Source organism: Onychomys torridus, chromosome 12 (assembly GCF_903995425.1).
Source record: "Onychomys torridus chromosome 12, mOncTor1.1, whole genome shotgun sequence".
Taxonomy (NCBI): domain Eukaryota; kingdom Metazoa; phylum Chordata; class Mammalia; order Rodentia; family Cricetidae; genus Onychomys; species Onychomys torridus.
Window position 1 is genome coordinate 64,587,270 of NC_050454.1, and position 123,811 is coordinate 64,711,080.

General features: G+C 41.9%; 3 protein-coding genes across 5 annotated transcripts; 1 reads left to right on the forward strand and 2 right to left on the reverse strand.

Annotated features, from left to right (window-relative positions):
* Nucleotides 1–4,738: 4,738 nt before the first annotated feature.
* Nucleotides 4,739–12,018, reverse strand: Rwdd2b (RWD domain containing 2B). Its single transcript, XM_036203363.1, has 5 exons — nucleotides 11,813–12,018; nucleotides 7,148–7,374; nucleotides 6,992–7,059; nucleotides 6,506–6,868; nucleotides 4,739–5,380 (listed from the first exon to the last, which is right to left on the reverse strand). Exons 2-5 carry the CDS (start codon nucleotides 7,352–7,354, stop codon nucleotides 5,146–5,148), a joined length of 873 nt encoding a protein of 290 aa, XP_036059256.1. The 5' UTR covers nucleotides 7,355–7,374; nucleotides 11,813–12,018; the 3' UTR covers nucleotides 4,739–5,145.
* A 5,970-nt stretch (nucleotides 12,019–17,988) lies between these two features.
* On the forward strand, nucleotides 17,989–52,949 carry Usp16 (ubiquitin specific peptidase 16). Of its 3 annotated transcripts, none has more exons than XM_036203189.1 (18): nucleotides 17,989–18,136; nucleotides 21,688–21,789; nucleotides 26,138–26,313; nucleotides 31,170–31,273; nucleotides 32,608–32,711; nucleotides 36,662–36,846; nucleotides 37,568–37,663; nucleotides 39,333–39,463; nucleotides 39,720–39,807; nucleotides 40,747–40,825; nucleotides 42,637–42,728; nucleotides 43,258–43,314; nucleotides 44,722–44,895; nucleotides 46,461–47,115; nucleotides 48,332–48,426; nucleotides 49,158–49,244; nucleotides 52,311–52,467; nucleotides 52,560–52,949. In XM_036203189.1, exons 2-18 carry the CDS (start codon nucleotides 21,729–21,731, stop codon nucleotides 52,682–52,684), a joined length of 2,466 nt encoding a protein of 821 aa, XP_036059082.1. In that variant the 5' UTR covers nucleotides 17,989–18,136; nucleotides 21,688–21,728; the 3' UTR covers nucleotides 52,685–52,949. The 3 variants fall into 3 exon arrangements, with proteins under 3 accessions (XP_036059082.1, XP_036059084.1, XP_036059083.1); XM_036203190.1 differs by lacking the exon at nucleotides 17,989–18,136 and adding an exon at nucleotides 18,191–18,326; XM_036203191.1 differs by lacking the exon at nucleotides 21,688–21,789.
* Nucleotides 52,950–53,337: 388 nt separating this feature from the next.
* On the reverse strand, nucleotides 53,338–64,297 carry Cct8 (chaperonin containing TCP1 subunit 8). The gene is made up of 15 exons (XM_036203192.1): nucleotides 64,149–64,297; nucleotides 62,677–62,767; nucleotides 62,007–62,086; nucleotides 59,560–59,709; nucleotides 58,675–58,855; nucleotides 58,508–58,569; nucleotides 57,286–57,423; nucleotides 56,378–56,556; nucleotides 55,543–55,609; nucleotides 55,384–55,471; nucleotides 55,186–55,301; nucleotides 54,812–54,883; nucleotides 54,567–54,731; nucleotides 54,191–54,310; nucleotides 53,338–53,679 (listed from the first exon to the last, which is right to left on the reverse strand). Exons 1-15 carry the CDS (start codon nucleotides 64,206–64,208, stop codon nucleotides 53,602–53,604), a joined length of 1,647 nt encoding a protein of 548 aa, XP_036059085.1. The 5' UTR covers nucleotides 64,209–64,297; the 3' UTR covers nucleotides 53,338–53,601.
* Between the last annotated feature and the right edge of the window lie 59,514 nt (nucleotides 64,298–123,811).

Below are 123,811 nucleotides of genomic sequence, written 5' to 3' on the forward strand. Positions count from 1 at the left end.
GACTGTTTCACGCTATAGACTTTGTAGGTCTCTTTTCCATACTAAAGTGAGGCAGGAGTGAGCTCATGGAAGTTGGAGGGATCAAACTGACAATATCTGACAGATCTTTATCGTATCAAACCAGATAAAGCTCAGTGGAGAGTACTTGCCTAGCATGCGCCAAAGTCTGGTTAAATCACTAGCATCACACTCCCCAAATCCTCTGAGAATTCTATGTGTATCCAAAGACTATCAGTGAGCTATTATGTGTCTTGATATAATGAAATAGAAAGTACTGGAGACCTATTAAGTATTCTTGCAAAAAAGTCAAAACTGAATCTAGCTGAGCTTCAGATCTAATCATTTACAGGATACAGAGGAGTATATAAAACGACATTGGCACAAAGAATTCAGAATGAAGGAAATTCTACAAGAGAAATGGTTTAACAGGAGTGGGGGGGAATAACATTTAATAAGACATAAGACATCATACAAATAAAACGTGTGGCTCTCGTTTGAGTCAAATTATATGCCAATTAGAGGAACATGAACTTAGATTGAATTTTTTCTATTTTAAAGATTTAGTTTATTGTAAATTGTGTGTGTGTGAGAGAGAGAGAGACAGAGAGAGAGAGACAGAGAGAGAGAGACAGAGAGAGAGAGAGAGAGAGAGAGAGAGAGAGAGAGAGAATTTGTGGGGCATGAGAAGTGGTGTTAATAGTACCTGAAGAGTGGTTTCACTGGGGGCCTCTCTCCTGAGCCCCTCTTCTTCTCTCATACTCTAAAATCTAACATAGTAGGCTTTTGTAGTACTGTGCAGGCAAAATAATAGTAAGCACTAGAGACTATACAGTACAAAGGAAAATTTTAAGCATCTTGATGTTCCATTTCTCAATTGTTTTATGATGGAGCCCAATGATGAGGGCATTGCATATGCTGTGCATAGGATGTGTGTACCTCATCTATTTGAGAAAAGTTCTCATTCTGTAACCCAATATCTTCAAATTTTCCGTGCTCTTGCCTCAGGCTCCAAAGTGCTGGAATTATAGGCTACCATGCTCACATCTTTTCAATTTTGCTAATTTTCAAAGAAAAATTCTGCGGGAGGAACAGGATCTCACCACATAGCCGTGACTAGCCTGGAACTCACTATATAGATCCACCTGCCTCTGCTTCTGGCGTGCTAGAATTAAAGGCATACACCAAAACACCTGGGATCAAAGAAATGTTTTAATTAGGAGGTCAGAAAATCTGTACTTCTCTTGCTTATTATGTCTTAACAATTAGAAGTGTCTAAATGTGTCAGGTCGGGCTGGAGAGATAGCTCAGCAGTTAAGAACACTGGCTGTTCTTCCAGAGGTCCTGAGTTCAATTCCCAGCAACCACATGGTGCCTCACAACCATCTGTAATGAGATCTGGTGCCCTCTTCTGGCCTGCAAGGATACATGCAGACATTACACTGTCTATATAATAAATAAATCAATCTTTCTTTTTCTTTTTTCTTTCTTTTTTTTTTTTTGTTTTTTGAGACAGGGTTTCTCTGTGTAGCTTTGCGCCTTTCCTGGAACTCACTTGGTAGCCCAGGTTGGCCTCAAACTCACAGAGATCCGCCTGCCTCTGCCTCCCGAGTGCTGGGATTAAAGGCATGTGCCACCACTGCCAGGCAGTAAATAAATCTTAAAAAAAAAAAAAGAATTTGGACAAATAAAATTAGGACAAAAGACATAAGGAAAATAAATAGATAGATAGATAGATAGATAGATAAATGTGACAGGTCTGTCTTAGAGAGGTGACTAGATAAGGCGTTACTGCACTGCTTCCTGTTACATCCGCGCTATGCTTCCTGGTCTATGGCACCATCGCCATGTTTCTATTACAATGGACAAGACTGGGAAAGTTTTACTAGTTCTTCGAAAAGTAATCTATTGTCTATGATCCACCCACCATTCACACACACACCAGAGTCCTTTCAGCGGCCTCTAGGGACGTCAGGTTTTATCCAGCTTTGTTAGCTGCTGAAGTCAGAACTCTCAATACAGAGAGAATTGGTGTGGTGGCTCAAATAGGTATTGATAGGAAATCACAACATGTCCACACAGTTGGGCTTTCCTGGCGGACCGCCTAGTTATTTCCGGTTCAAAATAGCCGTTTCCAGGTCAGAACATCTCGAGTGACTAGGACTCCGTGGCTTTACGTGGTTGCATAAAGCATGAGGCCATGTAATCTACGCGCATGCGTGGAGTCCTGTGGGCCTGTACGAATGTGCGGCTCACTATAGTGATATTTTATTTGTATTGAAATGTGATTTTATTTGTATGTCAATAAAGTTGCCTTGAGGTCAGAGCAAGCCAGAGCAGAAGCCGAGCAGTAGTGGGGCACGCCCTTAATCCCAGCCCTTGGGAGGCAGAGCTAGGCGGATCTCTGTGTGTTCAAGGACACAGCCAGCATAGCAGACACACTCCTTTAATTTCAATACCAACCATAGAAGACCTGGAGGTCTGTACAAACAGCCAGTGACGAGGAGGTCATGTGGCTGGGTTACAACCAATGAGGGAGGAGAACAGAAAGTCTTTAAATAGACAGGACGCACAGAAGTAGGTCTCTTGCAGAGAGGAGGAACCGCAGAAGCAGTGAAGGGTAAGGTTTTCTGCTTTGGCTCTGACCTCGTGGTTTTTAACTCTGCAACTGGCTCTGTGTTTCTTATTTAACAAGCAGGATACATCTACAGCTCACTCTTTAAATAGCCGGCGCCATTTTGCACAGGTCTCTCCTCTCCTCTCCTCTCCTCTCCTCTCCTCTCCTCTCCTCTCCTCTCCTCACCTCACTCCTGTGTGTACTTCACACAGGCCTGTCACCTCTATCCTCTACCCTATATTAATAAACAGCTCTTCTGTGGATTTGTCGTGTTTGGGACATGTTCCTCGCTCGGGTAAGAGCGCCGCTAAATAACTAACAGATATGGCCCCCATACATTCACGTGTTTGAAAGCTGGGCCCCTAGGGAGTGGCACTATTAAGAGGTGTGGCCTTGTTGGAGGAAGTGTGTCATTGTGGGAGCAGGTTTTTAGGTCTCATATATACTCAAGCTACTGCCAGCATGGCCCAGTATGTCAGTCTCTTTTTCTTCTGCCTGCCACTTAAGATGTAGAAGAACCCTCAGCTCCTTCTCCAGCACCACGTCTGCCTGCAGACTGCCATGTCCTGCCATGATAATAATGGACTAAACCTCTGAAACTGTAAGCCAGTTCCAGTTAAATGTTTTCCTTTATGAGTTGCTGGGGTCATGGTGTCTCTTCATAGCAACAGAAACCCTAAGACAGTTGGTCTTGCTGTATGGTAACAGCCTGATAGAACAGTAAGATCCAAGCCAGCCACTGAGGCCATGTCTTTAAAAAAAATCAAAGAAATGCAACAAAAAAAGCATGTGAGCTCTGATCATGCCTCAGTCTTCAGTGAAGTGAGCACAAGTAGGTGCCAAGTCTAAGACCACAGAATTAGAAATGAACCATATAATCAGATTGGTGAATACCCTGTCATCATAGAGCCTTCATCCAGTAACTGATGGAAACAGATGCAGAGATCCACAGCCAAGCACCAGGCTGGCTGAGCTCCAGGAATATAGTCGATGAGAGGGAAGAGGGATTCTATAAGCAAGGGGCATCAAGATCATGACGGGGAAATCTACAGAGACAATCGAACCAAGCTAGTGGGAGCTCATAACTTTAGACCAACAGCTGTGGAGGCTCCATGGGACTGGACTAGGCCCTCTGCAAAAGCGAGACAGTTGTGCAGCTTGGCCTGCTTAAGGGACCCCTGACAGTAGAATCAGGATCCATCCTTGGTGCATGAGAGGGCTTTTTGGAGCCCACTACCTATGGTGGGACACCCTTGATGCAGGGGGAGGGGCTTGGACCTGCCTCAACTGATGTACCAGACTTTGCTGACTCCCCAAGGGAGGCCTTACCTTTTTGGAGGAAGGAATGGGAAGTGGGTTCAGGGGGAAGGCTGGGGGAGGGAGTGGGAGGAGGGAAGAGAGGGGATCTGTGGTTGGTATGTAAAATGAACTAAAAAATATCTTAATAATGAAAGAAAAAGAATTGAACCATAAACACTGCTGAGGAAAGTTTACTGTTTGTATATTATAGTTTCAAAGCCAAAGCTTTGAAAAAAAAGTCTGACAGATTAACTTTTGGCTGCTGCTAACAAACACAGAGACTTTAAAAAGTCATCACTTCAAAGGTCTGAAGATCACCGAGGATTAGTGTTGGGTCCGCACATGACAAGTAGGACTGGCATCTCTATAGTTGTCTTGGACCATCCTGCCATTGCTTCAGGATTCATGGCCAAAAGAGAAGCAAATTCCTCCCCAGAAATCCTGCAGCTGCAACATACAACCTGATATAGCTGCAAGAGAGGCCAAGAGCAGACAGCTTTCCCAGGTTCTTCAATAAAGGCAGAAGGGTGTTGGAAATGTCTAGCAAGTTGAACCACCAAAATTACCTTTACAAATAATTTGTCTTTCAAGTTTCTATGAATAACTTTGGTTTTGGGTTTTAAGACAGAGCCTTATGTAGCCCAAGGTAGCCTTGAACTCCTGATCCTCTTTCCTCGTGCTGGGATTACAAGCGTGTGCCATCGTGGCCAGCTCATGTCAAAAGTTTCCAACAGGTTGGAGAGATGGCTCAGTGGTTACAAGTATGCCTTGCTCTTGTTGAGGACTCAAGTTTGGTGCCCAGTACCCACATTGGGCAACTCACAACTTCCTGTAACTCCAGCTCCAGGAGATCTGACGCCCTCTGTTTGTGCATGCACCCTCTCGGAGGGCAGAGGCCATCAGACACCCTTAAGTTCTGAGTTATAGGTGATTATGAGCTGCCTGCCATGGGTGCTGGGAACTGAACTTAGGTCCTCAGTGACAGCAATACAGGCTCTGAATCTCCGCCCCATTTCTCCAGCCTTCTCTGTTGGTAATGTAAAGTTGGTAATTTGAAATTCAGTTCTTTTTTCAGTCATGGCATGTTTTAACAGATGCATTTCAACAATGCTAATTGTCTTCTCATGCCCCCAACCCTGTAACTTTCTAGAATGGAACTAAAACGAAAATCCAGGCAAGAATGGGAAGAAACAATCAAAGGAGGAACATCCGACCACCCCTCTGCTCAGTCCTCACTGTCCTTCCACCCCAAAGAACATCTGGAAAACATCCCCACAGCCCCTGGCATTTAAGAACTGATACAGCTGACCAAAGTCCATGTGGTTTCCTCTGGCTCCGTGGACACTGAAGACCTTTTCTTCAAAAGTGGAAAATATCCGTTGTTTTTCCATTTCCTCCTTTGTACTATCAAAAGGAATGTCTTCTCGATGGCGAATTAAAATTCTCTTCCAGTTTAATTTTCTGAGTCTGAAAAATAGGTTTTCAAAGTACAAAATTTTTAAATATATTTTCTACAGCACTGAGACCAGAATTTATAAGACACGCTTCTCGGAGTTGGCAGTGGTGGTACATGTATCCAACCCTGCCCAGCACTTGGGAGGCAGAATGCAGAACTCTGTGAACTGAAGACCAGCCTGGTCTACATACTGTGTTCCACACTAGCCAAGGCCATTTAGTGAGTCCCTGTCTGAAAAACAAACCAAACAAACTACAACAAAATGATAAAGAACAGCTAAGCAGTTTCTATTAGAATTTGGTTGTGTTTTTTTGATTGTTTGTTTGTTTGTTTGTTTTTGAGACAGGGTTTCTCTGTAGCTTTGGAGCCTGTCCTGGACTAGCTCTGTAGACCAGGCTGACCTCGAACTCACAGAGATCCACCTGCCTCTACCTCCCGAGTGCTGGGATTACAGGTGTGTGCCACCGCTGCCTGGCTTGGTTGTGATTTTTAACATTTAATTATTTATTTTGTGAGAGGATCATGTGACTCTCAGGCTGGCCTCTATCTTGATATACAGCCTCAGGTGATACTGAACTCTGGGTTCTCTCATTTCTACCTTCAAAGGGCCAAGATGTGTGACCACGCCTCTGAGCCTGGTGTACATGTTGCCAAGAACCCAAGGCCTTGGGCACGCCAGGCAAGCACTCTACCAACTGAACTACAAATTCAGACACTGTTACGCATATTTTAGAATTGTAGGAATTTCTGGCTTTTAAAATTGCTTAAGAAACTAAGTAGAGAAACAAGACTAGTCTCTATCCTAATCTTCAAGAAGAATCCTAACAACATAGGTGAAAGTTTATTATATTCATTAGATAAGAAAAAAAGCAGATTCATGGACACTGATAGGTCCTAGACAGCATCAGGGGAGGGGTTTAATTTATTCAACATGTATTTTCAGAGTGTGCATTGTGGTAGGTAAGGGGAATAATTCCAACTATATGTGACTTCTGCCTTAGCATCCACTTGAGACTGAGTCCCCATGAAGATATCTCCCCACCCCCCACCCCCAGGACATACTTATTTCTACAACTCTAGCATCTTCTTTCAAATTATAATTATCGACATGGTATCTATTATAGGTGAAAGTGCACCTTGACCAGAACTCTTCGCAAGCACTCTGTGGGCCTTCGACACAAACCACACCAGGTTTCCCAGGCATGCTGAAGCCAGACAGGGACAGTTCCTTTGCCCACTCTAGGATGCTTTTTCTTTTGCATTTGTTGTAGATGTGATGGCTATAGATCCAGAGCCTCGTGAGAGTGAGATCCAGGGGCTGGGCTGGGCTTTCCTTGGCGGAGGAAGAAGAGGCATCTCTGTTGACGTAGTCAGAGGCATGATCTCTGACCCACTCTGTGGCATTCAGTATACAGACATCTCCAAGACAGTTCTTCTGCAGGTATGCTACCAGATCCATGTTCAGCTGAGTCTGCTGGGATCTACTCAGTGATACTGATCTGACGGAAGATACATGGAGGGAAAAATAAGTCAATTTTCTCGGCAAACAAAACAGATGCCAAGAATGACTTCGATTCTCACATTAGTTTTGACATGCGCGGTGGACACGGTCTGTAACATACCTGACAGTAATTTCAGGCAGGACTGTAGGGTACTTAAAGGGGAAAATGCAGGACAGAGAAAACATCACCTGAGAAGAGAAGGGGAAAAAATGCTATCAGCATTGTTTTTTTAAGTCTTGGCATGCTCTAATTCTTTCCCAAACAGAACAGGATTACCATTGCTTCCTCAGACAAGTCCAGGTTCATGTTGATTGTAAAGTACACTTGTGATGAGCGCTCCTCCATTGTCCTCTTCTCAACACAGTGTTTCAGCTCTGCTAGTGCCAGTTGGTCGTTCACTAGGAGCTCGTTCTCACCTGGGAACATACTGGCCAGGAGGTCCAACTCGGAGAGCTGGGCCTCTGCCTGTTCCAGCTCAACCATTCTGAGACATCGGTAGGTTCCTAAGGAGTTATGGGTAAGAGAAAGGATTTATATATACAGGCTTAGGAGAATTCAATAGAGCCAATGGACATTTCCTAAAGGATACTTAATTCCTTCATAAAAGGGAAAGAAATTAGCCAAAGTCTTTTCCTCTTCCATAAACTATATTCTAATATATGAAATTCTACTTCCACATATATGTTATTATTCCACTTGTGGAGGGGCCCCAAAACAACTTGACCACACAGCTGCCATGACAGGCTTAGAGGCCTAGACACAACGTCTGTGTGACAGGCTTACTGGCAGGTAACACCCAGATCCAGGAAAAGCCTTAAGCTGACACCACCCAGGGATCCACCCAGGGATCCACCCAGGGATCCACCCAGGGATCCACCCAGGGATGGGGAAGTACCTGACATCCCAAACATTGCAACCATTAGATAAGGTGGCCAGATGTCTCTGAGTCCAGCATACACCTATTTTTGTGATATATTGTTTATAATCTAGGAAATAAAGCTTGCCTGAAGATCAGGGGACAGAGCTAGCCACAGAGGTCAGGCAGAGGTGGCACACACCTTTCATCCCAGCACTAGGAAGGTTGAAACAGGAAGTGATATGGTTGGGCAGAGAAAGGAATAAGGTGGGAGGAGACAGGAAATCGAGCTCTTTCAGGCTGAGGAGTTAGTGAGGTAAGAGGTGGTGGCCGTGACTTGCTCTGTTTCTCTGATCTTTTAGCTTTCACCCTGATATCTGGCTCCGGGTTTTTATTATAAGACCACTTAGACTCCATTATAAGGATGCGTGCAACAATACACTATATGCTAAAGACCAAAACTATGAGGCACTGCTACAGGACTCGCAATGGCTTGTAACTCCAGTCCCTGGGAATCCTATGCCCGCCATGAGAACCTGCAGACATATGGCATTCAACACACATACAATTTTTTTTTTATTAAGTAAGAGACAACCCATTGAAATTCATAAAAATCTATGCAGTAAATTATTCTATATCTAGATAGTAGATCTGACATTTCTAGTTACAACAGTGGCCAGTCTCGTTGAAGAAAACAAAGGACATCGTCAAAAAGCCAGAGGATACAGCCAGAGGAGTGGCTGTGACCAGCTACTCAGGAACTTAAGATGAACTAAATAAGAGAGCAAGTTATTTGTCTTTCCTTCAAGTAAGCATTCGTGTTTACTAGTCCTTTGCAACTTTATTTTATACACATAGGTGTTTTGTCTGTCTGTATGTCTGAGTACCGTGGACATGCCTGGTGCCTGTACAGGTGAGAAGAGGGTGTGGGAGCCCCTGGAACTGGAGTTGGGGCCACCATGTGGACGCTGGGATCGAACCTGGATCCTCTGGAAGACTGACCAGTGTTCTTAATTAACATCTGAGCCATCTCTCTATCCCCATTTATTGGTCTTTAAGCAGAAGAGCCGGGTGTGTTAGCTCATGCCTGCAATCCCAGCATTCAGGAAGCTAGAAAAACTGCAAGTTCAAAGCCAACCCGGGGCACAGAGACCCTTTGTCAAAAAAGTAAACAATAAAGGGTGAAAGAATGTTGGAGGGGGGTGACTCCTCCCATAGCTCAGACAACCCCTTTTAATGTCTGAAAAGCACAAGTGTAGAGAGCTGAAACTAGCACAAAGTTAAATTATGAAGATACCGCCCTCTATCTGTGGTTTCCTCCCTTATCTAACTCCTGCATCCATGGCAGAGTTTTGATACTTCATATCAGAAAACTAAAGATGCTGGCCAGGCATGGTGGTGTGTGCCTCTAATCCCAGGGCTCGGGAGGCAGACACTCAGGAGGCAAGGGCAGGAGGGTCTCTGTGAGTTCAAGGTCAGTCTGGTCTACACAGAGTCTACCAGGTCAGCTAGGGTTACATAGTTTAAAAAAAAAAAAAAAGAAGAGGTGGAGGAGGAAAGAAAGAAGGAAGGAGGGAAGGAACTTAAGAAAAAAAGTACTTTAATAAATATATATGTAAACAAATGTTACAAAGTCATTAAAATATACATTGTTACTAATGTTCATAAAATGGCTACCTTAAAACAGAAAAGAGAACAACAAAGTATTATTATTTTAATTATTAGTTGATACTGTTTTACAGAGCTTGGATTAAAACCACAAAGTATTATTATTTTAATTATTAGTTGTTACTATTTTACAGAGTTTTGGGATCAAAACCAGGGGGCCCGGTGCAATGCTATTTTTGGTACGTGATCACAAATGCTTGAGAAAAGTCAGAAAAGGAATGTACCGAATAGCTAACTTGAGAGAAGACTTCCACTTCTAACTTACATACCTTCAGACATGCAAGTGAGGTAGTTCCCATGTCTAAAGTGGGAACAACGTGGCTGCTGTGAATAAGTAGTAAGAATGTGTGGCCAATGCTGAAAAGGATGGGTGGATTGCCAGGTGGAGTGGCCCACGCCTTTAATCCCAGGCAGAGGCAGGGTGATCTCAGTGAGTCTGAGGCCAGCCTGGTCTACAGAGTGAGATTCTGTGCCAAAAGTACAATAAGGGTTGGGGATTTAGCTCAGTGTTAGAGCGCTTGCCTGGCCAGCGCAAGGCCCTGGGTTCGATCCTCAGCTCAAAAAAAAAAAAAAGTAAAATAAAATAAACACACTAAATAACTGCTGTCAGTAAAGTGTTATTTGAGTGGCTGCCATGATTGTCACTCTTCATTAGTTCAACAAATGCTTCGCAAACACTCGTGTGTGCCAGGCATTGTACTTGACACTAAGAATAGAATGATGTCTAAAAGTAACAATAACAACAACAAATATCCCTGTTGTTCCAGAGCTTTAATCTAGTGGGAGGAGATCTTGACATTAAAAACAAGTTTTGCTGTGCTCAGTGAATAGCGTGGTGAAGAAAGACAGCAAGGATAGTGAGCAGTAGTGGGCTGAGGGATGTGAGACAATGCAGGCTTGTGAGGCAAAGCCACCTGTGGTAGTCTTGGTTGTCATCAACTTGACTATATCTGCCTGGAATCAACGAGAATGCAAGCTGCTGGGCAATTCCGTAAGGGGATTTCTCGATCGGTCTATTTTTAAGTAGTAAATTCCACCCTAAATGTGGGAGACACCTTTTGGTGACAGCCCCAAGACACAGATAGGAAAGGAGGAAACTGTTCTTGGTCTGCTTGCCCTCGCTGGCAACTCATCCAACCTGTTCCTGCGGCCTTCTTTTGCGGGTTATGGAGGCAGCTTCTTTGGCTTTCAGGCCTTCTCTAGCACCAGACTGGCACGGTGAGACAGAGAAAGCCTTGTAGACTGAGCAACTAGGGGATTCTCATCCCCTCCAGTTGAGAGTCATTGTTGGACTACCTGGACCCTACTGTGTGAGCCAATCTAATAAATCCCCCTTTCTAGGCAAGGAACGTAACATGTTCAGAAAACGATGTTAGACTAACTGACTAATTTAAAAGTGACTTGGTGACAGAGTCAAAGAGGATTGGCTGGCACGGAAGGGCCCTTCAGGAATCTTACTCATGAAGGCCTCCCTACCCACTCCTACGGAGGAGAATGGGGGCTTGAATCAGGGTAGTTGTGGTCAACACGAGTGCCGGCCAGGTTCTAGAAATACTAGAGTAGAACCAACAGGATTTGATGATGAATTACGTAAGAGCTATGTAAGAATGACCTGAAAGTTTAAGCTTCTGGAAGGATGGATTCATCGTTTATTTAGCTATGGGGGTGTGACACTTTTTTACACATTTAGTAAGAGTATCTATTAATACATCTATTCAGTAGAGATATCCAGTAGACAGCCAGGTATTCGATTATGGGGAGACAAACAAGTCATCAACCCTTAAAGCCTTGTGTAACTGAAAGGCCCTGGTCAGTCTGGGGTTTTGGAAGTAAACAGAAGTAACAAGTAAGTGTAGCATGGAGAAATCCATGCACGGACAGCTGCAGGACTGAAGTCGCTAATCAGTTATTTGACAAATCATTTTCGCCAAGATTTTCTTCCCTGCCCCAGTTAGAGAGAGAGAGATCTTAAAAGAAGTTTCTGGCTCAAAACTTAAGTTTTAAGTATGATTGCTGTGAAAAGGTAGATGAAATGTGAATTTCCTCAATGGGGATGCTGTTTCGAGAAAGTGTCTCCCTGGCTAGCCTAGAACTCGTTTTGTAGACCAGGGTAGCCTAGAATTCAGAGACCCGACTCCTTTGCCTCCCGACTGCTGGGAGCGCCACCACGCCCCTGGTGGGGTTATTTAAGGCTCCAGACCGAAGCTCAGGTCCCCGCGTGTGAACACAGCGGTGGCGCACGCAGGCTCAGTGACATCGGACTGGGCAGCCGCGGACTGTGGGCGGGGCCAGGAACCACTGAGGTCGGGTCTGACCAGTGGGCGGAAGTGCCGCTTCCTCGGCCTCCCGTTCGAGCCCCTCCGTGGGGAGATGCTCTTAGTTCCGCGTACCATGAGCATCCATAATGCCACACTCACCCAGAGCCGAGACTACCGCACTGCCGACACCCGGGGACTGGATGCGTCCACAGCTCAGGTCTCCCCCGCAGAAGAGAGACTAAAGAGAACGGTGCGATCTTTGAACCCTTCCCCAGGGAAGCCGGCTAGCGCTCTGCGGGCAGGCGCCTGCGCGTGAAGACGCGAGTCCCGGAAGCAGGAAGTTCGTCGTTTCTTGCTTAGGACGGGGCTTGATGTCTGGAGCTGCAAAGGGATACTTTGACCCTTCAGGTGGACCCTCCAAGTGCTTCCTGGTCCGGGTTTTTATTCTTAATACTTCTCCATCCCGGACCCATTGTCCTCCCGGGCGCTGGGGCTGTGGGAGTGCTACAGGACCAGCAAGGAATGTCAGCCAGCAAGCTCCGAAACACATCTTTGTCAGCCGGAGCCACGACTTTACCTAACTCCCAAGAGTCAAGAGCAGAAACATGCAATAGCTTATATAGGGTAGGCGGTATTGTCATCTTTTCTATACGTCACCCGTGCCTACTCCAACGAGATTTTCTCTGAAGCTAATCAAATTTTACAGAAGCCACGGCTGCAGGTTTCTAGTTAGAACGTTGTCTCTTTAGCAAACAGAATTTGGTGTGAACTACGGGGATATGGGTGGCAGTCTCAAGAGATGTCTGATTTTCCAGAAAAGGGAAATTCCAGGCTTATAAAAGCGGTCAGTAGTTGAAGTTTAACTATGTTAGAAGCAAAACTCTGACATAGTCTGTTTTCTTATTCTTGTTTAACAACTCCTTTCCAAATAAGTGTAAGAAAACAGTTCAGGGTCTCAAGGAAATAGAGACTACCACGCCAACTGACCTTCCTAGACAAGGCAAACTTTACTCTTGATCAAGAGAGCGCTCTCGGAAGAAAAACACAGACAAGACAAGAAGTGCTTTTGGTTTTTATTCTAACTTAGATGGTGACTGTCCCATTGATTAGGGTCCTACTTCATAGTCTTAATTCAGCTAGTCTGAAAACAGTTGGCACATAGAAAATGGAAGAAGGGAAAGGGTCACACTTCTCAATCAAATAGAGCAGTTGGCCTTTTGCGTAAACAAAGGTTTAACTGGGTGGGTGGAGGAGTGTAAGACATTGCATAAAAGTCTTACAAAGTGGGGGAGTTAAAAAGTTTTGAATTCCTTGTTCTAAACACATGTTTTATAGTATTTGCTAGGAACCACATTTGATGTCTCTTCCAGTGGACTTGTTAATCATATGAAAATGGGAAGCTTGCTTTTGTCCTTACTGCAGGAGCTCTGCAGGCAGTGTTTAATGGAGCCAACGTAGGTCTGCTGGAGCGATTTTTAATCTGTGCCCATGTGTCTAGAGGTGAATTGGGCAGTGATGTCGATAACTACAAATTCTAGGTTTTTAGAACCTTCCCATTTGTGGCGATTCTTGTCTCAGAACCATCAAGCAGTACGGCATTAGAGACATCTGCATGTGGATTGATGTTGACCGCCCTGGCTTGTAACCAAGCTGGGAAGTGGATGAAAAAATAAAAAAAGGAGGAACTTGACTGCTCCTACGTATGGTGGAGAAGGTTCATTATGGAAAAAAGGGAGAGCATAGCCAGAGGCAGAAATATCTGGGAGAGTCCAGAGTGAACATGACTCTGAGCAGGGCCATGAGAGGAGGGGGAGGGAAGAGAGGACAGGAGAGGCCAACCAAGAAGAGCAGTCTGGGTCAAGAGACTGGCATAGCCAAAATGGCTGAGTTATGTAGGGGCCAGAGGGGAGTGTGTGTGTGTGTGTGTGTGTGTGTGTGTGTGTGTATGTGTGTGTGTGTGTAGAGAATTAAAGCCCAGCCCAGTACTTGCTAGGCAAGCGCTCTATCACTGAGCTAAATCCCCAACCCCATGAACATATTTTTTTAAAAAGATTTTTCTTCCACTAGACGGTGGTGGCACACGCCTTTAATCCCAGAACTCTGGAGGCAGAGCCAAGTGGATCTCTGTGAGTTCCAGGCCAGTCTGGTCTACAGAGTGAGATCCAGGGCAGGCACCAAACTACACAGAGATATCCTGTCTCAGTAAACCAAACCAAACAAAACAAAACAAAACAACAACAACAACAAAACTTCCTTATCCAACTATATGCAACACACTTTTATCTTTTTTTCATTTTAGAAATGGCTTGTAAACATTTGCCATTCATTGATGGTAGATGTCACTGCTACCTTTCAGGACAACAACAAAAACCTCAAAGATAATGCTTCAAAGCAGCTCGCTAGCTCCATCTTGGATGTTTTGTGTTTTTGCCAGTTCAGTTGGACAATGACGTTTTCCTCCAGCTTTTTCAGATGGAAGTTTTGGAGTAGAGCAGTTGTGAGAGAGGAATTGCAGTAGTATACTTCCCACCCCACCCCACACTTAGCAATGTCTGATTGCATTTTGGGTTGTCCCACGTTTAAAGATGCAACTGCTTGCTATCCAGTATGAAATGCTGTTCTGCTTCCTGCAAAGCAGATTTCTCTATGGCAAAAAAGTTGCTAGTTTGAAATGATATGATGAACCAGCCTGCCTCTATCTTAGGACTAAGATATCTTACAGTAAAGACAAACTAGGCTCATTCCTGTTTATGATTAAACCTCTGTTTCTCAAGGATTGTGCTATGCCCCACCTGTAATCTTAACTACAAAGGGTTCTGTACTGCCTGTTCCAGGGAAGGACAACCATATCTTTGTTTCAAACCATCTTGCAAACCTACCTTTGTTTGAAAAGGTTATTTTGACTACCTATTGTAGTCATACTTTTTCACTGGGACTATCAGCTCCCCAATAATGACATAGAGACATATTATTAATTATGAAAGCTCGGCTGAAAGCTTAGGCGTGTTTCTTCCTAGCTCTTATAACTTAAATTAACATATCTTTTAATCTAAGTTCTTTTATGTGGCAGTTACCTTTACTCTGTACTACCCATGCTGCTTCTTCTGTATTTCCTGGCATCTCCACCCTTCTTCCCAGTATCCTCTGTGCCTGGAAATCCTGCCTAGCTATTGGTGTTCAGCTTTTTATTAAACCAATTTGAGTGACCCATCTTCACAGTGTACAAAAAGATTATTCCACAATAACCTATGACTACCTTGTTACTAGGTTTTCGCCCTCCCCATAATAAGTTTCTCTGCTGGTGCAGTAAGCCAGATCAAGCTGAATTGAAAAAGCATAACAGGTATATTGAACACAGCAACTCCTGGGTGAGTTCTCCAGTCCCAGAGATTGAGGCCAGAGAAGTCCTGCACACACACAGACTAAAGCAGGGAGATCTTATAGGTTGTAGGTGAGGGGTGATGATGTGTCTGCCACAGCTGGGTTCTTGCCCAAGTACAGTCAAAAGCTGAATGGTTTGGTGGGAACTTGAATGGCAGGCAACTTCAGGAGAGGAGGCTGCAACAGCCACCAGGAATGAGGAACTGGGCTTTCTGGTGCCTTCCCTTTGCTCAGAGACTCTCTGAGCAGGTGGGGTGTGGAGAGAGAGAGGGAGATCGAGAGCAAGAGGGAGGGAGGGAAAGAGGGAGAGAGAGAGAGAGAGAGAGAGAGAGAGAGAGAGAGAGAGAGAGAGAGAGATGGGGCTTTCTAGACCATGCAGGGGCAAGCTGGCGGGTCTAACCGAATGGTTATGACTGCCTATCATTATGGACCACCTTGCAAACAAGTGTTTGTTTCAGGAAGTTGTTATGACTAACTTGTTATGCTTACATTCTGCTTTTGTAACCCCACCAGTTGGCCTGCCAGATCCCCCATTTGGAAGCTCCCTACCCCTGAGCTATAAAGACTTTGTCTCCCTCACATCAATGCTGAATCTCAAACCCCACTTTAGGGGGGGAGGCAGCCTGTATACATAAATAAAAATGGGTCAGTGGTCTTTCTCCTCAAATCTTTGGGATTAATAGATAGTATTAAAAAATTGATCTAGGTGTAAGCTCCAAAGGAAACTCCAATTCCCTAAACTCCAAGAGGCAGAAATGAGCTCATTCAGAAATGATCTTAATTTTGACTATTTCTAGTGGTTAGACAAAAGCCAGCATTCCTCAGGAACCTGTGAAGCTGGTTCCCCTCTGGCAGAAGGACAGATGGCTGCCTGTGCTGCCTCTTAGCTTATCAAAGCTCATGCTGGCCTTCAGGCCCCCTTAGTTACACATTTTAAAGTCCACAAAGTCCATGATTCTCCCTGAACTCAAAGACAGCCCTGGCCATGTTCAGTCTACTTTCCCTCTCTGCTCTGGACTCTTCCAGATGCCGTGGACTGTTCTCTCTCTTAAAGCTACAGTTAAAAAAATCTTTTCCTTAACTATATCATGGAGTGGTCGTGTTGTCAGTTTATACACCAGGAACCATTGCAAATATTTTATCATGCCAGCTTTGTCACAGATTATTTGTCACAGGGCTGGAAAGGTGACTTAGCAGTTAAGAGCACTAGCATGGCAGCTCACAACTGTCTGTAACACACATTTGGTGAGATCTAGAACTTAACATGGTTCAAACCAAACAGTAAGCAAATTTTTCTTTCAGTATATTGCTTTACATTTATTTATATTTCTATTTACACTTTTTAAAAAAAAGATTTATTTATTTATTATACAGTGTTCTGTCTGCATGTGTCCTGGCAGGCCAGAAGAGGGCACCAGATCTCATTACAGGTGGTTGTGAACCACCATGTGGTAACTGGGAATTGAACTCAGGACCTCTGGAAGAGCAGTCGGTGCTCTTAACCTCTGAGCCATCGCTCCAGCCTCCCTGTGAACATCTTATCTCTCCTGTAAAAAGGACCTCAAGAAGCTGTCTTCACTTTCTCTCCTATTCTCCAGATTCCCTAGCCCTGTCCATGTCCAGCCTACTTTTTCTGTCTACTCTAGGCTCTTCCAGATGCCTTGGAATATTTTCTCTCCTTTATTCACAATAAAAACCTTCCCCCTAATGGATCAGCAGTTTCAGTGGTTTCTTTACCTCGCCCCCTTGCGAGCACAATCAACTGTTATTTTATTGTACTGCTTACTTCTCCTGTTTTGCTACTGATGTCCACATGTAATTTTCTCAGTGATTATGGTCTCTTTTGAGGTCTGTTTAATTCGTGTTACAGAGGCTTGGTATAAAGTGCAAACTTACTATTTTTTCATCAGCGAACAGTAAATATTCAGAATAGTTTATACTGCAACATATTCTTTTAATTCCTTATTTTGGTTTATGATACAGCAAGGTGAAGGCTGAGTTAGGAAGGATCATTAAGTCTGGGGACTGTCCTGGCTTCTTAGAAATGTCTTGTATCCAAAAAAAAAAAATGATGATGATGATGAAATTCACTCGTAAGCCTCAAGAGATGGCTTAGTAGGGAAAAGGTGTTTGCCACCAAGCCTGAAGTCACCCTGGGGGTTACACAGTAGCGTAGCTAGCACCAACTCTAGAAAGTTGTCCTTGGACTGGCAGACAGGCAGTCATACTCAAAATGAACACAACTTATGTATTTACCTATTATTACTTTATTTCTTTTTTTTTTTTTAAGATTTATTTATTTATTATGTATACAGAAGAGGCCACCAGATCTCATTACAGATGGTTGTGAGGCACCATGTGGTTGCTGGGAATTGAACTCAGGACCTCTGGAAGAAGAGTCGGTGCCCTTAACCTCTGAGCCATCTCTCCAGGCCCTATTTTCTTTGTTTTTCAAGGCAGGGTTTCTCTGTGTAGTCCTGCCTGTCCTGGAACCCTCTTCCTCTGTGGACCAGGTTGACCTCGAACTCCGTTTGCCTCGAAATCCGTTTGCCTTTGCCTCCCCAGTGCTGGGATTAAAGGCGTGCGCCATTACGCCCGGAAAATACAATTTTAAAAGAGAATTACTGTTGCCGCTTACCTATTTTTATCTGGACAAGGCGCGGAAAGGCGATTTCAAGGCAATTTACAAGCTCAATTTTAGAAGTGCATGGGACAGAATTAAGGGGAAACGAGAGGCGTTTGCACGTTGCTCTTGGCCATCCCGCAGAAGTAACGTATTTAAGAGAGGTAACCGTGCAGGACCTTCCGAGCCGCAGACCACCGCCCGACCCCCACTCCCTACAGCGGCTTTAAACAACTCCATAGCAACCTCAGCCCCACCACCTTGACAGGCAGCCGTCCGCGCACGCGCGCGGATCCGGGGGCGTCGGAAACGCTCCCCTGGGCCGAGCCCTTTCCCACAATGCCGCGTTCCGGAAGTTGCCTCTCGTGAAAGGTGACTGGCTCGGCGGTGTAGCTCTCTCGTCGTCACCAGGAGGAAGCGGAGCTGGCAGCCGGCTCCGGACCCGTCGCGGAAGGCAGTTATGGGCGCCGTCGTCCCGGGTGAGGACTGGTCGTCGCCGCTCGCCCGTCCCGTCCGCCACGCCGCCGCTCTCGGCTCCCCGGGCCGCCGGGGCCGCGGCCTCCTGGGCTGCGAGTGCTGTCAGTCCCGGGGGCGGCCGGTGACTCGCGGGGCCGCCGCCGCCGCCGCGGCCCTGGGTCCCCAGCCGGCCCCGCGGTCACCGAGCAGTTGGTAGGGCCGGCGGGTGCCGGGAAGGTGGCCGGGGTGGGGGTGAGGGCTGGCGTGCGTGCGTGCGGGCGTGCGGGCGAGCGCCCGGTGACACCATGTGGTTTGTGAGCGCGGCTGGCGCGGTCACCCGTGGGTGACAGCGTTTGCCCACCCTTGCAAGCCACGTTTTTAGAGAGACCGGCCGACAAGGCTTCCTCCCCCGCCGCGCTTGTGATGGCAGAGGAAGAGCCGGCAGGGCAGAGGGGACGAGAGTAGTTCTGATTTCAGTGCCGCATGCAGTCGCGAGCGAGTCATCGGTCCACGATGCCCCTTCTTATCTGGAAACTCACCCGGTCATAGTCCGACGGAGGACTAATGCTCTCTAGCACCCTTCCCCACGACCCATCTGTTGTCCTCATAGCTGTCAGAATTTTACGGTTGCTCCTTTCGGGAGCATCGACCGACTCCTCCGGTCCACTGCTTGCCGTAATTAAAAACTGTCTCTCAAGTTTTCCTTTGCTGACTCAAAGGAAAAGGCAGTCCTTAAACCAGATTTTCTGGTGCTGCTTTCACAACTGTAGGCTCATGACTCGATTGTTTGTCTACCTTTTTCCTTTTCACCAGGAGGAGGTTCTTCTCGTCTCAGGATCTATTCGTGTTTTGTTGTCTGTTTAGTTTTTTTTTGTTTTTGTTTTTTGTTAGTTTTTTGAGATAGCCTCGCTGTGTAGCTCTGGCTGGCCTGGAACTTTCTAACTGCCTGCTTTGCCTTAGGAGTGCTGTGATTAAAGGTGTGTGCCTTCGTGCCCAGGCTTAGATACTATGATGTATTAACGCAGGAAGTTTTTCTTGAGGACCTACTATATATTGACCGAATGCTATAGGCAACAGAAGTGCTGCCCAGAACCGGTTCTTTCTCCTAAAATTTCAAATTGCAAAGAGAAAAACAGCGTGGTCAGATTATATATTTGAAAAGCAATTAACTGTAGTAGAGAAACGAGTAAAGGAACAAGGATAATGCACGTTTTGTTTTGTTTTGTTTTCAAGACAGGGTTTCTCTGTAGCTTTGGAGCCTGTCCTGGAACTTGCTCTGTAGACCAGACTGGCCGCAAACTCAGAGATCCGCCTGCCTCTGCCTCCTGAGTGCTGGGATTAAAGGCTTGTGCCCCCTCCCTTTTTCTAAAAGCTGTTACTGAAGTGATGGGGACAAGGAAGTACTGAAGAGATAATCTTGGTCGAAAGGAAAAGGAGTTGTGGTCTCAGAACCCAAAGAACTGAATTGTAGCATCTCTTGCTACCTTGGTCTGTCACCATTTTGTTTCTGAATTTCTTCCTTTAGTGAATATCCTCATTTAAAATATTGTGGGGGTTGGGGATTTAGCTCAGTGGTAGAGCGCTTGCCTAGCAAGTGCAAGGCCCTGGGTTCGGTCCTCAGCTCTGAAAAAAAAAAAAATTTTTTTTGTGAAAATCAGATATGATAGTTTTGGAAGGGCACTATCTAATTAGGATTCATTAATTGTATGAGAGTCAGTATTGCTAGTGTATTGGAGCCAAATTAAAAGTACCAGACAAGTACCAGAGTATAAACTTGGACATTTGGCTTTTTAATGAGTTCATTAAAGTGGTGTGATACAAATGACATTTGAAGGTGAAGGTTGCACTAATGTAGTACATATTAGAGGGGGTTAGATTGGAGAGGAGAACTTGGATACTTTTTTTTTTTTTTAAAGAGGACTGTATTTTATATAGCAATTTATTTATATTTATGGCAGTGTCTCAATATATCCCAGGCTAGCATCATGCTCAGTATGTAATAGTTGAGAATAACCTTGAATTCTTTTTTTTGGAGACAGGGGTTTCTCTCTATAACAGTTCTGGCTGTCTTGGAACTCTCTTTGTAGACCAGGCTAGCCTCAAACTCATAGAGATCACCTGCCTCTACCTCCCAAGTGCTGGGAGTAAAGGCGGGTGCCACACCACCCGGCTGACCTTGAATTCTTGACATTCCTACCTGTGCCTTCTGAATGGTAGGATTGCTGGTGTGTTCCACTATACCTGGTGTGTGTGGTGCTGAAGATTGAGCCAGAACTTTGTGTATGGTAGGCAATCATTCTACACACTGAGCTACAGCTTTAGCTCCCATCAAAAAAGAATTTTTTTTCCCAATATTTTAGATGATTCTTGGTAAAGGAAGGGTAACTGTCTTAGTCCAGTAGTTGCCTAGCATTTTGCCCAGCATATACAAGGCTTCGATTTGTATCCAGCACTGAGACAATAAGCTGGATGAAGATTTTCCTTGAACGAGATAATTACTTCACTTATACAGATGTCTTGAATACCCTTAATAACACTATCTCATCAAGAGCTGAAGGAATATTTCTAAGACTTTATGCCAGGATGGTGATGAAAGCTAAGATTAGAATTAACTGGAAGTAGGGCTGGGTTGTAGTTTAGTGGTAGAACACCTATAAGAAAGAATTAAATGCAAGTGTTTTCTGCAGACACTACTTACCATTTGTGCAACTAAACGTTTAATATGCATCTGTCATTGAGTTTTAGCCTTAATAAAATACAGCTCAAAAATCAATATTTCAAGATAGACTTGTAAATTCTTTTTAACACTCTTAATATTTTCCAATTTTGAAATTTCAACTAAAAAGGCAAAGATTATTGTGTAGTTATATTAGCCATAAACTTCCAAATTGGGTTTGTTGGTGACATAATGTAAATAGGCAGTCAATCCTCATTCATACCCAGATGACAGGCTAGTACAGAGAATTGTATAATTTTGTTTGTTTTTAAATTATCTTGCAAAATTTCAAACTCTGTTAGTGGATTATTTTCAGAACAGTAATTATGTAGTGAGGAGTTGACTATCTTTTAATGTTAGACATTGAAGCATTTCAAGATAGGTGTAGCCGTGTGTTGGTGACACATGCCTGTAATACCAGCACTTGGGGGGCAGAGCCAGGTGGATCTCTGTGAATTTGAGGCCAGCCTGAACTATAGAGTGAGTTCCAGGAAAGATGCAAAGCTACACAGAGAAACCCTGTCTTGAAAAACAAAAACAAAAACAAAAACAAACAAAAAAAATAGGTGTAAAAAGATTGGGACCCTTGACCTTTACATTTGTAAAAAAAAAAAAAAAAAACCCTAACTTTGTCATCTGAAAAACAGGATGATACTGTGTATTCTATGCACATAAGAATTATTATTAAAAGTTTGATGGTATATCCCAGTGGTGTTTCTGAGTTGTAAAGTGCAGTAGACATGCAAAGCATTGAGTGTGGCTTAGTTAAATTTTATCTTCTAAACCATACAAGTCATTTTTTTCTTTCATATTTTATCTTTTTGTTTTTAGTCAAGCTGAGTTAATCTTGTTTTCTAGATTGTAATTTTGTGTCAGTGAACAATCCATGAAGTGCCAACATGGGAAAGAAACGAACAAAGGGGAAAAGTATTCCAGTTAAGGCTTCCTCTGAATCTGCAGGTATATTTTACCATTTGTTGTTAAAGCCTGATATGAATTTTCTGTTAAATTTATTTTTATGTGTACTGTGTAAGTGGAGTATCTCTGTGTCTCTGCAGCCGCTCTCAAATAACCATTCAGAGACTTAAGTATAAATGCTCAGCCAATAGCTCAGGCTTGTTAGTAGCTAACTCAAAATAACCCATATTTCTTATCTGTGCACTGTCATGTGACTCAATAACCTTTTTTCAATATGACAAGTTCATCTCTTCTCCACGTCTCCTCCCAATTCTGAGAGAGTCCTCCTCTCCTTCACACTCTCTCTTTTCTATAAGTCCCTCCTAATCTCTGCCTATCCAGCTATTGGCCAGTCAGCTTCTTTATTAACCCAATCACAGTGACACATATTCACAGGGTATAAAGGAACATTCCACAGTACTGTGTGCTTTTCCTTGTATGTATATCTGCATGTGTGCATGTAGTGCTCACAGAGGCCAGAAGAGGGCATTATATCCCCTGTATTAGACGGTTGTGAGCCACTATGTAAGTGCTAGGACTCAAACCCAGACCTCTTAGAAGAATAGCCATTGCCCTTAACTGCTGAATTGTTTCTCCAGTCCCGTCGACGATGTGTAAGTTATGTATCTATTGTTATGTAGTCAGGGTTTAACTATTTATTATTTTTATTATATGTACTTCCCCCTTGTATGTCAGTGCACCATGTGCATTGCAGTGCTTGTAAAGGCCAGAAGAGGGTATCAGAGCCTCTGGAATTGTAGATAGTGGTGGTTGTGCCATGTAGGGGCTGGAATTGGAACCAGGTCCTTTGGAAGAGCAACTGGTACTCTGAACCACTGAGCTTGCTTTCCAGCCCTATTTATTTATTTTTTTAAATATTTAGTTTTATGTGAATGGGTCTTTTTACTGCATGTATGCTTTATGTGCCACATCTGGAGAGTGCCTGTGGAGGTCAGAAGAAAGTATTGGATCCTTGGAAGCTAGAATTAGACATGTTTGTGAGCCACCATGTAGGTGCTAGGATTGGAACCACAGTTCTTCTAGAAGAGCAGCCACTGAGCTTAACCATTGAACCATCTCTCCAGCCCATTTCTTTTAAGACACAGTCTCACTATGTAGCTCTGACTGGTCTTGAACTCACTGAGGTCTGCTTGCCTTTGCCTCCCAGGTGCTAAGATTAATGCACGCACAACCAAACCCAACTTAGATTTTACTGTTATTGTATGTGTGTATGGTATGTATGTGTGGAGGGTTAGTGCCTCTGTGCCTAGTATGAATGTGGAGGTCAGAGGACAACTTTCAGGAATAGCTTCTCTCCTGCACATCAGTCTTGCACATCAGGCTGGCCCTATTTTAATATTTGTTGTATGTGTCATTTGCCTTCTATATTCACCTTTTTAAAATATTATATTCTGTTAATGGGTTTTTTGCTGGCATATGTGCTATCATCATGATGTCTTATTGATATAAAGGACCATGACTGCATATGTTATAATTCATTTAGCTTTTCCTTTACTGTTACAAATGTAGAATTCTTTTTAACTTCTGGTGTTATCAGTGGAACAATAATGGTCCCTAATAGCATTGCTGGGCGGTGGTGATGCATGCCTTTAATCCCAGCACTCAGAAGGCAGAGGCAGGCGGATCTCTGTGAGTTCGAGGCCAGCTTGGGCTACAGAGTGAGTTCCAGGATAGGCTCCAATGCTGCAGAGAAACCCTCAAAACAAAACAACAACAACAAAAAACAATGGTCCCTAGTAGGATAATAAAGTGTCTATTTTCCTGAACATTTGCCAGTTTTGGACAGTATCAATTGAAAAACTCTTTGCTTATTTGATGCTTTGAAGGATTGTTCTTCTCTCCTCCCCCTAATCTCTGCTTCTTTCCTGGGTTTCAGTGGTTTTTCTCCATAACCTTATTTGTGTTTGTGTTAACTTCTTGATGTGTGTTCATTGGACAGGAAGCTAGTTGTGCTACTTGATTTGTTTCTGAGGCTCTAGCTTCCATCAAACAACTCAAACCCTTCATTCCAAAGCCCTTTATTGACTTGTCCTAACCTGACTTCCAGTCTCAAATCTGGCAGTACAATGTATGACACTGTCATTTAGGGAGTTAGCACACACTTTTTCTTTTCTTTCTTTTTTTTTTTTTTTTTTACACATTTTTACATGCCAATTAGTCTTTTCAGTTAACATTTATTTATTCATCCATCCATCTATCCATCCATCCATCTATTTATTTATGTATTTATTTATTTGAGATGGGGTCTTTTTATATAGTTTTTGCTGGCCTGGAACTCCATGTTTAGGCTGACCTAAACTCAATGCTGGAATTAAAAGGTATACACCGTCAGTCTGGTTGCCTTTCACTATTTGAGGACAGTTTTCAGTGTAAGGTATGAGGTAAAAAGACGACTCCAAATTCTGGTGTAGTCTTCTAGTAGTTATTTGCTCTTACATACTTAGTTTTCTCATTGTCATTAGGAATAGTAGTGTCTTCCTTCTAGGTAATTATGAGGATTAAATGAGATGAATATATATATATAAAACAATTTATAGGATGTGTTTAATCAATATCAGAGACTTTGATTACTGTAAATATCTTTTAGTACTTTGTTTTATCTACCTCTTGAAATTTTTGTGTCATTAGACTTTCCTTCTGCGTCAGATAGTCGGTTTGAGAAGTTCGTAGGCATTGCCTTAGTTTCTGTTCCTGATGGAATGAGCTGCCCAAGAAGGAAGAGGTGTGGCTTGGTTACATTTAGGTTCTCTGGGAACTAACGTAGTCTCTGGCCTGTAATGGGTATGTTATGGAATGAGTGAAGAACCTCTTTTCCTGTCCTTCAAAGGTTAACAAAATAGATATATGATAGATATATGATAACAGGCCTTACTTTTTTTTAAAAAAAAACATTTTTATTGATTATTTGTGAATTTCACATAATGCACCCTCATCTTGTAGTCCTTCCAGGTCTAGCCTCCACCTTTCTGGCCTCCCCTCCAAAAAGATTTTTAAAAATTCCAATCTGTGTTGTCCACTGGAGCATGGCCAAACTCCTGGTGGCCAGTCCCTTAAAGAAAAGTGAGTCATTCCCCACATTCCTGCCAGTAGCATTTATTATGGAGAGCTACACTTAAACATCCTTATTACAATTTTTTTCCTTTTTTTAAAAAAAAAATTTTTTTTGAATGCTGAATGCTGTTTATTGAAGGAGGGAGGAGGTCTTAAATACAGGCTTACAGTACAATGGGAGAACCCCGGAGGATAGAAGTTCGCTTCCGATGTTTTACAATCTTGCATCTAAGTTGTTAATGCCCAATATGCAGGATACACAGACAAGGAACTTCCCTTAAGCATTCAAGAAGGTGGAATCTTGCAGGGAATTAGCATAGGGAGGATATCAAGGTCAAGTTCAGCCAGCAAGGCAGCAGTTACCCAAGATGGAACCAGGGCCCTTCAGGTACCCCCCTTTTACTAAAATATGAGCTTCTGACTTAGGTTGCGTGGGACTTCAGCAGGTCACCTTACCTGTCATGGAGACACCTGTCCAGGCCACACAGGTGCTCTATCTTAGGTTGGTGACCACCCCCCAGATATTACCAGTCTCTGAATACTCATTATCATACAGGCTCAATTGTGTGAAAGCTGCAGAGTTAACTGTTGAACAGGCCTTACTTAATGGAAGTAGACAGATAAATGGAAATGACTTTGTAGATGTGGTTATATTTAGGACATCACAACAAAATTTCTGTCCTTGAGAGATGGCTCTTAAGAGTGCTTGCTGTGCAGTCATAAGGACTGGAGTTTGGATTGCAGCACCTCCATAACAAGCCAGGTCTCCACAAATGCTCCAAGAGATCAACACCCTCCTGGCCTCTGGGCTAGCTCTTCATGTACACCCTCCCGTACATATTTGCACATATCCACAGAAATAAATCTTAAAAAAATGAATTTCAAATTTGTGAAAACTCTTTCTCAGAAGAGTTTCAGTGTAGCTCAGTGGTAGTGTTTGTCCAATGTGTGAGGCCCCAACCTCTCCCCCTGTACCACCAAGGGAAACAGGACATAGGAAAGTGCTGCTCTTCCTACTGACATGGTAGTCTCCTTAGGACCATATAGCTCAGTTGATAGAGCCCTACCTTTTTAGCACCGCTACCGCCACTCACAGTTGTCTTTCTCATCTCATCTTGTAACATCAAATGTCAGTCAGGATGCTGAGTGTTCTCATAGTCCGAAAGCTCATTTAGAGGAAATTTAATGTTGAAATTTGTATACATTCAATATTAACAATAAAAAGCCAAGTTTGATCTTATGTATTGTTCTCCCCCCCCCCTTCTTTTTTTTTAAATAGAACCAATGTGTAGACACCTTAGAAAAGGGTTGGAACAAGGTAATTTGAAAAAAGCTTTAGTGAATGTGGAATGGAATATCTGCCAAGACTGTAAGACTGACAATAAAGTGAAAGATAAACCTGAGGAAGAAGCAGAAGACCCTTCAGTTTGGCTGTGTCTTAAATGTGGCCATCAGGTATGTTTGAATTTTAATAAACATGAGATTTTAGAAAGCTCTGAAGTTGGCTTTAGTAGGTCTTATGTAAAAACAGTTTGTCTGGCCAATGGCAGTGGGCATGGGTCATGCATGTTCTCTGGCCAGCTGATTCTGAGACTAAATTTTTATATGTTGGTATTTGGGGAGGGTTCTCTTAGGTACCATGTTGTAACAGTGAGGGAATAGGAGTAGGCAGAGAGAGATGAAGAAACAGTTGCAGCAGAGCATAAGTCCATTGCAGAGTGACTCTGGTCCTTGGGATGTGTCCTGAGTAGAGGAAAGGGACTAGGCCTTTGTGCCCATGCAGAACAGGCCCTTTTCCTGAAGAGAAATTATAATCTTTAAGAAGGCAGCTAGTAGTCAGACCTTTTCGTTGGGACCGCTGTGTAGTTAGAGTTTTCCTGCCTGGCCCATAGTCAGGACAAATCTCTCTCACCCGCCAGTCCCACAGTCGCTCAGACCCAACCAAGAAAACACACAGAGACTTATATTGCTTACAAACTGTATGGCCGTGGCAGGCTGTTTGTTATCTACCTTTTCTATCTTAAATTAACCCATTTCTGTTAGTCTATACTTTGCCACATGGCTTGTGGCTTACCAGTGCCTTTACATGTTGCTTCTCATGGCGGCAGCGGCTGGTGGTGTCTCTCTCCAGCCTTCTACATCCCAGAATTCTCTTCTCTCTTGTCCCGTCTATACTTCCTGCCTGGCCACTGGCCAATCAGAACTTTATTTACACAGAGTGATATCCACAGCACTTCCCCTTTTCTTTTTTTTTTAAAGGAAGGTTTTAACTTTTATATAGTACAATTACATATATATAACAAAATAATTATCAAGCAAGAATTACAGTTACAATATTAAAGAAGATATCTATCTTATATTTGTGAGTCTAAGGTTTTATATCTAACTTATCTTTTATCATAACTGAGGAAATTATAACTATCTAGTCTTTAATCATATCAAAGACCTCAGAAGGATTTAATATTACCTGAGAAACAGGAGAAGGATGTAAGCATTTTTTAGGAGTCTTGTAGGGTAGACAGAGACAGCTGGCAGCCTGGACAGTCACCTAATGTTCCTTTGTAAAGTTGGGGCATTTGTCTTCAGCCCACAGGGCTAGAGTCTCTCGGTCACTTCTCTCAATGTCCTGTAGAATGTCTGGCCATTTTCTCTGCGAAGCAGGAACCTGAAGGACCATTTTGTCAAGCAAAGTTCAGTGGTCACCTTTCTTTGGGTCCTGTATGTCCAGTCGATCAAGCAGTCCAGGCAAGAACAGTTTCTTGCCCAAATGGCTATTTTTGCCAAGGTGAAGATAAGATATGAAGTGTCTTCAATGCCCATCCTCCTCTCTGAAGTAAATTGGTGCTGCCAGGAGCAGACATGTCTCACTGTCCAGAAAGTCTAAATTTTAAAAATATTTTAAATGCCATATTTTGAAGGTCTTTGAAGTATTTGAAGATTACCTATCTATCTGAAATATCTCTATGTATACCTAGAAGACTTAACTAACATGGCTATGAGTGTGATTATCACAGATGATTAATTATTAATCTATTTTTAATTATCCATTTCAATTTAAAATGAGCTATACAAACATAATATCTTAAACACGATTAGAAATATATACACAGTATAACAAAATTAACTAAGTTTGTATCAATAGACTAAAATCTATACCAATGTAAAACATTTTAAACAAGTTGTTGTTCTTTAGAAGTAAGTTCCTTAATCTACCCTTTCATCCTATTATATCTGTATCACTGCTGGCTCCCCAGTAAGACACAGAGACTTTATTAATTATAAAAAATTAGCCATAGTTTAGGTTTACTAACTAGCTCTTACAACTTAAATTAACTCATTTCTATTAATCTACATATTGCCACATGGCTCATGGCTTTACCTGTCCTCCAGCATGTCTTGCTCCCTCTGTGTCTCCTGGTGATCCTGTCTTTCTTCTTCCTAGTGTTTTCTCTGCCCTGAAAATTCTGCCTAGCTATTCACCATTTAGCTTTTTATTAAACCAATCCAAGTGACATTTCTTCACAGTATACAAAAAGGACTATTCTACAACACAGCTCTCTTTCATTGAGGATAATTTGGGGGGGGGGGGGGGGTGGGAGCCCATTTTTGGGTTCCTTGTGGCTTTACCCACCAGGTCCTCATAGAGGATGATTAGAGCCACGGGCCTGAGTGCAGGTGTTTAAAATGGTCTGCACTTGGCTATGCTGGGGGAGGGGGTCTTTTGCTCCACCCCTTGGCATCTCTATAAATACCCTGGGGCAGAGCCAGTCAGGGCCCATTGGAATAGGTTCCAGGCCCTCTCGAGGCTATCCTTTATTTTCTATCTGTTTATCTCCACACTATAAATCCTTCTATGTAATATTTCCTGCTGCTCACACTCAAGAAAACTCTGGGGAGCTGTGGGGTTGGTGGGTAAATGCCCCACAGGTGGGTTAGGTTGCTACCATCATCAAGTTACATTTCAGGCATTTAGAGGAATGAGTACCTTGGTCTTGGAGCCTGATCAGGAATCTGGTAGGTGCATCTCTCTTTCTCTACTTCTTTCTTTCTATCTATCTATCTATCTATCTATCTATCTATCTATCTGCCTGCCTACCTACCTACCTACCTATCTACTACCTACCTACCTACCTACCTACCTACCTAATCTCTCTTGAGACAGGGACTCAATATGTAGCTGGCTGGCCTGGAACTTACTCTGCAGGCCAAGCTTGCCTTAAATTCACAGAGATCTGCTAGCCTTGGCTTCTTCAGTGCTGAGATAAAAGGCTGTGAATCACCATGCCCAACTGATGGCAACTCTATATTAGGAAACTGGACTCCTGGTCAGTCTTACCATGAAAACCACAAGATGAGACAGACAACCAATTTTGTTTGTTTATTTCTGTTTTTTTTTTTTTTTTTTTTTTTTTTTTCCCCCTTCGAGACAGGTTTTTGGTTTTTTCAAGACAAGGTTTCTCTGTGTAGCCCTGGCTGTCCAGGAACTGGCTCTGTAGATCAGGCTAGCCTTGAACTCACAGAGGTCTGCCTGCCCCTGTCTCCCAAGAGCTAGGATTAAAGATTTGCACCAGGCTTTTGCTCCATTTTTTAAAATAAAAATACTTTTAACATAAAAACCAAATATTTTAAGATTTTATTTTTTAAAAGATTTATTTATTATGTATATAGTGTCTGCCTGCATGTGTGCCTGCAGGACAGAAGAGGGCACCAGATGCCATTGCTGGGAATCTTGGGAACTCTGGAAGAGCAGCCAGCACTCTTAGCCTCTGAGCTCTCTGTCCAGTGTATTGTGCGTGTCTGTGTTAGGCATGTGCACCTGAATGCAGGTGTTCATGGAGGCCAGAAGAGGTGGTCACAGCCCTTGGAACTAGGATTAGAGCAATTGTGAGCCACCTGATGTTCTGGGTCTGAACTGGAGAAGCAGTATGCACTCTTTGCGGCTGAGCCATATCAAGCCCACCCTCCATTATTAAAAAGTTGAAAATTATACAGAGATAATTGCAGATTCAAATGTAATTACACTCCTTAAAAATTAGCACACATACTCTTACACATTTTGCCCAATTTTTCCCAGTGGTAATATCTTACAAAATTTAAGTAATACCATAGCTAAAAATTTGACTTTGATAAAAATACATCAACTTTGATTTCCAGTCTTAGTTGTAGGTGTGTGGGGGTGTCTGTGTGGTAGCCATTCTTTCATTGGTGTAGATTCCATGTCACAGTTAAAGTACAGATAGTTTCAGTATCATATAGGTGTGGTGTTTGCCCTTTGTCCAGTCTTTTCAGAGCCCCAAAGTTCTGGAAATTGTGTATGGAGAGGATATAGTTTTTTCTTATAATGGATAAGCTTAGGCGGCTAGTGGAGATGGCTTTTGAAGCAGGGTCCGTGGGTGGGGTTTGTTCAGGTGGCAGTGATGGTAAGGATTCCAAGACTAAAGGAATAACATGAACCAAATTCTACAGTTGTGAAAGTACTGAGTATATTTTAGCCAAAGAAGAGAACATGGGAGTTAACTGGGAAGGAATGTTGGGGGAGGTGTTGTTCAGGAGTTTAGAGAACAATTAATTTTCATGTTGAACAGTACATAAAAAGACTATTCTTTTAGGAACATTAAGCTGAAAAATAAGCATGGGATGGAAGAAGCTGAAGACAACCTTTTCAGTGGCTCTTATGGAGTCCAAAGCAGATCTGATTTATGTGGGTTTGAGTGGGGTATTTGTGGGTGGGTGTGGTGAGTATGGTGGGGACAGAAGCAGAGACTCGTTGCACAAGGCAAATGTACTACCACTGTGTTCATGGGGTTTAATGCAGACAGGAAAGTACAAGTAGTTGGAAAGGAAGAATAATTTTAATGCTAAAGTGTACTTTTCCTTGAATATCCTCAGTTGCCTATGGATATTTAAGTTTAAAAAAAATCAGACTCTGTAGTCTACTTCCCCCTCAGGGTTTCTCTGTGTAGCTTTGCGCCTTTCCTGGAACTCGCTTTGTAGACCAGGCTGGCCTGGAACTCACAGAGATCTGCCTGGCTCTGCCTCCCGAGTGCTGGGATTACAGGGGTGTGAGTGAAGGATGGATCATGTCCCAGTGTACAAGTGGAGGTCAGAAGACAGCTGGAAGGAGTAAGTATTCCCCCAGTAGGTCCTGGAGAATCAAATTCAGGGTTTGAACCATCTTCACCAGCACCTGACACTTTATTTTTAAAATTGTAAGAATGACAAAAGTTTTTGAAGTACTTCTATATTCCCTATGGGTTATGAATTAATTTGGTGAGTTCTGTGGCTTTGATCTTATGATTATTGCTCCCTAGGGCTGTGGCAGAGATTCTCAGGAGCAGCATGCCTTGAAGCACTACTCAACACCAAGATCGGAGCCTCACTATCTGGTGCTAAGTTTGGACAATTGGAGCGTCTGGTGAGCTTCAACTCCTGGGCTGGCTGACTCGAGATTATTCCGAATACTAGAGAATGAACTGTTGGGAAATATTTAAAAGCAAGAAAAGTAAACTCATATTCATTTGTCTTATAGTACTACACAAACACAAAAACAAGTGTATAGAAGACACAGGGATCATCACTCTTTTGTTTCTTTCTCTTGTGGTGATGTTTTCAGATAGGGGCAGCAAGAACAAATTTCAAATAATGAGAATATAGTAAAAAGATAATTAATTTCCACAAAACCATTGTCAGGCCATTATGTTGTGTCTCCTAAATTGTGACATTATTAAAACATTTTTATTTCATTAAAAACCATCTTTACATCATATATTCACTGAATATCATCTGTCACTTGGAAAATTTGATTTTGTTGGCATAAGTCTATTAATATATATATATAATATAATATAAATAATTATATAAAAGACTGTGTATAGTGTAGTGCATGCATGTGTGTGCATTTTGTTTATGTAGAGGCCATAATGGTGTCTATCGCTCATACCTTACAGCCCTGAGACAGTCTTTCTCATTGAAGGGAAGGTTGTTGGTTTTCCTGTGCGTTTGTAACTGGAGTTACAGGCAAATGTAGGCATACTGGGAGTCAAACCCAGATCCTCACACTGGGTAGGAAGTGCTCTTATACACGGAGCCATCTCCCCAGACCAGAAAAGACTTAACTGATTGAGAGTGCAACTCAGCTGCAGAGCACTTGCCTTGCGTGCACGAGACCTGTGCTCCATTCCTAGAACCTCACATGGAGAAAAGACAAGACAAAAACACCCTTTGATTTTAATGATGTGCCTTGAATTTGGAATTTCCATGGTAGTTACATATAGTGTAATTGTAGTGAATTTTATTAATAAATCAGACTTAAATATACACCTAGTTGTATTAAAGAGAACACATTTTTAAGATTTTTTGTTTTGTTTTGTTTTTCAAGACAGAGTTTCTCTGTGTACTTTTGGTGCCTGTCTTGGAGCTCACTCTGTAGATCAGGCTGGCCTCAAACTCACAGAGATCCGCCTGGCTCTGCCTCCCAAGTGCTGGGACTAAAGGCATGTGCCACCACTGCCCGGCTCTCTCTGCATTTCTTAGATCATGTTCATGATGTGTTCCTGTTATATGTGTATGTGCACACGTGTGAGCACTCTTGTGCAGGCCCAGGCTGGCCACAGAGCATGTGGAGGACAGAGGACAACTTTCATCCACTGAGCCATTGGCATCCCTACTTTCCTTATTTTTGGTAGAATAATTAGACAGTTAAACATTGTTGGTTCTCCAGAGTAAATGATCTTGTCTCTCCTCTTGTAGGTGTTACAAGTGTGATGAGGAAGTCAAATACTGTAGTTCAAACCGATTGGGCCAAGTGGTTGATTATGTTAGGAAACAGGCTGGTACTACAGCTCCAAAGCCAGGTAAAACAGTTTGTTTCCTATAGATACAGCAATGCAGAGTTGCCTAGCTGCTTTTATTTATTCACTCATTCATTCCTCTTATTTTTAAGACAGGATCTCTCTTTGTAGTCCTGGCTATTCTGGAATTTTCTATGTAGACTAGGCTGGCCTTGAACTCAGAGAAATCCTCTTGTCTCTGCCCTTTCAAGTGGTGGAATTAAAGATGTACACCAGCAACCCAGCCATTCATTTACTTTTTGAGATCACATTTTTTCTGTGGTAAGGCTGGCCTTGAGTTTGTGAGTCACCTGCCTCAGTCTTCTGTTTACTGGGATTACAGGTGTATGACCTCACATCCGGTTAATTTGTTACCTCTAGTATTGCATATAGTAGGTGATATTAGCTGTGACGCATTTTAACCTGAGAAGCTATTTTTGATGTTACAGTTAAATAGGATGTGAGAAATGATCTACTCATACGTGATTAAAGGACCTAGACTAAGGTCATTGAAGGTCAAAGGAAGTAGGCACTGCTCTCATAACTCTGGCTCAGAACTTACTACAGACCATGTATAAGAGAGAGGTGGGGGAGAGAGAGAGATGGAATCATAAGGATTTTCTTTTTGTTTTCTATTTTTCTTCTACTGAAAGTAGATGGGTTTTTTGGTTTGTTTGTTTTATTTGAGACAGGGTTTCTCTGTGTAGCTTTGCACCTTTCCTGGAACTCACTTGGTAGCCCAGGCTGGCCTCAAATTCACAGAGATCCACCTGGCTCTGCCTCCCGAGTGCTGGGATTAAAGGTATGCGCCACCACCGCCTGGCCAAAAGTAGTTTTTTTTTTTTATCCAATATATTCTGATTACTGTAGTTAATGTTTTCCTGCCTGGTCCACAGTCAGGACAAATCTCTCACCCGCCAGTCCAACAGTCGCTCAGACCCAACCAAGTAAGCACACAGAGACTTATATTACTTATAAACTGTATGGCCATGGCGTGCTTTTTGTTATCTACTTCTTTTATCTTTAATTAACTCTCTTCCCGCCTTCTATTTTCCAGCATTTTCTTTTCTGCTTGTCCCGCCTATACTTCCTGCCTAGCTACTGGCCAATCAGCATTTTATTTATACAGAGTGATATCCACAGCACTTCCCCTTTTCTTTTTTGTTAAAAAAGGAAGGTTAACTTTCACATAGTAAAATTACAGATAACAAAACAATTATCAAACAAGAATTACAGTTACAATATTAAAGAAGATATCCTATCTTATATTTGTGAGTTTAAGGTTTTATATCTAACTTATCTTTTATCATAACTGAGAAAATTATAACTATTTAGTCTTTAACCATATCAAAGACCTTAGAAGAATATAATATTACCTGAGAACCGGGAGAAGGATGTAAGCAACTTTTGGGAGTCTTGTAGGGTAGACAGAGACAGCAGGAAGGCTGAGGGGATAGACTGCCAGCCATGGCCATGACAAGCAACATGTAAAGACATCGGTAAGCCACAAGCCACGTGGCAAAGTATAGATTAATAGAAATGGGTTAATTTAAGATAAGAGAAATAGATAACAAAAAGCCTGCCACGGCCATACAGTTTATAAGTAATATAAGTCTCTTTGTGCTTACTTGGTTGGGTCTGAGTGACTGTGGGACTGGCGGGTGAGAGAGATTTGTCCTGACTCTGGACCAGGCAGGAAAGCTCTAACTACAGATTACAGTTTCCCCTCTTCCAACCGCTAGCCCCTCTAAGATTCTTTTCATATCTCTTCCCATCCAAATCTGCACCCTTTCTCTCTCTCTCTTTTTTTTAAAAGATTTATTATATGTACAATGTTTTGTCTGCATGTGTCCCTGTAGACCAGAAGAGGGCATCAGATCTCATTACAGATGGTTGTGAGCCACCATGTGGTTGCTGGGAATTGAACTCAGAACCTTTGGAAGAGCAGCCAGTGCTCTTAACTGCTGAACCATTTCTTCAGCCCCCTCTTTCTCTCTTTAGAAAACAAACAGAAATCTAAATAATTATAATAAAACAAGCTAAAACAAAAAAAAATGGAAAAGGACAAAACAAACATAAGAAAAGCATCTAAAGGAAAATCACAAACACATATAGATGCAGAAACACACATATTCACATACATAGAAATCTCATAGAAACCACAAAACTAGAAATCATACTAGATAATCAAAGGACCAACCAGTAAGGGGGAAAAACAAGCCCTGATAAAGCATTAGGAAACAAAGAACCTCCCCAATGCTGTGGAGTTCATTTTGTGTTGGCCATGCACTGCTGACATGAGGCTTGCGTTTAGAATGGTTGGCTTGCCCAGTGAGGCTGGTTTTTCATTGTGAGTGGTTATCAATTGGAGATAGCTTCTGGGCTAGGGATGGGGTCATGTGTCCACTCCCACTCTCAGTACTGGGACCCCATGTGGTACAGACCCCTGCAAGCCCCCTGCTCTGGAATCTCAGGAGATTGTGGTGGCTGTGGGTTGCCTGATAGGGAGTTGCTTCTGAGAAGGTCTGGCCACTCTGGATCCCAGGTAGAAAGTGTTTCCAAGTACTGGGAGCTGACTCAAAGGAATAGGGATGGCTAGGGATGGCCTCGAATGGGGGGGGGGGTGCTGAGAGGGTCCACAGGAAGTAGGAAAGCTGAGTGTGCTAGGAAGTCTGTGTAGTCCTCTGGGAATGGGCATGGAGAGGAAGGAGAGGCCAGAGCAGATTGTTTGCTACAAAGCTGGCAAGTAGACTGGGGAATTGGAAGACAGGGAGGGAGAATAAACATCACCTACCTGATCCCCTGGCTATCTTGGCTATTCACTTTGCAGGAAGTGCCTCCTGCTGTTATCAGGCTGAGACAAAGGGATGAAGTGTGGAGACAGGCTGTAGGAGAAGATCTGCCTAGACCCCTGGGAATGGGGGAAGAGAGAACAAGGCCACAGAGATGGTCTGCTACAAAACTGGGGATAAGATTGGGGGATTGAAATTGGAAGGTAGGAAGGATAATGAAGATTGCTTACCTCATTTCTTGACCTGTGTAGGAAACAGATTTCCAGGGAATGCCTATATACTTAACTATACTGTAATTAGTAGTATATTTTGTAATAGAAAAATTTCAGTCTGTTTGTTAAGTAAAACACAAACACACATTTGTTTTTAGACAGATTGTGGTTTGTTGTTTTGAAGACTCTGGTCTCTTGTACCCTGGTTAGTCTGGAACTTCCTAGGCTCACCTGCCTCTGCCTCCCAAATGCTGAGATTAAAGGTGTGTGTCACCATGTTGGGCTAGAGGTAGGGTCTTCTGTGGCCCTTACTGATCTTACATGTAGTCAAGGATGACATTGAGCTTTTCATCCTTCTGTCTTCTCAAGTGCTAGGCTTACAGACATGCACTGCCACTCTTGGGTTTTATGAGGTGCTAGGAATCAAACCTTAGGCTTCATGTATGCTAGGCAGCAGGTACCCTTCTAACTTAAGTCCCTAGCTCCCTTTGTGGTATTTTCTAACAGTCAGGTTCTGAGACACTTCCTGAGAAGTAAATAAATTGGCATGATGTACATCATTTGCTTTAAGTCTTTGTGTTGACAAATATCTTTTTTAAGCTAGTTTATGTCAGAATTGATTTTTGGTTAGTGGAGTTCATTTAAACATATGCTTACATTCTTATTTTGTGTTCTAATTCTACATGGTAATGTATATATTCATGTATAAAGAATATTTATGTAATAAAGGAATGATGTTATACCAAAGCATAAGCTGCTTTTACACTTTTCAGTCTTGTTTATATCATCAATTCTGAAAGTTTGTCACTTCTGTGAGTTTACCACTACTTTTTAAATATCAGTCAAATCGATACTAGTTAAAAAAAAAAACAACAAAAAACTCTAGTACAGTATTCTCAATGAAATGTTACATTTGGCATGGGCATAGTCTATACATTGCCAAATCTTCTTTTTCTCCTTTTTAAATCAGAGAAAGATAATGGACACATTGAACTTGAAAATAAAAAATTAGAAAAAGAGAGTAAAAATGAACAAGAGAGAGAGAAATCGGAAAACATGGCTAAAGAAAATATTCCCATGGACTCTGCTTCCCAGATAACCGTGAAAGGACTCAGTAATTTGGGAAATACTTGTTTCTTCAATGCCGTTATGCAGGTGACAAAGTTATCTTCTTCCCTCAGGCTCTGAAACTTAGAGTTGTATCCTCCCTGTGTAAATTCCTGTATATTCAAAGTAGTGTTTATTGCATGTACCAAAACACTAGTAAGCACTGGTAGTCAGGGAGTTTTCCTTTTGTGTGTGTGTGTGTGTGTGTGTGTGTGTGTGTGTGTGTGTCTGTGTGTCTGTGTGTCTGTTTTCTGAGACAGGGTTTCTCTGTAGCTTTGGAGCCTGTCCTGGACTAGCTCTGTAGACCAGGCTGGCCTCGAACTCACAGAGATCCACCTGCCTCTGCCTCCCGAGTGCTGGGATTACAGGCGTGTGCCACCAATGCCCGGCAAGTCATGGAGTTTTAAGCAGTCATGGCTCCTGCCTTTATGAGGCAAGAGTTTGAATCAGGGAAACATGGGTTGGCCTGGAACAGAGAGAAATATGTAGTCGGAATGATAGCAAGTGGTGGTGAGAATTACTGTTGGGATGTGGGAACGGGTACTTCCGTCCCAGTTATGGAGAAGAAATATGTGCCCTCAAACCTGATTCCATGAGCCACGGAGAGTGAGGAGAAGAGCATGTTGTAATGTTTCCTGTCCTAGGTAGAGAGGTAATGAAGAGTCAGTGTTGGTTGTGGTTTCTGTTTGGGCAAAAGAAACACTTAAGTGTTTGAATGAATGACTTGATTATGTAATTAACTGCCCTTTGTTTCCATCCTGCATTGCAGAATTTGTCCCAAACACCAGTGCTTAGAGAACTACTGAAAGAAGTGAAAATGTCTGGAACAATTGTAAAAATAGAGCCACCTGATCTGGCACTAACAGTATGTATTTGATCCAGTTTAACTTTATTATTTTTATTTTTGAGGCAGGGTCTCCCTTTGAAGCTCTGTTCTGGAATTCACTATGTAGACCATGCTGGAGTTGAACTCACAGAGATCCACCTGCCTCTGTCTCTGCCTCCTGAGTGCTGGGGTTAAAAGCATGCGCCATCACACCCATTTCTTACTCATTTTAAGAAAGGTTCTTGCTATATAGCCCTGGCTGGCCTGACAATCCCAGTCTGACCTCAAATCTTGGCAGGCCTTCTGTCTTATTCTTCCAAGTTCTGAGATTGGAGTTGTATGCCACTATGCTAAGCCAGATTTTTGTTTCTTTACACAAATTGACCCAGGAAGGTGTCTCTGTGGTCAAAATTCCTTGCTGCCAAGCTTGATGATCTGAGTCCAATCCTCGGGACTGACATGGTGGAAGGTGAGAACTCACTCCCCAGATTTTTTTCCTGATTTCTTTCACTTGCCATAAAACATCATGTATACCTATTTCTATACACAAAATAAATGCATGTTAAAAAATAAATAAAAATTGTTTTTTAAGTATCTTCTTGGTAAATATCCATATTCCAAGTTGTTTTAAGGAATTGAAACTCATCTCTGCCCTTTTACTTTGGTTTTATTTCAGCAAAACAATTTAGAATTGATAGCTGTTATAAGGACCTTATGTTTGCTTGCTATGAGCATGCCATGTTTTCTTGTTTGTTTGTTTTGTGTGTGTTCTACTTCCATCTTGGGAATGTTGATAATTGTAAAGCCCAGGCCTGCACTGTTGTTTTTGACATTTTCACTGTGACCTAAGTACTATGTAGTCAAATAAATTTTATCTTCTCCATTTTTTTTCTGTATTGTTCCAATTTTAGTACATGCGCTGCCGAAGCGAGCACATGATTTATTTATTTTATGTGCATTGCATTTTGCCTGCATGTACGTCGATGTCAGATCCCTGGAAGGTAGAGTTATAGGCAGTTGTAAACTGCCATGGGTGCTGGAAATTGAACCCAGGTCCTCTGGAAGAACAGCCAGTGCTCTTAACCGCTGAGCCATCTCTCCAGCCTTCTCCATTTTTGTTTTGCCTCTTCTTTCTTAATTCTTAGGTAATTTCTATCCATTTAAAACTAAGATAGAGCTCAATTTTCCTTTAAAGAGTGTTTATTATCATTTGTATGAGGTGTGTTTGTGTGGTGTGTGTATATATGAGGGGTGTGTGTGTGTGGGGGGGTATGCCGTGGTGTGCATGTGGAGGAGGTCAGAGGACAACTTTGTGGAGTGGATTCTTTTTTTTTTTTTCTTTAATTATGTATTTTGTAGGTATGAGAGAGTTTCAGATCCCATTATAGATGGTTCTGAGCCACCTTGTGGTTGCTGGGAATTGAACTCAGGGCCTTTGAAAGATCACCTAGTGCTCTTAACCTCTAAGCTATCTCTCTGGCCTTCCACCTTCACACAGGTTCTGGGGATTGAGCTCAGGTTGTCAGGCATGCCCAGCAAGTACTTCACCACTGAGCCTTTCCCTGGCCCAGAGCTGAATTTTTTGAACAGAAAGTTTTTTTTATCTCTTGGTGTTTATTTCAGATGTTTACATTGGGTAGCTCCACCAATATCATTGGCTTGTTATATTCTAATGTTTGAGTAAAGTAACTTTTATGCCTATTTTCAGGAACCTTTAGAAGTGAACCTTGAGCCTCCGGGTCCTCTTACTTTAGCCATGAGCCAGTTTCTTAATGAGATGCAAGAGAACAAAAAGCGAGTTGTGACGCCTAAGGAGCTCTTTTCTCAGGTCTGTAAAAAGTGAGTATCCACTTGATTGTGCTTTCACTGCGTCAGTAATATGCTGAGAAAAAAGTGTAAGACTGAGCATCAAACCAACTGAACAAACACTTACGTCGTTCCAATTTAAAGCAGATTTAATTAAATCGCCCTCAGGTGTTCTTAGAGCAGACACAGGTTTTGAGAAGACTCTGACATTGTTACTTTGGATGTAATTCTAAGACTATAACGTTAACTTTGTAAAGTAGTAGACTCATCAGTGCCTTTTTTTCTACAGAGCAACACGTTTTAAAGGGTACCAGCAACAAGACAGCCAGGAGCTACTTCGCTACTTACTGGATGGGATGAGAGCGGAAGAACACCAAGTTAGCATACTCTGAGAATCCTGTATTGTAATCTCATGAGCTCACCTGCCTTTTCCTGCCAGTCACAGAGGCCACTGTGCTTTTAAACACTTATTTATCCCAGGTTTTCCAGCCAATATGCTTCTTGATTAGAATGAGTGAAGAGGATTAAAATGATTCTTAGTCAAGATGTTTTTGTTTATTTACTTCATGCTGCAGCCATACTGTTGTTAGGACTCTTGTTACACTAGACCCCACCAGGAGAGATGCACAACCCTGGAAAGCACTTCTCTCCAAGCAGTCCTTGTTGCAGCATGTTCTTTCCGATTTGGTTTAATACAAGTACTGGATCTGGGAAACAGGTCACTTTACCAAGAGTCTGGGGATGGTTCTTATCGTTAAAAACTTTGTTAATCATCAGGCTATATGATGCATTTTAGAAGTATGAGTTTAATTAATTGCACTAGTAACAGCGGTAATAATTCCTTTAATTCTGCACTTACTCCAGGCACATCTCTGTTTTACCTAGTTCTTGCAACCATCCTATGAGGTAGATTATTTTCTTACCCCATAGGCTGGTAGATGTTTCATGCTTAGTTCAAGTTACTCAGTAATGGCACAGCAGGTCAGTAAGTGTTAGAGCTGGTTCTTGTAGCTGTGGTGTGGCCTCACTAGCACTAAGCATCTCAGTGTCTTCCTGAAGTGGCAGCATGCTTTGAAAAGCAGTTTGAGTAGGTTGAAGGTCTTGAAATGCTAAGAGCATACTTGTATTCAGAAGTTTGTTTTATAGGCTTAATAGGCATAACTTTTCTTAGCTCCTTGAATTAATTTTGAAAATGTGATTATCTTAGTAAATTCGGGGAGCTATATCTCTATCCTTTCTTGAATTTATTACATATTTTCTAAGGAAAATAACTTTAAAATTTAATAGTATATATATATTCATTTTATTACTTTTAGAGAGTGAGTAAAGGAATTCTTAAAGCATTTGGTAATTCTACTGAAAAATTGGATGAAGAAGTAAAAAATAAAGTTAAAGGTAATGTCTGACTTTTTGAACTAAAACACTATAGTTGAATTCTTCTGTACCTTAGGACAAGACTGGTGCATATATTTGAAACCCAGAATTATTTTAAACACAGTTTATCCATGTTACCATGAGTTTTAAATTAATTGGTCCTCCAGTGGTCATTATTTTGGAGAAATTTAACTTGTGAAATGTTCTTTTTATGCATTAATATATTGAAATCTATAAAGATAGAATTAAGATAACATCACAACTTTGTTTTTCAGAAATTGAATTATAATTAACAGTTAATGAATGATACTAGTTTGACTTATCAATAGCTGATAGTCATAAAGCTGGCTTAGCTCTTGTGTGTCATTAAGGATTTAAGGACAGGGTCTTACTCTAGCTCAGACTGGTCTAGAACTCATAGATCTTTCTGCCTCAACCTCTTGAGTGCTGGAATTATGGGTGTGAGCCATCACACTTGGCTTTGTCCATAGGACTTAATGATGGAATTCTCCTGCATGCTTTCCTGCTGAGACACATCTACCAACCTATATGTAGCTACTGCGAATTTGACACATGACTGAAACACAAGAACTACATTTTGATTTTTATTTAATTTTTGTTAAATGTAAGTGGCCCTGGTGATTAAGGGATACAGTATTGTAAAGCTCAGGCTCCAGTCAGCTCATAATACTCTGCCTCCTTGGCATCCAGTAGAGTCTGGCCAGTAACAAAATAACACCTACTAAACTAGCTGTTGTAAAAGTGGTTTTCTGCATATGGGCACATACCATTTGAGTTAGGCATATACATTTCATGAATTTTGAAAATTAAACGATTAGATATTAAAATACTCTGACTTTAAACATGTTAAATATTGCTAGGTCTATAGAAAATCAAAGGGAACATTGTGCCTGGTAGTTCTCTGGTGTTTTGTTTTATTTTTAATTATAAAAAAGTCAGTTTTAGCTGGCCGGTGGTGGCGCACGCCTTTAATCCCAGCACTCGGGAGGCAGAGCCAGGAGGATCCCTGAGAGTTTGAGGCCAGCCTGGTCTCCAAAGCAAGGCGCAAAGCTACACAGAGAAACCCTGTCTTGAAAAACCCAAAAAAAAAAAAAAAAAAAAAAAAAAAAGTTTTAGAGCTCACAAACCAACTTATGCATTTTTTTCCCCTTTTTTTTAAGCTGCAATCTCTTTATTAAGTGTTGTATTCAGGTGTTCATGCTGGAACAAGGCAGCAGTAGGGTCAGCTAGCAGAGTCTGGTCTGGTCACTTTTTAATTTATGTATTTTATGTTTATGGGTACTCTGTCAGCATGTATATACATCTGCACACCAGAAGAGGGAGGGCATCAGGCACCTGTGAATTGCCATGTGGGTACTGGGAATTGAACTCAGGACCTTTGGAAGAGCAATGAGTGCTCATAACCACTAAGCCATCTCCCCAGCCCCCTGATCTTGTCATTTTACTGACATCGTAATATAAAGAAAGTCTCACTGATTTCCAGTTTGTTCCTTACTAATAAATAGACTTTAGATAGAACAGTAATATGTGTGTGTGTGTGTGTGTGTGTGTGTGTGTGTGTGTATACACACACACACACATACACACACACACACACACACACACACATTATTTATATATAACAAGGTGATTGTGTTAATTGTTTGCTCAGTGGTAGAATATAAATGCTAATTTCTACAGCTTACAAATTCAACACATAATTATGAATAGTGGAAAAAATTTTTAGTGACAGGACATTAAAAATGAAAATTTAGATAAGTAATTTAAACTTTTCTCAATTTTAAGAAATATAATTTTTTTTATTGTTATAGATTATGAAAAGAGAAAGACAATCCCAAGTTTTGTGGACCGCATCTTTGGTGGCGAACTAACTAGTACAATTATGTGTGATGAATGCAGGACTGTAAGTAGATGTCATGTGTGGTGGACTTAAGAATTAATACACTCTGATGACAGTCAATCTCAATTCTTTCCTAAAACAGAAGTATATTAATTAAATATGGTATGGTTGGTTTGAGATGAGGTCTTGGTGTGTATCCCAGACTGGCTGGGAACACACCACAGGATGCATCCTGCCTCGGCCTTCTGAGTACTGGGATGACAGGTGTGTACCTTCATGCCCAGCCCTTACAGAATAGTTTTTATTGCTGTGTATGGTTCTTCACTGGAAATATAGCACCCCTAAAACAATGACTTTAATTTCTTTTCCTAACTCAAGGTCCTCAACATTCTGTAATTTTTTTGTTTTATTTCAAAATTTCTTAATCCTTTGGTTATTAAATTCCACCTTCTACCCTTCATCGTGGTGGTGGGAGAGGAATCCTAATAGGTAATATGTAATGTGTCTTTCTCTCCAGGATGGGGATAATCTAATAGTAAGATTAACATGATTTTTCCCCCTTTTCCTTACACTACCTCTTTGGTTTGTTAAGGTCTCCTTGGTGCATGAATCTTTCCTTGATTTGTCTCTCCCAGTTTTAGATGATCGGGTAAGGCTATTTTATTTTATCAAACAAAATTTATTTACTTATGTGTTTATTATTTTGCCTTCGTTAGATTTTATGAGGAACACTCTCATACTTTTTAAGGATGTATGTTTTACCAGTCAGCCTATGTAGAACTTTTCCAGGGTCTATTAGAGATGGAATTTTAGGATTTGGAAAAAAAAAAAGAAAGAAAAGAAAAGGACTATATTCTTTATTAAAAAGCTGTGTCTGGAATTCTATGTAGATATTATCTTGATTGTGTTACACATAGGGAAGTATTTTTTTCTCTGTTTTCACTATTTAAGGCCAACCACTAAGTATTAATTTGGTTCCTTTTAAGTGGTTATATTTTATAAAAGAACATTGCCGGGCATAGTTTTCCATGGCTTTAATCTCAGGTCTGGGGGTGCAGAGACAAGCATATCTCTGAATTCAAGGCTGGCCTTTTCTATATAGGGAGCTCTAGGCTAGCAAGAATGACAAATTGAGAACCCTATCTCCAGTAAATAAATGAATGTGGAATAAATCATTATTCAAGTATTCAAGTCCATATGACTTAGGAACCCTTTGCCCTATTGCTTAGAGTAATTAAAAGTCTTACCAAAGTAACTTTATTTACTTTCTCTAAAACTATCATTTACATACAGTAAAAGAAAAAACAAACAGGAATTCTGTGGGGTGATAAAGAAACCACTTAAAGTACATTTACAAAAGGACATCTATACAACATGCTATGGCATGCATCCAATATAATTCATTATATTCATTTCTACTAATAAACTTACATGTGATACTGCTTGTTTGAGATAATTGGGTGGGGGGTGGGGGGTGGGTATGTGCACCTGACTGCAGGTGCCTTTGAAACCCTGGAGCTGGAGCAATGGGTGATTGTGAGTCACCTGACATGAGTGCTGTTCTTAACTGCTGAACCATCTCTTCAGCCCCTGATATTGCCTATTTGCTGTTGTGTTTCATATTTTCTCAGCATGTGATGATTGTTGTCATTGTATAACTTTTCATATATTGTGGAAATAAAAAATGATAATGGGGGCTAGAGCGATGGCTCAGCAGCTAAGAGCACTGGCAGCTCTTCCAAAGGACCACTGGGCAGTTCACAACTGTCTGTAACTCTTTGGGGCTGGAGAGATGGCTCAGAGGTTAAGAGCACGGACTGCTCTTCCAGAGGTCCTGAGTTCAATTCCCAGCACCCACATGGTGGCTCCCAACTGTCTGTAACTCCAGTTCCAGCGGATCTAGTGTCCTTATACAGGCATACATGCAGGCAAACCCAGTGTACATGAAAAATAAAGAAATCTTTAAAAAGATAATAAGGGGGTAAAACATTAAGCTACATGAATTTTCCTTCACCAAATAGTAGTGGTAATATTTTGTTTTTCTACATATTTTAAGAGTGGTAAGAAAAATATAAATGATAAAAATGTGAAAAAGACAATGGAGGAAGAAGATAAAGACAGTGAGGAAGAAAAAGATGACAGCTATATGAAAACAAGAAATGATATTCCTTCAGGAACAAGCAAGCACATACAGAAAAAAGCAAAGAAGCAAGCCAAAAAGCAAGCCAAGGTGGGTAACTACAAGGAAAATTATGCTTTTTAAAAATGTGTATTTACTTGTTTTTTTTTTTTTTTAAGATTTATTATTTATTATGTATACAGAAGAAGGTGCCAGATCTCATTACAGATGGTTGTGAGCCACCATGTCGTTGCTAGGAATTGAACTCAGGACCTCTGGAAGAATAGTCGGTGCTCTTAACCTCTGAGCCATCTCTCCAGCCCTTACTTGTTCTTTTTAATTAAAAAATTTAGTTAGCATGTAGAATGATGGCTGCTAGCACTGTTTTTTGTTTTGTTTGAAATTTTACTTATATTATGTGAATAGGTGTTTTGTTTACATGTCTGTCTGTGCACCACATGTATACCTGGTACTCATACAGGCTAGAAGAGGGCATCAGATTCCTTGGGACTGGAGTTACAGATGGCTGTGAGCTACCCTGAGGAATCAAACCTAGCTTTTCAGAAGAGCAGCCAGTGCTGTTAACACTAAGCCATTTCCTTAGTCCCAATCTTACTCTGTTTCTTATTTGCCCCTTTCTTCTCTACCTGTCCCCTTATGCAGACAGAAAGGCAAATTAAGTAGGGAAAATTTTTTTTAACTGGCCTTGTGCATGTGGCTTCTTTGCTTCTTTGGTAATTTTAGTTATTTTTTTTCCTTCGAGAATTTTCATCTGTCCTGTATGCAAAACAAATTGTCAGTTCATTGTCTTTTTAATGAGACAACTCATAGACACATCTTCCTGGGGTTGTCTTAGTTTCTGTTCTGTTGCTGTGATAATATGCCACAAACAAGGCAATTTACAAGTGTTGAATTTGGCTTACAGTTTCAGAGGGTTAGAGTCCAGGTGACAGAGAAAAGAATAGTTGAGCTCACATCTTTTGTTGTTTGTTTTTTGAGACTGTGTTTCTCTGTGTAGCTCTGGCTGTCATGGAACTCACTCTGTAGACGGGACTGGCCTTGAACTCACAGATCTGTCTGCCTCTGCCTCCTGAGTGCTGGGATTAAAGGTATTCACCACCATGGCCTAGCCCAGAGCTCACATCTTGATCTTACAACTATGAAGCAGAAAAAGAGCACTGGGAATGGTGTTGGCTTTTGAACTCAATTCCTGCCCTCAGTAACACACCCCCTCCAACAAGAACACACCTTCTGATCCTTCCTTTCCAAACAGTTCCTCTAATAGGGGATCAAATATTGAAACATGGACCTGTGAGGGCCATTTTCATTCAGACCACCACCAGAATGTAGTCAGAACCACCCCTCTGTCTAATACTTGGCTGCTCAGTTCTAAGTCCGACAGCCGTGTCTGGCTTTCTCATCTCTTGTTATTTCCACGGTAGTCCATTGTTTGGTGACTAGTGATTATTCTTGATTTCATTTAAAAAACTTTTTGTTATAGTTAATTTGGACTCTGATAGCAAAGAAATTTTTAAAATCAGAATTTGAGAGGAAACACTCCTTATGAAATGATATGTTTGAAAAGCAACAAAACCTGATGTGGTATGTACACTTTCCTTCCTTCCCTCTCTCCTCTCTCTTTAATATATATAAATATATATATACTTTTTGCACAGAACCAACGAAGGCAACAGAAAATTCAAGAGAAGGTTCTTCACTTAAATGATATCTGTACCACTGGCCATACTGAAGACAATGAACATGAAGCTGAAATGTCACTTCCAGGAGAAGTGGAAGTGGATATTGAATCCAACCATGTTTCTCAAGAGGAGGTTATACATACAGAATTTTATGTTAATGAGAAAGATTTGAATGGCCTAGAGAAAATGATAGAAAGTACAACTGACAGTCAGTGTCTAGAGGCACTTGGTGTGAGAAGTGTCAACCGCGAGAATGATTTGGAGATTGTGACATCTGCTACTGAATGTACTAGGGATGCCTTCCTGGAGGAAGGGACCAACGGAGAACTTGACATTACCAATGGTTTAAAAAACCTTAATTTGAATGCTGCTATTCATCCTGATGAAATCAATATAGAGATTCTGAATGACAATCATTCTCCTGCAGCAAAGGTGTATGAGGTCATGAATGAGGATCCAGAAACTGCTTTCTGTACCCTTGCGAACCGGGAAGCTTTCAGTACTGATGAGTGTTCAATCCAACATTGTTTGTATCAGTTCACACGTAATGAGAAACTTCAAGATGCAAATAAACTGCTCTGTGAAGTGTGTACAAGACGGCAGGGTAATGGACCAAAGGCAAATATAAAAGGTATTTAGATTTTTTTCTTGCTGTAAAAAATTGATATTAAAGTGCATATTTTGTAGGTAGGTAGAATACTTGTAAATTATAGTCATAATGGAATTTAGAGAGATACTAGTGTCTTCTTGTGTGTAAACATTTTAATAGAAGGAAAAACATTATTGGCATGGCTAGTACACTGGTACCTAGCAGCAGTAAAGTGTAACAGCTTGTTTCTCCATCTCTGTCTCTGGGTAAACTTCCCACAGAAATGCTGTCTTAATATCCTGACAGTGACTGATTGTCTGCATCCTCATTTCCTTGTCAACTCTTGTGATGGCCCTCATCTCCTTACAGTTGAAGTTTCCAGTGTACTATGTGGCTTTCTTATTTTTCTCCAATGTGGAACAGAGATACTGATAATATACTCTTGCCTTGCCCATTTCATGTTTGAATAAGTGGGATTGAAAGGGGGCAGGGTGTCACAGATTTTTAAAGATCTTCACTAGAGTTGAAGTATTTTAAGTATTTTAGTCATTTATTTACATGTACATACAAAGAATAAGGAATGTTGCTTTTAGAGACTTTATTTTAGAGCAGACAATGGCAAGCAAGCCAAAATCTGTAGGCCTAATACTCTGTTTTTGATAGCCTCTGAATTAAAATGTTTCTGATTTTAGTCAGTTTTTATGGAGGGAGATATGCCAAGTACCTTCAGACATCTTGCTGAGGTTCCAGTTCCCCAAGAGATCTTAATTTTTTGGTGTCTGGGATTGAACCTAGGGCCTTGTGTATTTTACTAGTGAGTTGTACTTTAAGCCTTTGGAAAAAATGGTTTTTGAGACACTGTCTTATGTAACCCCTGCCTGTCCTCAAACTTGCCATCCTCTTGCCTCTACCTCCCAAGTACTGAGATTACAGGCATGTGCCACCATGTGTTCCCACTCCTCAAAAACGTTTGTAGTGGTGGTATTTATAAATGATTTGATGATATGGAACATTTACTTCCAACCCTAATTAAATGTGTTACTACTACATGACATTCTTCTGATGGTAGTGTATTCAGAGTTAATTACTGTTCTCAAGTTTCTGTTTATACCAAGAAAATATCCTTGATTTTTGCCTCTTGTTACTAAAAACACAAATATTACCATGTTCTCTGTGGAAGGCTGTTAATTCTCTCTTAGAGTCTGAGATGATGATAGAGCAAACAGTGTTTTTGTGCTAGCATCTCTCCTCTCTGTAGGTGAAAGGAAACACATTTACACCAATGCAAAGAAGCAGATGCTGGTCTCCCTTGCTCCTCCTGTCCTCACTCTCCATTTGAAGAGATTTCAGCAGGTACTCTCGCTTACATATGTAATGCCTACTTTATCTCTCTTTGTTTGTTTCTGCCTTTTCTTAATTCTAACTTCAAAAAAGTGGGGAAGTTAGAAGACAAATATATATAGGTTTGTCAAAGGGGAAAAATTCAGACAGTCCTAGATTTCTAGAACTCATTACAATTTATAGTATCTTACTCTAAGAAAAACAGCGGTTTACTGCTTAAGTGTTTTTTGTTTTGTGTAATTTTTACTGACTTGATAAAAAGATAAAAAGATACATTGTATTTTATAAGTTTTGTGACTGAATCTTTTCTGAAAGATTTGATATCATACTGCGACTTTGAAATCCTTCAGGATTTTGTAAGCGTTTTCCCTCTTCCTGGTCAAGCATTGGCTTGACTAACTGGTTGGGTCTTACTAGCAATTGTGTAAGCATGGTTAGAACATGAGCTAAAAACTGTTTCACGGGGAAAATAGTCTGATATTTATTGCTGAATTTTAGGAACTTTTAGGAACTCAGCATCTCTGAGGTGATGAAGACAGAATCGGGGAGATCTCATCAGAGTAGTTTCGATAGTACTTAAAGAAAAACCTAAACTAGTTGGAAACAAGCCAATGAGGAAAAATAGTCTCCTTAGAAAGGTGACTAGGGCTGGGTGTTGGGAGTTCTTTGGGCATTAGAGGGGGAAAATTACTTAATCTGTATAGCTTTTCCAGAAAAGAACTCAATCTGTAATCCTTTTTCAGGCTGGTTTTAACCTACGCAAAGTTAACAAACACATAAAGTTCCCGGAAATCTTAGATTTGGCTCCTTTTTGTACCCTTAAATGTAAGGTAGGTAAAAATAGTTTTTAAAGGAAACTGTTAAAGAGAAATCATAACCCACCAAATATTCCTCCAGTATGTCACATTAAGTATGCAGCTGATAATGTTTTTGAAGGAGGACTGGGGATCCTGTAGCTCAGTGATAAGAGTGTTTGCTTAGATTTATTTTATAACATGGGACTTTGATCATTATACCTTTGTAATTTCAAGATCTGTCATGAATCATTTTGAAGATTAGATTATTTCAGATTGTCTTAGTGTCTTTCCTATTGTTGGTAAGGCACCATGACCAAGTCAACATATAAAAGAAAGTGTTTATTTGGGGCTTACAGTTTCGGATTAGAGTCTAGGACTATCATGGTCCAGGAACATGACAGCAAGCAGGCATGGCTGAGAGAGGAGCTCACATCTTGAGACAACTATGAGGCAGAGAGCTAATTGGGGGAATGAAGTGGGCTTTTGAAACCTCAGAGCCACCCCTCAGTGACAAACCTCCAACAAGGCCACATATTCTAATCCTTTCCAAGCAGTTACACCAACTGTGGAACAAATGTTCATACACATGAGCCTATGGGGGCCATTCTCATTTAAACCACCATGCACATAAAATTTTGACTTATTTTTATGGCAGATATTGTCCTGATAACTGAGGGTGTGCGCGCGCATGTGTGTGCGTGTGTACACACACACACACACACACACACAGTGAGCAGATATATTACTAGTCTCAGTTTAATATAAATATTGATAGAGTATGCAAGATCCAACATGTTGGTATTTCAGAGAAGGTCATATTACAGCATGCCTAAGCCGATAATTAAAGGAGTAAATGTATGATGAATGAAATTTTCACAGAAACAAAAGCAGGTACAAGAATGTAACAGTATGAAATAGGGTGGTGCCTGACAAAGACCTTGAGAAATTTTACAGCTCACAGAACAAGGCATAGGGATTCAAAAACCAAGGAACTCGGCCTTATTAGGTATGCAACTGGAAGCCACAGAAGAATGGTAAAGCAGTTTGGTGACCCAGTCCCATCTGAGTGTTACCTCGGTTATTTGCTTTAGTGTGGAAGCTGGATCTGAGGACTGAAAAGGCTTGAGCTAGGCGGGAACTGAATCAGTTTAGTTAGTAAGTAAGCCATGAATGAAGATAGGCGGGAGAGGGAGGGTGAAGAAGTGTTTTAGGAGTAAAACTAAAGAGACTTGTTTGATGTTAGAAAAGGAGGCAGATTCCTTTAAATGGATGCTGAATGTGGCACAGAGCTGAGGATTTCTGGATCTAGGTTTGAGTGACTGGACACATGGAGTGCCATAAATAAAGATAGGGTCAGGCAGAGGTGGCATATGCACTCAGGAGGCAGAGGCAAGTGGATCTCTTGAGTTGCGAGCCAGCCTGGTCTATATGGAGTAAGTTCTAGGAGAGCCAGGGCTGCATAGAGAAACCCTGTCTCAAAAAAACAAACAAACAAACCTAACAATAACAACGGAGGGGAAAAAAAACGCAAAAATTTTAGTGAAAAGGGATCAGAGGTTGTGGTGGTTTGAAAGAAAATAGCCCCCAAGTGGAGTGGCACTATTAGGAGGCTTGGTCTTGTTGGAGGAAGTGTCACTGTGGAGGTGGTCTTTGAGGACTGGTATGTTCAAGTTGCACCCAGTAGGACAGACCATTCTGTTGCCTTCAGTCAGGATGTAAGAATTCTCAGTACCTTCTCCAGTCTACCTGCACACCACCGTACTCCCAGCTCACATGCTCCCTCCTTGCCATGATGATAATGCACTGAACCTAACTGTAAACCACCAACTCAAATGTTTTCCTTTATAAGAGTTGCCATGGTCATGGTGTCTCTTCACAGCAATAGAAACCCTAACTTAAGACAACAGAGAACAGGTTGGAAGGATTGAGGTCAGCTTTGGATACACTGAATTAGGTACACTTGATAACCAAGCACTTATGTCTTGGAAACATTTCCAGTGTACATGTCTTACACCCAAGAGAGAGGCCAAAGCTTAAGATACAGATTGGAAATCAGTGTGTAGATGATTTAGAATGAGATGTCATTTGTGTTGAGCGTAGCAGATATTACACAGCCAAAAAACAAGACTCAAAAGCATTTGAGTGGAAATGAAGAGGTAGAAGGGAAAGACACGATTTGTCTTTCAGAAAAGGATTTCAAGGATCACAGAACTGCTGCTGTACTTGTTAATGTAAGCACATTAATGCTTGATGTGTAAAAACTGAAGTACTGAATGCCTTCTCATTCTGGTGTGGTTTCAGAGTGGGTGTACAGTGAGTTGTCATTTTTGTTAGTAGGCATTGCTGTTGCTCCCTCACAGGCTACTTCAGACTACACAGCAGAGACTCGAGGATAATTGAGGTTAAAGAGCACAAACAGTTGAAGTGAGTTGGGGAAATAGACCACTATAGAGACTGGGCTGGGTAAGATCTCTGGACTAACAAGTCCCAAATCCAGTCCCTTATGGCTGAAATGGAATGGCACTGAAAACCAGGGCACACACCTCTCTGGGGAAATGCAGACTTAGCAAGGTTAAAAAGAGAGGTACAGGTACAGAATACAGAATAGGACTGTTGGAACAGTGACACTTTGAACAAGAGCACAAAGATCGCCCCGGCCTGAGGAATTTTGCATTTGTCAAGACCTGTGGTATCTCTAGTCTTAATAAACAACCTCCACCCTGGGTGGGAAACTAAAAACTACTTGTAGTTTTTATATCACAACCTAAATGTTAGCCCTTTATAAGGTTCACATTGGTGGCAGAACCAGGATGATGGCCAAGGGTATCAAGGGATTCTCATGAGATCTTTAACTGGAATTCAGTCATTATCTGTACCATTTAATGATGATTACATCATGTGCCCTATGTATGACCTAGTTTTTGTACCATGGAACCAACAACTGCAACTTTCTGATAAAGGTGGGAGTATTTCTGTAGGCTAAGGTCAGAGAGGTGTGACAGAGACACGCTGTGAATGTGTCTTGCCAAAGGCATCTGTATAAATGGGGTAAGAATAACACTGGATTATATTCTTTTTTTTTTTTTTTTTTTTTAAAAGAATGTTGTGGAAGAAAGTACAAGAGTATTATATTCCTTATATGGAGTTGTTGAACACAGTGGTACTATGAGGTCAGGGCATTATACTGCCTATGCCAAGGCAAGAACTGCAAGTAGTCATCTCTCTAATCTTGTTCTTCATGGTGACATTCCACAAGGTAAGTTGTCTTGGATAACTAAGACATTTTGCAGATTATGCCAAAGCCAAAAACAACTAGCCTAAATCTTTCCTTTTGTATTTCCTTAACAGATTGTGAAATGGAATCAACCAAAGGGCAGTGGTTTCACATCAGTGATACACATGTGCAAGCTGTGCCTGTAACTAAAGTACTCAACTCACAAGCATATCTCCTATTTTATGAGAGAATACTGTAATAACAAAAGTGCTTTCTCTGGAAATACACCTATGGCTTTTATACTGGCTATTTAACATAAAAATAACAATAAAAAGTTAACTAACTATAAGTTATGTTCACCTAAATGACAAAACAATCATGTTTATTTAAATACTTATGGGAAAATACTTAATTCACAACGGTTTTTGTATTGTCATACTGATTTTTACTACTAAAGTCCTGTGCTTAATCTGCCTGGGTGGTAGTTCTCGACACATCAATAAACTGATATCCCCAAAACTTAAGTTATATATTACTGTATTCCTACTGGCAACACGCTAATGTCTCATTTTTGTAGTGTTGAGATTATGGATTGTCCACCATCAGATCTAGCCTTTAAAAATTACATTAGGTTATGTTTGCAGTTGTGATTAGTGCCAGTGTGCAAACTGTACTATGGTTCAGTTGACCTGGGTAGACTATTATGATATAATCTCATAGCTGTGCTGTGACTATCTTCATATGCCAGCAAAACCTTGTCATGTGGTGGAAAGGCTTTCAAAGCTGCGGGATGGGGGGAACAACTTTGGAAATCTAGTCATTTGGAACTGTCTTCCAGCCTCTTTTGGTTTCTAGTAAACAACCATTTAAACTTATCATTTCCTGGTACAAAGCAACTCCCAACAACATAGATACATGGTATGATGCTTATAGCAATTTATTTTCAAAAGCAGGCCGGGTAAACAAAACAGTCATGTAAGTGACTTTCCCTGCTTATAGTTTGTGTTTAAAAAGGTTGACACAAGCAGCAATTGACCAGACAGGTTAACAGTAACATTTATTTTACCACCCAGCAGAGCCCAAACACAAATACTTCTTAATTTAAGGAGACTAAGAAAAGATTAGGGAAGTTCCACTCTACAAATAAAACTCTTCACGTACAAAAAAAAAAGTTGCTCAGTCATTTTGGTCCTCATCCCAGTCTTTCTTTCCACTTGGAGGTTTGGGCCCACCAGCTGGTTTTGCCATGATGATCTGAACAACAAAAACCCAAGTTAAGTACAATAAACTCAAGGTTTTCAGTGAAGACCATTTCCTGCCAACAACGTCATTGTTAGAATTCCCACTCTTATTGATCAGGAGCGCTGTATCTACTATGAAAGCCTACTGTTAAGCCCCATGCAAATTTCCACATGTCACACTGCCTCTTGTCACTCTCCACACAACTTCTGTTGAACCTGAACGTTTTAGCTAGACTGTTCTGTTTAGCCATTGCTGAGTCTCTGGGATTTGCCTGTTTCTGACATTGCAGGCCAAGCAGTGAGGTTACAGATGCACCACTGCACCTATTTATGACTTTTGCAAGCTTTCCCATCTGAGCGAGCTGTCTCCCTAACCTGAAAACCTATTCATTTTTGAGACAAGGTCTTGCTCTGTAGAGCAGGCTGGCTTGGAAATCAGAGCTGCTTGCCTTTGCCTCCAAGTGCTGAGATTAAGGGAGTATAAACCCCACTTTGAAAAATAACAATTGAACCTTTAAACTCACCTGATCCACTCTAAGTACAGTGACTGCAGCATTAGTGGCCAATTTAATAGCCCAATATTTTCCCAAGTAAGTATCTAAAATATTGGCTTCTAACATATCCTTTACAGCCGGAACTTCAGCCTGTCAACACAAAGCTATGTTAATTTCTTGCATGTGAAAATGTTTATACTCAACATGAAAAATTAAAAAATACTATATTTTATACAGCCTCGCCCCAAAGCTGTCAATAAACTAAAATTTCCTCTATCAGATAAACTTAAAAATTCAGAAAATTACCTGTGAAACCAAACGGCTATTTTGCAACATTCCCTTTTTCACATGCTACTTCTATGTTCAGACTATATATTCACAAAAAAATTGAACTTTTAACAAATACCTCAATATCCAATCCCACATTTTTGTTTCCTTCTTGGTGCACCGCATAAAGTTTAGAGATAACTTCATTGGCTTTCACACCAGAATTTTCTGCCAGTGCCCGTGGAATAGCTTCAAATGCTTCTGCAAACTTCTTAATAGCATACTGTTCAAGTCCAGGACATGTCTACAACAAAATGTGTTTGTTTCTTTTCTAATAAAATGCATTGATAAACACAAAGACAGTTTCTATAGAAAAAGGTATACCTCTCCGTATGATGTGATTTGTTTGGCCAATTCAATTTCTGTTGCTCCACCTCCAGGTACAAGACGCTTATCCTGTAAAAAAGTAAAACACTAAAATGGAGTATTTCTTGCACCACTACTCAAAATGTAAGTATGCATTAAGTAAAGTCAAGTGACTGTCAAAACAAGACTAGGAACCCATAAATACAGCACTGATAGTGCCGCAGTCCACTCAGGAATAGCTTTGTTTGCTACTTTCACTATTGTACAAATTAGTTTTTGAAGGTAGCATATCCACCAGCACCTGACGTGTTAATTATACATCTTGATGTTCTCATGTTTGAGTCTGCCAACTGTTTTCAAGAAATCAAATTTCTGAAACTGCAAATACTGACCCTTGTGAGAACTTTGAAAGTATTAACTCCATCATCTACTGCCCTTTCTATATCATCCATCAGATTATCTGTAGAGCCTCGAAGAACTATAGTAGAAATGGCACCATCTTCTTTTTCTGCCAATAAATAATTTGTAGATTAGATAAAAGAAAACACACCCCATAACTGTACAAATCATACCTTACCATCATTACATACCATGCTTAAAAACAACCACCTGTGTGTCTCCAACTTCTGAGAGGTAAACACTGTCACAATGTCCCATTTCTTCAAGAACAGGAGGCGTCTACAAGAAAACGATGCTTGTAGTAAAAATTCAAATGTGTTCACTTATCTTTTGCTTTCCAAAATACATACCAATCTAGGAAGAGCTGTAGCACCAACTGTTTTACAGAGTCTTCTGAGATCCCACTTTGAGTTCAGCCTTCAAAAGGAAAAAAAAAAATTAGAAATTTTAATTCAATCATATTAACATAAAATGCAGAGAATGTAAAAAAATAATAAAAAAATAAATAATAAAAGGGCTAGAGAGATGGCTCAGAGGTTAAGAGCACCAACTGCTCTTCCAGAGGTCCTGAGTTCAATTCCCAGCAACCACATGGTGGCTCACAACCATCTGTAACGAGATCTGGTGCCCTCTTCTGGCCTGCAGTCATATATGCTGTATACAAAATAAATAAATCTTTAAAAAAAAAAAAAAAAAAAAAAAAATGCAGAGAATAGCAAAAATAAACCAGACAAGGTGCTACACGCCTTTAATTCTCTTAAGTCAGGAGATAGGCAGATCTCTTTGACTTCAAGGTCAGCTAGGGCTGTCTCAACAAAATGCTTTATTGTATTCTAACTGAACATAGCTGTACTGCACCAAGTTAGGAAGCCAAGATACTCATTACCAACTTTGAGAATGTAACAAACTATCGAGCAATGCCACATCTGAAGTGTATGGCCGCTAAACCTGGGGCCAGTGTAACAGTGCACATCCTTAACCTCAGCATTGGGAGAAGCAGGGGGAACTGAATCTACAGAGGTCCAGGCTAGCCAGGGCTACACAGTAAGAACCTGTCTCAGATGAAGTAAGTAAACATTTACAGCATTATCTTAGTAACCCTAGTTTCCCCCTATCTTCAATTTATAGAATTTGCTTAGCATTTCTCCAAGAATTTTTAGTATCATTTACAGATGTAGCTCTTACCTCACCAACATGATATTGTACTTGTTAGCATAATGGAGAGCCATATCTGCCACTTTGCCACCTGTCACTATGACATTTGCACCAGTGGCGGCAATAGCTTTCACTTGTGCATCCATAAGATTTTCTTCTCCCTTACTAAAGTTCATCAGTTCTTCAGCAGTCTTTATCAGCACTGTTCCCTGGAAAACAATCATGCTCTCTCTTTAAAGCCATTTCATGATTTTGGTGTTACAAAACTGTAAGATAATGTTTTACCCAGTAATTTAAAGACCTAAGAGAAAATGTGAAAACCAATATTTCACAAAATACATAACATGTATTAAATTTAGATCCTTAGCTTGTTCCTGTACTTCTTTATCACAAAGCAAATGCACTTGTGCCGTGATAGGCACTCTGATGCAAAGTTAAAGATAACACTGCTCCTTTAGAAATGGCAGGCAGATATGTAGCTTTTTTCCAAATATTGATTAGTATCACCAAAACAATTTATCCTCAAATTTTCCTTGAAACACTGACTATACAACTGTTCTCCCCTCATTCCTGCAAAAATCAACAACTTGAATCTGCCAAGAATGTTTGGCACAAATCTAGCTACAAATCCCAAACATGTAGTTTTAAAGACTAATTTAAAATTTTCACATTATTAGCATTTTAATGAAAGAATGTCAACATTCATAAAAAGTGATTTCACCAAGAACATACAAGAGGCTCAGTATTAACACTGCTTAAATAAGAAGAACTGTATATAAGAACACAAATACTGTTACTACTCAATGCTTCTAGTTTAGTATTTGGTAGCTGAAGCACATTCATGCTCTGAAAAAAATTAATTCTATAATTTTCAGTTTATTATTACTGCCTTCAGAGCTAATCCCACCTCAACCCAAACGTACTTTTCAATCACGTACCTTAGTCTCTGTTATCATGCCATCAAATGGACAAGAGTACACTGCTATTTTTGCATCTTTCACAGACGTTACATCACCTTCGGTTTCCTTCTTAAAAACCATGCCATGCAATACTGAAGATGAATAGATACCAGAGCCCTAAGGAGGCAAACACTAAAACTGTCACTGGAGTCAAGTTTTAAACTAAAGCAGCACACTAAGGCTAAAAGGATCAGATGGTGGGCATAAACAATTCTTCTCAAGGTTGGAAACACTACAGAATAAGCCACTATTATGGAGAGAAGGCACTTTAAGGTATTGGGAAAAACCAAGGTAGGCAGCAACCAAGCCATTTATTTGCTTAATCACCAAGCACTCAGCACTAATGTACCAGCTGGAATTGTTACTACAGACAGACTAGAAAAACAAGATTTTATCAAAGGTGAACCATCTCTCCAGTCCCATTCTATGACAGTTTTCCAATCCCTAAGAATCAGGGGGAAATGATGACTTCACAAGAAAATACACTCTATAAGTAGCAACATAATTTATTAACACCAAATGGTATAAAAGGATGCCTTAAAATAGCAGTTCTCAACCTGTGGGTCACAACTCTTTTGGGAGCTGCATATCAGATAGCCCGCATAGCAGATATTTACACTATGATTCATAACAGTCACAAAATTAAACCTATAAAGTAGCAACAAAATAATTTTATGGTTGGAGGTCACCACAACATGAGGAACTGTATTAAAGGGTTGTAGCATTAGGAAGATTGAGAACCTCTGCCTTAAAAAGATAGTAAAGTAAGTAGAAAGTCTATAACTGGGTAAAACTTAGGGGTACAAAGATGGCTCAGTGGTTAAGAGCACTGGTTGCTCTTCCAGAGGACCCAGATTTGATTACTAAAACCCACAGGGTAGCTCAAAACCATCTGTAACTCCAGTCCCAGAGGGATCTGATACCCTCCTCTGGCCTCCATGGGAACTGCATGCATGCACACAGGCAAATGGCTGGCAAGAGACTTGCCCATTTTAAAAAAAAAAAAAAAAGAAAGAAAGAAAGAGCAAAACAATTTTGGAGCAGGAACAGGCAAAATGGGATCTTGGACTGGGAATGCAGCGCCACTGTAGAGTGCTTCCCCAACATGTGCAAAGCTCTGGGTTCAATCCCTAGTACTGCAATAACAACAACCCCCTTCTAAGACCTATTTGGATAATGGTAATGCATTTTTGAAACTTACCAGAATCTTACATACTCTGATGTTATCAACATTGAAATTGCCAGAATCAGGAAAAATAGATACTGTCAAGAAAATGAACCGTTATTTTTTTTAGACAACAAAGAAGATAGCTCAGTCACAATTTAAAAAACGTATTTTGGATTTTTTCATTTACTGGTATAACTTACCACATGCCTGAGCAATAAGCTTGGCCAGAAATGCTTCATTGCCATACTGCTTACTCATTACAGAAGTTCGAAGCAAAGAAGACACTTCATCAGCATCTCGAAGGTTCTTTGCAGAACAACATACCAAATCTGGAAGAATCTCATGAGCTTTTTTGCAAGCTATTTCATAGCCTGATATTACCTAAACCGTGAAGAAAAATACTTAAGTTTAAGAGACTTTATTGAGTTACCAGAGTAAGTCACCATAAAATAACAAGATGAGAAAACAAATTTCAATCCTGATTCTACCACTTACAGGTTATAGGACCTTGGGCAAGATTTTTCTATCTTAAACCTCTCTTTCTTCATATGAAATAGAACTGAGTTTAAGAAGGCTTAGCAATAGGATTCTTCTGAGGACAAAAATTACACATGTGAAGCATATGGCCAATGTCTAAGCACATTGTAACTGTAAGCTTGTTAGCTATTACTAGTGGATTTCAAATTTATTTTACAAGTATTAATTTGTATATGGTAAATGTACACACATGGGAGAAGTGTGAAGTATGTGTACAGTGTATGCCTAGATAAATATCCATATGTATACATGCATGGTGGCTGGAAGGAGATTTCAGGTGTACTGCTCTATCCCTGACATATTCCCTTTAGACAGACTCTCAATCTGAAGTTAAGCAGCCTATCAGCAAGTTCCAGTGATGTTTCTGTCTCTGTCCCTCCCACAATGCTGGGATTACAGGCATACCTGAGCAACACATGGGTTGTAGGGATTGGAACTCAGGTCCTTGTGCTTGCCCTTGAGTGCTTTTACCCTAGTCATGAACCTTAAACTTTAAGTGGCAACACACAAGTAATCAACTCTAATTAAAGTGTAAAATGAATACTTGCCTCTGATACTGACAGACCAATCCTCAGAAGTTCTTCGGCTAGTTCCAGAAGAGCTCCAGCAAATACCAGAACAAAGTTGGTGCCATCTCCAACCTCTTGTTCTTGCATATGAGAGGCCATCACAATCATTTTTGCAGCAGGATGTTGTACCTGATATAAAGGGGTTATCGAGAGAAAACATACTTAGAGCAACATAAAGTCATTCGTTTCCATTTCTTTTTTTAAAAGATTCATTCATTCATTCATTCATTCATTCATTCATTCATTCATTCATTCTGTATACAGAAGAGGGCACCAAATCTCATTACAGATAGTTGTGAGTCACCATGTGGTTGCTGGGAATTTGAACTCAGGACCTCTGGAAGAATAGTAGGTGCTCTTAACCTCTGAGCCATCTTTCCAGCCCTCATTTCCATTTCTTAATAGACTAACTTCCCTGGAGGGCAGGTAAATGCCACTCGATCAGTTACAGCTGTTGCCTATCAGCCCAAATGAAAATTTCAAAGCACAGCGGACAGTCATCCACTACATACAGTTCCACAAGCCTAGCACATTTACACCTAAATTAGAAAAGAAAGTATTTCCAGCTATTAAACTCAGCAATTTTGAGCAGTCTTTAGAAAAGAAGCTGGGTATGATGGCACACACTTTTCAACTGTCATCTTCTCATCCACATGGCATAAAACTCTAGCATCATCTCTGACTCCCATCCCTCTTCCATGTTATATCTGACACAATGTTCCGCCAATTCTCTCCATGTGTTGACTTTCTAATGTTTAAATAAAGATACTTAGCTGGGCATGGTAGCAAACACCTTTAATCTCGGCACTTGGGAGGCAGAGGCAGGCAGATCTCTGAGTTTGAGGTCAGTCTGGTCCAGGACAGCCAGGACTACAGAGAAACCCTGTTTCAAAAATGTCTTTGGAAAAACTAAAACAGACATCACTCAACTTGATTAAGAATCTCAGCATCGCATTTTTTTTTTTTTGAGCTGAGGATCGAACCCAGGACCTTGTGCTTGCCAGTCAAGTGCTCTACTACTGAGCTAAATCCCCAACCCCTCTTTTTTTTTCTTTTTAGCATCACATATTTTTAAACACGCTCTTGCTTAAAAATCAAAAAGGACATAAAACTTACTTTTTTTTGAGACAGGGTACATGCAGCTCATTCTGTAGCTGAGGATGGCTTTGCCTTCCCCCCCCCCCCCCCCCCTTTTTGTTTTTTTCGAGACAGTTTCTCTGTGTAGCCCTGGCTGTCCTGGAACTCCCTGAGATCCACCTGCCTCTCCTGAATGCTGGGATTAAAGGTGGACTTTGAACTTCTGATCCTTTTGCCTCCACATCCTCAGTGCCAGGATTACAGGTGTGTGCCACCACACTCAGATTATACAGCGTTGGGAACCAAACCCTGGCCAGACACCCTACTAACTAAAATGCATCCCCAAGTCTGAAAGTACATTTTAAAAATGCATCAAAATTCTCAAGTTCTTAGGAGTTAATTAATATTAGATACTCTTCAATTTAAATTTTCAATAATGGGAACTGAACCTGGGGCTTTGTGCTTCCTAGGCAAGTGCTGTATCACTGGGCTATATCCCTAGTCCACTTTTAGATACCTTTACAAAATAAGGAGTGACGCCAACTCTAAGTCAACACTGCAGTTCTATTATTCAGACAGGGCCCCATTTTCTGAAGGGTTATTTTTATTTTTTAAATATGTCTGTGTGCGGCTCTGTATGAATGCAGGTGCCTGGAGCCCACAAGTGTGTGTTAGATCCCTCAGAGCTGAAGTCACACGTGGTTGTGAGCTGTCTGATGTGGCTGCTGGCAACTGAGCAGTATGTACTCTTAACTATCAACTCATCTCTCCAGTTCTACTCAAGACTTTTTTAATTCCTGAGAATATTAATATAGCACAACCGAAACAATTACCACGAAAAATTCCTCCACAAATATTCTGTGAAGTTAACTGCTCCTTAGCGTATTGTTCTTTAAGATGTTAAAGGAATGTTATTTTTTCTCATTTTCTTTAAAATAGATTCTAGTTCTCATCTAATACTTTTAAATAAAGCTATGCTTTTGGAAAATTCCCCAAGTCTGAGCATGTACTCATAAAACTACGTTTAATAGAACGTCAAACATCCCTCTTATCCCTCCTTTCTTTAAGTATCTGTTCTACAGACTCTTCAACATCAAACCTGCTGCAAAAGAAAGCAAAATTCCAAGTGGTTCTTAAACAAAGCATCAATGTTTACTAGTTATTTTTATATCTCCATAAAAGAATAAATAACTCAAGAAGGTTTTTTGGAGTAGCCACAATGATAAACTGTTTTGTCACTTATAAATCTTCACAATAAGCTTGAGGAAGCAGCAACCCTTTACCATCTAATTGAAATAAGGCTTCATCTATGTTAGAATTTGAGGGAGGGGTGTTTTGGAAAAACTTACCTCCAGCTCTCTTAAAATAGTCGCCGCATCATTTGTCACAAACAACTTCTCCAGGCGATTGATGACCATTTTATTCATTCCTCAAAAAATAGTTGCAATGAAAAAAAATCCATTATTATTTAGATATTCTCCTAAATAACCCAGGAAAAACATGGTTCCAAAGTTGTACTGATGAACCCTATGCACATATTATCTGTATTTTCAGAACTACCACACAGCCCATGGGTTTTCCCTGACTAAACATCCACATGCTTAGCATGTAGAGAGCACTCAATAAATAGGAATTAACACATACAAAATTAATATACTTAGAACCACATTTGGTCTTATGCTTAATCCTCTAGTCTGTATCTAATTCAACTTGTGGTTAAAGGTTAAGAGTTTCCTTTAAACTGTCAATTTTTGAAACTGTTCAGCCTTTTTCATTATAAACAGCTATGTCAATAGTGAATGTGCTATAATTTTCCTACCACGTAATAGGATAACGGTATCATTTTTTGATTTTTCTAGAAAGATGTATTTCTGAGTGAAAGTTAGAAGCACACCAGTGCTATCAACTATGAAACTTGCAAGAACTACCCTGCTCATTTAACACCCTCAGGATAAACACGAGACAGGAGCTAACACAAGTACACCACCATGTCTTTTATAGCCTGAATTTGGCCATTACCATTTGGTCCATATGCTGTACGAGTAGTCTGAGCAAGCTCCTTGCAAGCTTGTATATTTCTATACACAGCCTCTTCTAATCCTGAAAAATGCTGCAAAAGAAAACATCTGCTTAAATCGGATCATGAAGTACTTTCAAACACAGGCTCTCTCTGCTCATCATGTTTCTAAAGTTCCAGGATCACACAAGCATTTAGCACACGGAATCTGGACAGCCTTAGTTTCCCCCTAACTTAGAACAAGGCCTAGGTAACTAACACTTGCTACTTGACAAATTGTTTAGAAACATCTACTGAAGAACTATTCTTCCCTCCCACTCTTTACCCAGGGATTGAACCCAAGAAGTCAATCTACCATGAAGCTACTACAATCCAAGCCAATCAGTACTAGCTTTTAATTCGTAATTCTTTTGGGAACTTACAGGCTGTCTTCACTTCAAGTCCTCTCAGTACCGATTTACATAACGTTACCTCAGTTAAAATACCAGTCTCTGAGTGAGACAAATGCTTTACATGTGCCATTTTCTCAATCTAAGTGAGGGAGGCAGACCCAAATGGGAAGCTATGGCACCCCACCCCACCGCAAAGGGAATCGTCAATATCATTCTCCAGAACTCACCAACCTACATTACATTCTGACATCCATTTCGTATGCCCACGTTACCACCAAAATGCTCTCTCAAACTGTTAAGGGTCCTCGATTTCCCCTAAGACCTTAAATTCAATTCACTTATCTATTTCTACATGTCTCAGTAATACGGAAAACAAAGCGAAATTATCTGGCAGCTTGAACATCTCTCGACAAATGACTCCACAGGCAGCGTGATATTTTGATAATAAAAAAAGTCACTTCTGAAATTATGATCAGGAGGGAACACTATTTTGTATGGGCTGGGGCCTCACTTCTCTATCCTGTGGGCTACAAGGTGGAATGGTCAGCATTCGAATACATTAGTATCTTTTGGCCCGGTCTCCTCAACTTAGGAAAGATAGAGAAGACATGACCCGGAGGGGCAGGTTCTGGGTCTAAAATAAGTTGGGATCAGCTCTCTCTGGAGGGAGTCACGCCTCTCATTGGGAAGGAAGCAACCCAGAGCAGGCCCAGTGGCTGCTAGGCCGGGCTGCTGTCCCGGGGAGCCGTACGCTAACCACCCGGCTCCCCGATCATCAACTCCCAGCCCATCAACTGCACCGCCAGCCCCGTCAAGGGCGGGGCCCGTGGGCGCCACGCCACGGCGCTCAGGCACGCGGGGCTGGGATGCGAACCCGCAGCCTTGTCCCGGCCCTTGGGGTCCACCCCGGCCGCGGAGTTAACAGGCGTGCCCACGGGACTCGGCGGCCAGGCGTGCCGCGCACACCGCCCTTTCCAGAACCTTCTCTCTCCCGGGTCGCCGCGCAGCCCCACGCCCGCAGCCCTTCCGCGGCCGCCGCAAGCGCCGGCCCGCTCTGCGGCCGCATCCTCTCTGCCACCTACTTTTGCTCCATCCTTGAGCATCTGGGCAAAGCCCGGGGCCTTGGGGACGTGAAGCGCCATGGCCAGCCCGCAATCAACCGCTCACGCGCTCCGAGGAAGCCAGGTGCGCGCACAGCCTGCTGGGAACGCGGCCTTGCGTCGTCACCCGCCCGCCCCCTCCCCCCCACGCCCACGCTTCTCTACCTCCGGGTCGCCCCGCCCCTTCACGCACCAGCTCTCCCGAAGTATCGCGAGAACGAGAGAGGCGCCCGCTCTAGAGTGGCTCCGGCAGCCAGACCCAACTGGCAGATCCCCGATCGGGTCGAACGATGAGGCCGAGCGCAGAGCGCGTGCGCTCCGCGCGTGCGCCGCAGTCTAGCGCTTCCCCCTCGTTCTAAGTAAACTCTGGTCTGGACGTTTGGCTCGTGGCAGTTTCTGAGGCGGAGTCCTGCAGATCCAGCGTCAGGACAGGCTTGCCTTGCCCTTTTCCTCTCCAAGCGATCCTGCCCTCCGTCCCCCGCAAACTACCATTGGCTGTCCTCTGTGTCTTGGGCACTGTAGGGAGCACTGAAAGCTTGCAGGTGATAATTAAAATGGTAACAAGGATTGCAACATGTGGCGTGCCCACGTGTGGACAAGTCTTTGTGGTTTGTTTAAGTGTAGTTATCTTCGTTATTGGTCAAACTTACAAGTGAATATTATCTCCATTTAATAGATGGGAAATTGGCGTTCACTTTTTCAGTGATATGCCAGAGGTCACCAAGCCAAATAAATCCCTGTCTCGAAAAAAAAAAAAAAAAAAGTTTCCACAGAAAAAGTAAAACAGTCTTATGGTAAGAAATACAGGAAACGCAGACAATTTGAAACATTTTTGTGAGTCTTCTGGACATGTAGAAATTAAGGTTTTCTTTAAATTGGGACAGATTCATTGTGCCTTTGACATAATTGCAGCTTTATCTTTTCTTTTTTTAAATGATTTATTTATTTATTATGTATACAGAAGAGGGTGCTAGATCTCACTACAGATGGTTGCGAGCCACCATGTGGTTGCTGGGAATTGAGTTCGTGACCTCTGGAAGATCAGTAGGTGCTCTTAACCTCTGAGCCATCTCTCCAGCCCCACTGTTACATTTTTAAATTAACAGTTGGTAGTTTGTCTGATTTATAATGCTAACAACTATTGATAAATACAATAAACAAAAGATCGTTGATGGGCTCTCTATTTTAAAGCATATATAGGGGTTCTATGACTGCAGAGTAGATGAGACCTGGACCAGAGGACAGTCCAAGATTTTCTCATGGATTAGCTAACAAAATTAAAACTCATATATCAGAGAACATCATTATGGCAAAAAGCAAAAGGGGATTTAAAATGACACCTGATTCGTTAAAGGTGATGGTGAGGAATTAAATCTTGGCAAAACTTAATGACTAGATCATGAAAAACCAAACTGGAGTTCAAGACAACTGATGAATTTTCATTAAAAGTTTATAATAAAAATTGACCTTGCATTAATTGTAACAGACAGTAAATGGGAAGATTTAAATCTACTGTATGTCATTTTGTCAAGGAATTAGATTTTAATTACCAGTGATTCCTTTCAAGTGAAGATTTGTTAGTTCTGCGTAATTTGGGTTGAACTGTATTTATAATTACGGAGTCGAGATAGCAAGGGGAGAATTTCTGCAGGGTTTAAGTGGGATGTGTGTCGTCCAGACAAGAAAACAAATGCAAACTGTTAATGGGACTGGAGCCCGGGTCCTAGCCCCTGCTTGTTATGCTAGTATCTTTCCCTGCTTGGTCTTACTCTGTGTCCTCTGGCCACGGCGGTCTAAAGAACTCACTCTTTGTTTCTCCAGTGCTTGTTTCGTTCTTTCAGCGGGGCTCTCTGCAGGCCTCCATGATGTGTGATAACACAGTGGTCCTAATGTGTGAAGCCTAAGAGGCCATTGCCCCTGAGGTCTTTACCTATCAAAGCTTTCCATCTCCTTTGCCCGAGTTAACACCACATAAGTAAGCGTAACATTTTCCTCGACAAGCCTTAGATTAGTCCCTACATGTTCCTGGTTATCGTTCTGATGGCTTCTGCCCGTCTTCATCACATATCACATAGTTGGAATAGCAAAAATCTTTCTCAACCAGAAGGTAAGCACTGCATGAACTGAACTTACAATTGGATATTGAATGGAATAAGAGCTTAATATCTAATTACCAGGTGGACTGCTGTACAGCAAATGGGAATCGAAATGTTAGTATCCTAAAATTCACATGCTGAGATCCTAACCACCAGCAAGGTGAAACCTTTGGGTAGGTAATTGGTTCATAAGAGAAAACCCTTTGGAGCGGATTGGCACCCTTACAAAATACACTTAAGGGAACTTGTTGCTCTTCCACTGTGGGATGGCACCTGAGAATCAGAAGGTAGGCTTTCACTGTACCTGTCCACACTTTGATCTTGGGCTTCTCAGCCCCTAAGAATGAGGAATGAAATTCTGTCATTTGCGAGCTACCCAGGGTGGTATTTTGTTATAGCAGACTAGTGCAGGGAAGACGTGGTCTCTATTCTCATCTGCTTATCACACAGGTAAACAGACAGCAGAACACAGCAGAAAACTTGCCCAGTTTATAAAAGACCAAGGAAATCAAGATTTCTGAGATCAGAATTCAAGAGCCTCATGCGATTAACACAGTGGTTCTCAACCTGAGGGTTGTGACCCCTTTGGGGATCGCATATTAGATATTTACAGTATGATCCATGACAGCAGCAAAATGACAGCTAAGAAGTAGCCATGAAAATAGTTTTGGGGTGGGCATCATCACGACATGAGGAGCTGTATTAAAGGATTGCAGCCTTAAAGAGGTTGAGAACTGCCCTATTAACTGAAACTCCAGCCTCCAGCCTTCAGGAATAAACTAACAGTCTTGGAATATAGGGCTTTTGGCTCCCTCTGCCCCATTCAGGAAGAATACAACTATGGACTTGGGTAAGTATAAGCCAACTCAAGATTGATAAGCACTGGTTCACTGTTTACTTTTCCCTTGCTTTTGTTTGTTTGTTTGTTTGCTTTGATTATTATTTTTATTTATTTAAGAGTCAAGGTGTAGGGCTAGAGAGATGACTCAGTGGTTAAGAGTGGATACTATTTTTTTTTCTTTTTTGTTTTTTGAGACAGGGTTTCCCTGTGCAGCTTTGGAGCCTGTCCTGGAACTCACTCTGTAGACCAGGCTGGCCCAGAATTCACAGAGATCCGTCTGCCTCTGCTTCCAGAGTGCTGGGATTAAAGGAGGGCACCACTATGCCTGGCTCACTTTTATTTCTTAATATAACTGTAATCCATCCTCCCCATCCTTGCCCAGTCTCTATGGCTTGGGGATGAAGTTGGGAGGACAGTGAGCTACAGATTAACATGTCCATCAGTCCTGAGTGGTTGTCTTCTGGACCAAGCACTGCTATTTTGGGGAGTTCAGTTGTGTCCCCAGCAGGAATGGTTGACCCTTTATACACCCAAAAGTATAGGCCTGGAGTAGGGCATCCAGCTTCTTCCTGCCATGTGGCAATGCCGCACATGACCTGGGCGAGGCAAGGAAAGAATAGAGCAAGGGCTTCGTCTATGTGCCCTCTTCCCTGCCTGGTAAGGCTTTCCAGGTGGGCATGGTTGGGGGAGGAGTGTCTACACCCCTGTAAGTAACCTCTCACCTAGGCTCTGTAAGGAAGCCTCATGAACTCATTGGTTCCTCAGAGTGAACTTTGGTAGAATCTTGCCTCCATTTGTCACTGGGACCTTGGGAAGAGGAGTAGATGTTGCTCTATGTCTCCCCAGGGAAGAGATTTTAGCTTCACCATCTCATTGACTTAGTTTCTGTCAAGCACACAAGTCATAAGGCCAGTCCAAAGTCAAGTTGTTTTTTTTTTTTTAAAGATTTATTTATTTATTATGTATACAGTATTCTGCCTGCATGTATGCCTGCAGGCCAGAAGAGGGCACCAGATCTCATTACAGATGGTTGTGAGCCACCATGTGGTTGCTGGGAATTGAACTCAGGACCTCTGGAAGAGCATTCGGTGCTCTTAACCTCTGAGCCATCTCTCCAGCCCCCAAAGTCAAGTCTTAAAGGACTGTCCTGGTTAAAGATTAGAAGCAAACAAACACTTGACTCCTGTTTTATTTTTTGAGACAGGGTTTGTCTTAGTTACTTTTCCATTGCTGTGAAGAGACAGCATGACCCAGGCAGCTTACAGGAGGAAGAATTTATTGGGGCTTAAAATTTCAGAGGGTGAGTCCATGACCATTGTGGTGGGGAGCACGGTAATAGGCAGGCAGACAGGCAGGCAGGCATGGAGCAGTACTGGAGCAGTGGCTGAGAGTTTATGTTGGATCCACAAGCAAGAGCAGAAAGAAATACCAGGAATGGTGTGGGCTTTTGAAACCTCAAAGCCCATCCCCTATGACACAGCTCCAACAGGACCACACCTAATCAAGCAGTGCTACCAGCTGGAGACCAAATGCTCAAATATATGAGCCTATGGGGGCCATTCTCATTCCAACTACTGCAGGGCTTCATGTAACCTAGCCTGACTTCAAACTCCCTGTGTAGCCGAAAATGACCTTTCACTCCCGATTGTCTGGCCTCTGCCTCCCAAGTGCTGAGACTACAAGTGTGCATCTAGCAACAGGACACTTTGATAACCAGATTACGATGCAGTTGACAAAGCGTGCCGTCTCTTTGAGGTCAAGATTTCCCACCGCAAAAAGAATGATGCTGGAGGAAAGGGACCAGGGGACTTGAGATTCAAGTCTCATGATACCTCTTCCCAAGCTACCTCTAGATGGAGACCAGATGTCTTTAAATTCTGATACTCTTACAAAAGGAAAGAGTGGGGCAAGGAGACACACACCTCATTAAAATGTTGGAGGTGACAAGAAACTGCCTCATGACAAGGGAGGTACGGAGGCGACAGAGGTGGCTGAAGAGCATCTCTGTGCAGGCCTCTCTCCTGTGCTCTTGTAGGATCATACAGCATTGTTCTGAGACTCACATTAGCATGGCTTCCTGGGTCCGTGTAAGGACACCCCCACTTCAGAGCAGAACCATTTCTTTCCAGTTTAGTGGTGAGTCTTGGCCACACTGAGGAACATTTTGCCATGCCAAGTCTTTGGGATGCTTTCCGGTCTTGTTCATTCTTCTGAAGCAGTATTTCTCGAGCTTCATACTGCACGACATCTTACCCTCTTTGGCTGCTCAGTTGTTTCCCGACTCGTTTGTTGTTTTTGTTTTGTTTGTTTTGTTTTTTGAGACAGGGTTTTTCTGTGCAACCCTGGCTGTATTGGAATTCACTCTGTTGACCAGGCTGGTCTCAAACTCAGAAATCCACCTACCTCTGCCTCTCAAGTGCTGAGATCAAAGGGTGTGTACCACCACCGCCTGGCCTTGTTTCCCAACTCTTAAAGAATTCTGGCTGCTAAAACAGGCCAAGGATTGAGGGTAATATGTTAGATAATACAAAGCTGAGTTTGTTTTTACTGCAGCCATCAAGAACCCATCATTAGAGATGTTTTGGTTACCTTTCCAATTCTATGATAAAACACATGAGATAATCAGCATAAAGAGAGGAAATACTTATTTTGGCTCATGGTTTCAAGAAATTTCAGCCCATGGTCAGCTGGTTCCATTGTCCTGGGGCCTGCCTCAGGACAACATGGTTGGGCAGTTTTGTTGATAAAACAGGGCCCTGCAGAGTAGGGAAGGGATCTGCAGTTGGCTGCTGAGTGGTCTGGCTGGAGATGACAGGTGAGGAGGTCTCTGCTGGGACTGTTTAGCTCTGCCTCACAGTGTCTTATGCCTCACAGTGTCTTACGCCTCACAGTGTCTTATGTCTGAGCAGGCTTTTGGGGCTTGTTCTAAAGGAAACTGAAGATTCCAAGGGAGAAGAGGCAATGTGCAACTACCTTGACAAATTTGCTGCTATCTCCTTAGTCAAAGTAGGTCAGCTGAGCAGACCCCGAGTTACTGTAAGATGGGAGAATCAAAGAGTATAGATAGAAAGGAATGTTGAGGATAGTAGTTCAGTCAGTTACCATAGCTACATAACCCCAATCAGCCTTTCTGCTAAGAAATTTCAAGCATTATCTTTAATTTGTCTTCAATAATTCCATTCAGCAAGCCATCACAGGAAATATTGTAAGCCATTGACTTTGTAGGATTTTCAATAAATCAGCAAATAAAGATGCCCTTTGGTGTTTTACTGAACTTCTTTTTTCGGTCACAGTGGGTGATACCTATGTTGAAAAAATACTCCACAAAATGAAATATGGTCATTATTTTAAAAAGAAATTTTTTAAAATTATTGTATTATTTTGTGTGTATGAGTGTTTGCCTGCATGTATGTCTGTGCATCATGAGCGTGCAGTGCCCACAGAGGCCAGAAGGGGGGGATCAGATCTCCTGTAACTGGAATTAGAGATGGCTGTGAGCTGTCACCAGGGTCCTCTGAGAGAGTGGCAGTGTTCTTAACCCCTAAGTCATCTCTCCAGCCCCTAGTATAGTCATTTTTACATGAATGAACATGTGTGTTATCAAGTGTATGTGTAGGTGGGTACTTGTGCCTGTGTGCACACTATCACTCTCCCCCATATTCCTTTGAGGCAGGGTTCTCCCTGAACCTGGAACTTGCATTCTGTAAAAAGACCTGGCAGTCAGCAGACTCCAGGAAGCCTCTTGTCTCTATCCCTCTCTGTGTAGGGTTACAGATGTAGATCCAGCTGGGTGCTGGGTGCTGGGGTCAGAGCTCTCGTCCTCAGGCTTACATCTTCCTAGCCCAGTGCAGTCATTATTGGTGGGCTGTATTGTCTTTCTTTTCTACCTTTATGTTCCGGGATGAATTCAGAATATTTTGGAGGGTACCCTATCAGCCATTCCTAAAGGTACTTGCTTGTTTGCCTCTGTTCATGTCTCAATGTTCTCTACCCTAGTTTGTTGCATGGAATACCCATACTCTGGATATTTGAACTTGGTAATGCAACTTTTAAGAATCCTTCCTCCATTCCCTGTTAGAAGTCTACTTGCAGCTGGGCAGTGGTGGTGCATGCCTTTAATCCCAGCACTCGGGAGGCAGAGGCAGGTGGATCTCTGCGAGTTCGAGGCCAGCCTGGTCTACAGAGCAAGATCCAGGAAAGGCATAAAGCTACACAGAGAAACCCAGTCTCGAAGGAAACAAACAAACAAACAAACAAAAATCCAGAAGTCTACTTGCAGAAGTCTGTGTTAAAAATGAAATTTTCTGGATGCCATGTGCTGACTTCTTATTCGGTGATAAATTTGTAATTTTGCCTTGGGGTCAAGCCAGGCATCAAAGGTCTTGTTCTTTGGAGAATTAACTTTGGTAAACTGTCCTTTTAAAAATAATGTAATTTTTTTTATGTGTATGGGCATTTTGCTGGCATTTTTGTCTATGCCCTACTTATTTGCAGCGTTCATGGAGTCTAGAAGAGGACATTTGGTCCCTGGAACTGGAATTACAGATAGTTGTTAGTGGCCTTATGGGTTCTGTGCAAGAGCAACATATGCTCTTAACTGCTAAACCATCTCTCCAGGCCACAAGTTGCCTTGTTTTCTATCATATCCTTTTTGTTTTTGTTTTTAAAAATAGGGTTTCTCTTTGTGGCCTTAGCTGTCCTAGAACTAACTCTGTAGACCAAGCTGGACTCTAACTCACAGAGGTCCACCTGCCTCTGCCTCTTCCACCCGAGTGCTGGGATTAAAGGCGTGTGCCACCACCGCCTAGCCTATCATATCTTACAATATGGAAAATTAAAAGAAACAATAGTCTGAAGAGATTGCTCAGTCCAAGGAAGCTTGAGGGTTGAGATTCATCTCCAAAACAGGCCATGTATATATGAATGTGATCTCAGTGTTAAGGATGTGAAGACAGTGGATCCCTGGGGTTTGCTGGTTGTCAAGTTCTAGGGCAGTGAGAGACCCTATCTCAAAAAACAGGATGGACAGCTCCTGAGGAATTGTACCAAAAGTTGACCTCTGGCCTACACACACACACACACACACACACACACACACACACACACACACACATGTGCACACTCATGTGGACACATGCACACACACATGCACACACGCACGCACGACTGAAAAGAGAAAAGCAGACCATTGTCTTTTCTGTATGCCTGATTTTGTAGAAAATTTTATTCCATGGCATCTTTCTTACATAATCTATAGGAAAATGTGTTTCATCATTCAACCATTTTTTTTAAGATTTATTTATTTATTTATTATGTATACAGTATTCTGTCTGCACGTATCCCCACAGGCCAGAAGAGGGCACCAGATCTCATTACAGATGGTTGTGAGCCACCATGTGGTTGCTGGGAATTGAACTCAGGACCGTTGGAAGAGCAAGCAGCGCTCTTAACCTCTGAGCCATCTCTCCAGCCCTCAACCATTGTTTTTAATGCTACGGCCTCCATGAGTCTTAAACTACTTTTTTGCTTTAGAGCTGAGGGTAGCCCACTTTTACCATCTCTAGGGCTTTGACGCAACATTTCTTTGTATTATTCTGAACATGTGTTCTTAGTTTCTTGCTTTTCCATCTCTTTGTGCCTCAGCTATCTCAGTTTAAAAACAATCTTGCCAGGCACAGTGATACATGCCTATAATATCAGCACTGGAAGGCTATGGCAGGACTGTCATGAGTTCAAGGCCAGCCTAACCTGCATGCTGAGTCCCAGACCAACCTGGCAGAGTGAAATCCTATGTGGTGTTTTGAATGCTGATGGTGCCTGTAGGTTTGGGAAGGATTAGGAGGTCTGGCCTTGGAGGAGGTGTGTCACTGGGGTGGGGTGGAGTTGGTGGAGCTTTGCGGTTATAAAATCCTCATGCTATTCCTGATATGCTCTCTCTCCTGCCTCCTGTGTGTGGATTAAGATGTGAGCTCTTGGCTATTCCTGCCGCCATATTCCTGCTCCAGCTTTGCCCTGCCATCACGGACTGTAACCCTCTGAAAGTGAAAGACAAGGAAGTTCTTCTCTGAGTGGCCTTGGTCACGCTGTTTTGTCACAGCAATAGAAAAGTCACTGAGACCCCTTTCTCAAAAATAACATCAACCAAGCATCTTGACTGATTTTGTTATAAGCTAGATTAGATCTTTGATGGATTTCAATGGGATATTCATATTTTCCAAATCACTAGTATATAAGTTAACAGATGATTTAAAAATTAGAATCTTCATCTCAGAACTTTAGAAATTTAACATAGGATGAATTTACTATTTGTGTTTGTTTGTTTTAAAGATTTATTTATTTATTATGTATACAGCGTTCTGTCTGCACATATCCCTGCAGGCCAGAAGAGGGCGCCAGATCTCATCACAGATGGTTGTGAGCCACCGTGTGTTGCTGGGAATTGAACTCAGGACCTTGGGAAGAGCAAGTACTGCTCTTAACCTCTGAGCCATCTCTCCAGCCCTACTATTTGTTTTTAAAATTAATTACATTTATTTATTCTCTCCCTCTCTTCCCCCATCTCTCTCTCTCTCCATCTCTCTCTCTCCCTCCCTCCCTCCCTCTCTCTCTCTCTCTCTCTCTCTCCCTCTCTCTCTCTCTCTCTCTCCCTCTCTCTCTCTCCCTCTCTCTCTCTCTCTCCCCCTCTCTCCCCCTCTCTCTCTCTCTCTCTCTCTCTCTCTCTCCCTCTCTCTCTCTCTCTCTCTCTCTCTCTCTCTCTCCCCCTCTCTCTCTCTCTCTCTCCATCTCTCTCTCTCTCTCTCTCTCTCTCTGTGTTCCTGTCAACTTGAGGGAGTTGATTCTAACTTTGACCATATGGGTCCCAGGGATTGAACTCTGGCCATCAAGCATGGCTAGAAATGCCTTTACCTGATGAGCCATCTCACCAGCCCAAAACTTACAGTTTGTTGCTTGAACTAAGAAACACAACCACACTGTGAGTAATATAATGCCAAAGTATAAAACTTGAGAGGGTCTTACACTTTTATATATAGATGTCATTAAAATCATTCTAGAATTTCCCTACTCACTAGTTGGTGCATATAAGCTAGCTCCTGATTCATTTCCTCCCTCCCTCCATCCTTTCCTCACTGCCAGAGATCAAACCCAGTCCTTTTACGTGCCGAGTAAATGCTCTCGATCATCACTGAGCTACAGCCAGTGCTTGGGTTTTGGAGACAGGGTCCTAGTATGTAGCTTAAGCTCATCTCTAACGTGTGATTCTCCTGCCTCAATTTCCCAAATGCTGGGATTGTAGGCATATGTCCCAAGTTCAGCTGGTCCGTAGTGTCTTGTAGGTACTTAGCCCGTGAGGCAGTACTTACTTTTGTGATTGGATTGGTGAGGATGCTTGATGGTTCAAATGCTTATCAGCCATTGTCATTCTTGCTTGTCCTATTAATGTTTTGGCTATTTTTATTGCAATGATTGCTTCTAGGGTTTTCAGTGGAGTCAGTCATTAGTCCCAGGGAGTAACAGTAAGAAAGGATCCACGTGTCTATTTATGTAGCAGTCTGTTAGAGCAGTTACATTTTCTCATTGCTATGTGGCAGCCCACTTCCTGTTTCTTAATAGATCCTCACTCTTCTGACCGCATGCCCAGCTGTATCACAGAGGAGACTATTAAGTCACACCAGCAGTTTCTGTGCAGATGGAGGGTAATGGTTACCAAAATCACCTTCCCAAAGATGGTCATCTCTTTAACATTGTTACACAATGATGGCATAGGAAAGTGAAGTCTAATAATTAGAAATGAACTCTGCGAGAAGAAAAGAATATTTATGTAAGTGAGAAAGGAGAGGTACAACGATATATATTTAGAAGATCTAATCACAGTCACTTAAGATGACACTCAACTTTGTCAAAAAATCCCAACAGAAAAGAAGCGGGGGAAAAAAAAAAGTAAATATGGAAAATGTTTTTCTCTAAGCCCATATACTTTGCTCCCACCTGTGATATGGAATAAATCATTGGCCCTTCACCAAAGCCTTTTGGATCAAGAATTGTTGTAAAATATTTTTAATTTCCATAAGCCTTGAGTGTCCTTCCTCACATAGAACAAGTGAGAACAGATATGAACATGCACAAACTAAGAAGACTCAGATTTATTGACAGCAGCAAGAAATGACAGGTGGTGACTCAGACATGACCCCAAAGCTAGAGAGCATATTGAGGCCATAACTGAGAACATAGTTGAAGTGTGAACTGAATTAGTCTATCAATAAAAACCAGGAGTCAGATACTGGAGTCAGTAATAACCTGAAAGATCAGAGAAACAGAGGAGCAGCTACCAGTGACTTCTTACCTCCCCAGATCCTCCGACCGAAAAGGGGTGAGATCCTGACTCTGCCCCACCTCATCACTTCCTGTCTCTCCTCCCGAGTGCTGAGATTAAAGGTGTGAGCCACCACTGCCCAGCTTCTGTGGTTAACTAGTGGCTAGCTCAGCTCTCTGATCTCCAGGCAAGCTTTATTTGTCAGAACACAAACAAAATATCACACAACACCAGTTAGTGGAGCCATTGCATTTAAATCACTTAAAGTGATTGTCTATGAATATCAGAGCACCCAGGTAGTTTCTTTAATTGCACTTGTAAAAGCTCTTTAGGAAGAGGCAGCTGGTTTTACAGTGTACTCACCTAACCTCCTCATGCTGCTTCCTAAAATTGTCAACTGTAATCTTGTTTTTGGTAATAGAGTAGGAAAAATGTAGAAGATCCTGGGAAGACATGAACCTGTGCTGTCTCTCAGCTAACAACTGCTTGCTGGCAACCCTGGGCGATTGAGGGAGGTCACAGCCTATTTGTTAAGGTGCTGATTGAGACACTGGGACACCGGTTCCTTCCCTTAATATAAAACCAATTTTGAGCCAAGTCATTTAAGACCTTTTGAAAACTGACTCTAAAATAGCATGTGATATCCTGAGGAAAAAAATAAACCATGATTTAGTAAACTAGGTGGGTGATCCATGGGGAAAGGGCAGCTTTATATGGTGTTCTTACAGAGAGAGAAGGCATGGTAGATAAAGTGAGGCCAGGAAAAGACAAAACAAGAAAACTACTTTGGCACAGCCACATGATTTCCAGCTTGAAATGGCCATTTCTATGTCTGCAGCCCAGTGAGTGCTGCCACCAGCTATGAAAATGGGTGGAAGGATCCTCACTGAGCTTATAAAATGGATAGTCTACTAACCAACAATGCTCTTAGGGGGAATGATGGTGCCATTTCTTCCTTCTTAAAAAAAAATGTTTATTGATATTAGTTATGTGTATATGTGTGTTTGTGCACACGTGAATTTAGATGCTCCTAGAGACCAGAAGAGGGTGTCAGATGCACTGGAGCTGTGGTTAGAGGTGGTTGTGAATTGCCATATGCAGGTGCTAGCAATGGACCCTGGTTCTCTGAATAAGCAACAATCTCTTTTAGCTTTTAAGCCATTCTATTGAGACGGGGACATGCTATATAGACTTAGCTGGCCTGGAGCTCTCTGTATAGAACAGGTTGACCTTTAACTCATGGAGACCTACCTACCTTGGCCTCCAAAGTACTGGGATTAAGGGCATGTGCCACCATGCCCAGCAAGATGATCTCATTTCTCGATGAACATACTATTATGAGGTAAATTACCGTTTCACTGAAATGATGGACGGAGCTGGCCTGCAGGGTCAGTGATGACGAGGGCAGCGGTGAAAATGAAAGTGATAAGATAAAGTAAAGCCTGCTCACAGTAATGTGGCCATATGGTAATAATGAGCAGTTGACGCCTATCTGCCCCCCAGCCTCTGTTCTCACTTCATTTATCCTGTAATAACTGGATCCTGAATTTTATAGAAGAATTACTGCTTTTGAATTTCATGGTACACAGTTCAGGGTTTCATCATGTAACGGTGCCGACGGTGTAACATCACTAAATGCCAAGTGCTTCCGTGCTGAGGGCTTTGTGAAAGTTACTTCGTTTGATCTTCAAGAGCACATTGACAAAAGCTTTCAATGCACTCCCATTTTACTTAAAATAAAGCCAAAGCTCTATATGAGGGTTTGTAGGGCCCAGCATGAGCTATGTCTGCCTGCTGTGGATATCGCTCTGTGTAAATAAAGTTCTGATTGGCCAGTGGCTAGGCAGGAAGTATAGGCGGGACAAGAGAGAAGAGAATTCTGGGATGTAGAAGGCTGAGGGGAGACACTGCCAGCCGCCTCCATGAAAAGCAACATGTAAAGACACTGGAAAGCCACAAGCCATGTGGCAAAGTATAGACTAACAGAAATGGGTTAATTTAAGATAGAAAAAGTAGGTAACAAGAAGCCTGCCACAGCCATACAGTTTGTAAACAATGTAAGTTTCTGTGTGCTTTCTTGGTTGGGTCTGAGCGACTGTGGGACTGGCAGGTAAGAGAGATTTGTCCTGACTGGGCCAGGCAGGAAAACTCTAACTACACCTGCCTCCTTGTGTGCCGTGCGTGCTCTCCAGTCTCCCCACCACAGCTATGTGTACTTCATAGCCTCGGAATGTGCCGCTCTCAAACTCATTCTCTCCCTAGGGCTCTTCCCTGGCTTCCCTTTGTCCAGACTGTCCTTCTCGCAGACCTTACCGTAGATGACTCCTGTTATTTAGGTGCTGGGTCAAATCTCACCTCAGAGCCACAGAGAAGTTCTTTGAAAACTCTGTCTAAAAAATGTCATTAATCTCTCTCCTATCACCTTGTTTTATTTTCATTCTAATACCTAACCTGTCATTCTTAGAATCTGCAGGCATGGGCCCTAGGGTCGCTCTACAGAGATCCCAATTCATGGACGTTCAGTCCCTTATAGGTGACAGTACAGTGTTTGCTGTAACACAAATCATCTTGTACACTCTGTATCATCTCTATTACTGATAGTTGCTACTGTCATGTAAATGGTTGTTCTATGTATTGTTTAGTACATGTTTTCTCCAGATGCAACTTAAAAAAAAGTTTCTGTCTGTAATTGGTTGGATGCACAAATGGGAAATTCATAGATATGGAAGAACAATTGTAAACCAGCAAATTTCCCCTCTTTTCAAAAAATCTATCTATCTATCTATCTATCTATCTATCTATCTATCTATCTATCTATCTATCATCTGTGTGTGTGCATGCGTGCGCACAGCACATACACTTTCAGCACAGTGTGCATGTAGAGGTCAGATGATAATGTTCAGGAGTCAATTCTCTTCTATCTTATGTGGGTTCTCAGCATTGAATTTAGAAGATCAGCATGTAGCTGAGGATGACTTTGAATTTCTAATCCTTGTGCCTCCACTTTCTGAAAGCTAGAATTACATGCATCTTACCACACTAGGCTTTTGCCTCCTGGGCCACCTCATCAGATCCGCCAGTAAAATTTCATGTTTCTTAAAAACACTCTGCCATGAGCTGACATGCTCCTGTAGCCATGCCTTTCCCATCATGATGGACTGATATCTCCTGAGATCATGAACCAAAATAAATCCCCCCTCCTTTAAAACAGAAACAACAGATCTTTTTATTCCTACCAGTTGGAATTCAATCTTATTGGTAATTTGAATAAAATCGTTCCTTTATTACAATGTTTTCTTTCATTTTTATTCCTTGTGTGTGTGTGTATGTGTGGGGGTCCTCTTTCCCTCTCGGCCTGTTGGCCACCAGGTCAAGAGGGCACGAGGCAGTAGCTGTGACAGAATGCATGAAGGAAGACAGCCCTCCAGGACACAGACTTCAGTGAATCAGCTCAAATTTATTTGAGAGTGTAAGTAACATATAGGATTGGGGAGCCTGGGGACAAACCCTAATTTGCATTAAGTGGCACGCTCCTATCACAAGGTTTTGTATGTGGCAGTAGGGTCCTATCAAAATGGCTTGAGCACTTGCCTACTGACCATCAGGAGAAGAGCCTTTGCAGAGAACTGTGTCCAGTGTCACCCTTGAGATAAGTCAGGCATCCTGGGCCTAGAGAGCAGGAAGCTTTGCTGGGGAGGGAGGGAAGGAGTTTCCATCTTGCCGAGTCTAAAGATGGCCGCCAGGCTATGGTAGACTTCGACCTCTACCAGCCAGCAATGTCTTCCAACAATTCTCTCCTGTCTTTCCTTCCTCCCTCTGTCCCTCCCTCCCTCCCCCTTTCTCTTTCTGTTTCTCACTCTAGTTCTTTTTTTAATTTTATTTTAGAATAGTGACTAAGACATGGCAAATATTTAACAACAAATCTGAAGTTTTGAGGAACACTCACCAAGGGAGAGAGGATGATACCCACAATATGTAAAGTTTAAAGATAAAAACTTAAATTTAGATATGTGTGTGTGTGTGTGTGTGTGTGTGTGTGTGTGAGAGAGAGAGAGAGAGAGAGAGAGAGAGAGAGAGAGAGATATCTCACTGTGTAGCCAAGGTTGGCCTCAAATAGAAGATGCTTCTTATTCAGACTCCCAAATGCTGGATTGCAAGTGTGTCCCCCACCACTTCCTGCCAACGTGGTAGGGTTTTGATGTTGCTCTTCAGACAAGTTTTAATGTAGCTCAGGCTGGCCTTGAACTTGCAAGGTAGGTGCAGATGACCTTGAACAACAACTACTTTTCTTGCTACTTTTCCTCCTGCTGTGGGAGGGTCCTTCTGTACACTGTGAATGTGTGTTGCTCTCATTGGTTAATAATAAAGCTGTTTGGCCTATGGCAAGGCAGGATAAGGTTAGGAACAATCAAACTGAGGAGTGGAGTTGAGGGAGACATGAGCCAGCCACCCAAGAAGCAAGATGTCAGAGGACCAGTAAAGCTACAGCCATGTGGCAATACATAGATTAATGGAAATTGGGTAATTTAAATGTAAAAGCTAGTTAGTAATAAGTCTGAGCCATTGGCCAAACATTTATAATTAATATAAGCCTCTGTGTGATAATTTGGGAAGTAGCTTCTGGGTGTTTGGGAACAGAATGTGGCTGTTGGGACAGAAACTCTGCCTCCCATTACATTCTTCTCCTCCATTTATTTTTGTTTTTGTTTTTCTTTTTTCTTTTTTGTTTTTCGAGACAGGGTTTCCCTGTGTAGCTTTGTGCCTTTCCTGGAACTCACTTGGTAGCCCAGGCTGGCCTCGAACTCACAAAGATCTGCCTGCCTCTGTTTCCCAAGTGCTGGGATTAAAGATGTGCGCCACCACCGCTCATTTTTGTTTTTTTGAGACAGGGTTTCTCTGTGTAGCCCTGGCTGTCCTGGAACTGGCTCTGTAGAATGGGGTGGCTTTAAGCTCACAGAGATCCACCTGCCTCTGCCTCCCAAGTGCTGGGATTAAAGGCGTGAGCCACCTTGAATTTCTAATCCTCATGCTTCTACCCTTGGAGTACTGGAATTACAGACCTGATTTATATGGTGTTGAGGATAGATCCCACAACTTTGATCATTCGAGGCAAGTACTCTGCCAACTGACTACATCTCCATCCATTTGAAGTTTTTTTTTTTTTAATTTTTTTATTTTTGAGATAAGGTCTCAAAAATCTTTGTGTATCTGAGGATGACCTTGAACCTCTGGTTCTCCTACCTCCCAAGTGCTGGCATTAAACATATGTACACCTGCTTTTATGTGATTCTGAGGACTGCAGCCAGGGCTTCATGCATTTAAGCAAGCACGGTACTGACTTTGGCTCATCCCCAGCCCTCTCAACGCTTGACTGAAGGACTCTATATCAGAGAGAAATACAGCAGTATTTCTCTAGTGTTGAACTTGAGAAATGTCTGTGCACTCAGGAGAGAGCAGAGCTGCACACACATTTCACTTAGGTTCTGATAACACCCACTTGACATCTGTCACCAAGGCAGAAGCCACGATTGTTTTCACCAGCAGAAATGAAACTCAAGGAGGCACACAATTTCACTGTCAATGATTCCTGATTTAAAAGTTTAACAGCAGCTTAAGAAAAAGCCAGCAATTCAGGTGGTGGCAGCAGCACACACCTTTAATCCCAGTACTTGGTAGACAGTGGCAGGTGGGTCTCTGAGTTCGAGGCCAGCCTGGTTTACAGAATGAGTTCCAGGACAGCCAGGGCTACATAGAGAAACAAGTGCAATTATCCCTTTTGTGTCTTGCTGTGGAAAAAGGGAGAGGAGCAGGAAGGAAAGGAGGAAGGAAGAAAGGAAAGGATTGCCACAACCCACTGAACTTCCCTTGTCTTCATTCCATCGTTATTAAGTCAGTGGTGAAAGCTGTGTATCTATCCGTATAGATATATCTATATATCACATATATATCAATATATAGAGATAAATATAGTAATCCAACTCCATTATTTGCAACATGTCCACACAATTGTGCCTGTTTTTCCTCTAAAATAACCTAACTAACCAGCAGAGGGTGCACTTTCCCTATGTTTCCACCTCCTCATACTTGAGCAAAAGAACAGGAAGTTTTATAAGATGAAAAAAATTCTCCAGTGAATAAGTAGAGAGGTTCAACTTCTCTCCTTTTCTCTTTACTAAATGTTGGGAAGTGAAATATGCAAAAAGTATAGCAGTGAAGGCAGTCTCTTGTTAGATTTTTCAGTAACAGAAAAATCAATTTCAAGACTGTAGTCTCTATCACAGAAATCCTGAGAACAACTGACTATGACATGCACAATACAGTCCAGTGTAGTACAATGCAGTGTAACACAACACATGACAATCCAATCCCAACACCTAAGGCTCAGGGAATCCTGCAGAAGAGGTGGGTTGTAACAGCCATAGGACAAGGATGCCTACCTACTATAGGATAGAGTAGGGAAGCTACACCCATGAAATCTTAACAATACGGTCACCTAGACAAGAAGACAACAGCAGTTGACATCCAGAGTGGATGAGGGAAATCTGGAAAGGCTCCACCCTTAGATGAAAGAGTTATAGACAACCATGGCTGCTAAGTAAGGGAGAACCAGTCTTCTCTTGCTAAGAACCCTTAGTAGGTTATGCAGTTTGAAGTAGTCATGAATTTGAGCAGAAGTGGGAAGGACGTGAGCTGAAAGGATGGAAGGATAGGGTGGCAATGATGTAAATATAGTACTCAAGTGTGAAGTTCCCAAGAAAACTGTGATCTCATTCATGGACTGATTCTTTTCCAACTTACCGCCTCCCTGCAATTTCCTGTTTAACTTGTTCTTTTCATTTATTTATTTTTATTCTTGAGGTAGGGTCTCACTGTGTAGCCCAGGCTGGCCTGGAACTTACTATGTAGACCAGGCTGGCCTTGAATTCACAGAAATCTGCTTCCCCCTGCCTCCTGAAAGCTGGGATTGAAGGTATGGGCCACCATACTCGACCTTTGTCATACTCTGTCTCTCTGTCTCCCCTCTCTCTGTTTTCATGCTGAGATCTGCTTGTATTTGTCCTTCTTTCTGTGTGGGTATTATCCAATTGAAATATAGTATAAACTGCATATGTAACTTAAAATGTCACATTAAACAGCAAAAAGAAACAGGTGACATTAATTATATACATTTTATTAATTTTACCTTATTTTTATCTTCTCCACACATAGACAAGACAAAATATTAATGAATATTATTTTGGGTGGGTGAGTTATGTTTACAGCACATTCCAAATTAAAATGATCACATTCCATTGTTCAATAGCCACATGAGAAAAGCACCCACTGTATTGGATAACACATCTCTCTCTTTCTAACTTCCTTCTTTCATTCAATTGCCTCATCCCTAACCACGCTAACGGAAAGCAGGACACTACAAAAAAATGCTTTGCATTCAGAAACCACTCATGTCGAAGTATCCACCAGTTTGGATAGTGTAGGAAACACAGGAAACCACCTGAGTTTCTTCTGAGACTGTCACCAACATCTGTAATCTTTTTCCTAGGACAGAAGTAGCATTTCTTAGGCAGTCAGTTTTTCAGGGGCTCAAATCCCCTCTTTCACAACATGAGGTATCCCCTTTATTTTCCTGAGAATTCATTTGCAAGTACATACAGCCTGCCATCTGCCAGATCTTTCCTATGTGATGGATCATGGGTCTAATTAACTGTTCACACATCAAATTCCATTTGTTGTTTACAGTACCCTTTTAGGTATTTTTATTATCCCCTCTGCTTTCAAGAGGAGAAGGCAGGCAGGGGAGGCTTAGAGGTGTTGATCAACACTCTCCAGTTAGAAGATTGCTGAGCTGAGATGTCAGGCTGCCTATGGACCCTTCCAAATCTAAGGTCCGTAGCTTTACTAATAGTGTTTCCCAAGTAAGTGGTGGTTATTCTAACTGGCAAGAAAAGCAAGGCTTGGATAATCCTGTAATCAGACCTTCCTGTTTTTTAGGGAAAAATCACTTTTCTGTCTAGTGTGGAGGGAGGCTGAGCGGCTTCTCCCATGACCATCCAGGGTTGACGCTCATGCTGTTAACTCAACCTTGATGCCCTTTCCCTTTATTAGAAATGTTTCCAGATTTAAACCCTAGTTTATAAAGACCATTTAATGACCCTGTCCAAAGAGGAAGCAGGAGGTTTCAGATTCTTCCCAGAGCAAAAAAGAACTGCCATGAAAAGGTTTGCGTGAGGTCATTGGTCTCATCGCGACTTTGACTTGGCCTTGATCTTTATTTAGCGTTTTAGTTTTATGTTCTGCAACAAGTTTGGCCATGTTGGAGGACCATCCAAAGGTCAGCGAGTTGGCTGCTGGTGATTGGGCCCTCACCCGGACGCCAGGGTCTATTACTGTGCCGGTGGAAATCCCCAGCTCACCTCGGGATGATGTTGCAGCCGCTTTCCGAAAGTCACAGGCTTTGCAGGCTTTTTGTGCACTACTCCGTAAGAACCCAAGACTGTGTCGACCTGGATGAGAGCAGTCAGCTGGAATCAAACCCGTGGAGCTCTGCTGAGTCGTCCTTGCATTTCGGTGGGCCAATTGATGCTTCAGGACTCCAATTGCACGTTCCCATCAAAGGGTGCGATTTGAAAGAGAAAGACTGTTCCTAAATACTTTGTAATTTTTTTTTTATTTCTTTGATTTGAGTACAAATATTCTGATACTTTTAAAGATCAGTGACTAGCAAAAGACCTCTTTCGAAATGTTAGCTCGTAGTGTAACTCAGACCATCTTCCAGCGGTGGTGGCGTATTCCTTTAATCATAGTGCACCAGAGGCAGAGGCAGGCAGAGCTCGGTGAGTTCAAAGCCAGCCTGGTTTACAGCGTGTGTTCCAGGACAGACAAGGCGACACAGGGAAACCCTGTCTCAAAACAAAACAAACTCAAGCCATCATCTGGATTTGCACTGATTGTGAATCATATAATAGATCCTGTTGACCAATCCATTTAAGTCTTCCTACAGCTATTGTTTCTTGGTTAATTGATTTGTTATGTCTAGAGACCCTGCTGCGTATGTTAGCATATGCCTTTAATCTCAACACTCGGGAGGCAGAGGCAGGGCTTCTATCTGTGAGTTCAAGGCCAGCCTAGTCTATTAAGCAAGTTCCAGGATTGCAGGATAACCAGGGCTATACAATGAGACTAGAAGCCCTTTCTCCATTACTCATTTAACAAGACAAAATTGTCTTTATCTAGGAGAAGCAAGCACCTTATTTGAGTTCCAGCTGTGAATGTTGATCACATCAAGTAACCTGATTCTTACTTGCCTTATACTAATACTTGAATATTGGGTTACTTTCCTTTTTCTTTCTTGTTTTTTCAAGGTTCTTTTTTATTTTATGTGTATGGGTGTTCTATCTGCATGTGTGTCTGTGCACCACATGCATGCCTGGTGCCAAAAGAGGCCAGAAGAGGGTGTTAGATTCCCCTGAAACTAAAGTTACAGATAGTTGTGGGCCACCATGCGGGTGTTGGGAACCAAACCCTATCCTTTGGAAGGGTGTGAGTACAAAACAGGATAAATGACCTTGCAGGTTAAGAGTTCCATTTGCAGGTAAGAATACGTTCCTGTTTGTCCTGTGTTTATATTACTCATCTGCACCAGATGTGCTTGGTCCTATGTAGATGGGGGGTGGTACATCAGGATGTACGCTTGCCCCTGATTGGATGTAGGTTGGAGCTATGCAGGCAGGAAGTATGTCAGGATATATGCTTGCCCCTGATTGGACCTGATGGAAAATACAGTGGCCCTGTGGTTTTGCCCTTTTTAAGCTGCAAAACGTGACTTGTAGTCATTTCCTGGTCACCCTGGAGTGGTCCTGGCCAGAACCCATCCTCCTGGCCACTATTTAATTAAAGCTTGCTTCAAATTTGGCTTAAGACTGTGGTAGCAGTCTTATTTTTGACTGGTAGGATTAACAAGTGCAGTCTGTGTTCTTATCTAATGAGCCACTTCACCAGCCCCTAAAATTGCTTTTCTTATAGAATTATGAATGACCTCTGTGCACAAGGACTTTATAAAGTATTAATTATTCAAATGCTATTTTACACCAAATTGTTACATGTCTCTGAATATTTAAGCGCATATATGTTATTATTTTATGTGCTTATGTACCATGATTTAGCCTAGGGACAATATAAGCCGAAGTTAATACCCTGGGGACAGTGGTTCTCAAACAGAGGCCATTTTGTCTCCTCAGGAGACACTTGGCAAAGACTTGAGGTGTTCTTTTTATTTTATGGTGCCACAGTTAGGAGGGTCAGCACTGGTATCTGGTAGGCAGAAGCCAAACACTAGTCTAAGGACAGCTCCAAACAATAATCTGGCCCCTCGTGCTGCTAGTGCTGAGTCTGAGAAAGACCATTGTAGAGGAGAAGGTTTTCAAATGCATGCCAGAGTCATGGGCAGCAGGGTGTGGGATATAGTTGATTGACAGGCATCACACCTATATTTGCTTTGTAAAAAAAATATTATTTTGTATGTACCAGTGTTTTGCCTTACATGTACTGTACCATGTGTGTGCATTCTCCATGGATGTCTGTGCACCACATGTGTGCATTATCCACCTAGGCCAGAAAAGGATGTCAGATCTTTAGGAGCTGGACTTAGAGATGGTTGCTAGCAGCCATGTGGGAGCTGATCCTGGAACCTCTGCCAGTGCTTTTAACCACTGAGCCATCACTCCAGCTCACCCCAAAATTTTCTGACTTGTGTGGGGACCACAAACTTGAATTTCTAAGGAGTTCCCAAGTAAAACTGATTTTACTTGCTAGGGACGGATGCCTTGAGAGCTCCGTTTGTGTGTTTGTTTGAGACAGGGTATTTTAGCCCTGGCTGTTCTGGAACTCACTCTGTAGACCAGGCTGTCCTCGAACTCACAGAGATTCTCCTGCCTCTGCCTTCCCAATGCTGGGTTTAAGGCTTGCACCACCACTGCCCAGCATGTTGGTTGATTTGCTTTGGTAGGCAGTAGAGCAAAGTGGTGGGTTGCTGGATGGCAAAAACTTTGGATCAGGAAGTCAAGGAGACCAAAGCCCTTCTTGTAAATGTGAGCAGTAACAAGGCTCACAGGCTGCTCTCCCTGTAATAGGCTGTCCAGTGCATTACAGGTTTCTGAAGAAAGATGCAGTCAAGGACACGGTCTCCATATTCTCCCAGGCATGTGACCTCACTTTTCCTCATTTTGATTTTCTACTCCTGGCCCTGCCTCCTCTCTTCCCAGCCCAAGGGTCTATAGAAAGGCAGGAGCCTTTTTAGAGGTTCTTTCTACTTGAAAGTCCATCCTAGCCAGGTGTTGGTGGTTGCGAGCCTTTGATCCTAGCACTTGGGAGGCAGAGGAAGGTGAATTTCTGTTGGAGGCCAGCCTGGAGCAAGTTCTAGCATAGCCAGGGCTACAGAAAGAAACCCTGTCTTGAAAAGCAAAAACAAAAACAAGAAAGGAAGGAAGGAAGGAAGGAAGGAAGGAAGGAAGGAAGGAAGGAAGGAAGAAAGAAAGAAAGAAAGAAAGAAAGAAACAGAAAGAGAGAGCGAAAGAGAGAAAGAAAGGAAAGGAAAAATCAGTTCCTATCCATGCTGTCACCTGACCCATCCTTGGCATCCTTGTCTTTCTTTTCTATGGCCTCACCCGGTGCACAGTGAGTACCAGTTTTATGGTTCAAAGTATCGTGTCTGGCCTGCCACTCCAGAAAGAGTTGGGAACTATCTCTTGGTTTTATCTGGAGTTCTTGTTAAAAAGCAGTTTCTGATCCTGTAGGTCTGGAGTGGGGTTTGTGAGTCTGCATTTCTGAGAAAGTCTTCAGGTGACGTTGACTCTGCTGGACCAAGAACTGTGTTTGGAGCAGCAAGCCTAAGGTTTGAAGTAACTGATGATTTTCAGGGGGATAATTATAACTTCTATGAAGAAACAAAAAAACCAAGTGATTCTACCAGTTGCTGTTCCAAAGAGAAATAAATATGTTGATTTTGCAACAGTGATACTTAACCCTGGCTCCACAGTGGAGCTTATTATTTGTTGCATGGAAAAATACTTTTGGAAGCAGATGTTTATAGTGAGAAATGAGCTGGATTGGGAGTTGTGGTGGGCTTTGAGAACCTGATATCTATAAAACTGATTCTGTTAAGAAGTAGAGTGGAAAATATGTACTGTGCTTCAGAAATATATTGACAAAAGCATCGATTTGTTGTCGGTTGTAGCTAGAGTTTTCCTGCCTGGTCCACAGTCAGGACAAATCTCTCTCACCTGCCAGGCCCATAGTTGCTCAGACCCAACCAAGTAAACACACAGAGACTTATATTGTTTACAAACTGTATGGCCGTGGCAGGCTTCTTGTTATCTACTTCTTTTATCTTAAATTAACCCATTTCTATTAATCTATACTTTGCCACTTGGCTTGTGGCTTACCATTACCTTACATCCTTCTTGTCATGGCGGCGGCTGGCAGTATCTCTCCACCCAGCCTTCCACCTCCCAGAATTCTCTTCTCTCTTGTTCTGCCTATACTTTCTGCCTGGCCACTGGAAAACAGCATTTTATTTATACAGAGCGATATCCACAGCACTTCCCTTTTTCTTTTTTTCTTTTTTTTTTTAAAGGAAGTTTTTAACTTTTACATAGTAAAATTACATATAACAAAACAATTATCAAGCAAGAATTACAGTTATATTATTAAAGAAGATATCCTATCTATCTTATATTTGTGAGTCTAAGGTTTTATATCTAACTTATTTTTTATCATAATTGAGGAAATTATAACTATCTAGTCTTCAACCACATCAAAGACCTCAGAAGGATATAACATTACCTGAGAACCAGGAGAAGGATGCAAGCAACTTTCAGGAGTCTTGCAGGGTAGACAGAGACAGTTGGGAACCTGGACAATCACCTAATGTTCCTTTGTAAAGTTGGGGCATTTGTCTTCAGCCCACAGGGCTAGAGTCTCTTGGTCACTTTTTCAGTGTCCTGTAGGGTGTCTGGCAGTTTCCTTTGCGAAGCAGGAACCTGAAGGACCATTTTGCCAAGGAAAGTTTAGTGGTCACCTTTCTATGGGTCCTGCATGTCCAGTTGATCAAGCAGTCCAGGCAAGAACAGGTTTCTTGCCTAAATGGCTATTTTTGCCAAGGTGAAGATAAACTCCATATGAAGTGTCTTTAATGCCCATCCTCCTCTCTGAAGTAAATCCGGTGCTGCCAGGAGCAGACATGTCTCACTGTCCAGAAAGTCTAAATTTTAAAAATATTTTAAATGCCATATTCTGTAGACCTTTGAAGTGTTTGAAGATTACCTATCTATCTGAAATATCTTTGTGTATACCTAGAAAACTTAACTAATATGGCTACAAGTATGATTATCATAGATGACTAATTATTAATCTATTTTTATTATCCATTACAATTTTAAATGATCTGTACAAACATAATACCTTAAACGAGTAGAAATATACACACAGTATAACAAAATTAACTTTAAGTTTGTATCAATAGACTAAAATCTATACCAATGTAAAACATTTTAAATGAGTTGTTGCTCTTTAGAAGTAAGTTCATTAATCTACCCTTTCATCCTATTATATCTATATCATATCCCCTTTTTTCTTTAGAAAGAGATCGCATTTATAATCAACTTGATTTAAATAAAAATACTGGTCTTTCTCTGTCCCATACTAGAGGGCTCTTCTGATTTGGGACACAAGAATCTCTTAACCTTTTCTTTTAGCAATATGTCTGGGTTTAGAGAAGGAGTGAGCCAATTCCATCTCCAAAGCCAATAATTTTGGGAATGTGGGCATAGTTTCTCTTACTACTTCCTCCTGGAGGCGGGCGCTGTATCTTATGGGGACATAAAGAAAATTTTAGGATTATGGAGTAGTCTGTGAGGGTGAACCTCTGGGCCAGTTGCCTTGAAACCATTCTGGATGTTGGATCATCTGGGCCATGGTGTCATTGGAGACCTTTCAGGTGGTCTTGGCTGATCAGACCTGATGTATCTTAATCTGGAACAAATCCACAGCCTCTGGCTTTCTGTGGAAACAAAAGAAGAGACTCTTTTCCAAAGCAACATATCCTTATATCCAAATTTTGAAGTCAAGTTACCTTTAAAATTTACATATTTGTTTAACTCAACAGCTTTTACAATCAAATATTTTTCTGCAGTTAAAAATCCCAGAGACAACACAAACCAGATTCTCTGTGTAATATCCATCTTTGTAAGACTGAAACGCCACTGTGGCTGCTGGCTCCACCCATGTCAGTTTTCCAAAGTGGTGGTGGTACAGTTTACCGCCAGCTCTGGGTCTGGAGCCATGTGTACCATCAACTATCAGAAGCAGTTCTATCAAAGCAGCGCATAGCCCAGAAACCTTTTTTTTTTTTTTTTTTTTTAAACTAGCAAAGGCTAAATCCACCATGCAGCAGAGTAAAGTGCTGCTTGTAGATTCCTCATTCCCGTCACACTGCAGGTCAGACGTACATGCCAGGAACCCTCCATAGTAGCTCAAACCGACTGGCTGCCGCTAACTTGAGAGAGACAGCTAGGAAGCTGTTTTTAGCTCTGTTTTAGAATGTTTTTTGTCAGGTTTTAGGTGGAAACTCTTGCCCCACGTTGGGCGCCATTTTGTAGTTAGAGTTTTCCTGCCTGGCCCACAGTCAGGACAAATCTCTCTCACCCGCCAGTCCCACAGTTGCTCAGACCCAACCAAGTAAGCACACAGAGACTTATATTGTTTACAAACTGTATGGCCGTGGCAGGTTTCTTGTTATCTACTTCTTTTATCTTAAATTAACCCATTTCTATCAATCTATACTTTGCCACTTGGCTTGTGGCTTACCATTACCTTACATCCTCCTTGTCATGGCGGCGGCTGGCAGTATCTCTCCACCCAGCCTTCCACCTCCCAGAATTCTCTTCTCTCTTGTTCTGCCTATACTTTCTGCCTGGCCACTGGCTAAACAACATTTTATTTATACAGAGCAATATCCACAGCAGTTGGTTTCCAATAAGAAAGAAGAAGAGAAAACAGCATCCATTTGTTTGTTTATTTGTTAGGGGTTGATTCTGGGACAAGCCCTCTTCTCAGCATTGGGGAACATGGCAGATGCAATTTCCTGCTCTCACTACTGCAAAAAAAAGTAAGGACTCCTTTGTCCTAGAATGAACATTTTATTATTATTATTATTATTATTATTATTATTATTATTATATTAGGAAAATCCCCAGGAATTCTGACCAGATCTTGATGAGTGCTATGTGCAGTCCTAGCCCAATGGCTGTGGTTGGGAGAGGAATCTTGAAACTTGCCTGACTCACAAGAGTCACAAGGATGCTATAATATGGTATGGAGAAAAGAATTTCAGTTACCAGGAGAACAAATTGCAGAGTGATGCACGCTCCAAGCGTGCAGTAGGGGCGAGTAGTGAGATAGCTCAGTGAGTAAAGGTATTTCCTGAAGAAGCCTGGCAACTTGGATTTGATCCCTGAAACCCATGGAAAGGTCGAAGGAGAGGACTGACTCAACAAAGTATGTGGTAGGAATTTGGAGAGCATATTCACACCATATTCACACACTGAATTTTAACTTTTTTATATTTATTTTTATTAATTTTAGTTATGCATGTCTGTGTAAGGGTGTTTGTGCATATGAGTGTAGGTGCCTGCAGAGGCCAGTAGAGGGTGCTGGATCCTCTGGAGCTGGAGTTAGATGTGGGTATGAGCTGCCAGATGTGGGATCTAGAAACTGAGGAGCAGTATGTGCTCTTAACCGTTGAGCATCTACACATCAGACTTATATTCATTTGAGGCTGTGTTTCATATTGTAGCCCAGGTTGGTTGTAACAATCCACTTTCCTTACACTTCTTAGAAATGCCACCACACCATCCGGTCTTGGACATTCTCTGACTGCATCTTAAATGAAAGGTTTGATTTTGAGTTCTGATAGGGTATCTGTACTATGTGGGAGCAGAAAGGTGCTTGGAAAGGAAAGGAAGAAAAAAAGCCTTTGTAAGTTGTGCAGGTTATTGTTATGTACAAAACGTAAAGATATGGCATAAGAATAAAATTTATTTTCACCACAATTGTTACAGTGACTGCCCTTGGCACCTGAGTATGATGGCAACACAGTCCTTGGGCCCGGAGACAGATTTATTGTGAGTTTGTTTAGGTCATAGCCTTATTTCTGAGTTCTTTTGAAATCGATCATTTCTCCTGTAAGCATTATGGTCAAATAAGGTGATATGTAGTTACAGTAATTGATTTCTCATAAATTAGGCAGAGGAGCAGTATTCCAACTTAATTAAAACCTGCAAAGCTGTAATTTATGCATGTTTACAATGGGTTGAAGGGGGCTAGCCATTAAGGCCATAATATTGGAGCTGATAGAAGCAGGAAAGCCCTTGATCTTTCCCCCCCAGATTTTAGCTCAGATATCATGCACTGAACAGTTATCATAGGACAAGGTCATGGAAGTACCTATGGACGCAAACTGTAGACTTGGTGAATTGTTGTGTCTGCATATTTAGGAAATTCATTTTATTTTGTATTTTTGTGAGAGTATGTGTGTCTTTTTGTTTGTGTACGTGTGTAGATGCAGGCGCATACACCCCTATCCCCCACCACATGTAAATACAGTGGCCAGAAGAGCATGCAAAGTATCCTGCTCTAGGCCTCTAGCCCACACTCCTTCAAGACAGAGTCTTCTCACTAAACTGGTGGCCGGCAAGCCCCAGGGATCGTCTCCCCCAGTGCTGTGGCTGCAGGCATGTATGGTCATGCCTGGCTAGTTTGTTTGTGTGCAGTTGTGGGGATCCGAACTCGGTCCCTCATGCTTGTGTAGCAAATGCTCTTTCTCATGGAGTGATCTCCCCAGTTTAAGGAACCCGAAAGGAAAACATCTAGGCTGCATATTACTTAGATCTGCACTACTCAATATGGTAGCTAGTTCTTGGGGCTAAAGAGACAGCTGGCTTGGTGAAGCACTTCCTGCAGAGGCATGACAACTCAAGCTTGATCCCCAGAACCAAAGGAAAAAGCTACACAGCTCGTAATCCCAGTGCTGGAGAGGTGTAGACAAAGAATCTCCCAGGCTTGTTGGCCAGCCACCCTAGCCAAATCAGCAAGGTCCAGGTCCCTGTGAGGGTTCTATCTAAAACCAAACCAAACCAAGGGGGGCAGGTCTTGGGAATGCCATCTGAGAATACCCTTTGGTATCCATAATTGATGTGAAGTACATGAGACTAGCACCTGCCTTATTGAGCTCTGGTTCATTGCACATGGTTCTGTTAGTCGGTGCTGACTGATAGCATCAGTAACTCACCTCTGAATAAAACTGAATAAAACTTCTTTTAAGGGCAATATTCAAAAGATTTGTTTTATTTCATTATTTGTATACTTTTTTCCCTGCTTGCATAAGGTATGTATGTTCACCCTGTGTGCGCCTGGTGTCTGCAGAGGTCAGACAAGGGCATCGGATCTCTTGAAACTGAAGTTATGAATGGTTGTGAGCCACTGGGTGGGAGATGAGAGTTGAACTTGGGTCCTTTGTAAGAACAAATGTTTCTTAACCACTGAGCCATCTTTCTAGACCCCAAATAAAGCTTTTAGTAAGGGGCTGGAGAGAGGGCTCAGAGGTTAAGAGCACCAACTGCTCTTCCTGAAGTCCTGAGTTCAATTCCTAGTAACCACATGGTGGCTCACAACCATCTGTAATGAGATCTGGCATCCTCTTCTGTGTGTATAATAAATACATAAATCTTTTTTAAAAAAGCTTTTAGTAGGGGTTTTTCTTTCCTTGTGCCCCACTGTAAGCACGGTCAAATCTCCCTTTATGACATGTTCCAAATCAACCCCTCTCTTTCTTTGGCTGGTGACAACTCTGCCCATTTTGACTTTTGCTATACTTTGCATATGATTTGAGTGAGGCTCCCAATTTCATTTGCTGGAATCTTGTTGGCAAGTGCTGGGAGTGGTGGACTCTTGAAGAGGTGGGGTGCAAGGTGGATTTGTTACAGAGGTGTCCCCTTGGGTGTAATGTATATGTTGTGAGACTCTAATTAGTTTCCACAAGGACAGCTTGTTAAAGAAAAAACAAGCCTGGCCCCTGAGTCCCTCTGGCTTCCTGTGTTATCCTGTAAGGTCTTTGACTTGCACAACTTCTTGACATGATGCCATCTGCCATGGTGAGATGTAGTCGGGAAGACTTTGTGAGAACTGAGCTGTTCATTGGTGACCATATTTTGGGATGCTTGGGAGAGTTCCTGATGCTTAACAGTTGATTTTGAATTATACGCCAGGTGTCTCAGTTAGGTTTTTGTTTGTTTGTTTGTTTGTTTTGTTTTGTTTTTGGTTTTTCGAGACAGGGTTTCCCGGCCTCAGTTAGGGTTTTTATTGCTGTGATAAAACATCATGTCCAAGGGTTGGGGATTTAGCACAGTGGTAGAGCCCTTGCAGGCCCTGGGTTTCATCCTCAGCTAAAAAAAAAAAAAAAAAAAAAAAAAAGTAAATGTAAACTTGTTGCCGGGCGGTGGTGGCTCATGCCTGTAATCCCAGCACTTGGGAGGCAGAGGCAGGTGGATCTCTGTGAGTTTGAGGCCAGCCTGGGCTACAGAGCTAGTCCAGGACAGGCTCCAAAGCTACAGAGAAACCCTGTCTCAAAAAACAAAACAAAACGAAACAAACAAACAAACAAACAAAAAAACCAACCAAACAAAAAGAAATCATGTCCAAAAGCAAGTTGGGGAAGAAAGGGTTTATTTGGCTTACACTTCCACTTCATTATCAAAGGGAGTCAGAACAGGAACTTAAACAGGGCAGGAACCTACGAAGAAGCCATGGAAGGGTGCTGCTTACAGGCTTGCTCCTCATGGTTTGCTCAGCTTGATTTCTTACCACCCCAGGGTGGCCCCACGCACAATGGACTGGGCCCTTCCTCATCAATTACTAAGAAAATGCTCAACAGGTTTGCCTAATCTCATGGATACATTTTCTCAGTTGTGGTTTCCTCCTATCAGATGACTTTAGCTTGTGTCCAGTTTTCAAGTTTGACATAAAATTAGGGGTTGGGGATTTAGCTCAGTGGTGGAGTGCTTGCCTAGCAAGTGCAAGGCCCAGGGTTCGATCCTCAGCTCCAGAAAAAAAACACAGCAAAAAACAAACAAACAAAAAATACATAAAATTAGCTAGGACATGGGGTCACACAGAGTGCATGATTGGATTATCTGATCTCTGCTCACCCAAACACCTAAAGCCTCCGTTCTCTATCTGATCTCATTTAAAAATTTTTTATCGGGGGTGGCAAAATGGCCTAATCAGGTAAAAGCACTTGCTGCCTTGCCTGAGGACCTGTGATCTATTCCCATGACCTGTAAGAAAAAGGAGAAACCTGACTCCTGAAAACATGTGAGCTATGGCATGTGCACATCCACACACAATACACATATATATGTGTACACACACAACAAATGTAATAATTTTTAGTAGTGACTTAATGACCATAAAAAACAATGGTTTTAGTTCTTCACTATGATGTACTAATAGAAACTTCAAAGTACTTATTTTAATATATGTTTACAAACTATCTGTGTTAGTCTACTAACTAATGGTAAGGCATATTTTCTTTCTTGCTGTAGATTAAAAATTATATAAATAGGCCTTCCATTACTTTTTACTTCAAAGGTTCTTTCCCCTGCCTGTGTGTGTGTGTGTGTGTGTGTGTGTGTGTGTGTGTGTGTGTGTGTCGGGGGGGGGGGGCATGTGTGTGTGTATGACCCACTGGCAGAGGAAGTGACTGAGAGATGGAGAATGTGGTGGATGGATGGCAAAGTCAGGATCTGCATACTATGCCAAGAAAGGTGTAGTAAATCATGCAAGCAATTAGTGTCCCAAGGCCAGTGCTTGGAAATCTTGAGAGTTTACAGAGATGATCCATCTGGGCAGAAGAAAGACAAAATCATTTCTTTCCTCTGTGTGACTTGGGTGTAGACTTGACTTCAGTTACAATTTGCCTCCTTTCTGATGCATCTTATTCAGGCATAAACTGTTTAACTACACATGGTAGGCCTGTAGCTTCCTAGTGGCAAAAAGACTCTTAGCAATTTCACGTCAGTTGATGTAACTGAGCCTGAAGATCAGGGAAGTTGATAAATGGTGGAAACAGGCCTCAGGAAAAATACTAAATTTCAGCTTTTAGTAATGGAGCCACATATGGCCACAGCATCATGACTGACATGACTTTGTATTTTCCTGGACTGGTTTTGTGTCAACTTGACAGAAGCTAGAGTCATCAGAGGAAGGAGCCTCAGCTGAGGAAATGCCTCCATGAGACCCAACTGAAAGGCATTTTCCCAATGAGTGATCAATTGTGGAGGGCCCAGACCATGGTGGGTGGTGCCATCCCTGACCTGGTGGTCCTGGGTCCTATAAGAAAGCAGGCTGAGCAAGCCATGGGAAGCAAGCCAATAAGCAGCACCCCTCCATGGTCTCTGCATCAGCTCTTGCATCCAGGGTCCTGCCCTATTTGAGTTCCTGTCCTGACTTCCTTCAGTGATGAACAGCATTGTGGAAGGGTAAGTCAAACAAACCCTTTCCTCTCCAACTTGCTTATGATCATGTCCTTCATTGTAGCAATAGAAAGCCTAACTAAGGCAGGTTCCATGTTCAGCCCTTCAGAACGGAGAGACTAATTCTTTTCAAGATAAATGACTGCATTCTCAAAACATAGGCTATAGTGGACTGAGTATGACTACATCACAGATTCTCCATCCATCCCTTTCTCTCACATCACATATTTTGGGGACACAGGCTACCATGTTGCGAGGACACTTGAGTAGCCCTGTGATGAAGTCCACATAATGGGAAGGGAGGCATCTTGCTGGCAGTTACAAAGAAGCCAACTAGGCAGTAGCTTGAAAGGCCAGTCATGATCAAACCTTCAGAATACAGCAGCCTCATGAAAATGGATCCAGACCACCTGAGCTCTGCCTGGATTCCCAACCCACAGACCTGTGTGAGCTAATTTATGGTTGCTCTTTTGAGCCAGAGATTGGCAAAGCACAGCTCTAAGGCCTCATTTGGCTTGATGCCTGCTTTTGTTCTTTGTTTTTCTTTTAAAAAGCTTTTTAAAGTTTTATTTTAGTGTGTGTCTGTGTGAGTGCATGCATATATGTGTGCTGGGATGCATGAACACCAGTGTGCAGGTGTCTTCCACATCACTCTTTACCTATTCCTTTGAGGCAGGGTCTCTCCTGCACTTGTCTCTGAAACAGAGGCTCTTGCTTTTTTGTTTCTCTCTCTCTCTTCTTAAGATGTCTAATGAAGGCATCTGAAAAGATCACTGAGAGAAACCTATGGAGACAGACATTTATTTATCTATTTATCTAGTATGTGTATGTGCAGGGGGCCAGAGGTTGACACTGGGTGTCTTCCTCAATTTCTTCTCCTTCTCCTTCTCCTTCTCCTTCTCCTTCTCCTTCTTTCTTCTTCTTCTCTCCCTCTCCCCTCCCTCCCCCCTCCTTCCCTCCCTCTCCCCTCTCTTTTGAGACAGCTTTTCTCACTGAACCTGGCTGTGTGATGACATTACCAAGCCACTGACTCAACCACCCTGTGGCTCTCCTACCTCACCTTTCTTTATTTACTCAACAGAAAACTCTTGGAATGCTTCAGTCTTTGAGTTGTGATTTGGGCTATGTACAGCTAAACATTGTGTTGAGTGTATAACTCTCAGCTTGAACAAAGTTCCCAAGCCAGACTCCTCTCGAAAATATTAGTTTGATAAATGAGGGAAAGTGTGGAGCTTGGTGCAGTATAAGGCTTTTCTAGCAAAACCTCAAACTGACTCCACTTCGTGATCCCTGCCCACTAATCACTGCTGCCTCCCTTCTTCCAGTCTGGCATCCGGTTCCACAGGAGAAGGCTCAAGCATGTGACCAAGCTGGGCTGGATTTGCAGTGCCTCTGAGAACACTCATGGCAAACTGGAAAGGGGTCCACAGAATAGACCTGAGTGCTTATGTCCTGTTCAGTACTTCCTGGATGACCTTGGAATCTGTCCTCACTTTGACTAATAAAGGATCTGAGGGCTGCAGAGAGGACCTGAGCTGGTAACAGGCCAACACCTGGCATTGTCCTGGCATTTATTAGGCAGTACGGACTTTCTATTTTGTGTTTTCCTTATTGCTTGGGCCAGTTTTTTTTTTCCTTCCCATAAACCAACTTGGATATTCTTCTGCTTGCGTAGGGTGGTCTCTTGATTTCCTTCTGGGTGACTAGCTTTGACCCAGAGGTCACAGATACCTGTGACAAAATCAAGGTGAATAGAACATTCTGTTTCTCAAGAACATTCATCAGATGTCTATGAACTAGGTGTCTATAGTAGAGCAACAAAAGAACCATTCATTCTCTAGCCTTGCAGCCTGCCCAGGGCTTTTGACCTGGGTTGACAGTCTCCATCTCCACAGATTCCCACCATGATGCTGCTGATGTTTTCTTCATTATTTCTTCTTGATCCATGCTTTCCTGCAAACGATATTCAGCCTTGTACTTCTCCCTGAAATAGTGGTCCATGGTCTTGGCGTCAGCACCTCTCCACATAATCCTTTAGAAAAAAGAAAAAGATAGAGTCTCATGTTGCCCAAGTAGAGTCGAGGATGACCATCTGATCTTCTTACCTCTACCTTTCAAGAGCTGGAACTACAGGTGTGCACCGCCATGCCGGGCTTGTGCAGAGCTGAGGCTCAACCCTATGGCCCCATATTAGGCAAAGGCAGTATTAGCTGAGATATGCCTATACCCTAATATTTTTTCTTTATAAATATTTTTATTTTTTAAAGTGTGCGTGTGTGTGTGTGTGTGTGTGTGTGTGTGTGTGTGTGTGTGTGCATGCATGCAGTGTGAGTGCACACATACATGAGTGCCAGTGCAGAGGTGTCAGATGCCTCTAGAACTGGAGTTATGAGCAATTGTGAGCCACCTGATATGGGTGCTGGGACTGAAACTCAGGTTCTCTGGAAGCGTAGCATGTGCTCTTACCTGTGTCTCTATTTTATTTTATTTTTTCCATTTTAACTTGAGGTTACTTCTGTTTTCCTATCAGAGTTATCTCTCATATCTCCTCAAAGCAGGAGCTGTGGTTTATACAAACTGTGGCAGTCTCCGGAGAAGAGCCCCGTTACATAATTCTAAATGTACTGATTTCTTCCCTGGTGATGAGCATTGCAGTTGTTCCGTTTCCCACTCCACTGTGGACAGAACAAAGAATTCCTGTGAAGACCAGCTTGGCTGTCTGTGACTCTGCTCTGCACAGCCTTCCCTACTCACTTTGAATCTGAGAACTTCCTTCCCTTCTCAAGCAGAGAAAGCCTGTCTGGATTAGAAAAGTCCAGGATGGAAACCTGACACTGTCCTGAGCCAGAAGGATTTGGAATTACGCACAGGAAAGGCCTGGGTATTTGTTGAGCTGTCTGAGTACAGAATGTGTGCACAGCCTCTCCTGTTACAGCACTCCAGGAAGCATCATGCCTAAGGTACCATTGCTATGACCTGCCGTGAGTCCTCCAGCTAATCCCCATCCACCTAGCGAGATTCTTTCTGCATGCGCATCTTTTCCAAAAGCGTTCTTCCTGCAGTCTTCTCATGCCCTGGACACTCAATGGCCTGTTCTCTGGGGTGTGGAGAACTAAGGCACCACCTCCCCCATACATACCATGTTCCCGCACATTTCTTAAGAGTTGTTAGTAGGTCATCACTACCTCTCCTGGGGGAAACTCCAGGTCCCTTTGAAAGGCACTGTGCAAAGGCCTGGTGGCCGTAGGCAGGACTGTCTCACGCTGGGAAGGTTGTGTTTCCCAAGAAGAAAAGAAACGTCTCGGAAGCTCCTGCCCTCCCTGGGGGCCACATGAGTTCTGCTCTTCTGTGCAGCTCCCAGCAGACCCAGTTGCTGACGGGTCCTGGGCTGGTCCTGACCCCAGCTTTCTGTTTTTGTTTTTTGTCTTTTCGAGACAGGGTTTCTTTGTGTAGCTTTGCGCCTTTCCTGGAACTCGCTTTGGAGACCAGGCTGGCCTCGAACTTCCAGAGATCTGCCTGGCTCTGCCTCCCGAGTGCTGGGATTAAAGGCGTGCGCCACCACCACTGCCTGGCGATCGTAGTTCCAGCACTAAAAGTTGTTCTTCCTTGGAAAATTCACCTACAAGTTCATGTCCTCTTTCCCTGATACCCTACTCCCTTGCCATGATGATGATTCTTCCTGCCGCTCTCCACTGAGCTCCTGACGCTCAGAACTGAGACTGGAATCCTAACTACTAAGTCTGTGTGTGCGTGTGCGTGTGCATGTGAAATCTGTGTGTGCGTGTGCGTGTGCGTGGGGCAGACTCACATACAAAGGCTCAGGCCGGTCCCTGCCTCTGCTTCGTCTAAGACCACAAGCTCTCATGGGCCCCAGACTCCACAGAGTGCTCGACCTGTGTTGAGACAGACTCCGCTTTACACTGTCTCTCAGCCACCTGTGGAGAACCTCTCTCCTCTGCTGCCAGTCCTTGAAGCCCCAGATCCTGCTTTGCTCTTTCTGACTGCTTTGATCAGCCCCACGCAAGGTCTGATTTACTGGGGAAGAAAGAAGCCAGGCTGTGCTTCCTTCTCCAGCTGACTGCAAAGGGGAAGACAGTATTAGCAGGATCTGAGGCAGAGCAAGCCTGATTTATAAACAAAATTGATCTGCAGTGGAGGATGGAATCTCAGGAATAGAAACAGTATTGAAACAGCTTGTAATGTAGAAGGAACGCACTCCACCATAATAAAGCCCACCCAGGACAAACTCACAGCCAACATTATATACTAAATAGGGGAAAATCTACAGCATTTCCTCTAAGGCAGGAACTCCACAAGAGTGCACGTGCTCCACTTCAGCTTAGTGAGTGCGGTCGTAGGTAGAGCAATAGGGCGAGAGAAGTGAGAAATGGATAAAATAGGAAGGTACAATCAGATGACAGGATCCTGTACCTAGAAATTTAAAGGCCTTACCAGAAAACTTTTAGATCTGGTCAAAACTTTCAGCAAAGTAGCAGGACACAACATTAACATACACACACACACACACATACACACACACACACACACACACACACACATACACACACACACACACACAAAAAAAAATTCAGTAGTTTTTGCAGAGAGAAAGAAAAACAACAACCATAATAATTCCATTCATAGTAACTTCGGACCCAAACACAACAAAAGAGTCTGGAGTAAACTTAGCCAAGGAGAGGAAAACGGCACCTCAGTGAAAATTAAAATAATGAAGGGGAAAAGTGAAGAAGCCCTTGAAGGTGGAAAGACCGCTTATGCTCACAGATGTTCAGAATTAATACTAAGAGCAGCCTGCAGGTCCAATGTGATCTCTATCAAAACCCCAATGATAGTTTTCGCCAAGCTAGAAAGATCAGTCCTAAAATTCATATGGAATCACAACAGATAGTCCCTCCCCACGATAACCAGAGCAAGTCTACACACACAGAGTAATGCTTAAGGCATCACAACACATGGTTTCAAACCACACAAGCACACACACCTGAGTTCAGACTCTTAGCACCCATGTTAAGAACTTGGTGCTGTTGTGTGTGGCTGTAACCCACTGCTATGGAGACAGAAGAATCCTTAGGGCTCCCGGCTGTCAGCCTAGCTGAATTGGTAAGCTCCAAGTTAACTGAGAGACCTTGTCTCAAAAAAACATATGTGTGTATGAGTGTAGGGCTGTAAGATGGCTCAGTGGTACTCATTGCCAAGCCTGATGACCCCAGTTCAATCCCTGAGACCCACATGCTGGAAAGAGAGAACTGACTTCCACAAGTTGGCCTCTCACCTCTACGTGAATGCCATGGCATGGACACTTTCACACAAACACATGGACACACACTGTGGTAGTTTGAATGTAATTGGCCTCCATAATCTCATAGGGAATGGCATTATGAGGTGTGGCTTTTTTGGAGTAGGTGTAGCCTTGTTGGAGGAAGTGTGTCAATATGGAGGTGGGCTTTGAGGTTTTCTATGCTCAGGATACCTCCCAGTGTGTCAGTCAACTTCCTGTTGCCTGCAAGATGTAGGACTCTCTGCTACTAGTTCAGCACCATATCTGTGTGCACACTGCCGTGCTCCCCATCATGATGATAATGGACTGAATCCCTGAATCTGTAAGTGAGCCCCCTCAATGAAATGTTTTCTATGGTAATATATTGTGTATCAAATAAAGCTTGCCTGAGATTCAGAGGACAGATCCAGCCACTAGATTAAACATAGAAGCCAGGCAGTGGTGGTATACACCTTTAATCCTAGCACTCAGGAGGCAGATATCAGTCTCTGTGAGTTCAAAGCCACATGGACTACATGAGACTGCTTCAGTCTAGGAGAGAAACAGAGTTGGGCAGTGGTGGCACACACCTTTAATCCCTGTACTTGGGAGTCACACGCCTTTAATCCCAGCACTTGAGATTTCATGCATTTGCTACCAGTATTTGGGAAGCACAGAAGCCAATAATCCCAGCACTAGGAAGGAAGTGAAATAGCTGGGTGGAGACAGGCATATAAGGTGTGAGAAGACAAGAACTAGAGCCTTTTCGGTGAAGGACTCAGAGGCTTGCAGTCTGAGGATTGGTGGAGATAGGATCTTGCCTTCTCGGTAGTGGTGAGAAGTCTCTCTAGCGGCTTGTTCCTTTGTTTCCTCTGATCTTTCAGCATTTACCCTGATATTTGGCTCCAGGTTTTTATCATAAGTCCAATTAGGATTCGAGTTACAGTTTTCCTTATAAGAGTTGCCATGGTCATGGTGTCTCTTCACAGTATTAGAAACCCTAACTAAGACACACACTAAATAAATTATAATAAAAAATTTCTTAAGGGCCAGCAGATAAAAGTGCTTACTGACAAGACTGACGGCATGAATTCAATCTCTGGAACCCAAAGGTAGAAGGAGAGAGCTGACTCTTGACACTCTTCCACATGTGTATTAGGGTTTATGTGCAAACACACATGCACATGATACACACACACACACACACACACACACACACACACACACACACACACATAGAGCCAAAAATAAATGAGTAAATAAATATGAAAACATTTAAACATTAACAGTGATTGAGGAACTTGGCATCAACCTTTGGCCTCCATACACATGAGCACTCTCACACACACAAGTGTACCCTGTTCCCCTCCAGTCTCTTCATGTCCTATATTTGTCTTTTAAGAGTCCCTATTTGAGAATAAAGAATACCCTAAGGACACTGTTTCAAAACTTTGAGTCTGAAGCCAGATGATCTGGATTCGAATGAATCCTAGCTCTGCAATGCCCTGATTCTAGTTCATGGGTCAGCTAATTAATCTCTTCAGACCTCAGTTTCCTCCTTGGTGCATGGGATTACTACTGGTTTCATCCTTACAGAGATTTTGTGAGAAAATTAGTATTAGCTCATTAATATTTTATGCACATTCCTAGGTGGTGCATCATTATCCATTTACAATGTTATGAAGGTATGCATGGATCGATCTCTATGTGCAGTTCCATGGCTCTCTCTCTCTACTATTGTGAGTCTCAATATAATCTTTCTTCTAAGTCACCTTATGGCACTCTATATTCTACACACACACACACACACACACACACACACACACACACTCACACACACACACATTCTTTCTCTCTCATCTGTCAGTTGCTCATCATCTGCCTTCTTTATTTTTCCTCTTTTTGTTCACTTCTGCGCTTTGGAACCATTGTCATGATGTGCATGGCAGGTGATTTGAATCTAAGATTTATGGCCTGCAGTCATTTCCCCTCCAAAATTGTTTGCCTTTGTAATTGGTACCTAGTTATATTTTCACTTTTTCTTTGAGATATTTATTCCATTAGATATTTTCCACTACTATTTTGGGGTTACAGTACTGTCTTCTTTTCTTTTAACTCATTTCATGCACTGTGAGTTGGGAGTTTATAATTTTGTTTTTTTAGCCTTGGGATGTTCTTAGACCTGAGTTTTGTCATTGTTTTCCCTAGGCATTCTCTTCTGTCTCTATTTCTGTTGCTGTGTGCTAAATCTGAACACTCTGACTGAATGTGGACCCCTCCCGCTCCCCTCTCTCTGACTGCTGGGCCTCCTTCTGTATTGTTTTTCTCTGACCTTCACTGTGGTGTAGTTCCTTTTGTGTTGGCAGCCCTGTCTCATAGGCAGGCAGAAAGTAAAAGAGATAAGAAGGGGCAACTCACTGCTGAGGCACTTGAATAAAATCCCTTTGCTTTTTTTAGGTTCTTCCACACTCAAGTTCAAGGGTGGCTTAGGTCTCCCCACTTGGTAGACCTCAGACAGGCTAAGCAAACCCCCTGTCAGTAAGCTATATCCTTCATTATTTCATACTTTTATTCATCTTGAGCCAGAGTCTCATTAAGTTGTCCAGGCTAGCCTTGAACACACTTTGTAGTCTGGTCAACCCTTATACTAGTGATACTAGTGATTGTCTTGCCTCGGTTTCCTAGCCGGCTAGGATTGTAGATCTGTGCTATCAGGCCATGGCTAGTTAACCTTTAGAAGTATAGGAAGATCATTCCCACAGGGAGCTGCATATTTTTGCAGGCAAAACTGGGTCCTTCATACCTGTCTTCATGTCCTGTCCCAACCCACCAGGGAGGGTCCATCCTCCTGTGCCTGTTTTCAGATTCTGTCTTAACTTACAGTGGGAAAAACTGACCCTGGTTCCTCATCATAGTGTGCAAGTACAACGCCTTCCATGTACCCAGTCACTTGTGACATGGCATTTATGTGCTTGGAAGAGACAAAGGGATTGGAGTCGGTAGTGGAAGGGAAAGGGGTACTCAGTGCTAAGATCCATACAATTAAAAAAATGTTCATAAAATAAAGCAAAATCTAAATGACTTCTGTGGCTGGGAAAACAAAGGTGGCATTTTCACTAGTTTGGTTTAAAATATCTTTCAATGTGCGTGTTTTGTGTTTTGGTGATTGGGATTCGTCAAAGTTTGTTGTGTGATGTTTTGATTGCATTCAGACAATGAAGTTTGCTTTGAGTCAGAGGGGCAGAGCTAACCACTAGCTGACCAAAATTAACCATAGAGGTTTTGGAGGACTGAGGACAGATAGGAAAGAGGAAATAGTAAGGCGGTGCTGCGAGAAGATCTCAGCTTTTTTAGATGGAGGAACAGGAGAGATAGGAGGTCACTGGTTGCTTCCCCACTGATTCTCTGATCATTCAGGCTCTTACCCTGATATCTGACTCCTGTTTTGTTTTTTTTTTTAATTAATAAAGAATAATTAGATAAACACATCAGCTCATTGTATAATATCTTAGTGTTGGGGCACATAGTAAGATTTGTGAAGCTTGTTGAGAGAGGATTATTCTTCACTGCCAACTTGACTGGATTCAGAATCACCTGGGAGACACATCTCTGGGCATGTCTGTAGGGGTGATCCCAGAGAAGTTTAGCAGAGGAGGAAAGGCTTACCCTGATTGAGGACAGCACCATCCCACAGGCCGCAGTTGTGGACTGAGTAGAAAGGGGGAAAAGCAGAAAGCCAGTTCAGTTACCAGCACTCATGTCTCTTCTTCCTGACTGTAGACACAGTGTGGCCTGCTGCCTCATCCTCTTGCTACACCAGCTAGAGCTGCTTTCCCTATTATACCTTCTCAGCCATGATGAGACACCCCTAAACTGTGAGCTGAAGCAAAGCCTTCCTTCCATACGTTGCTTTTTTTGTGGGGGGGGAGGGGAGGGTCTTACTATGTATGTGGACTTGAGTGGCTTGGAACTCTCTCTGTAGACAAGGGTGTAAGCAAAGCCATGAGAGTCCATTAAAGGGTATCAAGGATTTATTAAGATATAAAATGGAGAGAAAATACACTCATGGATACAGAACAAATTAAACATCCACCATGGTCCTCCATTCTGCCTTGGGGGTGTGTGGGACTAGCCTACCCATCTCTGACCACCACCAGAGAGAGCACATGACTCCCTCTGCTCTTAAGGGGCCACATTTGCAGACAGAAAGCCAAACCCTAGGGTTGTATCCCCAAAGCCATTGGCTGAAGGAATTCCCACAGCACCAGGTGTCCTTCAACTCACAGAGCTCAACCTGCCTCTGCTTCCTGAGTGCTGGGATTAATGGAGTGTGCCGCTCTGCCCAGCCCTTATGTTGCTTTTGTCAGAATGATAAGGAAAGTAACTAACCAGTCCTGGAACAAACCACTAGTATAAACCTGGCCTTGGGATCTATTATTCTTGTCCTTCCACTCCTCTGTGATTAGCACTTGTCAGCAGGGCAGTATATAGACACAAGACTTTGTGGACGTTCCTGAACATTCAAATTATTCTCAACTAAGTCTTTCTGACCAAGAACTTCCTTAAAGATCAAGGTGATGCTAATGCATATAGTGAGGTCTCCAACACATCCCCCTGCTCACAGCATCCAAGGACCAGGTAAGAATCTGCAAAGAGCCTTTCCTGATTTGAAATCCATTCTGAATTTGTGTTGTTGGGGAGGACTGCAGCATTTACAAATCTAGAGGAGACAACCTTTTTCTAAGTGCCTTTGCTGCCAACTAGAACCTTCATACAGGCATTTTCTACACTGCACTTTTGGGGTTAGCGCTTTAGAACTTTTGTTTATGTGCAAAACAAGGATGCCATTGAGGGGATTCTATGTTAGACTGTCTTGTAAGAGACCAATGCAGAATATATTTCAAGTCAAGAAAGACCCCTTTTGCCGGGCGGTGGTGGCACATACCTTTAATCTCAGCACTTGGGAGGCAGAGGCAGGCAGATCTCTGTGAGTTCGAGGCCAGCCTGGTCTAGCAAGCGAGTTCCAGAAAAGATGCAAAGCTACACAGAGAAACCCTGTCTTGAAAAACAAAACAAAACAAAACAAAACAACAACAAAAAAACAAACAAAACAAAACAAAACAAAAGACCCCTTTCCCCTTTCTTACCCAATCTTTGGATTCTGTGAGCAGAGTGATATGTTGGGAAACCTCATAAGGAGACTATGGTTGGCATAAATTGTTAACTGATTAAATATTAACATACAAAAAGGTCCTTATTGGCTATTTGGAAAACCATAATAGCATAAGAGGGGTTGGGTTTCTACTGGCTTCACTTAATTCAAACAGAGGATGTGCATGTTACTGGAGGACTCTTGAGTTTCTTTAAAATCACTCATTTTCACATAGTTCTTACTTTACTTCTAATTTCTAGGTCTGTTTAGCATTTCTCATTTGGTTCTGGTCTGTGTATTTGGTTGCTGGGCAAGCTGTATGGCAATGGAGTGTGTTTGGTTAGAATAGTGGATTTTTATGGTTCTCCTTGGACTATATCTAGGAGGTAGATTCATTGGCCTTTGCTAGTTATGACATAATAAATAAAATGAGAGATTTGTTTGTTTATCAAAAAGGCAGTGGGGGTGGGTGGGTGGATGTGGTGGCGCACACCTTTAATGCCAGAACTTGGGAGGCAGAGGCTAGTGGATCTCTGTGAGTTCTAGGTCAACCAGAGGTACATAATAGAGACTTCATCTTAAAAACAAAACAAAACAAAACAAAACAAAACAAAACAAAACAAAAAACCAGTGAAGGCAGAAAACCAAAATAACCAATAGTACTGATGATCCTAAAAATTTTCCTGTTTGGATGGGTAGATCAGAACCTGGATCAGTGGAGATGTTCACATTCCATTCCTCTGAGCTGCAGATTTTAGTCACTGTGAGACACCTACAGTTACTTTAGGTAGAATGTGAGATAGAAAGGGCTGGACCAGACACTCCGCTCTGAGGCCGGATGCTGCTCTCCACAGGGGACTTGGCCCTTGACTCAGAGCCCTCTTTTCTGTAGTATTTGATCCTCAGCTGATGCAAGACTTTGATTTATGTTTTCCCATTGGACAACAGGGTGGTTGGGCTGCTTGCAAGACTATAAAAGACAGTGTAGAGTGCTTTGATGTGACCCGCTCCGCCTTGGCCTCTCCATTCCTAGCTAACTTGGTCTTCCTCATGTAGGGCTCTAGATCCCACTCCTAAAAGCTCTAATTTGGGGATCAGAGTCTGAAATAGCCCCAAAGGTATCCTGTTTAGCTTGTCATTCAAATAGCTAAGCCCCCGCCACGGCCATTTAAAACACTCTCACCTTTCACTAGCTAAGCAGTTCTTTTTCCAAATCTGACTTGCTGATGAATGTGTGTCCTTTTCTTTATCCACCACAGTTCTGCCCCTCTGAGAAGCACTGACAGAGGGGCTGGGAGGGAAGCAAACGTTGCACAGAACATTCCATTGTCTCCCCTATGTGCTGTGGTCAAAGTTATAGAAAACTGGGGGTGCCTCCTGGATCTGACAATGTCATTTTTTCAGGCTGTGGCTTAGCTTCTCTTTGTCTTCATATCCACAGTGTAAAATGATGACATTTTCAACCTGGAGAGGATCATTTACATCATTTTTAGAATCTTCAGTTCACATTGGAATAAGATGGAAATTGGGATTCCCCTGCTCAGATTTTAAGATGACCACATCAGAGCACCACACAAGTGGGGAACCCCTGGGAGGGAGATCATATGTCACTGCCCAGAAAGATGGCCCTGTTTACAAAATTGTTGTAGGAATTTAGTGAATTAGTATTGGAAGCCTTTAAAGTAGTGTCTGGTACTTAGGCATTCTATAAATATCAGCTAACTAGAAGATGGGGCTTGAATAGTATGGCAACCAGAAGCATTATGAGTAGTTCAGTGTGACAGAAAAGTTAGACTTGGGCTGTGCCTGAAGGTTCCCAGAAGAGTTTACTCATGGATATTCCACTGTTCTCTTCAATCACGGAGATTTTTCCGAACATTGTGTCTGAATGCTTTTCTGTATTCCATGTACAAAAAAGAAGTGGTCATATGTAGCGCATGATTTTTATGTGATTTATTTCCTTTATTTACATTACTATAGCATGTTAGAATAAATCTCATGATATAATCACTCTGCTACTTACTGGCCACATGATTATTTTTATAAAAATGATTTATGTATTTATTTAAGGTGTATTTATGTTTGCCTGAGTGTATGTATGTGCATCATGTGCGTACAAATGTCCATGGAGGCCAGAAGGGGTGTCAGATTCCCCAGAATTGGAGTAACAAGCAGGTGTGGGCTACCATGTAGGTGCTGACCACCAAACCTTCGTCCTTTGCAACAACAGCAAGTGTTTTTAACCTCAGAGCCATCTCTCCAGCACCAGAGTGAGGAAAATGTCATTAAGACTTGAGTATCAAAACATGGGAGAAAACTTTTAAGTGCAAATATGTAAAAAGCATAGGTACTTGAGTATCAAAACATGGGAGAAAACTTTTAAGTGCAAATATGTAAAAAGCATAGGTGACAGGCGAGTCTTGTCACGTTACAGGAAGGGATGATGAAATGTGCTGAAGGAAGTCTGGCTCCGGCAACACTCTTCTAACCATTGTCTCAGTTCTTCCCATCACTCATGTAGATATAGTGGGAGGACTTCATTTAAAGAATTGTTACTGTATTTTGCTCTAATATATCCTTAAAGGAGTTATTTTTAAAAACCTCAGATCAATGAATGGGTAATAAAATTTTCTTGAAACCATCATTTAAAAATTACAAAGGGAGTCTAATTTGTCTGTGTTTACTTTTTCTTGTAAGAGAATACCATTCTTGTTCATTGTGAATTTCAGAATCCAAATTTGGAAAGAAGATTCTAAAATCATGTTAATTAGGCTCTGCAGAAAGCACTTTGAACATTTTGAATACGTGTAACTGGTTTTACCATATGGGCTGTGAATCGGCTATTGTTAGTCCCAGAGACATTTTAAAGCTGCACACTATTATGTACAGGGATGATTTCCTGATACATAAATAACCTTCCTTTTCATGGAACTGAGACCGTAGAGGACAGTACAGATTTGTTTAATGGAAATTGGGTTAATTTGGCAGCCTGCAAAAACACCTCTTTGATTTTGAACTGTGGTCTTGCTCATCTTGAGTACTATGCTGCCATCTCAACAGAGAAGCATGTACAAAACCCATCCTAGCCACTGGTGTGTTCCTCCTACTGAACATAACTAATATTCATATAAATTGTAAGATCTGAGGTTCTTAGATCCCTAAAGGAGATAATCTCCTGACTTTGCCTGGATTTTTCTGTTCCAGGAAAATGTCAGTTTCTATTCCTGGGCTCCTCTAGGAAATCCTCAGCCTCATTTAGCTGCAGCAGCAGTGGGGAGCTGGTCCCCCACAGATGGGCTTAACATGCTATTTCTGTGTTTCATTTGAAAGGCTGGGCAGCCATTCATTTGTGGTTAATACTGTAATTCTTAAAATGTCCTTTTAAGAAGAGGATGGAAATATCCAAAACTCCATTTTTGTTTGAATGGTGTCATTGCTCAAGCGCACACAGGACTGTCAGCAAAATGCTGTTTGTGTCAAACAAGTCGTATGAATGGAAAGGAGCTGAGCTAAAAAAAGGTGGATTGACAGGTGTCTTGTTAGGCTTCTGCTATTAGTCATTCTTGTATCTGCACAGTACTTGATGCCCCGCCTTCAGGAAGATGTCCTGATGGATGATTCTAATACACTATTTTAGGATGTGATGGCTTAATTTGAAAAGTGTTCTGATGGACAAAGCGTCATCACTTCCTGGTCAGCTTTTTTGGACATCCTCAGGTTTCACAGTATAATCTGGGACTGAATGGCTTTTGCTTGGGTACCAGATATTTGATGACTAAGTGGGCGTGGCGGTGAAACTGGAGGTTGTGTTGGTAGCTGGCTTCAGCAGGGAAAGAAGGGATTATCTCCATTCTGTGCTGTTCTTGATGGCTGCTATCACATGTATTTTTGGTTAATTACAAACTGGTTCACTCTTTATATTGAATCAAAGCAAAGGGAAGGATTCTGTGAATAATCCCATTTTCAATTGAGAGCCAGCTTTGTCTCCTAAAATTAATGAAGCCAGCATTATAAGAAATGTTGTAAACTATCACTTTTAACTCTCTCTTCCAAAAGAGAAAGCAAGGCCGAGAGCTGGTAGGTAACAGTCTCAACATAGCCAGATGAGGAAGAGACCAAACTGAGAGGAAAGACTAATAGAACACTGTGTGATGCCACACACAAAACTGGTCTTCTCTGTATTGTATTTTATGTTCATGACTTTTTCACTTTGTAGTGAATAGCTAAAGCATTTATTCCCTACCACATCCTTCATGTGGTTTTACATTTGAGCTTACTTCTGAAGATATCAAGTCACAGGTTCTTAGCATGATAGCAGTCAAGGAGTCTAAACACTTCCTCTTCCCAATGAAGCCATTCCTGTGGTCATTAGACCTACTTCTGTGGTGCCTGGAGAGGCTACTCTTTTCTCCTGGCTCATGAGAACACTATTATGTCATCCAAAGCGTCACTTGCATTGGAGCATTCTGTTTCCTGTGTCTCAGGCTGATTCTTTCCTGGTTTACCCAGTGACTTTCTGGAAAAAAAATTGTATGGAGTATGATATATATATATATATATATATATATATATATATATATATATATATATATATATTTTTTTTTTTTTAAATTACCATAGGGGCTGGAGAGGTGGAGAGTGGTTAAGAACACTTGTTGCTTTTGCAGAGGATCCAGGTTCAGTTTTCAGCACCCAAGAGGAGTAAAAACAAACAAACCAAACCAAACCAAACCAAACCAAACCAAACCAAAACAAAACAAAACAAAAAAACCCACCATCACCACCACCACCAACAACAACAAAAAACAGCCAACAACTCAAGAACAACAACCAGATTCTTTGCTAGAATGTAGCTCTGTTCTTGATAGAGCCCTGTGGTGGTCTGAATAGGAATGACCTCATGTGTTTGAATGCTTGGTCATTAGGGAGTGGTGCTACTTGACAGGGATTAGGAGGTGTGGCCTTGTTGGAGAAAGTGTATCCCTGGGGGGTGGGCTTTAGAGTTTGAATTGCTGAAGTCTGGCCCAACATCTCCCTTCATCTTCCTGCCTGTGGATCTGGATGTAGAACTCTGAGCTGTCTCTCTAGCACCATGTCTGTCTGCATGCTGTCATACTTCCTGACATGATGATGATGCACTAAACCTCTGAAACTGTGAGCCAGGCCCAATTAAATGCTTTCTTCTGTAAGAGTTGCTGTGTCACGGTATCTCGCGACAGCAACAGAATACTAAGACAAGTCCTTTTCCCTCTCTGAACCTCATGATCCAGGCCTCTACTGTTTGTGTTTCTCTTAGTGTTTTCTCTTCCAAATGCCCACCAGAATGAATGGCCATCAAAACTTTCTATCTCAAGATCCCAAATTCATCCATATCTCTCTTGTGAATGTCCCAAAGGCCCCAGAACCACATCTGCATGATTACCACAAACACATCTCCACTTAGAATTAGTTCCTTTCTTTCAGTGCTATGACCAAATATCTGACAAGAAGTAATTTAGGAGAGAAAGTTTTATTTTGGCTCACAGTTCAAGGGGCTCATTCTACCACCATAGGGAAGACATGGTAGGAGATAGCGAAGTCATGGTGGTAGGAATAGAATGCTGGCTGGTTACAAGGTATCTTAATCAGGAGACCATGATGAATGCTGCTGTGCTCAGCCCACTTCCTCCTGATCATGGTGCCTTCTAAATTTGGGGTGTATCTCCCATGTCAATTAAACTAATATAGAGATTGTCATATATGTGCCCAGAGATTTGTCTCATGACGATCCTAGATCCTTTCAATTGACAGTCAGTGTCAACCATGACTCTTAGTATCCTAAGTCTTTTCTCTTGGAATAGTGATGGGGCTAATTCTAGGTGCCATTTCTACAAGGGAAAGCCCAATAACATACTCTGAACTCTATATTGAGATAATTGTAAAAACATGTAGATAGGCAAACATAGACTACTTCTCCTTAGTTCAGTCTCAAAAAGTGCTTCCTCCATTTCTGCCCACACAACAAAGGTGAACTGGAAGAGGCTCAAACAAGTGGGGTTTGGAAGAGAATCACAGGTTTGGTGTTATGTTCACAACGTTTCTACAGAGGAAGTAATGAGATTTAGCTGATGACTCTGTGTAGAGAGGTAAAGGAAAAGAAATCCCAATTTCAATGAGATTAGAAAATTTTCCTACCTTTCTTTCAAAATTTAAATGTTATGTACCCTGTCCTTCTCAGGGTCATAGTTTGCTTTCAAAGGTAGTGTTTGGTGGTACATGTACATTTACAGAAAGTAAAATTGATGAAGACCAGGCTATGGCTGGAAATCTCCCTCAAAGTGTGGAATTCAGTGCTCAGCCACTGTCCTATTGTTCTATTGTCTACAGTTTCCTGAAGAAGGCATTTGACTAAGATTCTATTTTGCTTTATATATAGTAGTGGGTCATGACCCTTTGGGGTCATATATCAGATAATTGCATTACAATTCATAACTAGCAAAATTACAGTTATGAAGCAGCAACAACAATTTTATGGTTGGGGGTCAGCACAATGTGAGGACTTGTATGAAAGGGTCACAGCATTATGAAGGTGGAGAACTACAGAGTTGTAGTAAATTCTTGCACAGGAATAACTCATGATTCACTGGAGGAGGTTGTCAGATTTGTATCCACAGTATTTGCTTGTTGAAATAAGCAAGCCCCTATGTATTCTTTCAGACTTTGCATTCTTCTTTCATTAAGAAATAGCTGCTTACCCCAAAGGTCCAAGAGGATCTGACCGCAGCAGTGTTTTGGGGGACATGAGAGGACCACTGTACTCATGAACTCATAGTAGCCTTCACAAGAGCTGTACCAGGTCAAGACAGTCAATATTCTGGCATGGAGGGGAGAGGGGCTCACAAGTCTCCACCACTAGCTGAGAAGGTGTTAACAGTTGATAGTTTCTGGGGGAAGGTGAGTCTGTTTACTTTAAGGGTGTGGCCTTTAATAGGTCAACCACGTCTCAGTGAATGGCCCCAGATCCAGGAGCATATGGGCAGTACAACCTTGACTCTGGTCATTATTTGTAAAAAGGGACACGAAGTTAGGAGGTTGTGGGAAGTAGATCTGGGAGGAACTGGGGCAGGAGTGGGAATGAATCTCATTAAAACATATTGTATGAATTAATTCTCAAAGAAAAATACTTAAAGAAAAAAGGAAAGAACATACCAAGAAGCTCTAGCAATTGGAAAATATCTCCTTCAAAGGCAGTCGTAGCCTTGAAAAAGATCCCGGTGTGTTGTTGAAGAGGTTTATTTTTGGCAAGAAATTGAGTGTAATTTCTGAGTTCTGGAACATTGGGCAAATATCTGAAACTTTCTCTCTGTTCCTTTATAAAATAGGAATGTTAAAGGGCAGCCCTGCAATTAAACACCATGTGAATTAACAGATAGCTGAATATCTGGCAGCTAGTGTTTGCCTCATATATACATAGTCTCACCCTTACCTTGAAACCATAGTATTTGATGAGACTGACACATTCTTTTCATAAAAGTATTAGCTTAGAGCTTTTATTTACTTATTTTTATTTATTTATTTTGCCTGCATGTATGTCTGTGTGAGGGTGTCAGATCTTGGAGTAACAGACAGTTGTTAGCTGCCATGTGGGTGCTGGGAATTGAACCCAGGTCCTCCAGAAGAGCAGTCAGTGCTCTTAACCACTGAGCCATCTCTCCAGCCCAGTTTAGGGCTTTTGAATTTCCCTTTTCTTCACCCATTTCCATCCTTCCTTCTCCCTCCCTTCCTGTTCCCTTCGCCCTTCTTCCTTTATCCCTCCTCCCTTCCTAACATAAATTCCTTCAACAGAAATTGAAAGAATCATTCTTTCCATACTCAGGCTCCCATGTGAACCCACAACTGGTCTCATCTGGTGAAGTACTCTCCCTCTTGACTACAGCTAAGACCATGGCATTCAAGCTCTGCCTAAAGGCTCAGGAGAAGAGTTCTTTTCTTCCTTTTGGGCTTATAAGTCTGAAGGCATATGCAGGCAGGTAGTAGCCACATCATGGGGAAACTGTATCTGGGAGTGGAATCAGTATCGACTAAAGCTGTCCCAAAGGTAAAGAAAGTCAGTTTATATAATTTTTATATCAGTGTATATAAAATCTGCTTATAGAACTAGAAGGTTTCTGGATTTCCCAGGTTTCTAAGCCCAGCTGTGCCCTCTGGTAGTTAAGGTCATATTAACTTGGTTAGCAACAATTCAGAAATGGAGAAATGGGTTATTCAGATCTACCCTTCTGTTTTTTTTCCTTTCTATCATTCACTTGGAAGGTTTGGATTGTATTTTTATTTTTTCTGAAAATAGAAGGGTTTCCATACAAAGACATACACCTAAAAGGCAGCAGACTATTGTAGTCTTTCATATTGATTGATTGTCAGCTTGATGAGTCTAGATTCACTCTGGAAACAGGCGTTCCTAGATTCTGTCAATTTGGGGTTTTAAGGAACAGTTCAATGATTTTCATTAATAAACCTCAGTAACAATAAGACCTTAAAAATGAGGCCCATTTGAGGACTGTCTCAAAGACACAGAGAATGTAGTTGATTAAGGCTTGATTCTAAGAGGCTTGTTTTCATTGGTTAGCTTAGCTGTGGTTAGAAAAGATCATGAACAGCATTCATGGACAGCAGGTGCTCAGTGCTGTCCACATTGTGTGTTGCTCTGCCAAGGATGTCACAGGAACCAGCCAAAGATGGACTCTAAAGGCCATCATGAGAAAGTCCCATAAGGACCTAGTCTTCACATATGATGCAGTGTTGGCAGGGGGAATCCAGGGAATCTGCATTTCTGAATGTCCTGTATTCATGCTTTGTATATTTGTTTCATTTCAATAACACAGTGTGCTTGATTGAGTGGTATTTTGAATGTGTTGTCTTGTTTGTATTTAAATAATAGACCTGATTTTATAGGAGCTCTAAAAGAATATGTGTAGTTTTACTTTTTATTTAAAAATTTTTTCATTTTACATACCAACCCCTGTTCTCTCTCCTCCCCTTTTCTTGCTTCCCTCAACCCCTGCATCCCACCCCATTCTCTCCTCCTAGGGGTTAAGGCCTCCCATGGGTAGTCAACACAGGCTGGCATACCAAGTTGGGGCAGGACCAAGCCCCTCCCACCTGTATCATGGCTGAGTAAGGCATCTCACCAAAAGGAAATGGGCTCTAAAAAGCCAGTTCCTGTACCTGGGATAAATCCTGGTCCCATGCTAGGGGACCCACAAACACATCAAGCCACACAACTTTCACCCACATTCAGAGGGCCTAGTGTGGTCCCATGCAGGTTCCCCAGCTGTCAGTCCAGTGTCCCTGAGCTCCCACTGGCTTGAGTCATCTATCTCTGTGGTTTTTCCCATCATGATCCTGACCCCCCCTTTTTCCTATAATCCTTCCCCCCTCTCTTAAACTGAACTCCAGGAGCTTGGCCAAGTGCTTGGCTGTGGGTCTCTGCAATGACTTCCATCAGTCACTGGTTGTAGACTCTATGATGACAATTAGGATAGACACCATTCTGAATACAAGGGAAGGCTAGTTCAAGCACCCTCTCCACCATTGCTATGAGTCTTAGCTGGGGACATCCTTGTGATTTCCTGGGGATTTCCCTAGCTCCACATTTCTCCCTAACGCCTTAATGGTTCGCTCTGTCAAGATATCTCTTCCATTGCTCTCCCTCTCCACCCCTCCCCCAACTTGGCCATCTTGAACCCTCATGTTCCCACTCCATCCCTTTCCCTCTACTCCCCTCTCCCAGTTTATCCAGGAGATCTTAATCCTTTCCTCTTCCTAGGGCGATCCGTGTGTGTGTCCCCCTTAGGGTCCTCCTCTTTATCTAGCTTCTCTGGGCTTGTGGATTGTAGCCTGGTTATCCTTTGCTTTGCATCTTATATCTACTTATGAGTGAATACATACTATGTTTGTCTTTCTGGGTCTGGGTTACCTCATTCAGGATGATTTTTTTCTAGTTCCATCCATTTGCCTGCAAATTTCATGATGTCATTGTGTCTTTTTTAACCACTGTGAAATACTCCATTGTGTATATGTGCCACATTTTCTTTATCCATTCTTCAGTTGAGGGGCATCTAGGTTATTTCCAGGTACTGGCTATTATGAATAATGCTGCTATGAACATAGTTGAGCAAATGTCCTTGTGGTGTGGTTGAGCATCTTTTGGGTATATGCCCAAGAATGGTATTGCTGGGTCTTGAGGTAGGTTGATTCCCAATTTTTGAGATACCACCATACTGATATCCAGAGTAGCTGTACAAGAGTGCATTCCTACCAGCAGTGGAGGAGGTGTAGTCTTACTCTTATGTTTAATATACATTATAATCAAAATTGGAATCCAGATCAAAACTGGAGACAGGAATAGTGTTTACTTCCTGTGAAGTAGTTTAAAAAAAATTCAGGGGCCTGGAGAGATGACTCAGTGGTTAAGAACACTGGAGGACCTGGGCTTGATTCCTAACACCCACATGGCCCCTCACAGCTATCTGTAACTCCAGTGTCAGGGTATCAGACAGCCTCTTCTAGTCTCCACAGGTACCAGGCTGTAGCTAGAGTTTTCCTGCCTGGCCCACAGTCAGGACAAATCTCTCTCACCCGCCAGGCCCATAGTTGCTCAGAACCAACCAAGTAAACACACAGAAACTTATATTGCTTACAAACTGTATGGTCGTGGCAGGCTTCTTGTTATCTACTTCTTCTATCTTAAATTAACCCATTTCTGTTAGTCTATACTTTGCCACATGGCTTGTGGCTTACCGGTGTCTTTACATGTTGCTTCTCATGGTAGTGGCTGGCAGTGTCTCTCTGCCTCAGCCTTTACTTCCCAGAATTTTCTTCTCTCTTGTCCCGCCTATACTTCCTGCCTGGCCACTGGCCAAACAGCATTTTATTTATACAGGGTGATATCCCCAGCACCAGGCACATAGCAGGGCATACTTGATATACAAATATACATGTAAGCAAAATACCTGTACACATAAAATAAGTACATACATCCATATGAGAATGTGCCCAACTTTCTGTGTCCACTTGTCAGTTTATAATGAAGATGTAGAAAGAAGCATATTAAAAGACATGGCTGTATGTGAGAAACTGTAGGTTTTTCTTTTTAATTTAACAGATTAAAAAAATGTAAAAAAGAAGTAGGCAGTGGATAATTGCAGACTTTTAAAAATGTAAGAAACATAGCAACCTTACATTTGGATTTTAGATTAAAAATTAAACATGCATTGAGAAAATAAAGTGTAAGAAAAGTAGATGTTTGAAGTGTCTGGATAATGAATTAACCATAAAATTAATGATTCTAGGGATTATTGCTTTCAACATAGTTGCTTGATGCAATATTACTCTTTGGTTATGTTAAAAAAAAGGGTGCTATTGCCTTTTGGGGGTATACACTGGAATATTTACAGATGATAAGAAATTTAGACTATCCTTAGGACAGCATTTAGAAAAGTAAATCTATCTATATTGTAATAAGAGAATAAAATGTAAGACCTAGTTATACTATTCCTTCTAGGTTATATTACTGGGAAATATGGACATTGGGTTATGTAAGATAAATATGATTTTCTTATCAGCTAAGAACATTAGAGGAAATTTCATTTTCTCTCCAAGAACCCAATGTCTAAGATGTTGTCAGAAGAGGAACACAAGTGTCAGGCTTAATCAATGACAACTGAAAAACTTGGAGAACATAAAGCCTTTTAATTTTTTTTAGATAAATCATTTTTTAACAGTGAAAGACAAAATATCACTTTGTTCCAGTCGGGAAAACCCTGATTAATCTAATGTAGGCTAAATGGCTAATTCTTCCTAGATCAAGTGCCTCAGATGAAATCTTGCTCCACCATCTGTTTTGGTATGGCCTAGCACTTAGAAATTTTTTTCCACTTTCAAATACTGAAAAAAAAAATCTAAGGAGACAATCAAATTTGTGACATTTGAAAATTGTAAGAAATACTAATTTCATTGTCTAAAATACAGTTTTCCTGGCATTCTGTTGAACAAATTTATTTACTGTTTTTCCAAATAAAATTTTATAGGAGTCCTTTCCAATTTGTCTCTTGTCTGTGTCTACTCAGTCTAGGATGGGAATGAGAAATTATGGCCAAGGTTGTGTGGCTTGTAGAAGTTACCCAAAGTCTTCTCGGACTCTTTTTCTTCTCTTTTATTGAAAATAGACTCTTTTCTTGTACAATATATCCTGATTATAGTTTTCCCTCCCTCCACTCCTCCTGGTTCCCTCTTCTCACCTCCTCTCTCCTCCAGATCTACTCCTTTCTGTCTCTCGTTAGAGAAGAACAGGCTTCTAAGAGATAACAACCAAATATAACAAAATAAAATATAATAAGATGAAGCAAAAATTATCTCATTGAAGTTGGACATGGCAACCCAACAGGAGGAAAGGAGTCCCAAGAGCAGGCACATGAGTCAGAGACCCACTTATTCTCACAGTCAAGAGGCCCATAAAAACACTAGGGTAATAACTATATGCAGAGGACCTGGTGTTGACCCATGAAGTCCCTGTGCTTCCTGCTTCAGTCTCTTTTGGGTCATGTGTACCTTGCTTAGTTGACTCAGAGGGCCTTGTTCTCCTGTGTCCTCCATCCCCTCTGTTTCTTACATTATTTCTGCCTCCTCTTCTGTGGGATTCTGTGAGCTCTGAGGGGAGGGATTTAATGGAGACCTCCAATTTAGACTCTCTCTTTACAAAATATCTGGCTGTGGGTCTCTGTGTTTGTTCCCATCTGCTGCTGGAGGAAGCCTCTCTGATGACTGGACAAGACACTGATCTATGAGTATAGCAGACTATCATTAGGAATTACTTTGCTGATTTTTTCATTGTTGTTATGGTTTGGACCAGTAGTATTTGGTTTTACCCTTGGTCTCTGGGCTGTCTAATCTCTGGTTCTTGGTTGCCCAAGCAATGTCAGGTATGGGTTCCATCTCATGAAGTCAAATCAGACACTGGTTGGCTATTCCCACAAGTTCTGTGCCACCATTGCCCTAACATAGCTTGCAGGCAGGACAGATTGTGGTCAAAGATTTTGTGGCTGGGTTAGTGTCCATGTTTCTCTTTCAGTAGCCTGCAGAGTCCCTTCCTTTACAAACAGACTAGAAGGTTACCACATAGGCACCGGCTCAACTCCTCCAAGTTCAGTGAGTGGATGTTGTCCTCAGAAGTGGGGCCCCACTGTCAGTTTGGAGAGCAACTCATTGTCTTAGCAACAGCTTGAGTTGTTTGGGGATTTCCATGGGGCCCCCTTGGCTAAGAATTCAATTAAATGCAACCCCAATCAAGCCACCTAGCTACAAAAATGGTCAGTTGACACTCAGTATCCCCCATTACTGGAAGTCTCATTAAGATCACCTTTAGAGATTCCAGGAAGTTTCTGCTGCACTAGGCATTCCTCTTGAATGCCCTCTAATTCCAGCCGTTTCTCTCCACACTCTCTCCCTCCATCCCATCTCCTCCCCACAACTTGATCTCCCTGCTCCCATCCCTACCTGCCCCCTGAAACAGACAAAATAAGCCCTTCTTCCTTTAACTTGATTTATCTCAAGTACTTTGTCATGGATATGGAAAGTTGACTAACACAAACAGTGAATGGCTTACTGTTGAAAAGAAGAAAACAAAAATTTTGGGTAATGGAACCACTCAGAAACATACTGTTACTGTGTTACTATTTTCATGTACACATATCTCCTTTCTGGATTGAATTTCTATATTTTTTTTGCATTCATAAAGTGCCAGGTGGTTCTTTCAGGTTTCAGTTGTGGAAATGGATTTCACTTGTGTTTCCTATTTGTTGTTGTCTTGAGTGTGTTTTGAGCCAGGTTGTTAGATTCTTATGTATTATATGTTAGGTTCTTATGTACTGTATGTTAGATTCTTATGTATTGTGTGTTAGATTCTTATGTATTGTGTGTTAGATTCTTATGCATTGTGTGTTAGATTCTTATGTATTGTGCGTTGGCTGCCTTCAGTGAGAAAAATAGGGAGTGAATGTTGGTGGTTGGGGCTGTGTTCCAATGAAGCTTTATTTACACGGATAGAAGCCTGGATTGGACTCATAGGCTTCAGCTTTTCACCTTCCATCCTAATTCCCCCAAGTCAGAACATTTAGTGGATAGAAAAACATTATTTTCTAGTAAGATTCATGAAGGAGAACCCACTAGGTAGTTCAGTGGTTCTCATCCCTGATTCTTACCTTGAGCTTCCAGAAAACAACCATCTAAAGTTGACAATCCTACTAACCTAAACTTCAAGTGAACTTGGGTTAGTGAAATCAATTCTTAGCCTCCCTCAAAGTGAAAGATGGTTAAAAGACATGATCAGAAATTCTTACATCAAAAATCTGTACAATCTGGAGGGTGGTGCTCAGTGGTTAAGACCATGTTTGTACATATGACCCAGGTTTGGTTCCCAGCACCTACATGGAAGCTCACAACTGCCTGTAATTCCAGTTCCAGGAGATGGGATGCCTCTTCTGACATACAAGGGCTCCTTGATACATGTGGTGCACATATATACACTCAGGCACAAACATACACATAAAATAAAATTTAAAGAGTCTATGAAATTTTTGTACATTATTTAAAAAGATAAAAGCAAAGCTAACTGGGCAATGTCTTGCATTTGCTCTTAAACCTTGAAGCGTTTGGTTTGAATTTTCACTGTCTTACTGTGCCAAACCAGAAAGAATCAGGAAGAGGCTCTGGGGACTTTGACTGTGGGGAGGGGAAGGAGGAGAGGCTGGTCTGCAGATGACCTTACCAGTCCAGACTGTGCCTCCTGAGCAACCAAGCAAGTTCAGGAATGCTTGTTTTGTACTGAGAAATTTATATCACGAAATTATGGTAATAGTCTATACTATAAGCCTATCCTAAGTCATAATTCGGAAGCAAGCTCGTATGTGAAATTACCATGATTACTGCCCGCCCCCCACCTTTGAGACAGAGTCTCACCATACAGTTCTGGCTGGTCTGGAACATACCTTGTAGACAAGACCAGCCTTGAGCTCACAGGGATCCTCCTGTTTCTGCCTCTTAAGTGCTGAAATTAAAGGCATGCACACCATGCCCAGCCAAAAGTATCTTTATTAAAAATAACTTCCCATGAAACAATGCTCTAGGTCCAGCCTAGAATATTTCCAAAGAATGATATGTTCTAGACTTGATCCTCAGCTGGGGCACTTAGGAGACTGTTGAATTTTCTTCCTTTGCTTCCTTCCATGAGGGAGAAGACAATCTCCACAAAATATGTCTGCAATGATGTACTGTTCTTCTACAGGCTCTAATCAATGGGCCCAAGTGACCATGAATGGAAGCCCCTGAAACAGACAAAATAAGCCCTTCCTTCTTTAACTTGATTTATCTCAAGTACTTTGTCATGGATATGGAAAGTTGACTAACACAAACAGTGAAATACTTACTGTTGAAAAGAAGAAAACAAAAATTTTGGGTAATGGAACCACTCAGAAACATACTGTTACTGTGTTACTATTTTCATGTACACATATCTCTTTTCTGGATTGAATTTCTATATTTTTTTTGCATTCCTAAAGTGCCAGGTGGTTTTTTCGGGTTTCAGTTGTGGAAATGGATTTCACTTGTGTTTCCTATTTGTTGTTGTCTTGAGTGTGTTTTGAGTAACAAGTCCAGAAATGCACCATCATTCATAAGACAACAGAAGAGTTAGTAGGTATTATGGCTGGAAAAGGTTCAACTTATATTATCAGGTTCAGACAGAGCATATTTAGAGTATTTAGACACTTTCTTATTTATTCCTTACTCATTGTTGTCAAATTACCCTTTATTGAAGTCTTTCCTCCATAGCATCTGCCCCACCTCTCTTTTGAAGTTATCTTTGACATCTAGAAGATGGAGCCATTGGCATTATAGCCCATGTTCTCTGAAGACTCCAGGATTACTTTGGTGACTCTGGGACAGAGAGATGATGTGTCTATCAGGTACTATTTACATGATCATGGAAGGAGATGATTTCCATGTATTTAATGTGAACTGTCGCTTTAAGGAAGATGCTACCTCAGTCTGTTTTTTCCTATCCCTAACTGTCAGCCTCACTGGAATCCAGAGGTTAGCAGTTACCTATAACATTAGCAACATCAGTGTCACCAGCAGCCTTTCAAGAGGCAGACCTAGGGGGCTGGTGTGGGAATCAAGAAAGTCAGCTTATAAAACTGAAAGATTAATTTGGTCACATGGTTTCAGAGGTGGTAACCCATACTCACTTGTTCCTGTTGCCTTTAGGACTGTGGAAAGGCAATTTATCATGAAGCATGTGATGCAGAAAACTGCTCACATTAACAGGAGGCAAAGAGAGAAGAGGAGGGGTTGGAACACTGATAATCTCCTTTAAGGGCACACCTCTGTCACCTAAAGTCTTCAGTGAGACCCCACTCCTGAAAGTTTCCACTACTTATCCAACTCATGTTGTGGGTAGCAGAGCAAGCCTTCAATGCATGGACCTTTGGATGACATTTAAAATTCAAGACACAACAATGATTCACTTCCCAGTGTATAAAAGATGGACCACTTCTATTCCTTTGAGACTAAATGTGTGCATCATGATAATTACAATCTAATGTCATGTGAAGCTGGAATGCTGGACCATTAAACAGCCTGTGATTGATGGTCACATGGTAAGAATGTGTTTAGTTTATTAAGAAATGATCAAATTGTATTCCAAAGTTCCTTTACCATTTTGCATTCCCACTAGAAGTGAAGCAGTATCATCCTTCTATATAAGTTCTTTACCATTTGTTTGGGATATGGACCATGTGGGTAGATGCACAGTGACGCAGCATTGTTTCAGTCTGCGACTCTCTAATGACGGAAGAGATGATCATCTTCCATAGGTTTACTTGTAACCTGTTTACCTTTGCCGATGACATGCGTGTTCAGAACTCTTGCCCTCCTTTTTGGACTTGATTGTTTTCCTCTTGTTCAGTTTTAAGATTTCCTTGCATACTTTGAATTCCCATGTGCATTTTGTAAATTTTTTTTTCAGTTTGTGGCTTGTCTTGCATTCTGTTAATATTATTCATATTTAACTATCTAACCTTAACATCATGGTTCAGTTATTTTTAAATGCCCAAGACATCCAAGTTTACAATTGTAAAAAAAAAGTTTGAAGGATCGTCATGTTCCCTGTTTGTCACTGACCCCTGTTGTGAGTGTCTGCATTTGTAGAATGGATCAAGTCATCAAGCTCAGGCCCGGCTCAACCTTAAACCTTGCTTTCTTAATGGGATCATCACAACTACGATCCAAGAGTCAGCTAGTGGCCTGTCCAAATTGGCCGGGTCTAGCTGAGCTGACATTTTTGCTGAC

Coding starts and splice junctions, on each gene's coding strand:
- Rwdd2b (XM_036203363.1), bottom strand. CDS start 7,354: ATGGTTGAGCTGGAACAGGCAGAGGCCCAGCTCTCCGAGTTGGACCTC. Junction 7,060..7,147: donor ACTTGTCTGAGGAAGCAATG/GTAATCCTGTTC, acceptor TTCTCTTCTCAG/GTGATGTTTTCTCTGTCCTG. Junction 5,381..6,505: donor TGCGAAGAGTTCTGGTCAAG/GTGCACTTTCAC, acceptor CCTATTTTTCAG/ACTCAGAAAATTAAACTGGA.
- Usp16 (XM_036203189.1), top strand. CDS start 21,729: ATGGGAAAGAAACGAACAAAGGGGAAAAGTATTCCAGTTAAGGCTTCC. Junction 42,729..43,257: donor TGTGTGATGAATGCAGGACT/GTAAGTAGATGT, acceptor TGGTTTGTTAAG/GTCTCCTTGGTGCATGAATC. Junction 52,468..52,559: donor TCATGGTGACATTCCACAAG/GTAAGTTGTCTT, acceptor TTTCCTTAACAG/ATTGTGAAATGGAATCAACC.
- Cct8 (XM_036203192.1), bottom strand. CDS start 64,208: ATGGCGCTTCACGTCCCCAAGGCCCCGGGCTTTGCCCAGATGCTCAAG. Junction 54,311..54,566: donor ATGTGGGATTGGATATTGAG/GTATTTGTTAAA, acceptor TTGTGTTGACAG/GCTGAAGTTCCGGCTGTAAA. Junction 53,680..54,190: donor CTGTACTTAGAGTGGATCAG/GTGAGTTTAAAG, acceptor TTTGTTGTTCAG/ATCATCATGGCAAAACCAGC.